The sequence below is a fragment of the Nuphar pumila genome, chromosome 16, assembly GCF_984573655.1.
Source record: "Nuphar pumila chromosome 16, dmNupPumi1.hap1.1, whole genome shotgun sequence".
Taxonomy (NCBI): Eukaryota; Viridiplantae; Streptophyta; class Magnoliopsida; order Nymphaeales; family Nymphaeaceae; genus Nuphar; species Nuphar pumila.
The window spans coordinates 16,095,023-16,218,710 of NC_143264.1; the positions used below are offsets into that span (position 1 = coordinate 16,095,023).

At 35.1% G+C, this 123,688-nt stretch overlaps 1 protein-coding gene and 1 pseudogene across 3 annotated transcripts; both read left to right on the forward strand.

Annotated features, from left to right (window-relative positions):
* The first annotated feature begins 13,947 nt into the window (after nt 1–13,947).
* Nucleotides 13,948–33,310, forward strand: LOC149813021 (eukaryotic translation initiation factor 1A pseudogene; annotated as a pseudogene). Its single transcript, XR_016428380.1, has 2 exons — nt 13,948–14,482; nt 33,097–33,310. The product of XR_016428380.1 is annotated as a eukaryotic translation initiation factor 1A pseudogene (transcript).
* Nucleotides 33,186–120,667, forward strand: LOC149813022 (serine/threonine-protein phosphatase PP-X isozyme 2). 2 transcript variants are annotated; one of them, XM_089992507.1, is made up of 8 exons: nt 33,186–33,293; nt 92,844–92,996; nt 119,293–119,355; nt 119,446–119,531; nt 119,768–119,843; nt 119,922–120,190; nt 120,283–120,361; nt 120,444–120,667. In XM_089992507.1, exons 1-8 carry the CDS (start codon nt 33,186–33,188, stop codon nt 120,492–120,494), a joined length of 885 nt encoding a protein of 294 aa, XP_089848633.1. In that variant the 3' UTR covers nt 120,495–120,667. The 2 variants fall into 2 exon arrangements, with proteins under 2 accessions (XP_089848633.1, XP_089848632.1); XM_089992506.1 differs by lacking the exon at nt 33,186–33,293 and adding an exon at nt 74,233–74,388.
* The last annotated feature ends 3,021 nt before the right edge of the window (nt 120,668–123,688 follow it).

Below are 123,688 nucleotides of genomic sequence, written 5' to 3' on the forward strand. Positions count from 1 at the left end.
AAACTTGGCGTGCTACTTCAGATGAATGTTTGCAAACATATAATTATGGAATTTAAACTTTAACAACTAATTAACCATGCATGAAATAAAATCAAGTTCCATAATATCCAAAATTTATCACATTTGTCATTGAATTAAATTAAAGTAAAATAAGAGTTCAAAATTCATGAAGCAGAGGAAAGGTAGGCTCAGTCCCCGTCGCAACCTTCCGCCTTCGCACGTAAGTACCTACTCATTACTTAAAAAAAAATTTAAACCATATAGGGTCAGACAACATGTCTCAGTAGAGTAATTATGCTAAACTTGTAAGACAGAATAACAATATAAGAATTTCAATAGAAATTTCATGGTTTAACATTTAATTTAACTTAAACAATCATACAACAAATCATGCATGTTTAGAATTTTCATATTTAACAGAAAAACATAAATCCATACATTCAAAATACAAAATGCATGAACCATTAAAATGCATGACTTACCATATGCAGAAGCTCTTTAAATGCATGCATATTTTCTTATCTTTAGTTACATTTTCTTAATTAAATGATGCATGCGATGCCAAATTAATGCACACACCATTTAAGTTATCACTTCTTAGCCCTGCTGATACGACACAGGCAGACATTCTCAGATCAGGACCATGACACAGTACGTGTTTTACATACAGGGGTGGCTTTAGCCTGGCCAGGTCCATTCACTAAGATGGGGTGAGGGACGTTCATACGAGAGAGATTCCCAACACCTTTCAACCTGATGCATCAGTTTTTCCTCATGAGTACTATAACCTCTACGCTGCAGTCTAATGCAGAGGTTTTCCCCCTAAAATCGTGGGAGGGGAGGAGCAACCTTTCGTACCCACAACAGACTTGCCCCATGAAGTTTTGCATCATTTGCTACTCTCCCAGCAAATATCTTGGGTTTTAATGTCACATGATTACTTGATTACAGTCATACTTTTTATGCAACATTAAACTTAAACCACTTTATGGTCATGGATGCATTCTTATAAAGCATTGGACAAAATCACTTAATTAAACTTGTAACATACACTTGAACACATGCGTAGCATAAATATCTTATTCATTTTCACACATCATAAGGCATACACATGTACATGGCCAATGCAACAAGGAGAATATATATGAACATCCATATCAATGAAACAATCATATCATCACGATATCATGAACATACATGTAGTCAACACATTTTTAGAATTTAAAACATAAACTTGTATTCATTGGACCTTTTGATCCTAAATCTTTAATGTGTAACCTTCCATTTAGAATTCATGCCACAATCATATAAGATTGCATAAAATCAGACCTGCATAATCATTCACATAATGCATACTAATTCTATAAAGAAATTGAATAAAAACATATATACTATGCACCCTTTGAGCCTTGATTTATGAATTTGCCCTAATTTTTTTCCAATTTCTTAACTCTGTCCGTCTGGTATAGAGCTCACAAAAACTTTTTGGCTCCATGAATAGAGCTGAAATTTTTACAGTATATAGGAATTGTTGTCAGCTATCCATAGCCACAAACCGTTCGTAAAAACTTCTCCGTATGAGGGAGTTATGCATGTTTTACTACAGACCTATCAGTTTTTGTTTCGACTATCACAAAGACATGCTCAGTCCATGAACAAAGCCCAAATTTCTACAGTAGATGCACAATGGAATTAGCTTTCCAACGCAATAATCCGTTTATCAAAAATTCTCCGTACGAGGGAGAAACAACCATTTTACTGAACGGAGGTCAAGTAGAAAACCTGGAATTTCGAGATTTGCATTTGGGTGAATCAAACCGAGTCACCCGAATCCCAAGAAAAATTAAAAGAAATAGGAAATACGCATGAAATAAAATTCTGAAAATTCTAAAATATTCATAGTAGATGGAACAATTCATAATCTATCAATGCAAACTAATATTTGCATAAAAATCATGGAATAAATCAAATACAAATATATTTTACAAATCTATTTCTAAGAAACTGATTTTTTTGATAAACCTGATTTCAAAAATGGTTCTCTTTAGGGGAAAATGTGTTTTTGTCATGGATCATTAGATTTGAGTCAAACCCACGGTTAGAAGGGTTTGATCATGATCTAAACTCATGAAAAAACATCAAAATTCATGCCAAGAACTCCGTTCTTGCAAGAAAAGCATAGAAACCCTACCTTTTGTTAAAAAAAATGTATTTCTTGATGGATGAACGGCCCTTTTTGCTCGATCTCCTGATCAGCTCCTCCTTTCAGCAAGGTGAGGACCTTAGATCTTCTCTCCACACCCCTTGAGGTCTGGATCTTGCACTCAAGAACCAAAAGAAACCCTAAAAGAAGAGAATAGGGAAGGGAAAAAGAGGAGAGAGAGAAGAGGGTTTTGGGGGGAGAGAGAAGCTCTCCTTTTTTTTCCAGCACAAATGAGGGGGGCATGGGATATGGGAGGGTTTTATAACCCTTCTTAAATTAGGTTATGGGCTGAAATTAATTTCAGCCCTTGATCAAGGCATGAGGACCAATGAGAGCCCTTAATCTCCCTATTTGACTAGTTAAGCTTTAAATAAGCTTGAAAATCACTAGGCCTTTAATTTCAAAATAAATTTGAAGTAAGATGCCACATAGGATGGGACGGCCCACCTATGGGCTCCTACTAAACTAATGAAAATAGATTTTAATTTATAAAAAAGAAAAATTATCATATTAAACTATTATTGAATAATCATAAAATTCCAATTTAAAAACGTTTTTGTTTTATATACCCACAACTCATGTGAAAATGTAAAGGAATTGAATATAAGTTAATTCCATCTTATTAAGCATATTAATATGTATATTTTTAAAATCTACTTTTGTTAATTTACTTTATTTAAATAATTTTACTTAAAAGAAAAATCAACATTTTCTTTTTAAGTAAGACGTTTTTAATTAGACATCACTTAGAATTTTCTCAGATATCCAAACCATGTAGGGTTTATATTTACTACAATTCAATATAATTAAACCCCTTAATCCTTACGAATATACTCAAACATTAATTTTTAAAGAAATTAGGGTTCTATATTGGCACGAAATTCAAGACATTTCACAATGCTATAGAAAAAAATATTAAAATTTTTGGATATTACAAGTGCCACTTCCTTGGTACCATAACAATCACATTTGTGACAAACACACCAACCCCAGGTAAAGTGGCGGACTCTCCCTAAAACCGTGGCCAGGAAAAGGAACCTTAATATCGGGTTCAGGGGACCAAATTTTAAGCACATAGAGTTTTTGTATCCTCACAGTCTCCTCAAGACCGAATTTATAAGATCTCCATTCTCCAGATGGAAGATCCCAGAACATAAGTTACATTGTTCTTATTTCTTGTATTTTTATTAAAGTCAATTCTTTAAGTTTGCAACACTACATGCAAAAGTAAAGTGAAAACCCGCATCCTCTCTTACGAGAACCCTTACGGGACTCCAGCCCGTGAGGACAACGAGAATAGTGTAATAGTGTGTCCTACCCACTTGTGTGGTTAAAGTGATGTAATTAAACATATAAGAACACAACCAAGCCCACGGCTCTCTAGGCCGGTGATGATCCATTAGGCCATCGATGCATCACATAACAAAACCAAAGTGATGTGTTATATAACATCAAACTATTGTGCCAAATGCACGTGCACCCATACAAAACAAGGTCAATCATAAGCATGTAATTTTCCACCTCTTATGCATTTTTGTCATGTGCATTTCCTACATCCATACACACGTATCCATGTTAAGACATACTCTCTGTGGTTGTGTGTGCACGTGAACAACATTGTTTATTATGCATGTCCTTGGTAAGTAAAACCTCAAACATTTAGTATATGCATACTTTTCTTGAAGAAGTGTATTCATACCAATGCATGGATGCATTAAGTAAATACTCAACAGTCAATGGAATGGTTTCCTTTCGATGGAGTGATTTCTCTTTAGTGTACACATTTGATACATACTCATACCCAATATTTAGACTTAAAGAAAAGGCATGATTTTAACTAATACATGGAATCACCATCAGCAAGTAGATACGCAACACTTCTACATATGCTTTAAAAATCCCCAGGTTTCGGAATTCACTCCTGCTCCCAGTATATTCATGTAGTCCACTACAGTTGAATATGGAATCATACAGACTTATTTAGTCATAGGCATGTGGAATTTCGTTCCAGTAGGTACATAGATGAAAAACTCTACCATTCGTTCAAGTTTTAAATTATACAGATACGACCTCTACTACCAAACATATTTATTCATTTATTTATAGTTTTAGTTTGTCATATTTCTTTTCTTCATTTCGGCCACGTGGATAGTATTATTCAGATTTTTTCATGCAAGAGGTTCATTTCCAAACCTCACATATAAAATATATCAACGAACATGATTCTGGAAGGATCAGCAACCGCAAATCCAAATCAGGAATTTACTGGGGGTAGGCAGCCAAAAACCTCTGGTTTCCATGGCACACACACACACACCCTTAAAATGCAAGTTGGTTCATATCCTATGCTAAAGAACTATATAATAGATGCATTATTGCCATTTGAAAATTGTGTGAGACATCAAACCACCTGTCTAATTGAAAATAGTGTGGCATTAACGTGAATCCATACATTGGCATATCATATCTGAAGATGAATGGATTTTTTTGTAAATGCAAAGACTAAATTAAATTATTAAGCATGCACAGATGCTATAGATGTAATTTGTCATAAAAAGTATAGACAAGTTCAAGCAGAAAGGGGCCGAAGACAACTCCATGCATGCTGGAAAATGAGTAAACATGTACAGTCATTTTTACAGAACGGATATCCAAGGTTTATGAAAAATGACGATTTCATCACAATGGTTGTCAGCAACTCATTCCAACAATATTCAAAACAATATCATGTGTGTCCATCAATACCCAAAGGGACTTTTTAACATGAATGCTATTTTAGGTTTTTGTTAGAGACTATCATAAGGTTTGTTGTTTTGCATTTTTCAAGTAAATTTTGATTATTTTACTCCTGGAGATGAAAAAAAAGAAGAAATAAACTGTGTGTGGTCCAGTAAAGGTGTAGAGGAATTGGAGAATAGAAATGGTCCATGTAACAATGGCAAAGAAAAATGGTACATATCGTGACTCATGAGATCAACAGTAAAATATATTTTTGTGCAGCAGTAGGAATGCATATGAGACTCATATATGCAGAAACCATTAAAAGGGAAAGTAACATTATGACCACGGAAATTAAAATGAGAAAGTGACAACAGATTGAAGGTGGCTTAGAAACAAACTCAAGAAATAAACAATTGCTAGTCTCAATCATGCGGACCTCACTAATTGAGTTGTGATCCCATCAGTCAATGTATGACATGGAAAGAAAAAGATAGATTTTAGGATTGCCAAATTTTTCATTGGAAATAACTTGCCTCCTCTTATTTTTATGTTCCTTCATGACAGGAATTTACTGGGGTAGGCAGAAATCAAGAACTCCATCTGGTTCCCAAGGATTTCATCCAAAGAAAAATAACATAAAATCGAACCAGGGTTCGATTTCTCAGTCAACTTCACAAGAGGGGACTCGTACCTCTATCCGGCGTTAGATGGCTGTTGCAACCACGTGAGGATGATCCTGCCGACTCTGATTGCCCACAGTGAGGAGTTGATATCCCCCCCTGTTGTCGAACAAGGCTGTGTTCCCCCTTCACGCCGCGCGCACGAGAGAGAGAGAGAGAGAGAGAGAGAGAGAGAGAGAGAGAGAGAGAGAGAGAATGAATGGGAAATAGAACCTACTTGGGACCCTTTTTTGAAGGGGAAGGCCCGGCAAAATCGGATCCCCCTTCCCTCCAGCGGCTGCGCTTCAACCCCTCCCCCTCCCCCCCCCCCCCCCCCTCCCTTTCTTTTATGCGACTTCGGTTAGGGTTCTCTCTTAGAACCCTACCCCCCCCCCCTCCCTTTCTTTTATGCGACTTCGGTTAGGGTTCTCTCTTAGAACCCTACCCCCCTTTCTTCTTTTGCTCTAGACTTATCGGGCAGCCCTTATCGGGTTGCCCCTTTTTTTTCTTTTTTTCTTATAAGCTTGTTACACAAGGCGCGGCTCGGGTCCGGACCCGAGACCCGTAAACCGACCCCAAACGACATGGATCCACAAGTTGGATCCAAATGGATCCAATTATGGATCCTCGGATTAACTTTATAATTAAAATTTTATTCATTTATTATTATTATTATTATTAAATCATGGTTGATATCATTTATACCTGATTACCCCTTTATGGGTCCTAGATCTGAAATGTGGATCTAGGCCCAAATTGCATCTTTTGAAATATTTTGTAATATAAACAAAAATTTGTTAGTGAAAACTTACGGTTTTTATAAGAAGTCTACAAACAAATATATGTGAAAACAAGTCTACAACAAATATATGAGAAAACACGAAGTCCATGAAACAAAATATATGAAAAAATGAAGTCCATAATAGATATATATGAAAAACGAAAGTCCACAACAAATAATTGTTGTCAACTTCTATTTTCTGGATATGTTTTGTTGCAAACTTCGTTGTATTCGCATATATTTGTTTGTGGACTTCATGTTTTCACATAAATTATTTATTACGAACTTTGTGTTTTTGTATATATTTGTTGTGAACTTTCTTTTTTTATATATTTGTTGCGAACTTCTTTTTTCAGAATCAAAACTTGCTTATAACATATCATTTACATAATTGAAACTTGCTTAATTTAAAATTACAGAAATATTTACAAAATCAACTATGAATTTACATAACATTTAACAAATTTATATTCATACAAAACATATCATTTACAAGACATATCAAATTCAAATCCATGCAAAATCTATGAATTTACAAACTATGTTCCAATATTGAATTCATATAAATTATAGTTATAAATTGACAAATCAAAATAAAATTTTTGCAAGTGTTCACTTCACGACCTTGCCAACCGACGCCTCACTATTTGTACCATCTCCCTTCTGCTATGCTTTATCCTTCTCTTTGGCAGTTTCCAAAGCCTTCTTCTTTTGTTGTTTATAGAATTTTATCATACGCCAACGAGACTTTGTCCCAATATTTAAAAAAAAAGGTTATTAGCAAACAAGTAGTTGTAGATTACATCCCAAAAAAGTGAAAAGAGCATGACATATAAACATGTACTTTTGTGAAGTTTAATGTCTAGTTTTTTGCCAAGTTTTTCATGTAAGTGAGGACAAATATACTACAATCAAACGTATGACTAAGTCATAAAGAACATGTACATATACGAAACACACAACAAAAGTTAACAGACATATGGAAAGAAATTACTTGCTTTTCTGTTGAATAATACCCTCCATGACCTCAGTTGTCCAATCATTTTAACAGTTACAGCTAAACCACATTGCAAAAAGTTTAACCTAAAAAAAGTGCATAACAAACAAGTGAGTTAACAAACTTATGTAATAAAGAGCCAAAACAAATAATGTTATTGTATAAATTGTTTGACGTTCATATCTACAAAGTACGTAGACTCAATAGAATTGTACAACTTGAACACTTTCTCCTGCATGTCCATTTTTCAAATAACTTAGTGGTAGCTGCCCCAGTTGATAACAATTAAGGGCTTCAACAAATATTGAGTTTAAGGTCATTGTGTACGTAGAAATTTAAGTTTTATAAGTATACAAAGTTGTCCAACAAATACTTTGTCAGTATTAAAGAATTAATATGGTAAATCATTTTTCTCCAAACACGAAGTTGCCCAATCTTTCTACCATTTAGTTGTGATCATTTGCTGTGAAAGAAATGTCATTTATTAGTTAGTATGAATTAGTCGGCATAAAAACAACGAAAACCTCACGTTTTCTACATACAAACGTAAGAACAACTATAGAAATGAGCAAGCCTAACACTTACGTCACTTGCCAATCGATTTGCTTCACTAAAATTATATTCTTTCACGGGCATAGTTGCTCCATCCTCATTACCCTATTTTCATCACCAATTAAAATTGTATATAAACACAAATCCTCACATTAAAAAAAATATACACACATGACTTGAAACATTGATTATACCTGAGGCGCCACAATTAGTTCTTCACTTCGAGATGAGCTAGACAGAGATTTGGTTTTCTTTCTACCACATTTTATATGTTGATACATTATTACTCTACATAACATATAAATAGAAGACATAAGATATTAGAACAATTCACTAAAAAATAATAGATAAATATAAAAAAGCAATTTATTAAACAACTCTAGTGAAACCCTACATTGTTATTTGTGCTTTCACTTGTTGTAGCCGACCACACCACATACATTGCACTTGTATGACACAACATCCTAGTATTTTGTTCTTCGTCTCTTGACCTTAGGTCACCCTGTTTTACGAACCATATTTGGCAGATAGACAAGTATAAGAGTCGATGGACTGGTGTGTGGGACATTCGCTATTGAGAATAATAGAAATGTGTTAGAAAGGTTGGGGTTATCTATGTGTCATAGGTGATACACCCCTACTATTGCAGATAGTCTTAGATTGCAATCCTTACTGAATGTCTAGCCTTTGCGGTAATTTTCTTAGCCATGAGTTGCCCGCTTTGGATATCTAGTTTATTAGGTACTTTGAGGAAAAGAATTCATGTAGAATAATAAACACCCATTGTGACCTCATTAGATACTATGATTACACCCGAGTACTCGTGGATGTTAAGAAAGAAGAACAAGATATGCATTGATTCATAAAATGTTATTTATGTTTTATTGTTAAGATATATAATTATTATATGCATTGATGTGGAAATGTATGTTGATATTTGCATTAGTGCAGAGATTGATGCTTCCTCTTTATTTTTGTTATATCATGATATAATAAATTATTGAGTTGTGATATTCTGATTGTGATGAATGCTCTAGCGTGTGCAATCTTTTTGTTATTGGTTTAAACTTACCTATTCGAAAGAGCCTGACCCCGTTTTATGGGAATACAAGTGATGAATAAACGATGGTGCGATGTAGTGGTGAGGCCAGGGACCATATTTTTATCTTTTTATCGATCCTAAGACTTTTGTATCTCAATTAGATTGAAATGTATTGTGATTTTGTTGTATGAACATGGTCCAATGATTTTAGATACATTTAAGCTTTGATGGAATGATATTACATCTTTACTTTAATTCTTATAGATTCGGATTCTCGATGAAATTGTTTGTGTGTGGACCTGGATCCAAGTCCAAACCAAAATTGGACCCAGACCAATGTTATTGTTTTTAGCCTTTGTAACCCACCCAAAGGTTATCCAATTCGAAAACCAAAACTATTCTCATTGTGTATCGACCCTCTCATTCGAGTTTGATTGTATTTAAAAAAAAGTGGTTGCAAATTTTCACATATTTTAAATTGAAAATCCAGGGCATTACATTATTAAAATACCTTTCATTACTAATCCAACCCCTATCTACCATTGACACTAATCATAGGTATTATTAGAGAATCTAAAAATGTTTAACATAAAATATAGTTGGGTGTGATCTATCCAGAAATACTCTTAGAGCAATACACATGCATTCAAATACATCTTGACTTGATAAAATTCTCTTCACTTCATTTCACTAGAGAAGAGAAAGAAAAAAAGCAATTCAAGTAGAAGAAGCTTCAATAATCTAGAAGTTCACAGAAACATAAAAAAAAGGAAAAAGAGTTAACCCAAAGCCAAAAATACACTGTAAAAAAATTATATAGAGTAATTAGTAATAGAACAAAGAAAGGAGCACGAAATTAATCGACAAAAAGTAAAAAAAAAATTAAAGCTAACCTTTTTAATGCATTATATTGCAACAAGCAAATTTACATACAATAACAAACAAAAAATCCAAGTTAACAAAATTAGATATTAAACTCACTAACCAAAATTGTATTTAACAACAAGGTACTGAAGCAAAAAAAATTATATCAAAGCTTATATATGTAGTTGATACAAATATGAGGTAGTCGTTGATGTAATGGTAAATCCAAGGAAGAACAAATTCTAGAACAAATCCATAAATGATGTGTATACCAAAATGCACACCATGTTAACAAAAAGGTATAAATGCATCAATATTTTGCACAAGGCTGCCCCGTTCCGTCTTTAAGAAGTATTAAGAACACTTTTAAGGATAGAACAATAAACTTAAAAGTATAAATAAGATTCAATTATGAAGAACTTCTCACAATAATCCTATGGTAAGTTCTTATCGTACAAAATACATGCAATCACATGTTTGCATGAAATTTCTCTAACTTGCCACTCTTGACAAGAGCATATATGCTTTTGAAGATCAACACTACAATTGTGAGATTAGTTGTATGCTTTGTACAACTTTCGGTGGCAATGCATTACTTGTACACGTACTTGTTGTGCCTTTTTCGAGAGTTCTTATACCTTTTTTTTTTACCTTCAGCACCACAATGTTTGTCATATGTTGTTGAACATTCTTTATTTTCTCAAAAAGTTTCATTAGTATGAGATGAAACTTTTCAATAAGAGGAATTAGCAGCTTATCACGTATGACAATAATTCACACATTGAAGTTCTTTGCTATATTCGATGTTAAACACCTATATCTTTTCGTTGGAAAGTAATTGTTAACACAATGTTTTAGTTTCAGATCAATGGCAATATATTTATATGCAGCTTCGTCTAGCTCCTAAATTTTTTGAAGAAAATAAGTATATTGTTGTGTTGTGGTTGCTCAAGCTGCACTCCACCAAAGTGCATTGAGTAGTGAACCAAATTTTTTAGAAAAGTTCTATGTCAAATGCTTCATGCAATATCTAATGTGACATATAGGTCATGTGTGGGGGACAATATACTTTAGACCTTCATGCCTATTAGAGATAACTGTAAGCTTTAATATCTCTTTATATTCGTCGTAGCGTATGAGTTCTTCCACTCTCATAAATCTTTTGACTCATTATCAACAACTGCAGATACTACCAAAAATATTTCACTATAAAAATCAATACCATCGGCTAACAACAATATATCGACATATCTTTCTTTTAGGAAAATGTCATCTACTATAAGAATTAGAGGGCATCTTTTCAAAAAATTATCAATTTTTGGACGAAAGAATAAGAACATATATTGAAATCGATCATTTTGATTGGTCTGAATATACCCTAGTGAACCAGTTAACCTTCATCAAATAATCCAAATAGATGAGAATCATCCTGAAGGACTCTTCGAATAAACCATAAATCACCCACTTAGTCTGTTCCCGTCCATGCCATACTTGTTTGTAAGTGACATCCATTCATTCTTCACGACTACTGTCATTCATGATTTTTCTTCGAGTCATGTTTGGGTTATTGTGCATGCATTTGTAAATAACATTTGAAATCAAGTTGGATGACACCTTTTCCACCACAAAGTCGGTCAGTGATCCACCACATGTATACTCACTTTGATACTTCTTCACTGAATCTTCCATAGGTAAACGATTGTAGTATGTGGGTTCAATCTCGTGCATACAACAATGACTTTGTTATCGTAATTCTTTAAGAATTTTGTTTTATATTTATTTTTTATCACATGATATTTCAAATATCGACGATAATGTTGGAGACTATTAAACCTTTTGCCGACAACAATTTCCCGATCGTTTGAGCTTTTTGTTAGCCATTAGAATTGTTCACAATCATTAAGTGTTTTTTATGCAATTACTCATATAAATGAGATGTCTCTGCTTCAATGGTTTTTAATTGCTCTTCATTGTATAAGAATTCATTAAACGAGAACGTATTCAACGTCTCATTTGTGTAAAAACATAAAATAGTTCTTATGTCCAATAAATGTTCATATAACTTCTATAACATACCAAGGCTTCAACTTCTCAAATGTCATTCGTGAATCACTTTCATCGGCCATTATTTATCCCACGTTATCATTGTCTTTGTCCTCTCTCACCAACATGGTATAGTCATCATCAACGATATCATCCCCACTACTACCACTAATTGATTATTCGCTTGCATAAACTAAGTCATGATTTATCGTATCTATCACTTTTGACCCATTTATGCATTCAATATTCTTGCATTTCCAACATTCAAGATTAAGCATATATGCAAAAATACAATTTTCACTTGTATCCCAATCATAAATTAAAAGTTGTACTTAGCTTTATCATTGGCACTAACTTGCAAATTCTAAGAAATATCAAAGCTATAAATTTTTTGTAGCTACTATTTTGGGAGACCACTATAAATCTCCAAGTAGGGTAATCAATGCTACAATAATATATTTTAACACTTTCAAAGGCCATCATTAGGTGCCTATAACAACTATATAACATATATCATTTATCTTAAAAAACTAGCACGTGAGAAAAGGACATCTATATACATAATATTTATATATAAAAAAAGCATAAACATAGTAAACCCTAAATAGTTATTACAAAAAATACAAAAAAAAGTTCTACAACAACCAAACACAAATAAATATATACATATAAACATCTACAACATAGAATAGAAGCATACAAATTGTCTCGTGTTTCAAAAAAATTATGTTAAAAAAAAACTACTTCAACCGTTAAATATATGCTTACCAAAAAAAATCATCATCAACGATTCTAGAATATTTTGAGAATGAAGTGCCACCGAAATAGTTGCTAAAAAAGTTTTTGTCGAAATGTAGGTTGGAGACCGCTTGCTGGAGACTACAAATAACCCTAAAATTTTATATGAACCAATTTTGAGTTGCAGTGTTCCAGTTTTTATACTCACAAAGTTCATAAATAATTTTAGGCGAACTTTGTGACATATGTGCGATGTTATGAAGTTTGAGAGTAAAACAAGGTTCACATATTATGCACGAACTTCGTGACATATATGCGATGTTTCAAAGTTTGAGATTAACACGAAGTTCACACATAAATTTTATGCGACCTTCGTGATGTCTGCAAGAAAAAACATGTGGAACTCCTTTTAAGTGAGAGTTTGTGTTAATCGAGAAGAAATAATATATCGCGCTAACTTCGCCAGTTTCACATGTGCAAGGGTTAAAAATGTCATAGTGAAGTTGGGTATTTATGATTTTAGACATGAAGAGAATAGCCAACATTGCATGGCATTATGAAAAATAGGTCATATTTTTTGTACAGCACAATCATTTTCCATTGTTCCACTGGGTCATCCTCAAAGCCCAAACCCATTAGGAAATGGGCCAAACCCAACCTATTTAGAGATATTAATGGGTCGTACTCAATTGGATATAGTTTGATCTAAGGTAATAGTATTCAAAGTTGGATGGAGAGAAGCAATAAGGAATCTAGATCCAAGGAGGGTATGTGCCCTTGTTGGACATGTAAACGGGTTGGATTTTTTGGACTTTGGGCCAGAATTCCGTTCAGATTCAGGTTCAATTATGAAAAATCTGAAACGGAATCCAAGTCTGATTAGCAACCAGCCTCATTCTCTTTACGGAAATCTTTCTTGATTCTCTTTAAAGAATCGCGAAAACCTACTCTAATTCAGTTTGATATCCAATCCAAAACCAGACAGTTTACTTCCTAAAACAGGCTCATTAACAAGTAAGTGGGGTCGTAAGCGGTTCGGATTTGGGTTGGATGTGGCCAATACCATATTCCACTAATCGGATACGGTTCGAACTCGGACGGTGAAAAAAACTCATACCAAATCTGCTTTTTTACACATATATGGATTTTGATATTTGTCAGATTCGGTAGCAAAAAAATTAACACCATATCCACTTCTGATAACAATCGAATGTGGTTTACGACCCGAGGTACGGAACAAAACCTAATATATAGAAAAATTACAGGAGAGCCACACGAAAAAGTTGATTCTGCGTGTCTTCGTCGTGCTTTTCACGCAAACTCAACCCCAAATTGAAACCAAACACCCACAAAAGAGAGAGAGAGAGAGAGAGAGAGAGAAGCAGCAGCGCCACCGCCGGTAGCAGCAGCGAGGGCGAAGAGAGAGAAGGAAGCATGCCGAAGAACAAGGGAAAGGGAGGGAAGAACAGGAAGAGGGGAAAGAACGAGGCGGACGACGAAAAGCGGGAGCTGGTGTTCAAGGAGGACGGGCAGGAGTACGCGCAGGTGCTGAGGATGCTTGGGAACGGGCGGTGCGAGGCCATGTGCATCGATGGCTCCAAGCGCCTCTGCCACATCCGCGGCAAGATGCACAAGAAGGTCTGGATCGCCGCCGGAGATATCGTCCTCGTGGGCCTCCGCGACTACCAGGACGACAAGGCCGACGTCATCCTCAAGTACATGCCCGACGAGGCCAGGCTCCTCAAGGCCTACGGCGAGCTCCCTGAGAGCACCCGCCTCAACGAGGGCATCACCGGAGGCCTCGACGACGAGGACGACGGCGGCGCCGACGACTACCTCGAGTTCGAGGACGAGGACATCGACAAAATCTGAGGAATCCACGGTTCGCTTTGTTTCTTTCCTTATCGCTTCCATCTTCGCCTTCCTTTCGCGTGTTTGCTGATTTCTGTTTATTTGCGTTGATTTTGATGCTTTGTTCCGGAGCTAGGGTTTCCTCTTTGAGGTTTATCTAGTTTCAAATTGTTCTATGTATATATTTTGCGATTCCTCTATTGTAAAGCTGTTGTTAAGGTTATGCTTTTTTGCTCTATGTATTATTTAGATTGAGAGCATGGATGGTTGGATGATCGATGTCCATGATGTTAGCTATGGTTGCACGATCGTAATGTTGTTCACATCCACAACATGCATCACATGAATGGTTACATGAGATTCATGTGGTTCACATGCACCATACACATTGATGCGATGCATACACATCAAGTTGGCTATGACTAGGGCTATCAACGGGTTGGGTACTCGACCCATCAGGGTATACCTGAACCCACCCAAATAACAAATTGCAGAGTTCGGGTTTTCTCGGGTCAAAAAAATGGAATCCCAAACCCAGACCTGCATAATTTCATAAATTTATTTTATTAAAAATACATATAAAATATTTGGGTTTGGGTACCCAGTAAAAATGCCGGGTCGGATACCCGGCAAAAATCATGACCAAACCCTGCTCACATATTGCTCAGGTAGGGTTGGGGCCGGTGCTGTTCATGCCCATACTCGGGAATTCAAATTGGAGCCATGTTGGGTACCCCGTATAAACCCTAGCTACGATTAGACTGACATCCTGCTATTATTAGATTGACAACATAGATGGTTACACAATCATCATGAGCTCATGTAATTCACGTGGATGTTACATGCATAGATCCGAAGCAATCACATGCCCAAATAGTGTTGCATTACATCCACCGTAGAGGATGAAGGAGCGGATGTGAGTCATCTGTGCTATGTGTGCAGGGTCTATGTAAGTAGGCTATGTGATTTGAAATCGTTGGCATGTAGGTGTTCACGGGCCTTCACATTCTTCTTGTTGGTTGATGAGAGAGAGAGAGAGAGAGATTCATGGTGAGGGACAACAGAAGGTGGGATGGTGGTTTGGTTAGGTTTATATGGGGAAATTTGGAGATGTATGCCTATGTGAGTATCCATGTGCTTCGTGGATGCAAGGAAGAATGCTCATGGTGGATGTCAATATGCAGGTACCAGCCGGTTGGATCATTTGGTGGTGTGGTGTGGTGTGTGAGAAGTGTCTGATCAGTTAATACAACGACCTTTCTCGGATTCTATAGTTGATTTGATCACTAGATTATCGCTCGGAGCAACCAAACCAGATCTGTATGGTAACGTGATGAAGGCTGCATCCAGCAAAATACTTAACATACAATGTCACACTTTCATCCCACGAAATACTTAACACACATCGTCACACTTCCAAAACTATTCAACACGTTGAACAACATACAAATATCTTTCAAACAAAACCACCAACATAACCATGCATGATTTGTATTTATTGGAAGGGTGAGTTTGCCGAGCATGTAATCTCTTTTTTAATGAAAACTTGAAAACCAAGAGAACAAGCAAAATCCCATTTAGTTTTTTGAACGTGATCCCGATGTAGTTTAAAGAAGACCTAACTTCATTTTAAAGGAACATTTCATATATACGTCATCAATCGTTTACGGTGGTTTGGACATATTCGGCGAAGGCCTAATGATGCTCCAGTTAGAAGGATGGAGAAATGGGAAAATATATTAGTTAAAAGAGATTGGGGTAGGCCTAGGAAGACATGGATGGAGATGATAGGAAAGGATATGAATGCTTTGAACCTCACCGAGGACATGACATTGGATAGAAATGATTGGAGGAGGATTCATGTGGAAGACCCAGAATGATTTTCTTTTTTGGTTCATATCGCCGACCCCAATTGTTTTGGGATGAAGGCGTAGTTGTTGTTGTTGTTGTTTGTCCTCAATTGTAACAACCTCAACTGACCCTTGAAAAATGCAAAAAAAAAAAATCTAAACAATTGCGGAAAACCTTTCAAGGGCCGAGGATACATTACAAATTTAATATTCACAACCCATCAACCATTTTAAACATAGAATCAATTTAAACCATGAATTGGAATTCATTTATTTAATCAAATATTGTCCATAAAGTTCATAAATTAAAAAATCAACTCTATCCAATTCCGTGCACATTAGAAGCCGGGCCACCAAACTATAAACCTCGAGTCTTCCAACCAATCAGTCTTATCATCATGGAGCCTCAGTGCCTGAAAAACATTTTTTTTAAAATGAGTAAGAATCGAAGTTCTCGTACGAGGCCCTCTAAATTTTCAACAGCAAAGAAATAACATAAAGTAATTCAAACTCAAGTTTAAGAAGAATCACAAGTAACATATCATTGTAACTAACTTACCATCTAAGCTGTTCAAGAAAGCACTCAACAATTTCATGTTAAATCAAACATTTAAAGATGAATGAAATTAATGTTAAACATTTAGGGATGCATGAATCAATGCAACATGCATTAATAACTTTTTAAGTTAATTTATCAGAATTGTTTTTGCATGTATCTCCCTATTTAATGCACACAAATTTAATTTTCACTTTCTTACAAACCCGTGGATACTCAAAATGGTTTAAGTTTTTAAGGTAGTTCTCCATCATAGCTTAACACACAATTTGTATTTTATTTACTGGGTTTTATACTTGTTCCCCGATCGATATCATGAATTCTCATCATTCATCGGAACATTAGGAATCATCACCTAATGTCGGGATATTAATGAAAATCCATAACCATTGAAGTCACTTTCTTGGTATATTAATAACTACAAGTGAGTCAACAACAGCACCCTAGGCAAAATGGATGAAAGTTCCTTACAACCGTAGCTAGGAACATGAACCAAACATTGGGTTCTTGTGGACAATAAATACATACGGTGTTTAGTATCCTCAAACCCCCATGACCGCCATCCAAGGTTTTCACCCTTTCAGAGGGACACCTGAGAAGAAAATTATTACACTTTTTAGTCTTTTTTACCATATTAATCAATTAGGAGTTCTTTACATCAGAACAATTATGCAAATCTTCATGCAATAACAAATTCGGGTCCTTGCTCCCATCAAATTCAATAGTGGAATTAATTTAGGAAAACCAGTTTCCAATAAAATCATTTTGTATTATAAAAACCACAATTTAATATTTCATAAGCAACACATGCTTACAACCCTCAATAACCTATACATGGATTAAACATTACCACAATAAATTAGCATTGCAAGATTTTTCAGTGAACATGCCAAAATTTCATGTTCAAAGTGTGTGTGTGTGTGTGTGTGTGTGTGTGAGGCTATGAATCTGTTCAAGAACACACGCAAACAACATAATGCACATAGCATAGCATAAACAGTTTAATGCAAATAGCATAATGTAGACAACATATACATCAGTATGTGCAAACAGCACATGCGTGGACAGCATATGCATACGGCATATGCGGGCAGCATGTGCAAACAACACAAGCATTGCATCTTGTGTAAACAATATAGGACAACATTTATACATATGTATATGTTGCTGTGACTCTGTCCATAATGCGGACAACACACACACACACACATATACATATATATATATATATATACATATATATATATATATATATATATATATATATATATGCTGCGAATCTCATCAAGTATGCAGCCAACACGTGTACGCAAATATGCTGTTGCGAATCTTATTAAGAACGCAGCCAGCACATGTGTACGCAAACATGCTATTGTGAATCTTATCACGAACGCAGCCAACATATGTGTACACAAATATGCTGCTGGGAATCTTATCAAGAACGCTGCCAGCACATGTATGCACTACATATGTTGTAAATCGAATCAAGAATGCCGAAATACATGAAATATACATGCAAGAATTTGCAGACACATTCAGGGATGCAGAAAATTGAATTTAAGCATCAAGAACGATAAAAATATATATGATATGCATGCAGAAATTTTTAGACATGATTAAAGACGCATAAACTAGGATTTAAGCACCTGGAACGATAAAAATCTTCATGGTATGCATGCAGAAATTTTTAGACATGATTAGAGATGCATAAACTTAGATTTAAGCATCAAGAACGATAAAAATCTTCATGGTATGCATGTAAAAATTTTCAGACATGATTAGAGATGCATAAACTTGGATTTAAGTATCAAGAACGATAAAAATCTTCATGGTATTCATGAAAAAAATTTCAGACATGATTAGAAATGCATAAACTTAGATTTAAGCATCAAGAACGATAAAAATCTTCATGGTATGCATGCAGAAATTTTCAGACATGATTAGACATGCATAAACTTGGATTTAAGCATCAAGAACGATAAAAATCTTATTGGTATGTATGCATGCAGAAATTTTCAGACATGATTAAAGATTCATAAACTTGGATTTAAGCATCAAGAATGACAAAAATCTTTATGGTATGCATGTATGCTAGAATTTTCAGACATGATCAGAGATATATAAACTTAGATTTAAACATCAAGAATGATAAAAATCTTCATGGTATACATGCTGAAATTTGCAGACATATTCATAGATGCAGAAATTCAGTTTTAAGCATTAAGAACACCAAAAATACATAGCATATGCATACATAAATTTGCAGACATCTTCAAAGATACAGAAATTCAGTTTTAAGTATCAAGAACACAAAAAATACACAGCATATGCATGCAGAAATTTGCAGACATGTTCAGGGATGTAAAAATTCAGAACCAAGACAGATAAAACTCTTGAAAAGTACAAAGCTAGGTTACTTGCCGAGGGCTATTCTCGAGAATATAACCTAGATTATGAATTAATGTTTTCCCCAATTGCTAGGATTACTACCGTTAGGACTTTAATTGCTTTAACCTCTGTTAGAATATGACTTATATACCAAGTGAATGTCAAAACTGCATTTCTTAATAAAAACCTAGTTGAAGAGGTATATGTGGAAGCTCCACCTGATATAACTATTTCTAAGGGAAAAGCTCTTCATTTGGGCAAAGCTCTTTATGGTATTAAACAAGCACCGAAAGCATGGTATAATAGGTTTAGTCGGGTCATGCTTGATATTAGATTTCAATCTTGTCTGACTGACATTGCGTTGTCTGTTAAGATTTCTGATGCAAGTATTCTTCTTCTTCTTCTCTATGTGGACGATATGATAATCACCGAAGGAGATAAACATAGTGTTGAAAATATTTAAAAACATTTCAAAAATCATTTTGAAATGACCGATTTAGGATTTTTAAAATATTTCTTAGGAATTGAAGCCTCGTACTCCCCTAGAGGATATCTATTGACATAGTCTAAATTTGCTCCTAATGTTGTTTTCAGGTCTAGTATCACATATGACAAGAAGGTTGATATTCTCGAGGTTGTCAATGCAAAAATAAGAATCAATGATGGTGAACTACTTGAAAATCCTACTCTTTGCAGACAACTCATTGAAGCTCTTTCTTATCTCTCAATTACTAGACTTGGTATAGCATATACTGGGCACACAACTAGTAAATTTCAGCATACTCCTACTTCTATTCATATGAGAGTCGTTTTACGCATTATTAGATATATTAAGGATTCTATTTATCAAGGCCTTTTCTTGTTTGCTTCATCTGCTTTAGATTTAACTGCTTATACTGATGTTAACTGGAGAGGTGATCTTAATAACACACTCAACCACGGGCTTTTGTGTCTTTTTAGGTGAATCTCTGGTTTTGTGGCGATGCAAGAAGCAACAAATCTCTCTCTTTGACTGAAGCGGAATACCAAGTCATGGTTATAACAACGATGAAGGTAGTCTGGCTTAGACGATTATTGGTTGATATGGGAGTTCAAATTATCAGGAGCATCACGACTGTGTTGTAGCAACAAAAGTTCCATCTACATTGTTAGCAACCTGACCTTTCATGAGTACATAAAACACATCGGGATGGACTGTCACTATGTTCGAGAGAGCATCTAAATGGCACTATTGATCTGTCTTATGTCTCATCCGAGTACCAGTTGGCAGACTTCTTCACTAAACCTCTCGATGTTCCCCATTTTCACTTTCTTTTAGGCAAACTTTTGGTTATCATAGTGTAAGTTTGAGGGGGAGTGTTAAAATATATATATATAGTTTTAGTCAACCTAGAGTTGAATAGGTTTGACTAGCTCCAATGACTCTTTTGAGCATCTCTTGTTGTATATAAAGGGGGTGAACCCCTCACATTTGTTGTAATGCTTTCTTGCATTATTCTCATTAATAAAGACATTATTTTGATTCGTGTGTGCCCTTGTGTGGGCTTTGTGAGCATATCCCTTCGTGGGTTGTGAGTGAACTCCATTGTGAGTTCTTTGGTGATTGTTCACGTTTGTATCTATTTGGTGGATATTGTTGGTGATATTTGAAAACCAGCGTTTCATCACACGCCCCTAATCAACTATGTAGCATCACTTCCCAGGCCCTTTTTCTTTTCTTTTCACTGCCTCTGATAGTACGCCACGAAAGAGATGGTCCCCCTCAACTCCTTTTTATATCCAATAAAAAGAATGCCAGGATTCCTCATCTGCTGCTGTCATTAGATCTTATGATTGTACCATGCTTGTCTCATACACAAGAACTACTACAGACAGATGAGTCATTCATCCTGGCTAGCAATTGTAAACCATAGGGCCTATGTCCAAATACCCGAGTAGTTTTGGTGAATCAAAACTCTGACCTCTTACATGCAGTACACGTGTTACCACTGACCAATTGCAGCCACGCCATTAACTCTCTCTCTCTCTCACAATAGCTCATGTTGTATCCTCAACCTTCAAGAAGAATATGTAGGCCCCTCAACACCTACATGCTAACAATTTCAAATTGCATCACCTACCTAAGTTGACCTTGCACACATAGCACAGATGGCTGACATCCAGCGCTTCATCTTAGCATGCCAATGCAAACTTCTCCCTTCTATGCATTCCACATATGCCAATTCTCTTTCTCTCCACATAACTCAACAAAACCCACTGCTATACTCCTCTCTTTCTCTCTCTCTTCAACACGATACATCCACATGCAGCATCCTTTGGACATTTGAATGACATGAGGAACATCTTTATGGTGGATGTCAAATATAACGGTGTGGGCATGTGATTGCTTCGGACGTGTGCATGCAACATCCACGTTAATCACATGAGCACATGATGATCATGTAACCATCCATGATGTCAATTCAATCATAGCCAACATCATGCACATCAATGTGTATGGTGAATCACATTGATGTGTATGATGCATGTGAATCACATGAATCTCATGTAAGTCTCAATCTAATCATAGGGAACATCAGTTGGGCATGTGCATGTAGCTCATAACAGTCATGTATCCAACGTGCAACTCTCTCTCTCTCTCTATATATATATATATATATCCCTAGCATGGTCGCATCCATGTGTATGGTTGATGTGACCCACATGAGGATCATATAGTTAACATCCTTTCCACATGTACATCTACCATCTAACTCCATGCAACTCTTTTCATAAACCATGCAACTCTCTCTCTCTAAAATCATAAAATGAAATCAAGCATTTAAAACTAACTTCATTTAAAGTTCAAATAATCACATAACATTAGAAGATTTAAAATTTATTATGAAAAATATGTACGTAGAAAAGTGAAAAAGCACAAGATATATACCTCACCTAGATCCGCCATCTAAAAAAATGATCAATCTTGCCTTGAGCAACTGATGATCGTTCTAATGTGCTTTTCCCTACATACTTGGTTGGGTTCAAACTCATTTTCACTTATGTTTAAAGAAAACAATAGAGTTCTTGATTGTCTTTTATTTGGAGATGGGTTGTGAATTTCCATCGAAATCTCTCTAACACACCTTCTAACCTCAATATATTTTTTTATACAACAAGCTCTTGATTGATGTCCCATTTTCTATTTGATCTTTCTTTGTGGTGACTTTTGCACCTTTTGCGATGAGGGCACAAGATAAGAATGCTAACATTTAGTCAATAATAGGTAAAATGGTTTGTAAGATATTGACACTATATCTAAATTATACGTGTCTATTAGTCAAAGGTTTGAATGGATAAACACCAAATTATCGTTGATCTTATTTATTTTAACATTATGAATGCAAATTTAGGTGCTCCATGCTCTTTCTACAGATAAACTGGTGATAGGTTGAGGAAGAATCTTGATGTCAAGTGCTCTCCACTGGTGTGTATCACCCATAAAATGCCACCAATTGAGGATCAGCATGTATCCCTTTCTTAGAGAAATCGTGATTCTTGAAAAAGAAATTGTGCTTCCCATTTCAAGGAAAGTATGATTCCTAGCTTAAGACAACACTTCCCTTGTCGTTTCAAAAGAATCACCCTACTTCCTGACCACAGTTTTCTAAAAGCATGCTTTTGATAACCTAGAGGATGTACTCGAGGATGCTCTAATTTCTCTCACATCCACTTGCACTACACATATGACTTGGAATACAACAAGCAAATGAAGTGTAGGTGGGAGCATTACCAATAATTGTATCCCACCATTGATTTGAACCAGAAAAGGAAAAAAGAAAACAGAGAGTGTGAGTCATAATACAAAAAAAAGGAAAGATCATAATCAACAGTTAAAAGCACGCTTTGGGGTGCAAAAAGCGTGCCTCGAAGGGAGGCGCACCAGAAAAGCCTCGAGGTGCTGAAAAAAACACAAATGGCTTGAGGTGTGTGCCTCATGAGCCTCGAGGTGTACACCTCAGTTGGCATCAAGTCAAATAGGGGTCAAAGCCTTTAGGACACCCCCTTCCCCTTCTTCCCTTTTGCTTTCCATTTTTCCAAAAAAAAAATCTAGGTACTATCTCTCTCTCTTTCTCCCTCTCTTTTTTCTGTTCTTTCTGTCTTCTTTTTTCTGTTCTTTTTTTCTTTCTTCTTCCATTCTGCCCCTTTCTTCTTCTTCCTTTTTTGTCATTTCTTCTTTTCTTTTCTTTTCTTTTTTTACTTTCTTCTTCTTTTTTCTTTCTTTTTTCCCCTTTATTCTTCTTCCATTCTGTCTTCTTTTCTTTTATTATTTCTTCTTCTTCTTCTTTAATTTCTTTTTTTTCTTTTCTTTTCTTCTTCTTCTTCTTTTTCTTTTATTTTCTTTTGTTTTCCTTCTTATTCTTCTTCTTCCTTTCCACCCTGTCTTCTTCTTCCATTCTTCATCTTTTCTTTTCTTTTCCCATTCTTCTTCTTTTCTTTCTTCTTTCTTTTTTCTTCTTTCTTATTTCTTCTTTCTTCTTTCTTTTTTCTTGTTCTTTTTTTTCCTTTCTTCCTCTTTCTTTTCCGTCCCTTTGTGGTAACATATTTTCTCTTCTCTTTTCTAGACCTTTTTTTTCATTATTTCTCTTGTCAATAGAGGTAGTTCAGATGTTTGTTTCTCTGTTTTTTGTAGCTTTCTGGCCTCTATACAGAATTTATTTAACTATGTTTTTGTATGTATGGAAGTTGTATGTGAATTACTAAATGCTTCACTTTTAGTTTATATATAGGGCTAGAATAATGGTTTAGTGATGCAAATGGCACCATGATAAATTCTGATTATCTAATTGATATTCAATTATTCAGTATTAGTTCATAAACAAAGCATTCTCTATTTTTATTTTTATTTGTAACTTTTTTATTTCTTTTGTGAAGGTTACTATACGCTTAGAGGCTTATGCCCTGCTTTGTGGATCGGTCTTGTGTCTCGCTATTCCTCAACGCTATTAACAACATTCATCATTGTAGACAGGGGCAGCCACCTGTGTAGAGAGAGAGAGAGAGAGAGAGAGAGAGAGAGAGAGAGAGAGAGAGAGAGACGGCTGCACAGAAAACTCAATGACATCAACTTGATTAGGGCTTCTCTCTATATTAAATAGAGAGACAAAAAAGAGAAATTACATTTAAATCCTTATAAGAGTAAAATTTCAAAAAGACTCTAATATAAGAGTACTTAACATAAAACCACCTATTACTTAACATAAAACCACCTATTCTCAACACTCCCCCTCAAGCTGGAGCATAGATATCAATCATGCTCAGCTTGTCACAACATTTGGAGAAATTTGGCCTAGCAAGAGGCTTTGTAAACATATCTGCAACTTGGTCTTCCGACTTTAGGTATTTTGTAGTGATATGCCCAGCTTGAATCATATCTCTTACATAGTGACAATCAACCTCAATGTGCTTTGTTCTCTCATGAAAGACAGGATTGTTTGCTATATATGTTGCCGCTTTGTTATCACACATCATGGTCATTGGAGAGGAAACCTTCACCTGAAGATCATGAAGAACAGTGCGAACCCATATCAATTCAGCAACTATTTGGGCCATAGCCCGATATTCTGATTCTGCACTTGACCTGGAAACCACATTTTGTTTCTTACTTCTCCATGAAATCAAGTTGTCTCCCAAAAACACACAGAATCCTGTGGTAGACTTTCTATCTACTACAGATCCAGCATAGTCAGCATCAGAATAGGCTACTATCTCCAGAGTTCCACCTTTCCTGAACAATAACCCCTTTCCAGGAGAAGATTTTAGATATCTGAGAATCATTATGGCTGCATTCCAGTGTACCTCAGTTGGTTTTTCCATAAACTGGCTAACTTTGCTTACTGCTAAAGCAATATCTGGTCTGGTAACAGTTACATATAATAACTTTCCTACTAAGGAGCGATAGCTTTTGCTATCAACTGGTTTTGACCCTTCTTCAAACAATTGAACTTTATGGTCCATGGGAATATTTGCTGGTTTAGCTCCCAACATGCTCGTTTCCTTTAATAAGTCAAGAACATACTTCCGTTGAGACAAAACCATCCCTTCACGGCTTCTAGCGACTTCTATACCCAGAAAATACCTGAGTGACCCAAGGTCTTTTGTAACAAAGTGTTTTTGAAGATGAGCCTTTGTGGCTTCAATAGCTTTCACATCATCTCCTGTAAGAATGATGTCATCCACATATACCACCATAACAACTATGCCAAAACTAGTTTTCTTTATAAAAAGTGTATGATCTGCTGCTGATCTATTAAAGCCAAATCTGGACATCACGTCAAACAACTTTTGAAACCATGCACGAGGACTTTGTTTCAAGCCATAAATCGCCTTTCTCAATCTGCACACCTTCTGACACTCCCCCTCAACCTCGAAACCTGGAGGTTGTTGCATGTAAACGGTCTCAGATAGATCCCCATATAGAAATGCATTTTTCACATCTAATTGACACAAGTTCCAACCATGCTGAACAACTACTGAGAGAACAAGACGGATGGTACCCATCCGTGCAACAGGAGAAAAAGTTTTAAAGAAGTCAATTCCATATGTCTGAGTATACCCTTTCGCGACTAATCTGGCCTTGTACCTTTCAATAGAACCATCAGATTTGTACTTTATTGTATATACCCATTTACATCCAACAATGTCAGCATCTGCTGGAGAATCAACTAGATCCCAGGTATGCTGAGATACTAAAGCTGTCATTTCTTCTTGCATAGCCAACTTCCAACGAGTATCAAGTTTTGCCTGTTGATAGTTCAGAGGAATAGTTTCAGCAGATAAGGCTGAGATAAACGACTTCATCTGATGTCCAATTCTGGCATGGGAGACAAAGTGAGATATCGGATATAAGGTACATTGTCTTGTCCCCTTTCGTAGAGCAATAGGCCTGTTATCATCATCCTGAAGATCACAATTGTCAGTAGAACTTACCTTAGGAGAAGAAGAAGATGAAGGCTCTTGTGGAAGTGGAGCTCTACGCACATATACCAATGGTGGATTATTAAATCTGGAAGAGGATGAAGTTTGGTTTGGTAATGAGGGCACAAATTCCAAAGGAAAAGGAGGTATAGGTAATGGAAAAGACTCAGTTGGACCAACCTGCAGCGGGGAACCGGAAATGGAGTAATATGGAGAGGATTCCAGGAAAGATACATCCGCACTGACATACTCTCGGCGAGAAGTAGGATCATAACATCGATAGCCCTTTTGATTTTTGGGATAACCAATAAATATGCATTTTGTAGCTTGAGCAGCTAATTTATCACGGTCAGGGCCAAGTTTGTGCACAAAACAAACACATCCAAATATTTTTGGTGATAAAGGAAAAAGTGGAGCATTAGGTTTGAGGATATGTAATGGAATTTGATCACCCACAGAAGACGAAGGCATGCGGTTGATCAGATAGCAAGCAGTGGTAATCGCATCACCCCAGTATAACGCAGGAACATTAGATTGAATCATAATGGTCTTGGCAACATCAAGGAGGTGCCGATGTTTTCGCTCAGCCACCCCATTTTGTTGAGATGAATAGGCACAGGAAGTTTGTGGTTGGATGCCATGATCTTGGTAAAATTGTAACAGACCTTTTGATTTAAACTCGAGAGCATTATCAGTGCGAACAATCTTGACAATAGATTCAAACTGAGTTTTTATTTCAAGAATTAGGGATTTGATAAGACTTGGAACTTCAGATCGTTCTTTTATTAAAAAAACCCATGATAACTTAGAGAAATCATCAACAATAACAAGATAATAACGACACTGAGTCCTAGTAGGAATCTTACTAGGACCCCATACATCTGCATGAAGAAGTTCAAACAATTTATTACTAGACTGACTCTGACTAGAAGGGAACGAACTTCGATGATGCTTGCCCAACTGACATGCTTCACACTGAAATGATGTGGTAGAAGGAATCTGAGGAAAGACAGACCGAAGTTTTGACAATGAAGGATGACCAAGACGACGATGCCACTGAACAGGACTGAGTGAATGTTCCACTGCAGCATTAACAGAACCCATTGGATGATGTAGGTAGTAAATTCCATTTTCTTCATAGCCTCCACCAATCTTCTTCCCCGTCAGCAAATCCTGAAAATGACAACCCATTTGATCAAAAATCACTCTACAGTTTTTTTTCTTTTATAAGGCAACTAACAGAGAGTAAACTTTGAGGAAAGTTTGGGGCATGAAGAACATTATTCAACTGTAATGAGGAGGATATAGAAATATTTCCCTGACCAGCAACCGGGGAGGAGCTCCCATCGGCTAAGGAGACTCCAAGCTGAGCCTTAACATCCTTAAGATCTGAAAAAACGTGAATTTCCACACAAATGTCTGGAAGCACCAGAGTCAATAACCCACTTACTATCAGTCGGATGAAGATGATTTCCGGTTGAATATGCAACACCAGCTACAGGAGGTCGAAGAGCTATCAGCTCATCATATTCTGCACGACTAAGGGTGATACTACTTTCATTTTCAGCGATATTCTCTTGTACATTTGTTGCCTCGAGAGTAGTCACATTTGCTTTAGGAGTATATGACTTTGATGAAGAAGATGTTGGCCGACCATGCTTATCCCAGCAACGATCTTCTAAATGTCCAGATTTTCCACAGAATGTACATTGAAGCTTTCCTCTGCCTCCCATACCACGTCCTCGTCCTCTGATATTCTGAATATTTCCACGCCCATAACTAGATGGGACAACAAGAGCAGATGACTGAGTTATAGGCTGAGACTGTGGTAGAGAGATCGCAAGTCTACTCAGACGATTATAAGCATCAGCAAGAGTGGGAACATCTGATCCAGTCAACATTTGAACTTTTGCAACAGAAAAATCTGAAGAAAGCTCTGTAAGAAAACGAGCAACCATGGTTTGTTCTTGATGATCCTTTTGCTTCGAGCAACAAAGAGGCCTGTGAGCATTAAGTCTTTCAAACGCAGCTTTGACAGAAGCATAATACTGGGCCAAGGTCTGATTTCCCTGTTGTAAATTATATATTTCTTGTTCGACTTGCAGGATACGACTCACATTCGTTTCTTGTGAGTATGTATCACGAAGATTGTCCCACATCAGTTTTGTTGAATTATAGTAGATCAATCCATCTGCAATATGGGGTTCAACACTATTCATGATCCATGACATAACTATGTCATTATCTTCATCCCAAGTAACATATTTTCCCAACTTTTCAGTGGGTTCGCCTTCCAACAAAATGTGTTTTCGACGATGTCCAGATACCGACATCATAAAAGTTCTGGACCACATGGCATAGTTGGTTTCATTCAACCTAACAGAAGAGCCATACGCGAAGGGGTTGGCAAACGCCTTATACTCCCCAATCTGTTCCATTTTCGAATCATATTTCGAACTTTCAGCCATACTGTTCTCTAGAACAACAAGTATTTAAGTAGAGTTTTCCACCACTATAAGGAAGCAGCCCTGTTGTTTCCACAAAACAGTCCACAACCAGCGGGTAATCACTCCTGCTGCTTCCACGACAAATGTATAGCTGAAACTAATACAGCACGAAACACAACTCACCCCAGCAGGGAGTTAAGACCATTGCTGCACCCAAACACACCACGACCAACAATACTATTCAGTTGCAAAGCATACGAATACGACAACTGCTGTTTCCAAAACATATAGAGCATAACTGACAATCAGTCTTCAAACAATTAAATAGATCAATCATATCTCGATGACACGCAGCAAAAAAAAATCAGAATCACGGTAGTCACGCAATCAGCACAGAAAAATATGACACTCTCGGCTGGCACGCAATATCACAAACACTTGCTGCGTGGCAGGAACAACCAACAACTCTCGGCTGCGATACAGCAGCACAGAAGCCTGCTGCGTTACCCAAATAGCAGCACGTCAATCACAGCATGCACGCATCAGCAGGAACTCATCATGCTCCAGACAATCACGCTAGGCGATAAAAAATCCAAAAAAAAACAGATAAAATCTGTTTACAACTCCAGGAGATCACGACAGATCTGGGTAAGATCCATCCTTAGATCTGACGACAGATCTGGGTGACATCCCAGATCTGTTATCAGATCTTCCCACTAGTGCAACAGCAAACCTGATATAATTTTTTTTCTCGCAGTCTGAAATTTTTTTCCGTTGGTGACGATCAGTCCTCTTCGAAATCACGCTCCCGAGATCGCAAGCTTTGATACCATGTAGACAGGGGCAGCCACCTGTGTAGAGAGAGAGAGAGAGAGAGAGACGGCTGCACAGAAAACTCAATGACATCAACTTGATTAGGGCTTCTCTCTATATTAAATAGAGAGAGACAAAAAAGAGAAATTACATCTAAATCCTTATAAGAGTAAAATTTCAAAAAGACTCTAATATAAGAGTACTTAACATAAAACCACCTATTACTTAACATAAAACCACCTATTCTCAACAATCATAATTAAATATAGTAATATTCTGTTACATAATAAAACTTAATTCAAGGGAAAAATACAAAGAAAAATTGCCTAATTGCATTGATCCACACAATTAGATTACATTTTTATTCCAAAATCATTTTCGCAATAATTATGCACATCCAGTTTCAAATGAATGACTGTTTGCAACTTCTAGATCTAGATTTACATCCTCAATGTTGTTCAGGTTGCCTTTGTTAATTTCTTACCTTTAATCCAATGGAAATCTTGTGAGATGATTTAAGTAATGTCATATCGTGAATATCTTGATTAAGTTGGTCACCATCTTTTATCAGGCCTTCTAGCCTCTAAAAGTAGCTGAGGTTGTAAATGATATAGCATTACTGATAGAAAAATAAAGTTAATAAAAAAAAATTCCTGAAGAAGTCTTGCGCTGACTGCCCAATGAGTAATCTATTTATAAGGAACCCCCTGTGCGCTGGCCCTTGAATTATTGTCATGCAATACATCACCACAAAAATCCTAATGCACCATCACATGCATGCGGAACTAGATAGCAGCGACTGGTCAATCTAGTCTATACCTATCATGTGCCATCGTAGGCATTTTTTTCCAATTATACCAAGCCAAACTTATTATTGTCATACACAATAAAGGTGGATTAATCGTTTTGTTGCATAAATTTAACTGATATGTCCAGCTGCTAGGGAGGAACGCCAATCTCGCACTACCTTGCCTCCCTTATCATCTATAGTCCATTACCATGGCAACATAGCACTCACTTTGTGTATCACTGGTAACCAAGACAGTCCACAGTAGAGGATTCAATTACACCTTCCCATTTGCTTATGGCTATTCAGACAGAAAAAGAAAGAAGGTTTTGGCATTTTCCATCATTTAGATAGAGTTATTGGTTTTTCAAGTGAGATTAGTTACAATGCTTAAGATCTTAAACAAATCGAGCTCTAAAGAATCAAACTGGGGAAAATACTTGAAGATTTTGCACAATTTCATATTCTCAAAGATCTCTTTAAGGAAAAAATATGAGAAATCACGAATTTTTGAGGAAGAAAATATGCTAGATTGAAGGAAATTGCGTAGACCATGTTTTGGATCCCGAGATGAGATGAAAACAACCTGATTTAAGTTAGAAAAAACTGGCCAAAGTGGCTGGTGCTTTATGGAAGTGTATGTTTTTTGGCGAGTTATAAACTCGTGTAGTCATATTATATGGTAGGTATCATGCAACATTCCTCAAACTCACTTGGTCAGAGGTCTTTCATAGCTAGTTAGTTTGGCGAGTCAGATTTTTGGCATTTCCATCTCGGTCCAACTCTGGTCTGATTAACATACAAGCTAATTTAGGAACTGTTAAGGACTTGCCCAAGGACTTCTTTCTTCTGATATAGATTATGTTGGGTAATATTACCAGCAATTATGTACATAATCATAAACTAGTAGACAAAACAACAATTGTACCCTTCATATCAAGATACCTGAATTGGATCTTTCGAGAAACCTGCCTGATCTGGATCTTTATGCAAATTTTATTTTGCAACAAATCAATACAGGAAAATTGTTTTCTGGTCTAGCCATTGCTGGACTATATTTCTGCAACTTTCCATGTCAAGGGAAATATCTTGCAGTGATTGATGTCTACCTGAGCTAGTTCCAATCTGTCACATGGATTTTCCATTTTGGCCCCTGTATCATGTCCCCTTATATGTTGGTCATATTTGAAGCTTCATAAGAATGGCTGTATCCCTGTATCTGCAGCCCTATTCATGTGGCATGGATTCCAATTTTAAGTTCCATGGAATTAAAATGTGCAGATCTTAACTTTATGTTGCACTTTTTTTTCTCTTCCAGAGTTTTTCATATCAGCTGGTGAGCCTTTGGCAGGTACAAAATGAGCGAGTCAGGACACAAGCCTCTTGTGGCTGGACTGACCTCATGGGTCTTACCCTCTCTGTAGGCATATGGCCTTTTAGGTTCTTCAGCATTTGTCCTTGCATAACCAAGCTGGTCCATGTACCGTGAGATGCACATATTTCACATGCAGTTTCGAACGAAGCTTATTGTTTCAATAGAAGAACTTGCATGGAAGGTCGACTACACTTGCGCACTTGTTTTATCATGTTGTATCATGTGTGTGTGCAGGTCCATGTGAGGTATTATCATTGATTCGGTGTATACAATTAAACTGCCTCCATTAGTGTAATATAGGTTTGGTATCCATTATGAGGATATTTGGAAGTATACAGATGGTCTGGTAAAAGCTTTCTGGGAAGCTTTATATCCAGCAGCTTGCTTTTGTAGTAGCTTGTTTGGTAGGGATTCCAACGATTAAGTTCATGCCTTGGATTGGTGAATTATGGTTAAATTTATGGTTATTGGGATAATTAGAGTTTGTGAAATGTACTGGTTATCATAATCAAACAAACGTAAGAGCTATCATTACATTATATAACATGACTGTCCTATCTGGGTTCGTTCTTTTATTCTGCAACATCCCATTTGTTTGGATGGATACATCTATTGTCTTTGCTATTGCTCTGTCAAGTAGTTCTTGTAACACATTGTAGAACGAACTTCTTAATCATGGATAATTCTAAAATGAGCCCTGGTGGATGCAGAGTTCCATCAGTTTTTTTTCTCTTATTTGCTGCTATAGGGAGTACAGACGTGCCATAGATAGCCTGCTTAGATTGATAGAGAGCTGTTGGTAGGTTAAACCACTGCTATTTATTTAGATATTAAGGCTTATGTTATCTAGCGTATGCCTTTTATATTGCAACATTGTCATATCCCCCTATGAGATTCAAACCCAGACCCCTTGGTTAAGATAATGTTGATGATTTTGACATTGGATTTTGGCACCCAAAAGAAAAAGGGATAGGTTACGTTGCTGATTATTTAGATCTTAAGGTTTGTGTAATCCTGCATCCCTTTTCTATTGCAACAATTTTTAATCCCCCTATGGGATTCAAACCCCTATCCCTTTGGTTAAGACAGCCTTGGTGATAATGACATTGGAAGGAAAGGGGGGTTGGTCTTTCATGAGCAATTTTTCTTGAATGTTTTATCTTATATATTGTGACTATTATTTAGTGTAAGTGATGATCTTTTTCCAAGTTCTTTATATTTTCTTAGTAATTGTGCAATCTGCATCAGATATGGCAGGCTGGTAACCTTGTCTCTTTTAGTATCTTCTTTTAAGTATCATGTATCAAACAGCTGTTATTACAAAAATGTTTGAAGTATTATCCTTTAGCTGTCATCTTCAGTTAATGTGATCTTGGTTTAAGTATCGTGTGTCAACTAGCTGTTATTACCAAAATGTTTTAAGTGCTATCCTTGAGCTGTCATTTGAGTTGATGTGGTTATCGTGATTTCAGGAATCGGTGGTGTGTGCATTCTGGCGTACGAAGTTTAATCGTAGTGGAAGCCATTGTGACACTTTCAGAAAATTTGGCAGTTGTGGCTAATGGACCATTTGGATAAATATTATGTTGCGTCTTTACATGCTATTGCAACACCTGCTATTAGAAACAAGATTATATACTTCGTTTCATGCTTCTGGACAAATAATGAGGTAATGAGTTTGGATTTTGTTGTTTGCTGATGAGGTAGATTTTTTGATGAAATGTTATCTTATGCATTGTATTGCAAATCTGATCATGGGATTCCTCATTATCCTTGAAGGAATTTATAGGGATTCCTAATAAAGATTCTTGTCCACCCTTAGTCATTTATGTGGGTTGGCTTGGATTACTTAGTGTTGAAGGCCTAGGAGGGCAGCACGCTTTATGATGCGGAGGAACTATTATCGCCCAGCTCCCTAACCTAACACGGCACCGGGTTTGGACCGCAGGGGTCATATACCTTACATATGCCAGCAGTGGGGAAAGAATTTCCTATTGAATCCATCAGGCCCAGGGGCCTTGTCAGCATTGATAGACTTAACAGTATCATTAATATCCTCCGCTTTGACCCCAGTGCCGCTCTTTGTTCAGTACATAGCTTCCTATTGAAAGTATAACATTTGGAAAGTTGGGGCACCTTTGAAAGCTTCTTTTCTACCTCTTAGAGTCATACACAACAGGCTGCCACTTGATGCCAATATCTAATATCTGGTCATCCATCTTGCTTCCAAGTGTGTTTGCTGCTCCCAACCCGGTCATCTATTTTTTCAAGGCTCATGGGCAATACAATTGTGGTCTCATTATCAGTCAATCTTTAACTTTGAGATTGATACCAGCTCTATTTTTGTCTTGCCTCCGGTCATGGCTAACGAGACCTATTAGCTTGGCTGTGTGATACTTACAACAGCTTGTGCCTATCCTTGTCTGCTATGAGATATTGAGAGTGCCTAATGAAAAACCTCTTATGGAGCATCCAGGAACAAGAAGATTCAATCAGACGATGAAGTCTTTTTGGTCCAAGGAAATAAAAGGTCCACTTCCATGAGTTTGTCTATATCAAATCTTTCTTACATTGTATTATATAGAAGGTCAACCTGGGGTGGGAAGGCTTATCACCTTATGGTGTTCTTGAGCGTCCGAAAGCTTGATAATAAAGTTACCTTCTCTTCCATCTTTGCCCCGCTTTCATGTGGGCACATACCCTAGTAGAGACTACCCTTTCAAGAATAAGTAAGGCTCTGTTAGCCGGGGCAGAGATGGGGATAAGGAGAATAAGGATGGAAGCCCTCCTCCCCTTAGTTCTACCAGACGTTGGATCGGGGTTACGGGGTTAACTCTGTCAATGTGTTTGCTAAGTATAGTGTGGTGTAGTAGTAGGCACTTCTAGCCTCCTCGACTACTGGATCACTCCAGTGCTCAAGTACTACGAACCCTCTGCCATCCATTTTAACAAAACTGTTTCATGAGCGGGGAGGGGGGCGTTAAGTGCAGTTCTTTGAATCAAATGTTTCTGTAACGCCTTAATTTTTGAAACTAGAAATTTTAAGGGATTTTTTTTTAAATCTCTCTACACAATTTTTAAGAACACAACAAAAGCGCTTTTTAGATTTGGTTCAAACCTTTAACAGGTTACAATTACCAACACACACTTGAAAGACTAGAATAATTGAATCAAATCATTAATTAAATTACAATAAATCAAATACAAGTCTTTCAAATATCAAAGTTTACAAGATTAAAGAAAAATAATAAAATAAATAAAATCATTTACTTTCTCCAATAAGCTTAAAGTAATGTGACTCTTTTGATGCCACTCTGAGCTTCCTGTCATCGCCTTTTAGTTTATTCGTTACCTGAAATATTAAAATGTAGTGGCATTAGCCACCGCCTAAGTAGAAAAATACCTTATAAATAGGTACGAAAAGAATACACATACATAAAACATACATCTTTTTCAATACACTAAAATCATAGCATGTTATGGCATATAAACTCAATACAGTTAAAGATCACAACACTAATAATTTAATCATGTAGGATTACACAATAATTTATTCTTACCATCAAGTGATGTACATGCATAATCATTAGTCATCAAAATAATAATCAAAATGATTAATATATATCAACATATTAAGGAACTAGACATTTTGCATGATATGTATAAAAATTTGTCAATATTCAATGAATCATTTAACCACTGGTGAACCTAATCTAATGTATTATTTTTCTTTTCTTTCCTCAAGAATACACACTGAGGGCCTAATCCTAAATCAACAATCAAATATGAGCTTATTATGCTATGTATTTTAATTAACCCATCGATTCAAAAAGCCAGACCAAACATCCACTAAAGCGATCTTTAACTGAGCGAGAAACTTACAGTGATACAGGAAATCAATTCCTACTCTACAGAGCCTTACTGTCTACTTAGGATAAATTGGCAGCCCCAGCCTCTTACATCAATAATTGGGGGCCCAAGAGGTGACAATGCTTTCAAAATGTGTCAGTTGGCAAGGTACCTCCTACCTTCTGCAAGGTATGACACTGGAACAAATAAGCTATTAGGTGTTATTTATATTGGGTCCAACTACAACACTTGGTGCACTCAGACCCTGACTCAATAACTCCAAGCTCCACTATGGGCAGCTAAACAAACATTGCAAGGAAAACTCTAATTAGCGTCAGATTTTTTTCGTCGCAAATTTGTGATGGATTAGCTAGAGAAAACTATCTGTCGTTAACATTTAAATTATTTGCGGAATTAGCGTTAGAAAAATTTCTGTCGGGAATCCATCGCAAATTAGTGATGGATTCGCGACATAATAATTTTGTATCAAACTCTGTCGCAACTTCGCGATGGCTCAGCAGTAGAATTTTCTGTCGCTACTTCGTCGCACATTTACGATAGAGTTTACGACAGAATTTTGCCATCGTGAATCTGTCGCTAATGTAGGCCTCTTTTTCCTTTTTGTTTCATCAATCGCCTGTCAACCTCTCGTCGCTCGCCTGCTGCCTGTCGACCTCCCATCACTCGCCTGCCGCCCAACAACCTCCCGTCGCCCGCCCGACCGGCACCCGTCGACCTCCCGTCGCCCGCCCATCGACCTCTCGACGACCTCCTCTCCCGTTGCTCCCCCTCGGTGTTTTTCGGCGAGCCCCGTTCGACGAGTCCCGTCCACAGGTAACCCTCCCCCTTTCCCCTATGTTGTAGCCCCCCTTCCCCCTATGGTTGTCGGAGGGCCAGCATAGGCCCGACAGCCTTTGTCGGGCCCTCCCTACCCCTCTGTAGTCGGCGGGGGTTGGCAGAGGCCCCGATCACCTCTGTCAGGCCCTCTCCTGGCCCCGATCTCTAGCAGGACAGGGGGCTTCGCCCCTGACCTTTCGAATGCCGACAGCCCCCCCCCCCTATCCTCTTGACTTCTCTTATAGTGGGGGCTCTGCCCCGCTGCCGGAGAATGATCAGCAGGGGGAGAAGCCCCCTGCCCTTTTGTTTTCCTTGGCAGGGGGTGGTTTCGCCCCCCTGTCCTCGATAATTTTGACAGGGGGTGAAGCCCCCATGCCCCTTGTCTTTTTTGCCGGGCAGGGGGCGGATCCCCCTGTCGGGAAATTTTGCCGCGGCAGGGGCCGAGACCCCCCTGCCTCATGATTGATTCTCGGCAGGGGGCTTAGCCCTTGCCTCCTGATGCTTCCCTTCAGGGGGTTCCGCCCCCTGCCTCCTGTGAATGTTCTTGTAGGGGGTTTTGCTCCCTGCCATGACCTTACTGCCGGCAGGAGCAATGCCCCTGCCTGTCTCGCTTTCAGCAGAGAGTTGTGTCTTCCTGTTCAGGCTTGTTTTCGACAGGGGGGCATCACCCTCATTGTCATCAGGTAATAAACTTCATTTTAACACAGTGTTTTTTGTAGATTTCTTAACGGATCCCGTTTGTGCCCCGCGACCCGTGGTAAGTATCAAAAGCAATGCAAATCGGGTAAATACTCATGGTGAGTAAGTGATGCATGTGCATCACAGGTTATTTAATTTCTTGGATGTAATACTTTTCTGTTCACACACTCACTTAGTTGTGGATATCTAAGACTGCTTTGATGGAGTTCGGAGATCATGCTGAGCATAATTTTAATGTATGAAAATAAAAGTGTTCTTATTTTTGGAGTTCGGATTTCATGCTAGTCATGGTAGTAGTTAGCGGGATATTGAAGTGTGTTTGTTGCAGATATATATTTGACATTGTTTTGATATGAATGATTTGAATGTATTGCAATGTTGGATGTGATTGTATCAATGCTTGCATGAAATTACTTTCAATTTGATTATGACTTTTATGTGAAATTGTATCATGAAAACATGCTTCAAATGAATGTATCGTGTTATGAATGAGTTTGCACATGAAAATGAATGATAAGTTATTAATGCTTCAAATGAATGGTTTTGCACATGGAAATATTAAGTTATCAATACATGCATCATAGTTCTTGTGATTGCATGATTATATATATATATATATATATATATATATATATATGTGTGTGTGTGTGTGTGTGTGTGTGTGATATATCAAATCATTACATCTACCACGAATGCATGATAAATTTGATATTTTTTTCATCATAGCATTCTGATGATTCTTTTTTAACTGGTTAGGATAATATATGTAATATCATAGAACAAATGACTGAAAACCATGAATGAATGTACTGTAGGATAGTTGACAATGAAGTATCGCTTGAATATATGGATGGTGTTAACAGTTTTATTGAATTTGCAACGACAAGTGTCAGTATAGTGGATCCTACAGGTCGGATCAGGTGCCCCTGCACCATGTGCAAAAACAATCGATTTGTAGAACCTCATGGCGTTAGACATCACCTATGCAGGAAGGGTTTTGTGAGTGATTATCAGAATTGGATGTTTAATGGTGAAGAATTTACGAATAATTTTGACGCATGGGTGGATGTAGTGCATGATAATCCATATATGGATTTGATATTTGATGCCGCAGGACCAGAACTGAGTTCTGCTATGGGTCCTAGTGATGTATCAATTGGAGTAGAGGAAGAAGCAACAAACGATGTAGCTAGTAAATTTTATGTTTTACTTAGAGATGCTGATGAGCCACTTTAGAATGGTTGTGAGAGTCACACTATCTTGTCTGCAGTTCTTCAATTATTGAATCTGAAGTCCGCGTTTAATTTGAGTCTACCATGTTTTGACCATCTGTGATCTATTGTGAAGAGTATGTTGTTCAAAGATTAGAAATTATCATAAAATTTCTATCGTGTGAAGGTTATGGTCAATGCTCTAGGTATCAAAAGATAGATGTTTTTCCAAATCACTGCATGTTGTATTTCAAAGATCAGGAAAATAACAGATCATGCCCGTCATGTGGGCATCCTCGGTTCAAGCCAAAGATAAGAGGCAATAGTAGCACAAGGTCAAAAGAAGTGTCATACAAGTCGATCTGCTACTTCTCTCTCACCCCTAGATTACAATGATTGTATATGTCTTCGAAGACAGCTAAACACATTAGATGACATGTAAATAAAGTTCGACATAATGAAGACAAAATCATGCATCTTATTGACGTGAAAGCTTGAAAGCACTTTGATCGTACTCATCAGACATTCGCAATGGAAGTAAGAAATGTTAGGCTTGGTTTATGTACAGATGAATTTAATCAATTTGGGGGTAGATCAACTCCATACTCGTGTTGGCTAGTATTTGTCACCCCATACAACCTTCCTCTAAGATTGTGTATGAAGCATCAAAATCTTTTCTTGTTTGTATTGATCCCTCACCCGACCTTTCTGGGCCAAAATCTTGATGTATATTTAAGGTCATTGATTGATGAACTGAATATATTGTGGGATGACGGTGTTCTCACGTACGATGCCCACAAAAAATAAAACTTCAATATGAATGTTGTTGTTCTATGGACAATCAGTGACTTTCATGCATATAGTATGTTATCTGGTTGGAGCACACATGAGAGGTTCGCATGTTCATACTACATGGAGGATACAAAATCTTTTAGATTGACGCATGGAAGGAAGTCATGATAGTTTGATTGTCATCGTCGATTTCTACGCAGCGACCATCCGTTCTGACGATAAAGGAATGTGTTCCAAGCAGGTACAACTGAAATGAAAGGTCCACCTACAAGGTTGTCTGGCATAGAGATTTTGCCCGTAACCCGATGCCCTTCCTTGGATTTGGGAAGGATCACAATTGGATAAAAAATTTATATTTTGAGAACTACCATATTGGTTGACCTTATTGATATGATATAATTTGGATGTGATGCATGTGGAGAAAAAATGTGTTTGATAATGTGTTCAATATGGTAATGAATGTCAAAGAGAAAATGACGGATAATCCAAAGGTCCATATGGATTTAAAAGTAATATGTAAAAGACCAGAATTGGAATTCAAAGAGTACAATGACAAAGTACTGAAACCAAAGGCAAGGTACGTGCTTGGACCAGATCGAATAAAGCAGGTATGTCAATAGTTGAGACAGTTAAAATTTTCAGATGGATACGTCTCTAACATTGCTCAGGCTGTGAAGATAGACGAGGGACAATTATATAGGTTGAAGAGCCATGATTGTCATGTCATTATGCAAAGGTTGATACCCTTAGCTTTTCATGATATGTTAGACAAACCTATATGGGGTATTATCTGAGTTGAGTAGATTTTTTAAAACATTATGCGCATTGGAAGTCGTAGTATCTGAGGTAAAGAATTTTGAGGATTCTGTCGTCACTACTATTTGTCAGCTAGAGAAGATATTTTCACCAACATTTTTTGATGTTATGAAACATGTAATCGTACATTTTCCATATGAACTAAGGGTTTGTGGTCCTGTACAATATCGGTGGATGTACTTATTTGAAAGATATATGCTTTTTTATAGTTTTCTCTTCAATGCTATTAAGAAATTTATTATAATCTGAGATGTATATTGTTGACAGATGCATGTTTCACCTCAAAAAAAAAAGGTTCGAAATAAAGCAAGAGTAGAGGGCTCTATTTGTGAGGCGTACACTTAAGAAGAGAATTCAAATTTCTCATCTATGTACTTTGAACTTCACATTCTAACACATTGCACATGCCCACCTCATAATGATGATGGAGAACAATTTCTGTAGCTGACAAACTGTCGATATTTCAACCACTTGGGCATGCCTTTGGCAGTTGCCGGTCAAGACTCTTGGAAGATCAAGAGCAAGATGCAACACAAATTTATATCCTTTTTAATTGTTCAACAATCGACTCATACATTGAGTAAGTATACTTAATATGTAACACTAAGTTTTATACGTGCGTACATGGTTCGGTAATATAAGTATTTGTTAAGTGTAGACGATTTGATCTGGAGTTGCGAAGAGAACTTCCACATCTCACTGATGCAGAAGTACAGAAAGAATGTGAAAATAAGTTTGTGGCATGGTTGAAAGAGTTGGTAAGGACGATGACATACATTCTTTCTGTGTAAACAACAATAAGTTACTTAATTGGTCGTGATCACAGTCATTGTTTATGCTTGTAGGTCTGCCGTGGTGATGTTAAAGATCAAGGAATATGTGATTTATAAAATGGTCCAACCAAAGTTGTGCAATGTTACAACGAGTACATCGTAAATAGTTATCGATTTCATACAAAAGACTACGGTGTAATTAAGTCAATGATGAATAGTGGCATGTGCGTCAAGGGTAGCAGCTACGGTAAAAATAAAAATGACTACTACGATGTTATAGAAGAAATAATGAAGTTGACTTACTTAGGCATAAATAATAGGGTAACTTTATTCAAGTGTCATTGGTTTGATCCCACAACAAGAGTCGACAAAGCCTCAGGCATTGTGAAGGTGAATCATAAATCAAGGTTTGGAACATATGAATCATTCGTATTAGCCTCGCAAGCTCAACAAGTTTACTATACTTCATATCCGAGTACAAGGAAGTCAGGCAGAAATGAATGGTGGGCAGTTTGCAAGGTGAAGTCTAAATTATACCCTGAGTATGATCAGTTATAGGAACATAAGTTAACTGAAGAGAGTGATTACTATCAATCAGATGATATGTATGACTTCTCTTATGGTCACGATGTCGCACATGGTATATATGTCATATCTCCATTGTTCGATGGCACATGCATGGAACAATGTGATCCAAATGATATACCAAGTGGATGGATACCCAATGAAGAAGAAGGAGAAGAATATGAAAGTCAAACAAGTAATGAGAAAATATTCTCGAGCTAGTGAAATACATCTTGTAATACATACCTCTATTTGATGTGAATGATTTAAATTATTTGAATGTATTGCAATGACTTGAATGATTTGAATGTATTGCAATGTTTGAATGTATTTCATGAAGTTATTTTTTATTTGATTATATATCTTTGATAGGTATAGAGTTATGATTTGAATGTATTACAATGATTTAAAAGTATTGCAATATTTGAATGTCTTGCATGAAGTTATTTTCGATTTGATTTGAATATCTTATGTTTTAATATATTGCAATATTTGATGTAAATGATTTGAATTATTTGAATATATTGAAATGCATTGCAATGATTTAAAGGTATTGCAATGTTTGAATGTATTGCATGACATTTTTTATTCTTTGATTATGTATCTTCGATACGTATAGAGTTATAATTTGAATGTATTATAACATGTTTTAATGATTTGAATGTATTGCAATATTTGATGTGAATGATTTGAATTATTTGAATGTATTGAAATGATTTGAATGATTTGAAGGTATTCGATATTTAAATGTATTGCATAACATTTTTTATTTGTTAGAATATAGTTCGTGGAGGTTATAGTGGTCGAACACCTAGTGGTAACCAATCTCAGTCTTCATCTTCATGGGCTGCTTCGATAGGTATATTATTTAACTAATTGTATACTTGATTAGTTTAAATGCGCATTGTATGAATTTTTAACTCATTTTTCTATAGATGATGTTTCGCTTGCACATGATCCACCTACACTAGTTGTTCATACAAGTCACGAGACAATGCTGGATGTAGGGTCTTATCAGTCTGACACACAATGACTCACTCAAATATTATATATCGATAATCGATCGTAAGTATTTTATTTTCACTTATCATATACTTATCTTATAAATATTATATATTGATAGTTAATGTTTACCAATTCATGTGCAGCGTGAGGTTTGAGCCACAAGAAGTAATACGAAAGATTAGGCATTCACCAGTTCAACATCTACCAAGATCGGTCGCTCAATGGAAATAGTACCCGAAGGAGGTGTTGCACAGATTGTGGTCCTCATTCATGATATACAATCGTTTCTCATAGTTAATGTGTTTCATATTTAATTTTTTGTTATAGTCATGTCTACTAACTTTTTAAAATTATTTTTAGGCTTCGAATAACTTTGCGACTACGATGGAGGAGGAGAATGCGAGGAAAGTGTGACAGAAGGTGGCTGTCAGTCGATTTGCAGACATGTTGCACAATATGAAGACTGCAACAAGAAAAACATCTGGCGGGATAGATGATCCACTGCATCGGAAGGGCCATGACCTTCCTACTATCAGGTCAGATGTTTGGGATGCAATGTGTGACAAGTGGGTAAGGCATGAATTTCGAAACCGCTCAGCGAAGGCTGTACAAAATCGAGCGAAGATGCTCGATGCCCATATACACATAGGTGGATCTAGGACTTTTGAGAGTCACCTGAAGAAAATGGTAACTCATTAATATATATTGTTAATTTTATAAGTATTGTTGCATACCTGTTAAATAATTTTTTTATTACTTAACTTCGTAGGAAGCAGAAAAAAAAGGCATTGTGTCATACAAGGATGTGTTTGTTGAAACACATAAATATATGACCACGAGAGAGTTCGTATTAGAAAAGGCGAGAATGACAACGGTATGTATTTATTGTATTAATAAACATTATAATATATAAGTTATCATAAACATTGTAATTCTTAATTATTAATCCATATTGTAATCAATACTTTGTAGGAGTCATACGAGCAACATATGGTAGAGCGATATAGCGATGACTCTACTCAGCATTCGCCTTTTGATCTTGCAGCATGGGTGACTACAACAGGTGAACCCAAAAAGGGTCGCATGTTTGGGTTTGGGAGTACTATAAACACCTCACCAGTCGTTGCCTCCTTCAGTCACGACTCTCAAAGGTTTCCCACTGACCCGCCTAATTCTTTGGATGGTGTCTGTCGGCTTGTTAAGGACACAATGTGTGACTATTTACATAAAGCAATTTTTGACGTTGTTCGTAATGAGTTGTGCAACTTTTTTGGGGACAGGGGAACTTCGTCTGCAGGTGCTTATCAGGTATGAAATGTTTCATGTCGTTAGATTTCAAGATAATATATGCATGATTTCATCACATATGAGCATGATTTCATCACTATGAAAGTTTGACTGCCTTATAACACATATATGCATGATTTCATCACTATTAAAGTTTTTTTACTACATTAGAACACATGTAAGCATGATTCCATCACTATGAAAGTTTTTTCACTACCTTAGAACACATATATGCATGATTGAATCACTACGAGAGTTTTTTGACAACCTTAGAACACATATCTTCACGATTGAATCATTATGAATTTTTTTATCAGTCTTAGAACACATCTCAATTCTGTTAATATCCTTCACTTTATTGCTAGCTAGACTATGTGTAATTCACTCATGTTACTTTGATTGCCTTAGCTTAGGTGAATTGCATATAATTTATTTCATTATATTTTGCTTATCAATACTAACCTTTCTTTTCTCTTGTAGGATGCTGGAGATAATCAGCGTAGAGGAGCTGATGGAGGCATGGATGAAGAGGCAGATCGAGACAATGAAGAAGATGACGCACAGAATCTTGGCGATGATTAGATTCATATGTTGAATTTGTTGTACCTTCTTGTTGTTTCAAAAGAAACTTTTTGTAATTATTCACTTGTAAATAATTAGAACTTGGCGAGGATTATAGTGGATCGATAAATTGTCTATAGTTGCTTTGTATATGTATTTTTTATGTGTATTTTATTTTTATTCACAAGATATATAAATTATATCACGAGAATTTTTTTCACGATATTTATATTTTAAACAAATTTTTTTTTATTTTTTTTATTTTTTGCGCCGGATATTATCCGTCGCTAATTAGTATCGACCTCTAATTTAGGGACGGATATTTATCTATTACAAAACTAAATTTGTCGATGTTTTTTGCGATGGATTGTAATCCGTCACAATTTCATCGCTACAATAGCGACAGAATTAGCGATAGATTCATATCTGTCGCAATCCCAAATCTCTGCAGATTAACGACGGCCTTGCGACGAATCGTAGCATTCGCTAATTTGTCACAATTTAGCGATGAAAGTAACGACAGATATGTTTTGTCGCTAATTAGCAACTGAAAATTTGTGATGAAAGTTACCCGTCGCTAAACTCTACAGCGAGGGATTGACGATGGATTAACGATGGAATGCGGCCGTCGTTAATCCATAGATTTCTTATAGTGAAACAACGCCCTCACAAGGCAAAAACTCATACTTCCTACTGTCACTGAGGTGTCCTAACATAACTAATTTGAACCCAACTCAAGGTATGTGCTCTCTAGTAAGGAGCACTCAGGAGTTCAGTTAGAGTGTATGTGTATATGAGTTTGTATAGCAAAACCAAATCAGGTACTTACAAGCACCACATTGGTTCCATCAAACCTGACTCGCATTCGAGCCCCATGTATACATGCCTCATATGACTTACAATATATCACATGCCACATGCTACATACCACACTCCATGATGCATGAGACTTATTTCAATTTAGCATGAACCAAAAATTTCATAGAATAACACATGCATGAACATGCATACCATTTGGTCTAATTATCATGTTTAATATGCAGTCTTATATGCTATCATGGCCAAATAGTTCACATGCATACACATAGCATATTCATGACAAATTTCATATTAACATATGCATGATTAACATCTCATATCATAATCAAGCACATGAATTTAGAAAAATATTTTCATAAGTCAAGATATTATCTAAAATCAAGAACTGTATAATATCAAAATTTGTATGTTGTTCATGGGTCTGACAGACCATCAAAACGAACATATATAACTATAAAAATTCATCGTCATATCAGAGGATATTAACTTTCAATTCCAAGTGGTAGATCTCAAAAAATGATTTCGTTTGCCTGTGAAAATTCATGAAGCGAAAACTATTTTTCTATTTTTGACAGAACCTGCCAGAATTTTGCTTTTCAAAGAAGCAATCACAGGCCAAATCCGAGAGGGATTTCGTCCTCTCAATTTTTCTAGTGAAAGGTATGATTGTTAGCTTTCAAAATCATTTGAGTTTGTCAAAAAACTTTATCATATAGATTTTCTACATTTTCTAGACTGTACCATGCATGAGACGTTCTGGGTCCAAATTTTTTGCAAAATCTTGAATGTTTCACGATTTGTTTAAGCCTTCAAGATTTACAAAAAATAAAAAAATATAATTTTTTTTATTTTTTTCAGTTCTATTCATATGATGTGAATGACATATCCAAAAATTAGTCATTAACTCAAAATCATTGATTTATTAGATTTTGTGCAAAACCAATTGTCAATAATCGCTCTGCACGTAAGACAAAATTTCTATCTTGGGTTGCAGGAGTCATAACCCTCACTTTTGTACCACCAATAAGGCTCAATATTTATTTAAGACACCTCCCAAATGTCTGAAAGGTCTCTATGAAAGGGTTTGTCCATTGGTGATCTGATTTGAGAGGTATAATTATTTTACTATGATGAATCTTTCAAGAAAATCAAGAAAGCATGGAAAATATAATATAAATCATGAGAAAAAACATAAAAACTCAAGCATAAACGTGGAATATCGATTTTTAATCATGCATCAACCCATGGACAGTATCTAAGCATCATCTACAATCATAAAAAAACATCATATGATCATTATACATGCTTTGAAATCGAAACTATCAAAATAAATCAGGATTTTTATATAAAATAACTAGTTTAAGATGTTAACATGCGAAAACACCATGAAACCGATAAAATAAATTTGTAGAGACATGATTGATAATGTAAACGCATGCAAGAAAGCAAATATACATTACTTCGTGTTGGAAACAAAGATTTAACCATCTATAATTACGTAGGAACACAAAACTATGCATTTCACGTTACCTGATTTCTCGGGTTAGCCATTCGGTCATAGATTTACCAAAAATGATTTTATAAATATGTTTTAAAGCATGATATTGAATTAAAAACACTTTCAAAACCCTTTTCAAACCTATTTCAGATCTGATCCACCATGGATCAGCCCATAGAATCGGCAAGATGCACGGTTTATGTGTTTGCATTTGATGTATGTTACGCGTAGGATGAATCATACCTGAAATGTATTTTAGGAATTACCAAAACCTTTTTCATCCGTCCTAGCACCTTAGAGCAGCTTTAATGGTTGCTGGAAAAACTCTAAGGAAGAAGAAGAAGAGAATAGGAAAGAAGATATGGGAGAGTCCTCTCTCTATTTTTTTTTTATTTTTATATTAGAAAGTCCAAAAAGAGGGGGGCTCCTTTCCTTAGAGTCCAAAACCTATCAAACTTACTTAATCTCATCTCTAAGAGTCTTATTCCAGAATTTCACTAACTAATCTCTTAATTAAATAATTTAATTGACCACTAATTTATCTTAATTAATTTAATTAGTTGAGGGGGTCCGCCTAGGGGAGGGGCGTCCCACCCTTTTTAGATTCTTCTAGGGTTTAAAATACCCTCCTAATGAGGTCTCTAGAGTCTAAAGTAGATCTCACTTGGGTCTGAATCTAAAATGATCTAGATCCAAAACTCTGATCCAGATCCAATCCCTATTTGGGTTGGATCTAGGAACTAAACAAAGAGATACAAATTCAAAATTCATTTAAAGGTCTGTATCTAAATATAAGATCCAAATTCACATTGGATCCAAGCCTCCAAACCTAACTCATTAAAGATTCAAAATAGCTTTGTGTCACCCATGAACCCATGTGAGCCACCCTAATCGTACCTGGCACCCCACTCGGTTGGGCATGATCCTCTGAGTTTCTCATAAACCCTGGTTTGAGTCCAAAATACTACTTAGTCAACTTAGACTCTCAAATTTTGTCTGGATTAAAAATCGATTTTAACAAAAATTTAAAAGTTAATCTAAAGCGAAGTCGTAGATGTTACAATTTCATTATATAAAGTGAATGAAAAGATATCTGAATCAACTCGTAACGATGAATGAGTATTTATTTGCAATACTCAAAAACAAAAACAAAAAAAAGAGAACGGATCGGGTCAATCACTTTTTCTTTTACTCAAAGGCAAGAGTATTTCATCGACCAGATTGTTGTACATATCCATTTTATTTAGGGATTCTACATACAAATACAAGTGATCTACAACTATATATATGTATGTGTGTGTGTGTTAAATAAAGGAGGATTTTCAGTACGAGATATCAAAACATACATTTTCGTGGCGCTTGTGCTAACTACTCTATGGTTCAGTTCTTTAGAAAGTCTATTGATAGAGATTAGGGTGTGACGGGCAGTGTGTACAGGGCCTGGGTACATATTCACCGTGACATGCTGATCTACGATTACTAGTGATTCCAACTTCATGTTCTTGAGTTGTAGATAACAATCCGAACTTAGACCATCTTTCTGGATTTGCTCCTCCTTACAGTCTTGCTTCCCAATGTAATTGCCATTGTAGCATGTGTGTGGCCCACCCCATAAGGGCCATGTGGACTTGACGTCATCTCCACCTTTCTCCAGTAGTTCACTGGCAGTCCCTCGTGAGTGCGGCATGCACCTTATGAAATGTTTCAGTGCCTTTTTTGTTTTTGCGAGGCATACTATTACCACTACATACCACACCATCAGGCGGCGGCTCGCCAGCATGCTGAGTCTTCCTCCACCGCCAATTGTCGTCGAACCATCACTTTCTTTTTGTTGATCGTGGTAGCTATGGTAAAGTAGGTCTGTGTATCAACGTCTAAGCCCACAATCAACCCACAACATCACGACTAGAAGGAAGGAGTGTGGCTGACTTCATCCTTACCAAACACCATAGAACTGTGCTTCGCTTCATTTGTTACAGCCTGTTACCTGTTTGTTTTGTAATTGATATCTATGAGTTAAAACTCTCTCTCTCTCTCTCTCTCTCTCTCTCTCTCTCTCTCTCTCTTGTGCCCAATCAAACTCTCAAAATCGTGATTTCTTGTCAGAAGGATCCTTCGCTAGATGAAGTTTATGAAGAATTTCAGGTTGGATGAGCAGCTTATTGTAGACATAGTCTCTTCATGGAATGCATTGGTTGTTTCAAATTCATCATGGGAATTGCCCAAGTACGAACTACTTTTTGTTGGGTCTGACAATGTAGATGGTTAGCAACGGGTTTCTTATAAATAGAAGCCTCTATCCACCGAAGCAGGTTATATGTTCCCCCCCAGAACACACGGGTGCGTGTTATCGAGTCTGAATGAGCGCCATGTATGTAAGCACGTGGGGCTTGTTTCCCCGTGTGTGTCTGCATCACTTAGCATCGAAGTCTGGTGCATTTGTAAAGACTTAAGTACCCTTTCCAGCCATTAGCGCCATGAAACGATGTTTCGAGTAAAGGACAAAAATGTCCTCCCACTAGAGTTTGCAAATACTTAAGTACCATTTCTAGACATTGGTGCCATAAAATGATGTTTTGTGTAAAGGACAAAAATGTCCTCCCACCAGAAAGGGTTAAAATCATCATCGTTTTTGCCCTAAGGAGTAAACTCCTATGCTTTAACAAGAGCTCCTCGCAATATGTTACCCTAAACGTTCTGGATCACCCTTTGGCGATGCACCATCTATTGTAACAGAAGCTCCCTTTGACGATGCAGCCTTTGCCGTCATCTGCTACCATCGGAGCACCTTTTGTCGTCGTCTGTTGCCGCCAGAGCACTCTTTGTCATCGTCTGCTGCCGCCGGAGCGTAGTCGAAGCACCGTTGCCACCATCGACTGCATCTACCTTCTAGGTGTTTCTCCTCCATTGTCGGATTAGCAAAACTTGTGTCTTAGAAGGTAAGTTTTGTGTAAGTTTTCATTATGTAAACAAATCGATTTGTAAATCCGAATGCTAAATCTTACAAGTGGTTGTACTATGCATGTTAAATAACACCTATTTTTATACTCAAACAAGAGTCGTGAAAGGCAACGATATGTACTTATGAAGGCTAAATTTCTACAACGATTTGTAAGTTTGAAATTAACAAAGAGTTATACATTTAATACAGTAGCGATTTATTCGATGCAACAACGATTTATACGTTTGAATCAATAGCGATTTACGATTTATGATTCATGATTTATACATTTAAAGCAGCAACGATTTATACATTTAATGCAGTAGCGATTTATGATTTACAATGATATGTACTTATGAAGAGTTCGATTTCTACAACGATTTGTACATTTGAAGGAGCGCTTTGTACATTTGATGCACCAATGATTTATATGTTTGAAGCAGTAGTCATGTGTATTTATGATTTATGAAGTTACTATGATTTGTACTTAAGTTTGCTAAATCGTACTACGATGTTTACTTAGGAAGTAAAAATGTTATAACGATATGTACTTATGAAGGGTGTGATTTGTACAACGATTTATATATTTGAAGCAACAACGATTTATACGTTTGATGCGGTAACGATGTGTAAATATTAAGTTACCTCGATTTATACTTAATTTTGCTAAGTCATACTACGATGTTTATTTATGAAGCCAAATATTATGATGGCTTGTAATGTTGGTGATTGTGTAACGAATGTGATAATTTGTAATAATATATACTTGGAAAAGCGGTTGTAACATACAATGATGCAATTAAATTTATGTGTTGTGCTCGTTAGCAATGACTACAATTCGTAAGACAAGAAAGCCTTCGCCGTTTGAGGGAATGACTCTTGGAGAAATCATCTGCCAATCCGATATATATGAGGGTTATGTAAAGAACATTGAGAATGAAAAAGACATGAACAAATTGTTGGATATTTATTATGCGGAGCCTGATCCATCAGATATTGAAGATAAAAAGCAAACAAAGAAAGATGAGGAAGAACTAAAGATCAAGAGGAAAAAGAAGGATGACGAAGAGAATGAAAAGCAAAGGAAGAAGGAGGAGAATGAAAACTACGCGCACTTATGAGGCAAAAGGATTTCTTCCTGCCGACCATGCAAAATGAAATCTATATGCACATGATTCTTCATGTTATTTGGCATGATCGTCAGTTGCATCGCACAATATTATGCATCAAGTTTTTATTTATCATGCCAATAAAAGAAACAACTTATCGTATATGTGTGTTGACAATAGAGATTCAAGAGACAACAATTTAATGACATCTATGACGCTGCAAAGCAATTTCAATTTTAATCGCTAAATGAACAACAATTTGAATACGCACATCTCCACCGCAATTGTGCAACAATGTAAATGTCGCACGCACACGTTTCAATATCATAATACAAATATCATACAAATTGACACTAGCAAACACATAATATGTTACAAATCGATATACATATCGCATAATATATTACAAATCGATACAAAAATTTAGCATAATAGCTTGCAAATCAATATTAACAAACAAAACAATATCTCGCAAATCGATAGTATGTTACTACAACCGCGATTTGTTTTATACTATTCCAAGATTTTCTATACAAAGGCAAATCGTTGTTGCTTATATAAACGTCATTGCTTAAATCACAAACATCATAACCGGAATCCAGGTCTCACAAGGCATATCGATTTTTGACAACGAGCAGGATTTGAAACGACGTTTCTTTTACAAATAAATGACACATATTTTCGTAACAAAGGCAAATCATTGTGGCGATTTATGATTTATGATTCATGATTTACACATTTAAAGCAGCAACAATTTATACATTTAATGCAATAGAGATTTATGATTTATAAAGTTACCAAGATTTATAATCAAGTTTGTTAAATCATACAACGATGTTTAATGTTGAAGTCCAAACATTACAACTATATGTACTTATGAAAGGTATGATTTCTACATTGATTTGTACGTTTGAAGCATTGATTTATATGTTTAAAGCAGGAACCCTAAAACCCTTAATGCCTAAACCCTAACCCTAAAACCTAAACCTAAATCCTATACCCTAAACCCTAACCCTAAACCCTAAAACCTAAAACCCGAAACCCAAAACCCTTAATCTAAACCCTAAACCCTTAATATCTTACTAAACCCTAACCCTAAACCCTTAACCTAAACCCTAAACCCTTAATATCTTACTAAACCCTAACCCTAAACCCTTAATATCTTACTAAACCATAATGCTAAACCATAAACCCTTAATATAACCTTAAACCCCAAACCTTAAACCCTAAACCCTTAATATCTTACTAAACCCTAACTCTAAACCTTAAACCTAAACTCTTAATATCTTACTAAATTGTAATGCTGAACCATAATCCTTTAATATATTACTAAACCCTAAACCTGAAACCCTAAACCCTAAACCTGAAACCCTAAACCCTAAACTCTTAATATCTTACTAAACCATAACCCTAGACCCTAAACCCTTAACCTAAACCCTAACCCTAAACACTAAACCCTTAATATCTTACTAAACCGTAATGCAAAACCATAAACCCTTAATATATTACTAAACCCTAACCCTAAAACCTATAAACTAAACCCTATACCTAAACCCTCGATTACGAAGATGATTCATTATATCGATTTATAAGCTATAAACAAGAATTTTCATATCGATTTGTATGATATTTGATCATTAATTTGCATTATACTATGACAATATTTTCATAACAAAGGCAAATCGACTAAACATTACAACGATTTTTATTATATCAATAGGATTTGCCATATCGATTTAAGAAAATATTTTGATTCTTAATATCGATTTAAGATATTATTTTGATTCTAAATATTGATTTTTAGGACATCAAAATGAATTTCCAAATCGATTTAAGATATTGTTCTGAATCTTAATATCGATTTTTGTGTTGATTCTTGATATCGATTTAAGTTATTGTTTTGAGTCTTAATATCGATTTATATGTTATTGTTATGATTCTAAATTTCGAGTTATATGTTGATTATGTATAACGATTTGTAAGCTATCAACAAGAATTTCCATATCGATGTATATGATGCTATGACAATATTTTCGTAACAAAGGCAAATGGACTAAACTGTTGTCACTAAACAAATCATTGTAATGATCGGTGTTCGTAAATAAAAATCAAACAATTGTTTAGCATTTTGTACAGTGAAAATGCCACTAATTTGCTTTTATGAGTTGTTCCTATCGCGATTTACACAGTTGAGTTAATAAATGCCTGAAACAATGAATTATGAAACGTAAAAGCAATCTACTAGTAATGAATCGCTTTGCATAAATTTTGATAAACGACTGAAACGATTTGCACAAATGTGCTCTATACTGATGCACCACGATTTTTATCCAGATGTAGTCGACATAGACGTCATTGTGTAAATCGTTATACCATCGTGATTTACACAATGACGTATGTCTTTTAGAGAATGAGCTTTGTCTAAGTGAATGACACCTACTATCACGATTTACACGACGTATGAAGGCCACGTGCTATCATGATTTTCTTTTACAAACACATATCGTTCTCGCCGCAATTTCGTAACTACAAATCCACATGATTTAAAACCACATTCATATACAAAAAATATTAGAATTTAGATACAATACGTCATAACCAATGGTTTGGCTTAGATACAATACATGACCATCATCAAGAAAGAAAACAGATATCATCACAAGTATGAAACCCACGTCCAAATTAGTGATGAGCTTCTAATGCAATCCAGGTGCGAGAATGTGGAAAGCTATTTATGGGAGGACATTTTCGTCAAACACATATCTATCTTTATGAGACTACCATTTTTACATAAGTGATCACCAAAACATTTGTATCATTCATCGTCGAGTTCATTTTCTGCTGCAAAGTGATTCCATTTGCAGTTGCGGATACATCCTCTCCAAGAAAATGAGCTCATTAGTAATGGCACGCCACTGCACCATTTTCCTCTGGCTGAGGATGATAGAGACTCGAGCAATGGTGCACCTTGAGAATATGCTTCACATACTTCAGCTTAGGCACTGTCCCCTTAAAGAGCCAATGGGCTACATCATAAATCTCTTTTATGTATTTGTCATAAAGTATATTGAAGGCAAATACGTAAAAGTGACTTATGATATAGCTCATCGGCTCCTTCATGGGAACAGTGCCTGAGCTGAATTTTGTGAAGCATATTCTTAAGAGTGCACCACTGTTGGAATCTCTATCAGCCTCAGCCAGAGGAAAATGGTGCAGTGAGCTGCCATTACTAACAAGCTCATTTTCTTGGAGAGGATGTATCTGCAGCTGCACATATAATCGCTTTGCAACAGAAAATGAACTTGACGCTGAACACTATGGATGTTTTGGTGATTTTTTCTGTAAAAATGAGAGTCTCTAAAAGATAAATATGTGTTTGACAAAAATGTCGAAGAAGGAGAAGAAGAAGAAGACGAAGGCGGAGGAGAAAAAAGAAGAAGAAAAAGAAGTTGCGCTACCGCAGAAAAGAGGAAGAGAGGTTAAATAGACTAGGGTTTTACACCTCGACAATGGGTCGGGTCGTGTCAGGTAGGGTTTTATATATATCTATACTAGTGTTTTAAATCAATTTAAGATATTGTTCTGAATCTTAATATTGATTTTGTGTTGATTCTTGATATCGATTTAAGTTATTGTTTTGATTTTTAATATCGATTTATATGTTATGATTCTAAATATCGAGTTATATGTTGATTCTGTATATCGATTTAGAAGCTATCAACAAGACTTTCCATATCGATTTGTATGATGCTATCAACAGGACTTTCAAAATTGTAGCTCTGTAGGCTAGATGAGACAACGATTTATACATGTGAATGATACCTGTTATAACGATTTGTACATGTGAAAGATACATTATTAAACAAAATTAACATGCTTTTTGGATAAAGCCATTTTCATGAATGGTGATGCAAAAAAAATATTAACAATTCTATTTTTGTGGCTCACGATTCATGAAAATGGATTCATCCCAAAACTCTTTCTTTGTGAACGAAATCGATACGGAAGTTCAGCCTAATAGCTTACAAATCGACACTACAAAACACATAAAATCTTACAAATAGATGTACATATGGCAAAATATATTACAAATTGTGTCATATCTTACTAAACCCTAACACTAAACCCTAAACCTAAATCCTAAACATTATACCTAAACCTTAAACCCTAAACGATGTATATAACAATGTGTAAATTTGAAGGCTAGATAAGACAATGATTTGTCCATGCAATTGTATCGCGATTTGTACTCATGCAAATTGCGATTTTCATCCAGTTGTGGCCGACATAGACGTCATTGTGTAGATTGTGATAGGACAATACATTGTATAACATCTTACAAATTGATACTAGAAAATACCTAATATCTTACACATCGATATACATATCGCATAATATATTAATCATCGATACGGCAATTCAGCATAATATTCTTAATATCGATTTAAGATATTGTTTTGATTCGTAATATCGATTTCTATCGTGATTCTGTATATCGATTTAAGATATTGTTTTCATTATTAATATCGATTTAAGATATTATTTTGATTCTAAATATCAATTTTTAAGATATCAATACGAATTTTCAAATCGATTTAAGATATTGTTCTGAATCTTAATATCGATTTCTATGTTGATTCTTAATATGGATTTAAGATATTGTTTTGATTCTTAATATTGATTTAAGATATTGTTTTGATTCTAAATATCGATTGTTAAGATATCAATAGTAATTTCTATATCGATTTAAGATGTTTTGATTCTTAATATTGATTTAAGATATTGTTCTGTTTTTAAATATCGATTTTAAAGATATCAATACAAATTTCTAAATCGATTTAAGATGTTGTTCTGAATCTTAATATTGATTTCTATGTTGATTCTTAATATCAATTTAAGATATTGTTTTGATTCTTAATATCGATTTAAGATATTGTTTTGATTCTTAATATCGATTTAAGATATTGTTTTGATTCTAAATATCGATTTTTAAGATATCAATAGGAATTTTCATATCGATTTAAGATGTTGTTTTGATTCTTAATATCGATTTAAGATATTGTTTTGATTCTAAATATCAATTTTTAAGATATCAATATGAATTTTCAAATCGATTTAAGATATTGTTCTGAATCTTAATATCGATTTCTATGCTGATTCTTAATATTGATTTAAGATATTGTTTTGATTCTTAATATCAATTTAAGATATTGTTTTGATTCTAAATATCGATTTTTAAGATATCAATAAGAATTTTCATATTGATTTAAGATGTTGTTTTGATTCTTAATATCGATTTAAGATATTGTTTTGATTCTAAATATCGATCTTTAAGATATCAATACGAATTTTCAAATCGATTTAAGATGTTGTTTTGAATCTTAATATCAATTTCTATGCTGATTCTTAATATCGATTTAAGATATTGTTTTGATTCCTAATAGTGATTTAAGGCAGTGTTTTGATTCTAAATATCGATTTTTAAGATATCAATAGGAATTTTCATATCGATTTAAGATGTTGTTTTGATTCTTAATATTGAACTTGATTCTAAATATCGATTTCTATCCTGATTTTGTATATCGATTTATAAGTTATCAATAGTAATTTCCATATCGATTTAAGACATTCTGTATTTGATCATCGAATTGTGTTATACTATGACAATATTATCGTAACAAAGGCAAATCTTTGTAGCCGACAATGATTTCATTATAAAATCTTTTATTATAAGACATGAACCGACAAAGAATCTTTGGCGGGTCCCATAAGCTATAAAAAGAGTTCTTTGAAATATTTTTCCCTAAATGTTCCACAAAAATTCTAATGCTTCATCTTCTTTCGTTGGAGCACCCTTTGTCGTCTCGGTAAGTTTTTGTATTGTGCAGGTTACCAATGACTTACATTCCTAAGAGAAGAATGCTTTGTCATCAGTGGGGAAAACTCTTAACGAAATTGTCCAACAGTCTGCTTTGTATGAGCAATTAGAAGCGTACTATAGAATAATAAAGATTGAGAATGATAAAGAAAGTGAGCAATTGTTGGTAAAGTATAGAGTAAAGCCTAATCCGTCAGATATTGAAGATGATAATCTAACGAAGAATGATGAGGAAGAAGTACAGATGAAAAAGAAGAAGAAGGATGACGAAGAGAAGCAAAATGAAAGAAAAAAGGAGGATAATGTAAAAAGCAAAGGAAATCAGGGCAAAGAAAGGAGGAGGTGGAGGTTAGGGGAAAGGCAAAAAAAGAATAAGGAAGAGACGGAAAGGCAATTGAAGAAGAATAAGGAGGAGGAAGAGAAGGAAAGCCAAATGATGAAGATGGAAGAGGAAAGGCAAAGGAAGAAGCATCAGAATGAGGAAGGTAAGAAAAGGCAAAGGAAGGAGAAGGAGAAGGCGGACGAGGATGAGAAGGAAAGACAAAGGAAGGAGAAGGAGGACGAGGAAGAGAACGAAAGGCAAAGAAAGGAGGAGGACGAGGAAGAGAACAAAAGACAAAGGAATGAGAAGGAGGACGAGGAAGAGAAAGAAGTAGGACGAGGAAGAGAAGGAAAAAGCATACGATGGACGCGAAGGACAGAAGAAAGGAAGAAGTGCAAAAGTAGAGGAAGAGAGGGGATGAAGAGGAGAAAAGTGTGACCAAGGTACGTTAATCGCTACTGTATGTCGTGGTGTACTGTTATAGGTATTATTATGTATAGCGATTACTATGAATAGTGATTACTATGTATATCTATTATTATGTATAGTCATTACTTTGTATAGTGATTACTGCGATAGTGATTACTTTGTATAGTGATTACTATGATAGCGATTACTATGAATAGTGATTAGTCTATATAGAGATTACTATGTATAGTGATTATTATGTATAGTGATTACTTTGTATCGTGATTACTGCGATAGCGATTAATGTGATAGTGATTACTTTATATAGCGATTACTACGATAGCGATTACTATGTATAGCGATTAATTGTGATTTGATATTTTGTGTTATAGGCAAGTTAGAAGAGAAGCAAAGCAGCAGGTAAAAAGCTGAGAGGGCGGTGTTAGTGGCATGTAGTTCTGTTGTGGTTCTGAAAGCTGAGTGAATATCAGAAGGATCGATTACGAAAGATGCACTTCGGGGGCCTTTTGGACCGACATTATTTTGAAAATTGTTGAAACACCATGACCCACCTGGTCAATAAGTGGAACCATAAGACAAACACGTTCCAGTTTGGGGGTTTTGATATCACCAGACCCTAGAAGATGTGACACGGATTACAGGTCTTAAGTGCCATGGAAGTGTTGTCCTAACACAGGATTCAAACTATAACCCAATGGACAATTGCATAGCCCTTCTAGGAATGTCGATGGAGGAATGACGTGAGTGTATTTCTGGTGGAGGAAATTCCTCAATGATGAAAGTTTATTTTTTCCGTAATAAATGGAAAGGTTGGTTCATTGCATGTGTATTTGAAGCAACTGACCAAGAGTACATGGCTTCCTTCTTTATTTTTTTGGACTTACTTTATTTTTTTATTGTTTTGGTTCGAGAATAAGTTTCTTATGGCTATGGTTTCTAGTAGACTTAGATGAAGTCGACAACTAGGCATGGGATGCTGCTATGCTCGCACACTTGTACAATCAACTTTACCGTGCGAGTAGGGGTACGAAAATCATTGGGAGGTTTTGGCCATTTGTTCAGGTATTTGTTTATTACATATTTAGTGCTTGTGGAGTAAGCTCGTTAAAGGTTGTAGTCTTACTAATATATTATTTTTATAGGCCTAGACGTAGGAGCATATTATCGCCTTGCGTCCTCAATATGGCCCTGCGGTTTGTGGTTTTCTCAAGATCGGCGAGTGGGCTTCAATAAATGTCAAGGAGAAAAATGCTCGATTCGTTTTAGATGGGCTGCAATTAAATGAGGTAAATATTTAAAATGGTTGTAATGTTTAGCATTCTTAAGTAATCATCGCTTTAGAATTTTGTCTTCCTTAGTATAAATCGTTATCTCCTTTGCATCTAACTTTCATTAGTGTAAATCGTTATAATGTTTAGCATTCTTAAGTAATCACCGCTTTAGGATTTTGTCTTTCTTATTACAAATCGTTATCACATTTACATCTAACTTTCACTAGCGTAAATCATTGTAATGTTTAGCATTCTTAAGTAATCATCAGTTTAAGATTTTGTCTTCCTTAGTATAAATCGTTATCGCATTTGCATCTTTCATTAGCGTAAATTGTTGTAATGTTTAGCATTCTTAAGTAATCATCGCTTTAGAATTTTGTCTTTCTTAGTACAAATCGTCATCGCATTTGCATCTAATTTTTATTACCGTAAATCATTGTAATGTTTAGCATTCTCAAGTAATCATTGCATTCAACATTTCATCTTTCTTAGTACAAATTGTTATCGCATTTGCATCTAACTTTTATTACCATAAATCTTTGTAATGTTTAGCATTCTTAACTAATAATTGCATTTAGCATTTTGTCTTCCTTAGTATAAATCGTCATCGTATTCAGCATTTTGCATGAATAATTATGTCTATATCTAAACCACAATCTCGATTGTACAGGTTGTTTAGAGACCTTGTGGGGATGGGAAGGACGATGACGACAAGGTTGTTGTCAAGGTTGTGAGATTGTCTGTCTGCGATATTTGGCTCTTTAGCAAATGTGAAGCCGAGTTACGGCATGGTAGTCGAGTATTCCTACAAGCTGGTTTGGGACAATCGATACCAAAATTGCCCGTGGCATTGAAAAGGAAGATGAATAGTGGTAGGGTCAAAAATGTGAATTGGCACAAACGCTTCACGAAACAATTGGATAGCTAGAACAAATGAAGTGTTTGTGCCATAAGAACGACAATATGACCCTAACTATTTTAAACAATATTGGCACCCCATGCGTGGAAATCGACAGATTGAGGAGAAGCAACCTGAAAGTGAGTTCACTCTTGTCCCCTAGCATGTCGTCCTTCAGCATAGATGTAATGTCTATTGTGTCCATTTGGCGGATACTACGATTCTCTTTGTTGCAGTACATGATAAGGAGCAAACACAACTGGAGAAGGTATCGTTCGACCAAAGTTTAGCGATGCTGGAGAGTGAGAATAAGGAGTTACAGAAGGACGTGCAGAATTTGAGTAAACAAATTGGGGCACTGATTGAGATGATTACCAGTGGGTTTAATAAGATCAAGGGAACGAAGAGGCCACCGAATAAAGAGACTCCTCCAAGTCCAAGAAAGTGGCGATTTTTATGTCTATCTGAGTCGTCAAGTGTAAGTGAATAAACATATATGATTTGTGTATCTCGATAATTCTATGTTGTAATTCTGTCATTCTTTGTTGTAATTATATAATTCTTTCTTTAATAAGTGTAACACAGAAGTGCCACTGAAAAATCGACAGGACTACATAAACTTAGGTTTGTAATTATATAATTCTTTCATGATTTATACTTACGTATAACGCTTACTAACTTAGGGTTTATTATGTATCGTGATTTCTGTGATAGTGATTACTCTGTATAGCGCTTACTATGTATAGTGATTATGAAGTTACCATAATTTGTACTTACGTTTACTAAATCGTATAGTGATTACTAGTTTAGGGTTTATTACTTATAGTGTTTCTTGTGATAGCGATTACTTAATATGTTGATTACTCAGTATAGCGATTATGAAGATACCATTATTTGTACTTACGTTTGCTAAATCGTATAGCGATTACTGGTTTAGGGTTTATTATTTATAGTGTTTTCTGTGATAGTTATTACTTAGTTTAGCGATTAATAGGTATAGTGATTATGAAGTTACCACAATTTGTACTTATGCTTGCTAAATCGTATAGCGATTACTAGTTTTGAGTTTATTATGTATAGTGATTCCTGTAATAGTGATTACTCGGTATAGCGATTATGAAGCTACCATGATTTGTACTTATTGTTGCTAAATCGTATAGCGATTATCGGTTTAGGTTTTATTACTTATAGTGTTTTCTGTGATAGCGATTACTTAGTAGAGCGATTAATAGGTATAGCGATTATGATATTACTACAATTTGTACTTACGTTTGCTAAATCCTATAGCGATTACTAGTTTTGAGTTTATTTTGTATAGTGATTCCTGTAATAGCGCTTACTATGTATAGTGATTATGAAGTTACCACGATTTGTACTTAGGTTTGTTCAATCGTTAAGCGATTACTGATTTAGGGTTTATTATTTATAGTATTTCCTTTAGTTGCAAGGAACGTTGCATAACATTAGTTTAAGGTTTAGGGTCTAGAGTTTAGGAAGACGTCATTTGACACGCTACTGATGTTATACGATATGTCATTCATTTACACGTACTAACATCGTTTCGATGATACTAGCAAATGAAATGACGTCTTTTAATTAATGCACAATGTAATTTATTTATTTGTTAATATTCTTTTTGCATAATTTTTGAAAACTGACGGGATGTGAAATGACGTGAAGAATAAATGAATAGGTGTCGTGTTTCGCAAGGAACACAAGACGTTTCCTTTAAGAGCATGAAACATACGGCGTTTCATTTAAAGAAGAAAAGGAGCCTTTCCTATAACCTGCTTAGTGAGCAATGAACAAAAAAACTGACGTTTCCTCTAACCTCATTCATTGTAAAATTTATATCGATGTCGAAGAAGGACGCTATGATTCAGTTGAACGTCCACAAAAAAGGGTACCTTCGATTCTTATAACCTGCTTCATCTTTTTTACGTCATTTACAGTTTGTTTACTAAATATAATGTTATAGTTATTTTACTGAATATTCAGCTAATTTCAGTGCAACATCTACAAAACAAGGTGCTAGAAAACTCAACAAAGTGCTTAAAGAGAACATCGATCGGATGCGAGATGAATTTGCAGGACACACTATCAGTAATTTTGTACATATGAAACCACTACCAGTTATACATTTGCGTATGCCATAGGTATGTATATTAATAAGTATACATTTATTGTAAACAGGCTATACACGATTTCATCATGTATATTCAAAGAAAGGAAAGAACCATGTCGGTCAACGTCGTCACCCCTTATTTTATGATATATCGGTTATCTTATATGTTTATTTTCTTTTTTTGTTTACTAATGTACCTTCATCTTTTAAACTTACTATTACTATTGTTCTGTTCAATAGAGTATTGTTCGTTGAATGTCATATGTGGCTGGATTTCTAGATGGAATATAATATTGGGGTAACAATGACCAAATGACAAACTTTTGTTCAAGTGAAAAGGTTTGTGACCATATCAATTTGTAAGATGTTAAATCTAATTAAGATCTTATTTTGATTCTTAATATCGATTTTTAAGCTATCAATAGGAATTTGCATATCGATTTAAGATATTATTTTGATTTTTAATATTGATTTCTATACTGATTCTAAATATCGATTTTTGAGATATTGTTTAGATTCTTAATATCGATTTAAGATATTGTTTTGATTCTTAATATTAATTTTTATGTTGATTCTAAATATCGATTTTTAAGCTATCAACATATCGATTTAAGATATTGTTTTGATTTTTAATATTGATTTCTATGTTGATTCTTAATATCGATTTATGATATTGTTTTGATTCTTAAAATCAATTTTTAAGATATCAATACAAATTTTTAAATTGATTTAAGATATTGCTCTGAATCTTAATATCGATTTAAGATATTGTTTTGATTCTTAATATTGATTTCTATGTTGATTCTTAATATCTATTTTTAAGCTATCAATAGGAATTTTCATATCGATTTAAGATGTTGTTCTAATTCTGTATTGATTCGTAATATCATTTTAAGATATTGGTTTGATTCTTAATATCGATTTATATCCTGATTCTTAACATCAATTTTTATGGTATCAGTACGTATTTCTATATTTTTTTTAAGATATTTTAAAATTGATTTACAGATATTGATTCCTACGTTGTGGCAATCAGAAAAGCATTGGGTCTTATACCTATTGGATGTACGAGAACAAAAAATATGGCTATGCAACTCCTTGGATTATGACATTGGTGTAGACTGTGACATTGTGCATTTGGTAAGTTTATGTCTTTAAGATTACTGTATCTTATATCGTGGCCTGAAATTTACTTGCTTTTGCATAAACCACAGGTTAGATTTTTCAAAGACATGTTGGGTGTCGACATTGGCCCGTGGAGGCTTCACGTCGCAGAGGATGCTCCTTTACAAAATAATGGCATCGATTGTGGCGTCTTTGTAATGAAGTATGTTGAAGCAATATACTATGGACGAGCACCAGAATTCACCGTTGTATGTTGTACACTTAAACATGTTTTATTATCCTATATTATTGGTGACTACATTTTTATATTGCTCTGACTTTCAAGGGGTTTTTTCCAGGATAATATACCTGGATTCTGCATAGAAATATGCAAAAAATTGAATGATTTTCTAGTTGAGGAAGATACAAAAATCCAGACTGCAAGATTACCTAGAAAGCTATGAAGAACATGAGGCCCCCAAGAGTAAGAGGAAGTCATTTTAAACGTCTACATGTTCTCAAGGATAACGCAAAGAGGATTATGTTCTACTACTGAGAAAGAGAGAGAGCAATTTTTTGTTCAACTTTCAATTTTCAAAATTTTTTGTACAGACATTTGTAACAAATTTTGTAAGACTGTACAAAATTCACATTGATTCATAAATCAAAATTATAAACCTGGCACACGTGTATTGAATACGCAAATCGCCACCTCAAGCACCCAAATCGCAAAAATGTAAATTCCGTAGGCACACGTTTCAAAATCACAATACAAATATCTTATAAATCGACACATCTTATAATTTATAGGATATTATATTGATTTTTGTGAGATATTGTTTTGTTTGTTAATATCAATTTGTAATATATTATACTGAATTACCATATATTGATTTGTAAGATATTATGTGTTTTCTAGTGTCAATTTGTGAGATATTGTTTTGTTTGTTATTATTGATTTATAACATATTATGTTGAATTGTCGTATATCGATTTGTAATATATTATATTGAATTGTTGTATATCGATTTGTAAGATATTATGTGTTTTCTAGTGTCATTTTGTGAGATATTATTTTGTTTGTTAATATCGATTTGTAATATATTATGTTGAATTGCCTTATATTAATTTTTAGGATATTATGCTCAATTGACGTATAACGATTTGTAATATATTATGCTAAATTGTCGTATATCGATTTGTAAGATAATACGTGTTTTCCAGTATCGATTTGTGAGATATTGTTTTGGTTGTTAATATTAATTTGTAATATATTATGTTGAATTGTCGTATATCAATTTGTAAGATATTATGCTCAATTGTTGTATATCGATTTGTAATATATTATGCTGAATTCTCGTATATCGATTTGTTAGATAATATATGTTTTCTATTATCAATTTGTGAGATATTGTTTTGGTTGTTAATATCAATTTGTAATATATCATGCTGAATTGTCGTATATCGATTTGTAAGATATTATGCTGAATTGCTTAATATCGATTTATAATATATTATGTTGAATTGTCGTATATCGATTTGTAAGATAATGTGTTTTCTAGTATCGATTTGTGAGATATTGTTTTGGTTATTAATATCGATTTATAATATATTATGTTGAATTGTCGTATATCGATTTATAATATATTATGCAGAATTGCCTTATATCGATTTGTAAGATATTATGCTGAATTGCTTAATATTGATTTGTAATATATTATGTTGAATTGTCGTATATTGATTTGCAAGATAATATATGTTTTCTAGTATCGATTTGTGAGATATGATTTTATTTGTTAATATTGATTTGTAAGCTATTATGTTGAATATCGATTTGTAAGATATTATGTGTTTTCTATTATCGATTTGTGAGATATTGTTTTGTTTGTTACTATCAATTTGTCATAGATTTTACTGAATTGTCATATATCGATTTGTAGGATATTGTGTTGAATTACCATATACCGATGTATAATATATTATATTAAATTGTCGTATATCGATTTGTAAGATATTATGTGTTTTGGGGTATCGATTTGTGAGATATGGTTTTGTTTGTTAATATCGATTTGTAATCTATTATATTAAATTTTTGTATATCGATTTGTAAGATATTATGTGTTTTCTAGTTGTCGATTTGTGAGATATTGTTTTATTTGTTACTATCGATTTGTAATATATTTTGGTGAATTATCGTATTTCAATTTGTAAGATATTATGTTGAATTACCATATACCGATTTGTAATATATTATGCTAAATTGTCGTATATCGATTTGTAAGATATTATGTATTTTTGAGTATCGATTTGTGAGATATGATTTTATTTGTTAATATTAATTTATAAGATATTATATGTTTTCTAGTGTCGGTTTTTATGATATTTGTAGTATGATTTCTATTATAGAATTATAACATTACAACACAAAATTATTGATTTACAACAAAGAATTATAAAATTACAACAAAGAATTATCGATTTGCAACAAAGAATTATAGAATGCTAAACATTATAATGATTTGTAAGATATGAAAGTTAAATGCTACAACTATTTTGTAGCTGAAAAATCTACACATGATTCCTGTGTTGCGTTGCTCACTTTTGAATTGAACAAAGCATGTCATGAAACAAAACAATATCAGACATTATATTAAGTTCAACAAGAAATGCAAACATCCTCCCAAAATTGTTACATACCAAAAGACTTGTCAAACTTATGCCATCGTTTCACTCAAATAGGTCGGGTGGATTGATGGTTTCAACATTGTAATGCATGTTTGTATGGTATTGCTGCATGTTGGAAATTACACAAGTTAGATATTGATAGGTTGCACGTAATATAATTTACATGGAAAGCAATATACTATATTATATACTTGTTCATGTGAAGGGCTTGGTTGCTTAGGGGTTAGTTGTTTCTTAGACATTTTCTTGTCAACCAATTCCAATGCACCCTTTGTCCTCCAACGACTGCAATCAGAGACAGGTTTCCTTTTGATACCCTTCGTTAGGTGACTATTTCCATCATAATCTATAATGTTTACTCCTGACTTGTCGAAGATGACGTTTACACTTCGGCACAACTTCTCACAAGGGTCAGGGAAAGCATGATTTTCATGTACGTTGTTCAATCCCATTTTCTTAGATTGGTCTTCACGAGCTGCAACAGACTCATGGTAAATTAGCTGCACTTTTTCAAGTAATTCCCTTGACACTTTTCTCATACATACATAGGTTTTTTCGCTTTTCGATACCAAATCTGCAACATGCATAAGTGACCTATATAGTTGTTGGTAACGAGAGACTATCTGACACTTCTCATCAACACTAGATGGACTGACATTATTTGTATCTAGCAGTTCAATCTTTGCTTATCTCGTCCATCTTCGCATTATATATAACTCAGGTATTTTTTGTATCTTCTTTTGATTAAGTGTCTTTAATGCATGACGACATAAAATACCTTTGAATTCAAATATTTTGCACATACATTCAACTGTTCAGTTATCAACATTGTACGTAACATGCGCTTTTTGCCTTTTTTGATGCTCTTCACCCTCTCATATAATATGGTATTTGTGCATATTCTCATATTGCATACGTCCTTCTATGCTGCAATTCATGACCTGTATAACCTCATTCTTAGTCCATTCAAATACAGTTAGTGTATACAGATCTGTAGGTCGCGTCAATATTTTTATGCCCAAAGTTACAGGGCGGGTGTTGAAGCATTTCACATCTTATTCAAGCTCATTTTGTCTAAGATTGACTACAAATAATTCATATTGTTCCATGAAACGAAATATTGTTAAACATAAATACAAAGTTTTTTTCAGTGTGACATGCATAGATTCAGCTCTTTGTGTGTTTATCGTTCCTGCACAAAAGTATTGTCTTCGATATGACAATGCCCACTTCTCTTTGTCTGCATATAAATGTTGTAACCACACACTGTCTTCAAGGTCGTACATTTGAATCATTTACTCCCAATCAGACATAAAGGTGACCTCGTCTATGCTCTCAAGTACACATTGTCTAAACTTTTTATCAAACACTGTCTTCTGATTAAAAATGTGTCATATGTTCTTTGTTGCATTTTGAAAGATATGCCACAAACATAAGCGATGATGTGCATATGGTCATACATGAGACACTGCAATTGCAGTTGCATGATCATCATCTGTAAGTACAACTCTATGGTGCTTCTCATTCATTTCTTGTGTAAATACTCTGAACAACCACTCAAAGGTTTTCTTGATCTGGTCATACAAAAAAGCATCGCCTAATATGCAACTCCGTGAGTGATGGTTCACTCCGACAAACTGCGCAAATGGTCATTGTTTTGTATTAATCTTCACTGTCATATAAAAAATAAGCACATTATTGAAGCATTCATAATTCACTCTTGACTTTGAATCTGCCCAAAATATATTCACAACATATTCATCTTCATCCAGTTGCATTGCACTAAAGAAACCAGGGTCAATGTTTTATTTTTTTTGTAGGTAATCAATCAAAAACATATTCCTTCATTCTTCATGTTTTCTGACATCTTCTTTCTCAAGTGGTTTCTTAGATCCATAGGTGTGAATGGTACATTCTCGCGACCACCATCTACATGTGCGCATAAATTGTATGTCTTCCTTGGTGCAATGCCGACGCTATCAGTTATTTCAACAATTGCAGCATGCGTTTCAGTTACTTTATGATATGACCTTAACATAGGAGTCATAAATAAAGTGACTAATTCATGGTTATGATCATTGATTAAAATATGAACTACATATTTCCCATTTGAAAGTCTTCTTAATATCATTCTCGTTGGATAGTCGCATCTTGAATCTTGCTTGCTCCTTGTTGGATTTCCACTTGACTTCTTCCAACCTTGCTTAGAACAAACATATGCCTTTTTCACCACGACACCCTGTGCATTTTTTGCCCAAGAATACCTTCTAACACTGAAGCCAAGTTTTAAAGCATAATCATTGTAAAATTTGTATGCAGCTTCCTTATTATTAAATTGCATTCCCTCTACGAAAACAGAGTCAAGTGTATTGTCATGCACTGTCATGATCGTCTACCTCATTATCGAATCACATTTCGTCTGCTGGAATATTCAAGTCAAGAGTGAATTCATTGTCTGCACCCTTCTTATCATGTGCATCATTAGTGCACATATTTAATTCTTCAGGTGTGTTGATAGTACGGATGCTCGTTGCTCAATGACTTTCCACTGATTGAGATACATCATCTTCACTGCAACTAGTTGATATGCTCAACACTGTCGTGTGCAAAATATCAATTTGTGTTAAACAACGCATACGTTTACTGCGATTTATTCAAGATGCATATAACAACGGCTACCGATTAGTTAAGCATAATAGCTTACAATTCGATATTAACAAACAAAATCATATCTCACAAATTGACACAAGAAAACTTATAATATCTTACAAATTGATATACGACAATTCAACATAATATATTACAAATCAGTATACGATAATTCAACATAATATCTTACAAATCGATATACGACAATTCAGCAAAATATATGATAAATCGATAGTAACAAACAAAACAATATTTCACAAATCGACAATAGAAAACACAAAATATCTTATAAATCGATATACGACAATTCAACATAATATATTACAAATCGATATTAACAAACAAAACAATATCTCACAAATCGATAATAGAAAATACATAATATCTTACAAATCAATATACGACAATTCAGAAAAATATATTATAAATCGATAGTAACAAACAAAACAATATCTCACAAATCGATAGTAGAAAACACATAATATCTTACAAATTGATATACGACAATTCAACATAATATATTACAAATCGATATTAACAAACAAAACAAAATCTCACAAATCAACAATAGAAAATATATAATATGTTACAAATCGATATACGACAATTCAACATAATATATTACAAATCGATATTAACAAACAAAACAATATCTCACAAATCGTCACTAGAAAATACATAATAGCTTATAAATCGATATATGGCAATTCAACATAATATATTACAAATCAATATCAACAAACAAAGCAATATCTCACAAATTGACACTAGAAAACACATAATATCTTACAAATCGATATACGACAATTCAACATAATATATTACAAATCGATATTAACAAACAAAACAATATCTCACAAATTGATATACATGTTATTACAACCGCGATTTGGTTACATTGCATATACTGAGTGAATGGACGATACCGAATGGGGTAGAGGCCCTTGCTCGCATATGTAACCAAGCATTCCTGTCAGGAGATCCCATCACTTACAAATATCTTCAAGTTTCCAATCGTTGAAACAATATAATCTACCTGCAATAACAAAACAATGCCTTAATGACACTCACGATGACATACGTTCTTCAACAATAACATGATGACATGGAAAGGTATTCACGATGCTTTAATGACTCTTGTTGGAATGTTTGTGCGTCATTGCTTTTTTTCATACTGCCTAACGAAAACGAAGAAGAAGAGAAGACTGTAAAAAGAGATGGCCGACAAATCCCCCTTTGATGCCCACCAATGATCGAACTAGTCGTTTGATTTATAGTTATCTTCACGAGGTAGAAACGAACTAGGAAAAGTTTTCTATCTAACATAAGGCAGGAATGAGAAGGCGGCCATGTGTTGTAGCACAAGCTAAAAACAAAGGCGGAACGTGCAAATCTATATACGGGGAGCAGGAGGACATTTTTCGTCCAACACATATCTATCGTACGAGAGGTCATTTCCGTCAAAAGCATATCTACCTTTTTTATATGTTATTTTAGCATAAAGTCATCATGGGCAACATTGACATATGAGTTATTATGGGTCCCAAGATATTCCTCCGTACATACCAGAACACACAAATTTGTGTTCCGGGGAGAACATACAACACCCTCTCTCTATCCACGTTTATTGTAACATGTTATAGAAGTTGATCTCTCTTGCTTTTTGAAGCGTATCCATTTGTGTGAACGGATTTCACGTGGAATATAAGGTTATAAAATCTTCCCTCAATATTAGGGATACCAACAGATCCAATCTGGATAAGCTAAATACATAAAAAAGTTGGATCCAGATCATGTTGTAAGAGCCAAAATCATAAAAGCGTCATATTGGATCTGGTATGTTTGCATCCCTACTCAGTATTTTGCAGTGCTCTTATTAATAGCATTAATCAGGTTTGGTTCTTCAATCCTTTTGGAATCTTTAGGGTTTTCAATTTTTTGTAATTTTCAGATTTTCTAGTATTTAGGATTTTGAATAAAATGAAGCATTATTTACAAGAAGAGTAAGAAAAACTTTGAAATCAGAAATATTTTTAGGATTTTTAATTTTTTAATTTTTCAATTTTAGGCTTTTTGAATTAATATTTACAAGGGCAGGGTTAGGCATATTTACCTGTTTTCGAAGAATGGTGATCCAGTTTTTCGCTGCCATGATTCTGGTTAAAAAATGAAGCGAGATTCACAATATTCATTTGAAATTACATGACATTCATTTACAGGGTTTATGATCCTGTGATTTTTTAAATTAGAAGCAATTTCCTTGACCACATTGCACTTCAGTGTTCTCCTCAAGGACCTCTTTTCTGAGACTTGAGATCCCTTTGCTTCATTTTCTTCCAATAGTTTTCTCCTCATGAAAATCAACTTCTGAACTTCTTTCGCTTTCCTCTTTTTATTGCTCACTTGCCTTGATGGAGATTACTTTTCTCTTATCATATTTTCTCACTCTTTTTTTTCCTGCCATTCTTCTACCTTAAATCCCAATGCTTATGCTTATGGATGCTTTTATGTAACGAGTGACTATTATTCCGTGACTAATCTTTTTTCAGTATCAATGGCCAACCAATATTTGATCTTCATAAATCTGCATATAATTGTTCATGCCAGATATCAGAATCGTTGACCCTACCTCCATTTTTAAAGAACTTAGCTCTCTTAGAACAATCTTGCTGCCTTAACTTCTCTCAAATTTATGTTTTCTGCCATTTCTTTCTAGTCCCAAATTGTGGGCATGTCTATGTCATTATCTGTTCTGGGTAGCATGGCTTGAGTTGCCCTGAAGGTTGGGTCATCCAAAAACATGATTATAATATGATCCTCTCAAAGGATTTTCAAACATTGGTGGTAGGTAAAAAAGACTGTTTGAGGTCATGTATCCAAGGTCTACCCAACAATAGGTTGTAGGATGATGGCACATCAACTACATGAAATAAAATCTTATGGGTGAGCAGACTGACAATGATGGTTCTTTTGGTGGTTGTGGTAGATTGACAGTGATGGTTCCTTTGGTGGTTGTGGTATTTTCATTATACTTGCTTATTTAAATGAAAAATGTTCGTACTGTATAACTAAGTTTATGTGTTTTTTAAACAAATTCTATAATTTTTTATGTTTTTTCCATGCACAAAATCGCAAATATCTGAATTTAAAAAAACCTTTTTGTAACACCTCAATTTTTTTATTCAAAATTTGAGGATTTTTTTTTAAATCCCTTTACACGATTTTTAAAAAACATAACGAAAACTTTTTTAAATACAGTTCAAGCCTTGGGCAGATTACAGATACAACACACATAAGACTAGAATAACTAAATTAAACCATAGTTTGCATTTAAATAAATCAAATACTAGTATCTCAAATATTATCAAAGTTAACATGACTTAATCAAATAAATAATAAATAAAATATTACGTCATCTCAAAACTGTAAAGAACTATGACCTTCTTGGCGCTACCCCTAGCCTACAGTCATCACCCATCAACCTACTCATTACCTGAAATATTATAAATAGAAGCATAAGTCTACAACCTCAATAGGTAATCACCAAAACATGTGAAAACAAATATTTCAATCATAGAAATAAACATTGATACATTTTCAGATATCATATAAATTATGCAATAGCACAATATCATAATTATGCATAACTCACATTTACATAACTAATCATGCTCGCATTCATATTACAAAAATAAATATGCTCCAATGCATCATTTAAATAAAATAACAATTTATGCACAAACTAAAATATTATCATGATTTCATTCTAATTTCTTATGTGCCATGTTTCCTCATGCCTGAAGGTACACTCTCAGATTATTAACTTTGATTCATTCAATCCAATGAGGGGTATATTATGCCATGTATTTTATTAACCTCATTGAACTGAAAGAACCTCTAACCTCTCACCAAGGTCCCACTAGAGCCGTCCGTAATCAAGAGAAACTCCCAACAAAGCTCGATCTAGATCCAAAATCTGATCCAGATCCATTTTTCATTTGGGTTGGATCTAAGAACCAAACAAAAAGATCCAAAACTAAATTAAAAATTCATATCCAAACATAAGATCCAAATTAATACTAGATCCAAACTTAGGCTTGGATCCGAACTTAACTCATTTAAGATCCAAATAACTCTGAGTCACCCCTGAACTCCTATGACCCACCCTAACCCTAACCGGTACCCCACTGGGCTGGGCGTGACCCTTCTAAGCCTCTCATGGACCCTAGTTTGAGTCAATGCAGACTCTTGAATATCGCCTGAATTAATTATTTTTAACAAGAATTTTAAAAGTTAAATTAAAGAAAAATCGAAGATGTTACATTCTACCCCCCTTAAAAAAATTTCGCCCACAAAATTTATACTTACTCGAATAGGTAAGGGTATTTCTCCATCATACTGGCCTCAAGCTCTCACGTACACTCCTCAATATCGTGGTGTTACCAACGCACCTTTACTAAGGGAGCAATTTTTTATCTCAACACTTTCTCTTTGTGGTCTATGATTTCTACTGGGTGCTCTTCTGTATTCAAGTCTTCCCGTACCTCATCATCCTCATACTGAATCACGTGTAACGGGTTTGTTGCATACTTTCTTAACATTGACATATGGAACACATCATGGATTTTCTTGTACTGGGTTGGTAACTCCACCATATATGTTGTTGTGCCTACCTTCTCCAAAATCTTAAACGATCCTACAAATCTGGGATTAAGCTTCCCCTTTTTTCCAAACCCCAACACACTCTTGGTAGGTAAAACTCATACCAAAACAAAATCTCCAACCTCGAATGTAAGCTTTCGACGTCGCCGATCTACATAACTCTTCTGTCTACTTTGAATTGTTTGAAGTCTGTCATGAATCTCGCACACCTGCTTCATGTAGTGCTCTATCACTATTGGTGTTTCTAGGGTATGTGTACCAACTTCATCTCAATATACTGGTGGCCTGCCCGATCGTCCATATAGTGCCCCGTATGGTGCCATGCTAATACTGTCATGGTAGCTATTGTTGTAGGTAAATTTTACTAACACAACATGCTTATTCCACTCACCTCTTCAATCTAAGGCACAAGCTCTCAACATATCCTTCAAAGTTTGAATCGTCCTCTCTCACTAACCATCTGTCTGAGGATGAAAGACTGTACTGAACTTCAATTGAGTTCCCAAAGCCTTTTGTAATTGTCTCCAAAACTTCGACGTAAAATGTGGGTCTCGATCCGAGATGATCGATAGATGTACTCCGTAAAATCGTACGATCTCCTGCACATACAAATCTGCCAGACTTTTCAAAGACTGATTGGTACTGATTAGAAGAAAATGGGCTGACTTAGTGAGTCGATCCATAATCACCCAAATCGCGTCTCTACTAAAGTGTATGAAAATATTAAGTATAAATGACCGCCTTTTGAGATTTAGATTTGTTATTAGATCTTGCCTTTTGGATGTAATCTACAAGGTTGGTTTAGTAGAAAATGAGGTTTCAATAATGTGATGGTGACATGTAAGCACATTTTTTAAGGGCTTAAAAAAATGAATGGTCCAAGATGCACTAAAATTTCATGACTCAATAAATCATAAATTATATTTTATAGATTAAAAAGTATTCAATGTTTGAAACTTGGAAACTAACCATGTTGAACACACCTATATATGGTGTTAGGTTGAGTGATAAAGCTTAACCTATGATTTTCATCTCAATAGTTAAATAGCACCAAATAATATATATATATATATATATATATATATATATATATATATATATATATATATATATATATATATATATATATTAAAAGTAATATTATGGTTCTCAACATTTATGAGACAATGGTAAGCTGTGATTTTGGTGTTCCGTCGTACCTAATGTGCCATGATACTTAATTTTAAGATGAAAAAATGAGATGTGTAAGATACCTAAATAAGCATGGTTTGACAATGGCCCACATATCATGTGTTGGGGTGTCAATGGGTCGGGTTTGGTTCAGACTAGGTGGAACCAGGCTTAAATCAGATTTTGGGGTATGGTATCAGGTTCAGATTCGGGTTTAATCTTGTCTACTATAAGAGAAACCATACCCGGATCCAATAAAAACTACATGAACCAGACTCGGACCATATCTGATAAAATAATATTTTTTATTAGTTTTACATTGAAAAATTATGGGTTTTAATCGAAACTCGGGTCGGTCTCGGGTCTGGTATAAAATTTCACAAACTATACCAGAATTCATGTATTAATCGAACCTTCGGGTCCGGACCTGAGTTTTAATCGAGTCTCATGTTGGGGCCAACTTTAACGCATGACAATAGTAATCAGATCATTCTAAGCGTGATCCGACGGTTTAGACCTCTGTAAAACAAGGATGTATCATTACGGTTTTAAGTACCACGATAAACGCGCCCATATACATGTATATATACGGCCACGCCGGAGAAAGAAAAAGGACAGTTTTGAGGGGGAAAGCAAAACTCAAGCAGACCGAGAAAACGAGAGAGAGGAATGTCAGACCTAGACAGGCAAATAGAGCAGCTAAAGAGATGCGAGCCCCTCAAGGAGTCGGAGGTGAAAGCCCTCTGCCTCAAGGCCATTGAGATCTTGGTCGAGGAAGGAAACCTCCAGAGAGTCGACGCCCCCGTCACCGTATGCGCCGCCTCCTTCTGCTCCCTCTTTTTCCCCTTCTTCTTTCTTGGTTATTTTGTTTTGCTTTGTGCCTTTTTCTGTCAATCCATTGCGTGGCTGTTAATTCACCTCTTGGGTTATCTCACTTGCGCCTTTCGCCCTTCTATATGTTTGCTTTTCGGATAGGTGGAGGAAGAATCTTGTTTTTCCGTTTCTCTAGCTGGAATTACAACGTTTTTCTGTCACTTTTTTGGTTCTGAAGACCACCATATACTGTTTTAGTCACTTTTGAGGGGTTTGAGCATTTGTGTGTTTGCTAAAGCTCTAATGCTCTTTAGATGCAAACGAACTTTCTTAATCTTGCTGTTTAGTTGCTTATCATTTTTGGGTACTTGAATAAAAAAAAGCAGAGGTATAGGTTGTGGCGCTGAACTCTTCCATGCTATGGTATCCGGACACTCCATTTTGTCCTACTAGTCGATACGCTTAGACACCCGAACACGCCATTGACTTGACGTCATCCCCACCTTCCTCCAGTAGCTCACTGGCAGTCCCTCGTGAGTGTCATCTGCCGTCTACTCCGGCCTTTCAACGTCCCTCCGACCGTACATACAAGTTTAATTTATAATTTATAATTATATTTTCAGTTTATAACTTTATATTTTCAGTATATAATATATATTTTAGATATAGCATATATGTTTAGATTATATTCAGTTTATTTTGAATTTATTTTCTATTTATGTGATATTTAATATATATAGCCTGGCCCCGTACCCACATTTTTTGGAATTGCTGTGTTGTATCCTCCTTACCCGCACCCAGGTGACATAGCTTCCATGTATGCGTTGATAGATGAATTCCGGGCTTAACCAATGGTGTGTTGATCATGTTTGCTCTGTCAGTTCTGCTAGATTTTATTGCTCCTTATGGGGCTATTGATAAAACTTTATGGTATATTAGTTTTGTAAAGAGAGATGTACAACGTTCATGGTGCAATCATGTCACCTTTTTTCAAAATTCCTGGAGCAGAGAGTTTAAATTGCCTGTGACAAGTTCTCATACGAGAACTTTTCTTTATGAAAAATTTTCTGTTGTTTGTGTGACGTGAGGAACTCATGTTGGAAAAATGTTAGTGTTTTGATTAGGGTGAGGGCTGGCCTCAAAACTGATTTTTTTTTTCCATCTTCTGAGATGGAGAAGTTTTTTCCTATCAAAATCAGGGCAAAATAGAAAACTTTTCTTTTCATAAAATTTCTATTGCTTGGAAAGAATGAAAAGTATCCACTTTTGCTTTCCCACTTGCATATACAAGCTCTCGCACACCTACTCAACCAACAGTTCCTCCATATTCTGTTTCTCATTCACACTTTGGTCCACACGTCATTAATATGACTTTCTGCTATGAGAATTCCTGTCTATAATTCTTAATGCCTGTTTTGATGCATTTATGTTTACTGTTCATAAGTGTTGAAGAGATACAGTTTTTAAACAAAAAACAGAAGCAAAATTATTGTTGTTTGAATGACAAACTGTTTATAATTATTTTTAAATATAAATATATTCAGATGTATATGAATTTCATCTAAGTTGCTTCTAAATGGTCCAATGAGTTCAAGGGATATAAAAATGTCAAAATGAATCTGCTATGGGCCTTAATTATGAGGATCCAATTTCAGAGTAGGTGGGTCCTTTGTTTTGCCTGATTTGGGCTTAGCTGGATGATAGGGATTGGGTTGACCCTGATCCAAGGACCCAGTGAACTAGGCCAGCTAGGCTTTGTGGGGCCCACTCATGGGGATTCCTCTGTTTTTGGCCATGCTTGAGGGGCATGAAGGGTGGGTTATGAGGGTGCTAACTGCTAAGAATGAGTAATGACCCTAACTGACCCTCGTAAAAATAGTAGTTTTTTTTTTCTTTTAAAACAATTGCAGAAACTTACCCAAGGATCCGAGGCATCACAAATTTAATATACCAAACCACAACCCAAACTCTTCATTGAATCAACTGAAGATTAATTCAAACTTTATTTATTTAATTGTCAAAATAGACTAAGACAAAAGATCGTCTATATCATAAATGAGTCTTCTTGTCAGAAACCAAAAGCTAGTCACACAGCTCGTAGTCTCCAACCAGCTAGTCAGGACATCACTGAGCATTCGTGCCTGTGAAATAGTTTTAAGAAAATGGGTAAGAACCGCATTCCTTTGTACAAATTCCTTTAAAAATTCAAACAGAATAGGAAATAACATAAACAAATTCATGCATAAATTTCAGAGGAATATCACAATTAACAACTTACCATTCAAGATTTAACCAAATATCATGCAGAATCAAATATTATGCAAAGCCAAATATGCATGAACTAATGTTGAATAGTAAATATGCATGATTCAATGCATATGTATGAATAACTTATTAAGTTATTTATCAGAGTTGCTTTTGCATGCATGTCCCTATTAAATGCACAAAAGTTTAATTTTCACTTTTCCTTAAACCCGCATATACTCAAAACATACACAAATTTTCGAAGTTCAAGTTAGGTTTCTAGTTGTAGCTTAACACACAATTTGTATTTTATTACCAGGTTTCATACTTGTTCTTCGATCGATATCAAGAATCAGACCATCTATCAGAATATTAGAAATCAATATCTAATGTCGGGATATCAGGAAAATCAACTTCCACTGACGTCACTTTCTTGGTATACCAATAACTACAGTTGAGTCAACACCCCCCCCCCCCAAACAAAGTGGTTGAATCTCTCTAAAACTGTGACTGGGAGGTGAACCACCATATCGGGTTCAGGGACATAATCACACAGAGTTTTAGTATCCTCATGGTCCCCCAAAACCGCCATCCAATATTCTCACACTGTGGAGGAGACAATAATGAAGAGATTAATTACACTGTTTGGTCTCTTTTACCTTTTTAATAAATTTCAAGTTCTTTACTTAAGAATTGTTTTGCAAATCAACATGCAAAACCAATTTTAAGCCTTGGCCCGCACAATTTAATAGTGCAATTAATTTTTGAAAACCATTAAATTTTCAAAAATAAATTTTACAATGCATAAATAAAATCAACAATTAGAGTAACACATGCTTGTGGCCTACACGGTCAACAATGGTTTACATTTGACCACCAGTACATCTCAAAAGTAATTTATGCATCTTTGCAAAATTTGAGTGAACATGCAACATACATTGTTTCAAAACATGTTCACAATGCACATTCAAAACACACAAAATGAATGCACATGAAGCCAAACGCATCTGCATGCGAATAGATGGTTGCAGAACACATAATATGAGCAATTCCATGCATAAACAACTAAATATTCATATGATCACATTTATGCAAACATCAAATAAATTTTAGATTCATGCATATGATATGCACAACTACAAGTTAATCAAATCAAAATCATGTTTATGTATTATTTTATAAAGAATGCATTTATTAATCTTAAACATGTACATGACCCATTTCATGTATTCAAACAACTATGCAGAAATTTTTGTCTAACCAACAATTGGGGCTGTACATGATTGAATTCATGTACATGGGTCGACCAATGCTGAAAAAAATATGCATTTTCAGGATGCTGGCTGATCCATGTGCGTGATCGTAATCATGTACATGAGTCGGTCAGACCATATAAAACCATGTGTACTACATGCTGGCTACACTTATACATGAGTACAAAATCAATAGAATTGCAACATATAATTTTTTGCAGATACATGAACATGTAATTCGACTAACAGGAAATCAAAACATCACATTCAAATGCATGTACATGTAGCTGGACAGATCTAAATCGAAATCTAAAAATCATACACTCGGCAGATCTGTTTCGAATCAGTGTGTCTCTTATCTCGGCAAATCTGGTCAGATCTGCATGTATGCAACTCGACATATCAGATCTGCATATACATATGCAGCAGATTTGGATCAGATCTGCACACTTAAGAAACTTGGCAGATCTGAACCAGATCTGTGAACTTATATACTTGGCAGATCTGCATGTGTAAACACAACATATTTGAACCAGATCTGTGAACAATGAAAAAAAATCGACAGATTTGTCCAAATCTGCATGTGTAAATACAACAGATTTGAACCAGATCTGTCAATATGTGCAAATCGGCAGATCTGTCTAGATATGCATGTGTAAATACAACAGATCTGAGCCAGATCTGTCTATATGTCTACATGCATGAGCAAAAAAAATCTAATCCATGTAATATTTTCAGAACATGCTAAAAAAATATTCAACCATGGACTGTATGCATATATTCAGCTGTATGCTTATGAAACATGATGTGTATATTTTTCGATACATGATTATGCCACATAACAAAACCAAATCGACATATTTGTTTAGATATATGCACAATAGGCAGACCTGAACCAAATATGAATTTTTTTGATGCAGGAACAAGAAAATACACAAATTTGAACTTATTCATCATCCGTTTGCATAATCATGAAGCTCGACAAATCCTGAAATTTCTAAATATATCTATATACATATATATTCAGGCTGCGTGAGCAAGAGAGCTCTACAAACCTGAATATATATATATATATATATATATATATATATATATATATATATATATATATATATATATATATATATATAGGTGTATATCATGGGATTTGCGTGAGCATGAAATCTCACAAAAAATTAATCTGCATATATATTCATTATGCCGAAACAGAAAATAAAATTGACAAAATTGAATATATATAATATATTTTCGTATGCGTAAGCAGGGAAAATCGTTAACCTGTGTTACATGCATGTTTAGTTTCAGATAAAGAAAATCAACATATATGAAATCAAAATTGTATATATTTTCAGGATTTGATATTCTAGGAAAATCGACAATACTCAAGAAATAAACATATGTATGTGTATAAAATCACTACTTTATATAAGAATATATATACCCCTTTTGAATCAGATTTTCTTTTTCCATCTAATATTTATACATAAACTGATTTATACATATTTATTCCCGTAAGAACTTAGAGAGAAACCCGTACCTTGATCGAAAAACGGAAAAAGATCGGAAAAATCGATGGATGTTTGAAAAAAAACTGTTTTTTTTCTTCTTCTCCTTCTCTTTTCTCATTTTCTTTCTTTTTTTTCCTCTCACACGAGTTTTGGGGTTTTCTCTTTCTCACTCTCTAATTCTCTCTCTCTCTCTAGAGCACGAGTTCTAGAGAGAGGGAGAGACTAACCCCTTTTTATAATATTTTTTTATTATTATTTTTGTTTGATTTGATTTAATCTAGAAGGGGTTGACGTCCCCTCTAGATGACCTTAGAGGCCTCTTCTAGATAATTTTAATTAGAATTTATTTTATTATTAATATTATTTATTTGGTTATTTTTAGATAGGGGTGACGTCCCCTCTAGATAGCCTTAGATAGGTAGAGTTCTACTTCATGTAAATCTCTACAGTACCTTCTAGATATTATCTTTTGAATCAATTATTTTATTCAATATTCTAGAGAATATTCCTGAGGGTGTTGCCCCCCTTTGGAAGACCTCTATCAAGTAGAACTCTACCTCATCCTATTTAAATTTAAAGTTGATTTTAAAGTTTTAAAATGGCCATAGATGAATTTCGGATCTAGATATGGATCTAAGATCCAAATCTATATCCAAATCCATATGGATTCTACCTGGACTAGATCCTAGTCAATATGGATCCTAGATTGAGTCCAGATCTATATTAATTTGGATCAAACAAAGTAGATCCAATCTGATCCAAACTAGAAAATTTCAAAAATGGAGGCGGGTCATTTTTGGAAAATACGATTTTCGAGCCAACCATAATCTGATTTCGGAAAATCAGGTTGCCAACATGATTAGTATTTCGAGGCGGATCTAACGGTGTTCCTACCTGAATTTAATCTGAATTTTGCTCGAATTTAAAGGTTAAAAACCAAAAATTTCTCAAATCATAATTAGCTCAACTAAGTATTGTCAATGGGGTCTAGGCTACGCCCAGATGTCACCCATAAATAATATATTTTCTCATGATTTTCTCATTTTTAAATAATTATATAATTTAAAAATTATATTTTTGATTTTAAAAATCATGAAAAAATACACGATATTACATCATGATTCTAGAATTAGCCAAGTCAACTTAGAGTCTAAGGAGGTTTAATCAAATTTAGAGAGTTCAAGAAGGCTTTAACCAAAATTAAGAGAATTCTTGGGACTTGTATGGGATTTATGAGGGCCTCCTATGCCTATATAAAGGCCTTGTATTTTTTCCTTTGGAATCATGAAGAAAATTGCTCTCTAATTCTCTCTTTGAATTATCACCCTTCTCTCTCTTTCTCTTCCTTATCTCATGTCTCTCTATAAGGCTCACCCTTATCTCTTTTTTTTCTCTGATTATTTGACCTCCAATAGGTTGTGTGAAGCTTAAATTGGTCTTCAGGTGGTACCCAAGGTCCAGCCAAGCCCTTGCATTGCCAAGCTTGTAGATCCGATGTGTTCGTGCCATCCCAAGCCTTCCTCGATGAAGTTGGCCTCATCCAACAAGTCCAACACCTTTTGGACATCCCTCCCTTTGTCCCTGAGGTCTGAGTAAGTCTGTACCTTCTTCCTTTATCCTCCATTCGAGTTTGAACCCATTGTGACCTAGTCAAGCCTACCTGAATTCTGCAGTCCCTATTATAACGACCCAACTTATTCTCGTAAAAAGTGGATTTTTTTTAAACAATTGCAAAAACAAAACCCAAGGATCTAGGGTATTCCAGATTTAATATATACCAAACCACAAGAGATAGTGCATTGAATCAACGAATAAATAATCAACTTTATTAATCAATAGAATAAATGTCATATAAACTGAAATAATAACATAGTTTGTCATAAGGAGCCACTCTGTCAAGAACCCAGAACATGTCACGCAAAACTCGCAGGCTGCAACTAGCAAGTCACTCCATCACTGTGTATCCGACCCTGTAAAACAGTTTTAAAAGGCGGAGTAAAAACCAAAGTACTTTGTACGAATTCTTCTAAAAATGCAAACAAAAAGGAATTAACATAAACCAAATTCGTGCATAATTTTAGAGGAATATAATAACAATTTTCATAGTCAACTTACCATTCAAGCTTGTAAACAAGTATCATGCAATAACAAAGATCATACGAGATAGAATAAGTATGAATGCATGAACTAATATAGAACAGTAAAGATGCATGATTCAATGTACATACATGAATAACTTATTAAGTTATTTATTAGAGTTGCTTTTGTATGCATGTCTCTATTAAATACACATAATTTTAGTTTTTACTTTTCCTTAAACCTGCGGATACTCAAAACGAAAATAATTTCTTGAAGTCGAAGTTAGATTCCCAGTTGTAGCTTAACACACAATTGTATTTTATTACTCGGTTTCACACTTGTTTCTCAACCGATATCAAGAATCTGTACTATCCATCGAAACATTAGAAATCAACATCTAATGCCGGGACATCATTTGAAATCAGCATCCACTGACGCCACTTTCTCGGTATATTAATAACTACAACCGAGTCAGTCACTTTCTCGGTATACTAATAACTACAACTGAGTCAACAACACCACTCCTAGGCAAAGTAGCTGAATATTCTTAAAATCATGGTTGGAAGGTGAACTACCATATCGGGTTTAGGGGTACAATCACACACAGAGTTTTAGTATCTTCACGATTTTTCCAAAACCGCCATCCAAGATTCTCACACTGTGGAAGGGACATTAAGGAAGAGATTGATTAAACTGTTCGGTCTCTTTTACCTTTTAAAATAAATTAAGGTCCTTTACAGAAGAACCGTTTTGCAAATCAGCATGCAAAAACCAAATTTCAGGCTCTTGCCCGCATAATATAACAGTACAATTAATTTTGGAAAGTCAATAATTCTAAAAATAAATTTTGAAATGTATAAATTTAAATCAACAACATTGGAGTAACACATGCTCCTGACCCATATAGCCTGCAACGGTTCACATATGACCACAAAAACATCTCAAAGTGATTTATGCATCTTTTTGCAAAATCTCTGCCAAGACACTTGTTTCAAAATATTTATACAATGCCCATTCAATCACACAACAAGAATGCACATGAAACCAATTTGCATGTTAACAATCATTATCATAATTCAATTTATGCATAGACCCCCGATCATGCACATAATCTTATTTATGCAAACATCAAATAAATTTCAGAATTTTCATGTGTATGATATGAACATTTACCACATAATATTCGAATGCATAAACATGCACAATCAAATACAACACATCTAAAGCACCCCATCATTGTTCAGAAACAACACAGTATAAAATCCGATCAGATCACATGTGCACAAACAGTGCACAAATCTGGTCCGATGGTATACTCGCAAATAGTGGCAAAAATTAATATATATTTTTTTGTATCATCCTGCACAATGACATGCTGTTGGCAGCATGTCATTGCTGCACTAAAGTAAGCAACGTCTTGTCCGTTGCTGCCATGCTGCTGGCAGCATGTTGTTGCAGGAACATATACAGCATCGGGCTGTGAACAACATGATATGGCAGCACAAAGGTGCAGCACTTCTGCCCATAACAGCTTGCCAAAAACGAAATACAAGCAGTCGATAACAGTTCATAACATGACAAAAAAAATGCAGGTTTGTTAGACAGTTAACCAAACATAAGTATGCATCATCCGGTGACAACCAACATAGTAAAAATATATTCAAGTTTGACAACCAACGTCATACCAGCATAAAATTTCAGTTTATGACAGTCAACATAGTAGTGTCAAAACAGATTTTATAACGCGAATTCAAGCTCATGACAGTAACATGTTTGGAAAAGATCACGTTTGCTAACAGTCCACAGCTAAACAAGGAATCAAATTTTTTTTTGTCTACTTTCTCAACAGCCAGCTGATTCACCTTATTCAAAATTATGAACAGTCCTTACGCAGGAAGAGTTCATGTGATCGAATCAGATTTGATTTCAAATCCAATGACAAACAAATATTAATGACAGTCGGCCAAAAATCAGATTTGATATAATCTAATCAAATCTGATATCAGCCAATGATATGACCAAAAAACAAAATGAGTTCGACAACAGTCCACAGATGCAGGTAGCATATTAAATCTGATTATCAGTCAATGTTAGTCCATAAACAGTTTGGTAACTTTTAAAAAAAAAACACATTTACAGCAATCAATATATCAACATAAAAACTGTTTTGATGCCAATCCAAATCACAACATCAAGACAGTCATAATATCAAACAACATACACCAAAATTGTGTATAGATAAATGATCACATCATATGTTTGATCACAACCAACCAACACAGTATGAACCAAAACCTGGCAGGGCAATATATATATATATATATATATATATATATATATATATATATATATATATATATATCAGCAAGGGAACAACTACATGCAGAAATAAACAGCAAGTTCACATGTCTATATTCTCTTTGAACACCAAAAATAAAAATAGGTCTATGCCAAAATTGGCAGGGCCAAAATTTATATATATATATATATATATAAATATAAAATGGGTGTGTGTATACATACACATATTCAGCATAAAAAAAGGATTAGATACATGAATCAACGTCTATGTAAACTCAATAATACATGATGTTAAACCCATGTTTAAACATAAAAATCGTTGGTAAGGTTACATCAACTAGGAATATACAAAAACCGTGAATCAAAACATAGGTTTAAACATGTTTTTAGAAATCAGATTGTATTTTTCCCTTGGAAATTTTACGTGAATTAGATTTAGACCTGTTTCTCCCCATTCAAATCTAGATAAGAACCCGTATCTTGGTCGAACGCAGAAAAGAATTGGAAAAACGATGGATGTTCGAGGAGAAATCTAAATTTCTTCCTCTCCCTCTTCTTCTTCCTTCCTCTCTTCTTTTTCCTTCTTCCTTTCTTTCTTTCTTTCTCTCTCTTTTCTCTCTCTCTCTGTCTCTCCCACGAGTTGGGCTCCCTCTCTCTCTAGAATCACGATTTTAGAGAGAGAGGGAATCCAACCCCTTTTATATGGTTTCTAAATTTTTTATTTGTTATTATTTTTTGTTTTATTTCTAACTACCCTCTTATCTAGATGACTTCTCTAGAGGGTGACGTCCCCTCTAGAGGACTCTCTTTCATAGAGAGTAGAGTTCTACCAAAGGTAGAACTCTACTTCTCTAACTACTCTGGTCTATTTTCCTCTTATATATATTTTATTTTATTTATCTTTTTATTAAAGGGTTATCTAGAGAGTGACGTCCCCTCTAGAGGACCCATTTAGGTAGAGTTCTACTTCACGTAGAACTCCACCTTATCTATTAAATAAATTTGAAATTTATTTAAATTTTTTATTTTATTAATTATTAAATATTTAATTATTCAATAATTTATTCTAAGAATATTCCAGAGGGTGTCGCCTCCCTCTGGAAGTCCTCCCGTAGTAGATTTCTACTCAATTTAACCTTTAATTATAATAATGAAAAATACATCCTAAGGATCCGGGGCACATTACATATTCATAACCAACGTTCCACCATCAATCCAACCATCAATTCAAAACCATTGTTGAAACAAAATAGTTTAAAACTCTTAATGAAAACTCAATAAACATCAAATTAAGTTCACAATTTTTTTCATTCAACTCATTCCGTTTAGAAAAAGAACACCCCATAATCCATAGATCCGTCTTTTCCAACACCAGTCCTGCCATCATACCACTCGGCTATATATGAGTCTCACTACCTGTGAAATGTGAAAAAGGGTGAGAACAGTTCTCGTATGAAATTTTATATAATCCAACAGTAATGGCATAAGGCATAAATCTAATAAACATCAACCTCAAAAAATGTTATGGTATGTAAAAGAACTCAAATATGCTTGCAATCACATGAGATACATAAAGCAATGCATAATGCATGATGTAACTTTTCTCTTTCTTTTTGACACTTATTTTTGAATGCATGAGCATGTTACTTGCAATCAATTTAAGTTTACTCTTGACCCTTTTCTGGGTACTGTTCATAGGCAAAAACCGAAATTCAATGCAACCCCAGAGTGTATTATTCAAACACACAATTGTATTTTATTAACATGGTACATACATGTTCCTCGGGGCGACAATGAGTGCATATCCTAGGCGACCACTTTCTTGGTATACCTGTAATATCGCATATTTTCACAATTAGTCATTTTGAGAATTTTTGAAAATTTGGCTAAGTATAGAAGAAAAATTGGTAGATTCTCGATTTTAGGCTGATGTTTTTGAGTTTGGGCTTGACTCAGGTCTCATCGGCAAGGCTTAAACGAGCCACTTAAAATGTGAGAAAAAGTTTTATTTTCAACCCTTAAATTCAAGCAAAATTTGGGTTATTTTCGGACGAATTTCACAACTGAAATTCAAGTTATATATCGTTGGATGCATCTCAAAATTTTGAGCGTAATGATATTTTACTTTTATGAATTCGGGCTGCAGTTGGCCCGAAAATCACATTTTTTCGAAAAAGGACCGCCTCGACGGGCCGGGTCCAGATTTGGATTGGATTGGATCCAATGCTTTTGATCCAAATTAATATGGATTTAGGCTTTGTTCAAGACCCATATTAATTGGGATTTGATCTAGCCTAGGATCCAATTGGGGTTTAGATATGGATTTGGATCTTGGATTCGGTTCTAGATCCAAAACCCATACCTAATGAAAATACAGTTTTAAATTTAATTTTTATATTTAAATTAAAGTTAATTAGAGTTAAAAAGACTCTCAAAGGGATAAGGTTACCTCTAAAAGTTTCTTGATATTTAATTATTAATAATTAATTAATTCATTAGTTAATAAATTTTAATTAATTTCGAATTTCACTTTTTGTTAATTAGTTGGGACTCCTTAGATGAGTCTTTAAATAAATTTAAGAGAAATAAAGAAGGTTTGAGAAAGTTTAATTGAATTAGGAAAGAAGTTTTGAAAAGTCAACTTTAGAGTTTGAGAAAAATTGGAAAATGAGAGGGTGAGCTCTCTCTCTTCAGCCCTCTATAGAAGGGGAGGGGGGCGTCACCCTCTTTGTATATATATATATATATATATATATATATATATATATATATATATATATATATAGACTCTAAGAGAGAAAGAAAGAAAGAGGGAAAGGGAGAAAAAAAAAGAGAGAAGGAGAGGAAAAAAGAAGAAAAGGAAAGAGGAAGAGGAAGAAGATCAAGTAAGAGATATTTTCATCTCTAACCGTCCGGTGTTTTCATCCATCCATCCGTAGTTTTCTTTCAATCTATGGTTAAGGTACGGGTCTTTCTCTTGTTTCAAATGAGAAAAGAGCATGGATTTGAATTCCATGCAAGATTTTAGTGAAAACCCATGAGAAAAGAGTAAATCTGAATATTTACTCTAAGATTCATAGTTGAAATTAATATTTATATTTTTTTAAAAAATTTATTTTGGAATAATATATATATATATATATATATATATATATATATATATATATAATGGGTCGCAGATCTAGGGTGCTAATGTTTTGAAAAAAAAAGTGTGTGGCGATCTGAATATAGTTCTCTTTTTATGCATACTCGCTGTTTATGACTGTTCTTATGTTTAAACATAATTTTTACCATGTTAGGACGGTATGTTTAATGGCATACTTCATGGCAAATGGTTGTGTAATGGGGTTATGTGGAAGCTGATTGTAAAATCAATGTGTGCATGCATGTTTGCAAGACTATTTGTTTACATGTGCTCACCAAAATGAAAACTCGCATATGCATGACTGTGAACGGGTATTCATATGCATATTTGAATATAAAGTTTGAATTTATATGAATATTGGACATATGAAACTGTTATGCATGCATGTCAGAGATAGAACATATTTAATTTCTGCACATTAAAGTTTTACTCATGTTTTTGTATAGTTACTGGGCTAACTGGCAGCCCAGCCGAGTATGACTCGGCTGGCCTGTCAGGCCCTGGTGGACCTGCACAGGTCCGGCTTGTGCAGGGTGATTGCAAAATTTTTTAAAACCCCAGTCCCCAGTCGACTGCCAGTCGTCTGGGTATGCATACCTGTGATTGTGGGCCGGCTAGCAGCCCAGCCGAAGCCGAACTAGGTTTGGCTGTTCTGTCAGGCCTTGGCACCTCGTTTAGGCCCAGCCATTTGTTGGCTGGGCATGGTATTTAAAAAGAACACTGACAAAAAAAATATATTTTAACTTTTTAGTGGGCTGGCTGGCAGCCTAGCCAGACCAGTTTCGGCTGGGCTGATACAGGGTCTGTCAGGCCCCAGTCGAACCCGGATCGGTTGGGCAAAACCCGGCCTGCCAGGCCCAGCTGAACCTGGTTTGGCCGGGGCTGGGCTAGGTGACTATGATACTAAAAAAAACAGGAATCGTTTTTGAAAGATTTTTTTTTCTATTTCATTATGATGTGTATCTGGGCTATTTTGGCTAGGTCAGCCCCAGCCGACTGGGTCGGCTGGGCAGAGGGCTTGACTCAGTCGGCCGAGTCCTGTGTTTACAAAAATTGTGTTAAGGGAAATAGCAATGTATGCCATTCATTTTGTCACTAATTGTTGAGACTCTTGACTAAATAGTAGGCGGATTGCTATGTAATCAAATCTGTTAGTTCATGCCTATTGCTTATACTTGTGAAGCTTGAATAGAATTCAGCCTGCTAATTTCCATAATTGTTTTCTTGTATTAGACTAGCCTTATACATGTTGAAGAGGGAAACTTTTTCACCTGCCTATTCTTGATATATTATGTTGAATCAAAGTAATATTCTAAGGTTGCTTCTTATGTATGTGCTACATTAAATTGATGTGTTTTGGCACGTGCACCATTGCATGATTGTTCACTTGTTTACTTTGAGAAAGTTCATGAATGAAAGCATCTAATTGGCATGATTACGTGAATACATGCATATGAATATTGTTGTTCATGCACATCTCTAAATTAGCATTGAAAAGCATATGAAAAGAATGCATAAATGGCATGTTATTTATGATTTTTGCATATGGATGCATCGATGATAAAAAATGGATCAGCGTAGGTTGTGTGAGCCTTGAGCATGTGTTGCTTTTTGTTTAGTTGTTTATGCAGGACAAAAATCAAACATGATATTATTGTTCTAATTGTACTTTTTCATGTTGCCACAGGCTATGGTCCCATGATGAGCTTCACAGGTTGATTTGCGAACCTATGTTATTAATTTTGCATTGTTGATTTGCAAAATAAAGAGGTTGAATTAATAACAAGATAAAAGAAAAGAACAGTGTAATCTACGCTTCTTCGATGTCTCTTCTTTAGTATGAGAATCCTGGACTTGCGGTTTTGGGAAACCGTGAGGATACTAAAATTCTGTGTGCATGTTGTGCCCCTGAATCCGATGTTGAGGTTCACCTTCCGGTCACAGTTTTAGGGAGATTCCGCTACTTTGCCTGAGGGTGGTGTGTAAACACAATTATTGTTTTGGTATACCAAGAAAATAATATTATGGTTGTTGATTTTCATAGTGTCCCGACATTAGATGTTGATTTCTAATGTTCCGATGAATGATGTTGATTCATGATATCGATCGAGGGCTAAGTCTGGAACCCAGTAATAAAATACAAATTGTGTGTTAAGCTACAATTGAAGACCTAACTTGATTTCGAAAATTGTTTACCCGTTTTAAGTATCCGCGGGCAACAGTAATAAAAATAAGAACTAAAGCTTGCGTGCATTTAACAGAGACATACATATAAAAGAAAACTCTGATAAAAGATAACAATTTATTCATGCACGTGTACTAAAATTATGTATATCCCTGTTATGCATTAGATCATGCATATTTACTTGTTCCCTTGTGATATATTGGTGATTGCATGATATTTGCTTTCTCATGCATGATAAATGTCTTTATTGCTTAATTGATGTTTTCTATTGCTTATTAGATATTTCTTATTGCTTGAATAATTATTTGGATTATGAATTTGTCATAATTGCATTCCTTTAAAATGTTGTGTGATTCTTATTTGTGTTTTTTTTAATTTTTTGATTCATTAGAGTGACCTATATGCAAGATCTTTGATCCCGACACCCTTACTTTTGTGTTTTTTACAGTCTCTGAGGCCCAGTGAGGAAAACTGCTTTTGCATGGAGCTACGAGGACTGTACGACTAATTGACCATTTTGGGACAACGTGACTCCATATTTTTACTTTTTTTATATTTGTTTGCTTATGTTTTCAGACTATACGAATTCATTTAATAAAGTTGATTTGGTTTGACTGATGGTAGTATAAGATCCCTTGAGGTTGTGGATGTGTTATAACTATAAAGGCCTCGAGTCTTTGAGAATATTTTCCCAATTGTAAAAAAAAAATTACCATTTTTTAATGGTACGAATTGGGGTCCTCACAATATCAATAATACTTAATAGCGGAAGCCCAATCACACAATTCTCGGGTCTCAATGGTGAAAAAAGTCCTCTACTATCGTGGCTGAGGACACGAGCCCCAACATTGTGCTCTTGGGGAATACCAGACAACAGAGTTCAATACCATCCTGTCCCTCACGACAACCATCCAAGGATTCCACCTTCTTAGAGGGCAATAAAGGAGAAAAATTACCACATTGTTTGACTATCTTTTACATCTTTAACTTTTATGTGTTCTTTTTGCATAGAACGATTTTGGGTCCACAACATTCATAGCATTCTCTCATGCCACCTGGGCTCTATATCCAGCTCAAATATGCATATCATCTCATGCATCATCCGATTGGGCTATCTCCTTGCTCGGGCACAACAATATATCCATTATGTGCCAATATGTGTCATTCGTCATATGTATCATAACAAAATTTAAACTTTGCATTCAATATTTTTTTAACAAAAGATTGCACTGACACACTGCCTTAATAGGCCTATATGCTGCCCAACAGCATTTCCCAATCTCATCTGGTTCACCTTTTGAACCATCACATGCATTCAAACAAAAAATAATTCACTCTTAAAAGTGTTAATGTAGAAATTAACCTGATGTTAGAAAATCTGTCATAACTCGTACAAAACGATTTAATTTTTGGGATTTTAACTGAAGGTTCTTGCATATGTTAATTACATACCCTAAAAAACTCCGACCTTAACTCATTACAGATTATGAATTAAAATTTCTTAATACAGACTGTTTTCTGATCACAGAAGAGTCTTGTCCAAGTCTCTCTCCAATGAAAAATCAGTGATAAATCGTCCATAAAGAATTAGATGCTGGGATTTTTACCGTGAGTGACTTCTCATGTCAAGTTCAAGCCCACAAAAACCCAGAATTTAACACGATTCCAACAAAGAGCTAAAAATCTCGTAACACATATTGCTTCTATTATTTAACAGAACATATTTTAGAAAATTACAGATTCTGGATTGTCTTATGTGAATTTTCTTTTCCAAACTATGAGAAATCGACCTTTAAGATTTTAACCATGTGTTCTTCCATATCTAGACTAACACACACTAAAATCTCTGCCACAAATCTTGAGTATTCTGTGAGATATGAGTTTTACAAAATATTCTGTCTCCACAGGCTCATTGTCAGGATAGAATTTCTGTATTGAGTTGCCGAAGGCATATCTCTCAATTCACAACTCATTTGAGTATGAGATTTGAACTGGGATTACTTCCATATATATGAAAATCCCCACAAATTTTCAAGATATATTGGTTTACGGTTTGGAAGAAACTAATTTATCTTTCTGACTGGTCGGATCAAAATACACAAAACAGAATAACAAGAATCAACTAAGAAAATTCAAGATTTCAAAAAGAACATCAAGAAAAACCATCCAACGATTTTAAATCAATAAAAAACACATCAGATTCATGCATACAAATATTTAATCATGCTGTAAATACAGAAATACAACACATAACATGAATTTAACACAAAATCACCCATTTTTTTATGAGAGCGCGTTTTTCTTTATAGTACGAATCACAATTTTTTTTAGAAAAAGAATAAAATTAATCCAACCTAAATTCTTTGTACATAATCCATAAAAGCAAGGTTTATTGCTTGATCAATTTATGTTGAACCCCATACATGCTGAAAAGCATAAAATTCCTATATCTTAATGCGGTTTTGTTGGTAGGGAATCGTTTCTTAATGCCTCGATGGCCTCCACAAGGTTGGCCGATCCTCCTTCACCCTTGCTCTCTCTCTCCCAACATTGATTTCTCTATTTCTCTCCCAACGTTGGTCTCTCTCTCTAAAAAACGTGAGTAAGGATCTCTCTCTAAAAAATGTGAATAGGGAAATAAAGAAACTCAACCCTTCTTAAATAGAGGAGTTTGGGTCTCCTAATTAAGAATCCTAACCAACTTCTTCTAGAGAGGTCTATAGGTGACACCCTCCTTCTCTTGGAGTTTCCAAAAAACGTCACTTCCTAAAAAAAAATCCTTAGTCTTTTAGAAGTTCTCAATAAAACAAATTCTTAATCTAGGTTTACCTCTTCTCACTAATTTCCTTTTAAAATTTGGATTCCTAAAGTGTTCCCATGCATGGACTATGGATCCTCTCCATTAGGTCCATGATCCACCCTAGGATCCAACGTATAATACTAACCCTTTTATTAAATAAATAATGATTAGTTATAATAAGCCTACACCTACGATTTTTTTGAAATAAAAGTATTCACATAAAATATCTTATTAATTAAGAAAAATTCTCGTTAATTAAATTTTTTGGGTTTTAGAAAATGCTTAGTATTACAATAATAGCTTGGTGTTAAACTTAATGGTTTTCTGTTAACCAATCTTAGTTTCTACTGCTCGACCCTCTATGGAACCAAACAAAGTTGAACTTACAACTGATATTTTATGGTTCTTAAACAAAAAAATCGTAGAAATTTCATCCAAACAGCAAACTGAAGGTGCACCACATTCAAAGATAGAGTACTGCTAAAATTGCATTACCCTTCTGCATTTTTGAAGGAAGATGTTTTGACATCTAGAATTGTATATAGACGAATTAGTTAGACTTTGTCAGATATGTCACAATCAGCTCATATAATGCATGGCTCAGTTGAGAAAAATAAGCATCTACTGGTCTTTAAGAGGATTTGCTTATTCAAAATTAGTATGCAACACAGAATCATCAAATTAAACTGGTTCTGGGAGTATTATTTTCTTGCATTCTGTTAATCTGATTTCTTGAAATTTCTTTCAGCATTGATGGTGCTGTGTTTGGTGGTAATGCAACTCCTTATCAACAGCCTTCACCTTTTAGTAATGTTTGTTGGTTTTAAGAAAGTTCCACCCTATAATTTACTCAGAGAATACCTAAAGCTTATCCAGAACATTTTTGTTAGTATTTTCCTTTTATACTTTTATTAAGATTCACTGTTATTTTCCCCAGATATGTGGTGACATCCATGGCCAATTTTATGACATGAAGGAGCTATTCAAAGTTGGAGGTGATTGTCCAAAAACCAATTACTTATTTCTTGGAGATTTTGTCGATAGGGGTTTCTACTCTGTGGAAACTTTTCTGCTTCTGCTAGCATTGAAGGTATACTGAGATGCATTTGTTATCATCAATGGTGTAATTCGTACTAATTTGCTGCTTCAGATTTTTCACTAGCCCATGGATACACACACATACACACAGGCATACATGCATTCCTTACATGTACTCATGTGTGCATGTATCTATGTATACAAATATAAATATGAATGTAAATATTATATATATATATATATATATGTGTATATTTGTATGAGATTTGTGATCAGTAGCTGAGTTTGATTTTCTATTGTATGGAGCTGAATGCGCTGCTGTCTGAATGCTTTCCGTTTACTTTGTGAGGGAAATATATTGACAACTGCCAGTTTTTGTTTTACATTATGTTCTCAAAACCCGAGATTACAAAATGGTCTGTGAATGCATTGCTTGATGCTTTAAGTATGAAAAGTTGCATACAAATGCCTACTACAGATTTGTTAAAAAGTCAATCTCTTTGTTCAACATTATTGTTGCTACAGTCGAACATAAATGTCTTTGTGTAGATAATGATACCCTTTGTTGTTGAGTCATGTCTTATTTATCTTATGCTGGTTCTGCATGAAAATTTGCTTATTTCTTCATCTTTGGTGTTGTGTCTTGTATTTGAATTTTACACTTGAGGAAAGCTTGTGATGAGGCAACTACTTCAAATATCACATGAATGGCTTTTATGCCAAAATGTGTATTTTTGCGTGAAGGACTAAGTAAAATAGTGCTGGAAATATTATTGGAGAGTGTAAAGGACCCCTGTGCCCTTATAGAACTAAGGCCATAGTACACAACTCAATGATATAACCAATTGAGGATTATCTTGTTGTCAAAGTGGACCACTAAACTTGTCCCATACTCGAAAATGACCTTGACCTCCCAGTCTTCTATTTCCACTTTCTTATACTTCATGCTTGAAATACTTGGATGAATCTTTTCTTTGCACCAGATATCATATCTATTTTTCTCTAGATTCCATGTCAAGAGCTGCAAGGTGGTGCTTCAAATGAGAAAAACCTACCAATCTTTTTGTTAACCAAGAGGGAAGGATGCCCTTTGCTGGTTCTTGTATCTTCTAGCAGCGGCAAAGAAGTGGAAGGAATAGGTGGAATTGAAGAAAGAGGCTCAGAGGGGAACAAGAATCATTTGTGGGAAAGATATAGAGCGTTATAGATTTACAACAATGCATGCAATGGGCTAGCGAGTGCATTTTTATCTAATTTATGCCTGCCAACCAACTGCAATGAAAAGAAGATCAAATAAAAAAGAACTAAAGATGCTATTGCTATAACTTTCATAGTCAAACCAACCTTTCTAAAAGTTGATGTGAATGGTAGGGCGAGGGTGGGCCTATTAATTACCTGGTTCTCGGCGAAGGTTCCTTGTCATTCAAAAAAAGAAAGAAAGAAAGATGGTGTGAATGATAGGGCTGGTAAAAGCTGAACAAACAGGACAGAAAGGACTCAAGCTCAACTCGTTCCTATGGTGAGCTGAGCTTATGATGATTCTGAATTCAACGAGCTGAGCTCCAGCTGGCTCATTTACAGAAAATAGAATTTTTAATTAAAAATAATAGAATTTGAACTCTAAACCTACTTAGCTAAGCTCCAGCTGGTCTATGGAGAGAGAATTAACACCCTGCAAGTCCCCTTCAAGCCCTTGATAGACTGAGAGAAAACTGAATTCTTCGTCTGTTCTCTCTAGAAACATGGAGCGGCTGAGAAGTACCCGAAGTCCAGTTTCTTCCTGGCAATGGAGTGGTGGGTCCAGCACACATCACCGTCTGCAGCCCGAACCAATGGCCTTCTCGAACCCAAGAAGAACCGTCTCTAAGAGAGCCTCACAAAAGCGATCCTTTCACATCCTCATTTTTATAGCCACTTTCACAAGCAGCTGCTGCAAATCTATCCATGCATTGTACCACGTCCATGCCTATGTAGCAGCTTAATAAGATGAATAAACACAATGTGAAAGCCTCTTGCTCTTATCATGCTTGCGTTCTCATCTTGTGTTGGGCCTCACCTATATCTATCTGACACAATTGCTCAAGAGTCATCCTTTCATTACCCTTGTAAATGCCATAGCATCATATAAAACAAATCAATATGCATAAATGTTGACTCAATGTCAAGTCAAAGTTTGATTTTGCCAACTCGGTTTTTACTGGAGACCCAGCACACAAAGACAGTCAGCCAGACATGAATGACCTCCACAAATGGTGGATGGACAGATCGGTTTAGGTCTGCATGTGCATACAGCAGATCTGAACCGACACTGCCTATTCGGTGTTCACACATCTGCAGATTGGTCCAGATCTACCTGCGTAAACGCAGCAACTCTGGACCAAACCTGTCTATGGAAGATGGAATTGACAGGTCTGTCCATATTTAATTATATGCAGTTAGCAGTTTTTAAAAAACAAAAACAACATTACAGCAGATTATAAGTCAAAATTAAAAACAGTTTTGATATAAAGACATTTATGATGTCTCACAACAACATAATATGGAACCTATGATAATGCTGGAAAAAAAAATCTGCTGTACATCTTATCAGAAATTCAGATCTATTATTTTTAACAGCCAATGATTCCACGCGTATACATATGCCTTAATGGCAGTTTTAAAACATAGACATTTCAGCAGTTACAAAGACAGCATGTTGGGACCTGCGGCAGGCCTGGTTTGGGGTTAGATCTGATACCAAACCAGAACCGTAATGGATGGATGCAGCCTGTAAAACTATATATATATATACATATTCAGGTTATGTGCGTGAACAAAAAAATTTCATGAAAGATAAATATGCACATGCATATGTATTCATTATGCGAAGCAAGAATATAAAGTCGACACTGCTGAATATATATATATATATATATATATATATATATATTCGCATACAAAAATAAGGAAAATCGTCAACATGTATTACATGCATATCCAACTCCAAATCATGAAAATCGACTACTATGGAAATCTAAATCATACAAATTTCAGAACTGGATGCTTTAGAGGAATCAACCTAATCAAGAAGAATAAAACTCGTCACTCTATATATAAATACATATATATCTTTATGAAACAAATTTCCCTTTTCCCCATGAAATATTCATGCATAAATCGAATTTACACTTATTTCTTCCCTGTTTGAACCTAGAGAGAAACCTGTACCTTGGATCGGAAACAAAAAAAGACCGGAAAAGTTTTCGTCGGACGATCGGAACGGAAGATGATCCTCCTCTCCTTCTTTGCTTTCCTTTCTTTTCTCTCTCTCTCTCTCTCTCTCTTTCTCTTCTCTCTCTCTCTCTCCCACGAGTTTTCCTTCTTTTCTCTCTCCCTCTCTCTAGAATATCGATTCTAGAGAGAGGGCAAAAACCTAGCCCTTTTATAGGTTCTTCTAGATTTTTCTCTCTTTTTTTTGTATTATTTTATTTATGGGCTCCTCTAAAGGGTGATGCCTTTCTAGAGTCCCAATCTTGTTGAGGATAAAGTTCTATAAGTGTAGAACTCTCTCTTTTTCCAACTACCTTTCTTGTCTATTTATTATTATTTTTTCATTTATTTATATCTAACAACATTTAGGTCTTTCTAGAGGGTGACACCTCCTCTAGAATCTCCTAATTAGGTAGAGTTTCACAAATGCAGAACTCCACCCTATTCAGAATAAAAAATTTGAATTTTATTAATTATTAAATAATAATTTTAAAAATATTTCAGAGGGTGTCTTTCCTCTCTGGGAGTCTTCTTAACATAGAGTTTTACTCAATTTAACATTTTAATTGAATTTAAAGTCTTAAATTGGTTGGACTTGGATTTCAGATATGGATCTGAATCTAAGATCCAAATCCATATCCAAAATCCATATAGATCCCAACCTGGACCAGATCCTAGTTAATACGGGTCTTGGACTGGGTCCAGATCCATATCAACTCGGATCAAACGAATCGAATTAGATTTGATCCAATCCAGAAACTGGTAAAATAGCGGCAAGTCATTTTTGTAAAAAAATGCGATTTTCGGGCCAACCGTAGCCTGATTTCAGAAAAACGAAATATCAATATTCTTAGAATTACAAGACGCATCTAATGATATACTTACCTAATTTTCGCCTGAATTTAACCTAAATTTTGTTCGATATTCGCTTGATTTTAAAAGTTGAAAACAAAAAGCTTTACAATTCTTATTTGCCTTGTTTTGGTCTTGCCAGTGGGCCCTGGGTCACGCCCAGACCCAATTGACGTCACATAAAAATTGTTGATAATATCAACTTTACAAAATACTTAGCCAAAATTTCAGAATCTACAATGAAGGAAAAACATACGATATTACATTGGAAGAGGCTCAAATGACTTATGGAAGAAGCTCCAATGACTATGTAAGAAACTCAAATGACTATGAATACAAGAATAGTGGTAAGATAATATGCCACTTTTGCAATGAATCGGGTCACATCAAACCTTTTTGCTTAAAGAGTAAAAGAGAAGATCAAAGAGATGAAAAGAAAGTGGCCTCTATGGGGGCCATCAAGCGAGAAAGGTGGTGTAGATGAATCTGTCTCAATATACATGAACCTCAGTAAGAACTCTTGGATTCTTGATTCCGGTGCCTCTTTCCATATGACTCTTAATGAGTCCATACTATCCAAATGTCTCATTAACCCCAATGATTCTTATGTTTCAACCGTCGATGGAACATCTTTGAAAATCAAAAGTTTTGGTACTTTGAAAAATTCTTCTAAAATTAACCAAAATTTTTATGTCCCAAACATTAGAGTAGTATTTAAACTAAATTTGAATCTCTTATCCGTTTCTTAAATCACTGACCATGGATGTAAGGTCACCTTTTCATCTAATGATTGCTTGGTTAGTATCTCCAATCCGAGAAGCCAATTGGGCAAGGCCATAGAAGAGGGGACCTCTATTACATGGGCAATTTGGAATTATCCTATCAAGTTTTTTTTAATTTTGTTAAAAAAAAGATATTAAAAATTGGCATAGGAGATTAGGACATCTAAGTATGTCAAAGATGTATTTATTCTCTTTTCTTGAAAGTTGTAATGAAAATTATTTTATTTGTGAAGATTGCATTCTTGGAAAAATGAAATCTCTACCTTTTGGAACTAGTCATTTTGTATGTAAAGAACCATTTGAGTTAATACATTTGGATATATGGGGACCGACACTAATTATGTCTAAAGGAGGAGTTTCTTATTATGTCATATTTGTGGATGATTATAGTAGACATACATGGGTTTATTTTCTTATACTCAAATTTAAAGTATTTGATTGTTTTCAAAGATTTCATAGTAATGTCAAAAATCAATTTAAAGCCTCCATTAAAATATTTAGAACCGATCTTAGAGGGGAATTTCTGTCAAATGATTTTAAAAATCACCTTGATCAACAAGGGATTATTCATCAAAGTTCTTGTCCCTACACTCCACAAAAAAATGGGTTAATCGAAAGAAAGCATCGACACAATATTCAAACTACTCGGACTCGTCTAATATCAAAACATGTTCCTAAAAAGTTTTGGGCTGGAGTCGCCCTTATGGTGGTTTATTTGATTGATAGAATGCCTTCTATTCTTGGAAACACATCTCTTATTGAAAAAATATTTAAAATCCCTCTTGATTATATAAGATTGAGAATCTTTGGTTGTAAATATTTTATTTTTTCTAACAAAAAATGCTAAGCTTTCCGCCAAGGCCATTCCTTGTGTTTTCTTAGGCTATGCCGAAAATAAAAAAAGATTTAGGTGTTCTGATATTGAAAAGGTTAAGTTTTATGTTTCAAGGAATGTAACTTTTCTTGAAAAAGAAAATGGTTTTGAAAAATTTGAGTCTAAGAAACCATGTGGGTACTCCTTTTTATTCGATCTAATGCATGATAAAGTTGAGCATGATAATGCTATTGTTGATGATTATGTAAATGGACGCTATAATATTCATGATATGCATGAGAGTGACAATGATGACACTCATGATGCTTATGAAAGTGATATTCCTATTGTTGAACTTCACAATGAAATACAAGTCTATTCTTATTATACTCAAGACCAACCATTGAGTGCATTAAAGAGGTATTCCTAAAGCCAAGACATAGATCAATGTAGTGCTAGAAGATCTACAAGAATATCTCAAGCCCCTAGTAGGTCTCTATCCTATGAATCATTTGAACCCAACTATAGGGTGTGTCTTATGATCATTCACTCTTATATCGAACCATCCTCATATAATGAGGCCAAACATCATCATGAATGGATTAATGCCATGAATAATGAATTAGAAGCTTTAGAAAAGGCTAAAACTTGGGAGATTCAATCCTTACCAATAGGAAAGAAAACCATAAGGTGTAGTCAGGTATTCAAAATCAAAACAAAAAATGATAGAACATTAGAAAGATACAAAGCTAGTTGTTGTTGTTGTATTAGAAAGATACAAAGCTAGACTAGTAACTAAAGGGTTTAGTCAAGAATATGCATAGACTATGAGGAAACCTTTGCCCCAATAGCTAGGATGACAACAACTAGAACTCTTATCACCATAGCATCTATTAAGAAATGACTTATCTTTTAAATAGACATTAAAAATGCTTTTCTAAATGGAACCCTTAATGAAGAAGTCTATTTGGAACCTCCTCCCGAGTTAGGTTTGGCATATGGGAAGGTTCTTCGTTTGAGAAAAACTTTGTATGGTCTAAAACAAGCTCCTAAGGCTTGGTATGACTGGTTTAGCAATGTGATTGTTCAATTAGGATTTCGATCTTGTTATACTAATATTGCATTATTTGTTATGTCTTCTAATGCAGGTATAGTCATTTTACTCTTCTATGTGGACAATATGATTATCACAGGAGGTGATAAAGGGAGAGTTGGTCATTATCAAAGATATTCTAAAAAACAACTTTGATATTACAAATCTTGGTTTTCTTAGATAGTTTCTTGGAATTGAAGTTGCTTATTCACCTTGTGGATATTTTTTGTCTCAGACTAAGTATGCATATAAAATAATTAAAGGGTCAGGTCTTACTCATGAAAAGAGTTGACACATCGAAGGTCATCAATGCAAAAATGAAGAAAGATGATTGAGAGCCTCTAAATGACCCAACTTCATATCGCCAAATGATTGGCTTCTTAACTTACCTTTTTATTACTCATCCTGATATTGCTCATACTATTCATACTGCTAGTCAATTATAGCATGCTCCCACTATAATACATGAGTGTTGTAATGAGGATAGTTAGATATATTAAAAATACCATTAATCATGGTTTATTTTTATCATCTTCCTTCCTATTATATGTTATTTTATGTCCTGACTCTAATTGGGGTGGAGACGTAAATGATCGTCTCTCAACCACCGAATTTTGTATTTTTGTAGGTGATTTCTTGATATCTTGGAGGCCCCCTAATGGCTAGAAAGCTAGCTGTTGGGAGCTCCCCAACAACTAGAATTGTGTATATAAATATGGGGTTTTGCCCTCTTGAATGTAATGCATTTTTGTGTGCATTTATGCTCTCAATAAAGGTTATATTTTTACTTGTGTGTTTATTGGCTCATAAGTGGCTCTTGTTCTTGTAACTACTTGTGTGTGATTGTGCCTCTTGCTTGAGGTGTGTGGAGTTCTTGGCCCATAAGTGGCTCTTGTTCTTGGAACTACTTTTGTGTGATTGTGCCTCTTGCTTGAGGTGTGTGGAGGCTTTTTCTTGATTTTATTACAGGTTCTTCATGCATGCTATCCATGAAGAGGGAGAGAACGACTAACCTCCCATTCTTTATAGGCTTTCTTGTAGTCTAACAAAGCCTTTTCTCTTTCACTTCCTTTAAGTGTTTCTTCTTTAGAAGTTCTATCTTCTTCTACTATGGTTTTTGTGAGAATAGGTTGAGTTTCCAGAGCAAAACCATCAACATATTGCCACAAATCTTTGCGCATGAGAATTCTCTTCACCGCCATGGTCCACATGTTGTAAGTTGTTTCCATCAAACTTGATGGGAACAATGGTAACAACTTCTTTGTTGGCCATTAGAATGAGAAGAGAAGAATAAGAATGAGAGAAGAGGATGGGATATGAATAGTTTATGGAGGTTCCACCAAGACGCTTTCACACGAGCTCACGAACCTTCAATGCGATCACGAACCCACAAACTCCAAGAGTGCAAGGCTCTGAAACCATATAATCAAACAAGAAGTACAAAAATGGATGCCTTTAAGGGTTACAAGAATACAAGAGTGTGCCAAGAAAAATATGCCATTTATTGGCAAGATACAAACTCACAAAGTCACATAAACAAGCCACTAAAAGGCTGCAATATAAAAAATAAATATTTTATTTAACACAAAATGCGTGAGAAAGCATTAAACATACAATGGGAGAGGTCCCATATTTATAGAGCTAAAAGAGAGCAACAAGGCTAGACCAACTAGCCGTTGGATTAGGCTAGCAGGCCATAAATAATAAAAAACAACAAAAAATATTTTACAAAACTGCCCCTAATGGGCAGGTCCTATTACATGACATGAAAAGACAAAAATGCCCCTAAAGGGCATGGCCTATTACATGCATATCACAAGAATAACAAATACATATGTACATATGTACCAATACACATAGTGTATATACATATATTGATATGTATATATACATGTATATCATACACATTAATAGAGGCACAGGTCAAAGCCCTCATTTGACCCAAATTAGGGGAGGCTTGATGGTTTAGGGCACTTCTCTCTCTCTGTTGAAAGGAAGAAGAAGGCAAGACACTTTTAAAAAATCTACTGCAATTTTCCTTAAGAAAGCCCAAGAATGAGATTTGTTGGATCTTCTAAAACATTCTTGCAAATGGTTTCGACCATTGCAATATATATATATATATATATATATATTATACATTGATTTAGTAATTCATTGATTTTTTTATCTACCTCCTTTTTTGTGCTTTATATGTAATTGTAATTGATTGTTTGTTTTTAAAACTCTTTATTTGTGCTTTATATGCAAATTTTAATTGATTCTTTTTTTTCTACAACTCTTTGAGTTTTTAGTCCTTTTTTATGAGTTATGATAAATATATATATATATATATATAAAATTTTCATTTGCATTATTGCAGTTGAACAATGAGAAATGATGTAGGATGAGATCGTGAAACTAAAGTTCCAAATCCCACCAAGTTTAAGAAACTCATAGGGCATGTAATATGCAACTACAATATGCAACTACTGTCAGCGAGAGTTTATAGATGTCATTTCGAGGTTGAAACATCATTTAGCTGGCACAAGACATTGTTATTCTATGCAACAGGGTTCCATATGATGTGAAAAGGTTTTTTTAGAATTAACTAAGGGACCATAATGTAAGGAAACAAAGAGAAGGAACAAAGTAAGTTAGAAATTGGTAACAGTATTTAATTTGGTTCAACATCTTTAATGACCGATAATGTGGATGTTGGTGGATCAAGTAGTATGGCAAAAACAAGCGTAGTTGGTCCCATGGACCAATTTGTACAAAAAAACACAACAAACCACAATTAATAGTGCATTCAAAAGGGATGAGAGAAAAGACGCATGTCATGCCATTGGGAGGTTTTGTTATGCCAATGTCCTATCATTTAATCTTTGTAATCGTCCATATTTTGATCCAATGCTAGAAGTTGTTACAAATTATGAGTGAGGGTTCAAATCACCTTCTTACCATACGATTAGAATGTGCATTTTGAAGGATGAGGTAAAGTCTACTCATAAAATGTTAAAGAGTTCAAAAAAGAATTGCCTAAAGTTGGTTGCAGTATTGTGGCAAATGGCAAGGAAAGAAATTTAATTAATTTTCTTGTGAATAGCTCATCAGGAACAATATTTTTGAAGTATATTGACATCAGTGACATGAAAAAAAACTACTGAAAATTTATGTAAGTTATTTGAAGTTGTTAAAGAAGTTCATGAAGAAAATATGGTGCAATTCGTTATAGATAATGCACCAAATTATGTGGCAGCTAAGAATATGTTAACAACAGATAAAATATTTTTTTGGACACCATGTGCGACACATTACTTGGATTTGATGTTAAAAGATATTGGGAAGATACCAATTTTTAAAGACACAATAGAAAAAGTAAAGAAAATCACAAGATACATCTATAACTATGCATAAATATTAAATTTGATGAGAAAGTTCATAAAGAAAAGAGATCTTCTACGTCTAACCGTCACTCATTTTGCTACATCATATCTCATGCTTCATAGCATTAGACTTCACAGGAAAGAGTTGTAGTCGATGATTTTGTCTTCAAATTTTAGATAATCTAATTACTATAAAAAGGTTGATGCTAAGAAGATTACTGATATTATTATTTATGATCATAATTTTTGAACTGCCATATCATATTCTATTAAAAGTACGTTGCCTCTCATAAAAGTATTGTACGAGGCAATGAATAGAGCAAAGGAGGAAATTGCTTCGAACTTTAGTAATGTTAAAATAAAATATAAACCTATTTGGGACATCATTGATAAACGATAAAATTTGCAACTCCATAAGCCTTTGCATGTAGCTACTTATTATTTAAATCCTCAATTTCATTATGCTAAAAACTTCACCCCAGATGGAGAAGTTATGACTGTTTTTTATGATTGTGTTAAAAAATGGTTTTTGACTGAAAATTACAACACAAATAGATGCATTTAAAAAGGCAAAGGAGTTGTTTGGTAGAGAGACAATTGTTTCAACAAGGAAACTAAAAAGTCTTGGTAAGTTTGCACTTATGTTAATAAATATAGTACTGTTTTTATGTTTTATTTTTTTTGCTAATTGTGAGATTCTTATTGTTTTATCATTTTTTCATTGGTTATTTTGAATGTAGTTGATTGGTAGAGTTCATTTGGGCATGAAAATCCTGAACTGATGAATTTTGCAATTTGAATTCTAAGTTTAGCGTGTAGTACATCGTCGGGCTGTGAGCGAAATTGGAGTTGTGACTTTGTATTTTTTTTAAATACATTTCTATAAGTTTAATTATTTTATATATGATTATCAATGATGTGAAGTTATAGGTGCAGTCAAAACAAAGGAATAGACTTGAACAAGCGAATATGAATGCATTGGTTTTTGTCATGTACAATAAGAAGTTAAGGGAGAGAAATATGAGGAAGGCTACCAAAGACCCAATATGTTTATATCACATAGACTTAGAAGATGAGTGAATTGTTGAGATGGAAGATCAAATATTGCCTAACAATTCTAATTGGTTGGAAGATTCGTGGTTGGACCCGGACTTCAACATAAGCGCCATTGAGCATGTGCCTATTGAAGAAGTCACTTTGCATCATTGTTCACAAAGTGGTTCTAGGCAAGACAATACTGCAAGGTCATCAAGAGCTCTAGATAAAGCTATGTTCCTTTTGCCTTGTTATGAATATAAATGTATTTTTTAAATTATATGAAATAAGTATTTAGCACATGATTTTTTATTAAAAGAAAAAGAAAAAAAAGAAGTGATTAAGGATGTGGAAGAAGAAAGTGCAAATGATGAAGAGACGAAGAATGAGGATGAAGGAAAACCTGTTTATATGGATTCCTCAGATGATGACATTGAAGGCTTGGATATTGATGATGACGAGACACATGAAGTGCCTAGGGCCTAATTCATATCATAGGACTATGGGCATTCATATGCTTTTTTGGTCTTTCATTTGCACATGTGAATATTGTAACACTCATTTTGGAGAGTTTTGGACAAATACATTAACTTTTGGTTGCTAATAATATTATGCATTATATGACAATGATATGATGTTGAGGAATTTGATTGTTAGTGATTTTGTTACTTAAGTTTTTATTAAATGCTCATATTTTATTTGTTAGATACTTACATAGTTCAAGTTGTTGCATTAAGGTTACTTTTACATGTTATTCTCATATTTTTCGGTATTTATTTGAGATTTCCTAATTCTTATTGGTTGTTGCTTCATCAATAAAGCATTTCTTTTATTTATTTATATTTTTAGATGTTTTTTTAAAGTTTTTTAAAGTTTTTAAAAATATATTTTTGAGGCTTTACGCTTTACGCTTTACGCCTCGCTTCATATGTTGGCGGAGCGCTTCGCTATGCCTCAACACTTTTCACAACATTGGTTTGTAGCAGAGTTACCGGAAGCGCCTAGGTAAAAGGGGAAGCGCGCTTCTTCGAAAAGCGCGAAACATCGCGCTTCCGAAGCGTGAGGGGAAGCGTCCCCCTTTTTTTGGGAAGCGCGCTTCCCCCACGCTTCCCCCGCGCTTCTCCATTTTTTCTATTTTTTCGCTTCCCCTCGCTTCCGGTTCGCTTCCTAGGTCGCTTTTGGTTCGCTTCCTAGGTCGCTTCCGAGACGGTTCAGAATTTTCTTCTAAGTAGTCCCCTGCTTCCCTGCTTCCTAAATTTTTGAAAGTGCCTCGCTTCCCGGTCCCGCTTCCTCGGCTGGTAACTCTGGTTTGTAGTCTTTCATACCACTTTCTTAAGCAGGTCAATTGCATATTTTTGCTGAGACAAAAACATCTTCTAAGCATTTGTATCAATCTTCACCTCTAGAAAATATTTGTGGTCTCCTAAATCTTTTTATTTGGAACTTATTTTGTATATAATTCTTGAGCTCTTTTTTATGATTAATAGATGTTCCAGTAATGACTATGTGATTAATATATATCAGCAAAATGGTAATCCCATGTTTCATTTGAAACCATAAAGAGACCTATTTAGTTTACACACCTTTTTGTCTAGATCAACTTGTGCATAACTTGGCAGTTGTTTCATATACATCTCTTCCTTGACATCTCCACGTAAGAATGTATTCTTAATGTCCATTTGATTCAACTTCCAGTTGTCAATCATGGCAAGTGAAAGAACTAACCTGATTGTTTCCATCTTGATAATTGGGCTAAAGGTTTCATCGTAATCTAACCCATATTCCCATATTCTTGGGTGTATCATTTTGCAACTAGGTGCCCTAAACCTTTCAATGTTGCTATCCCTTTTGTGCATAAGTTTGTAAACCTACCTACACCCAACAACATTCTTGTCGATAGGCCTGTCAGCAATCTCCCAGGTACCACATGTATGGAATGCACACATTTCTTCATTCTTTGCTTTCACCCATCTATAGTTTTAGCTTGCCTGAGTATAACTCACTGGTTCCTGCATATCTTGGATATCATTAAAGAATACCTGATATGTTGTGCTAAATGTCTCATAGCTGGCCTATCTATCTATGGTGTGCCTCTCCCAATTGGACCTATGAACTTCTGATTGTATGTACAGAATTTCTCGTTCAACATCAACTTCCAATCTCATTAATATTGTGCACAGGTTCAACATGAATGGTTGAAGAATTAGCTCTCTTGTGATAGTCTTGTCCATAAAATCTATCTAGATTCATATTGAACTATGCTGTCTGCTGCTGCATATTATTTTCAGGCCTGCTATGGTACGTAATTGCTGAATAGCAATCACGCAATTCATTCCAAACACCCTTGGTTATAACCAGATCAACAATTTGTGCAATGATGTCCTCTGAGAAGATCAACTTCAACCAGTCAAGAAAAGTTGGTCTTGGCGAACCAATCATCATAAGCAAGATTAGAGACCGAGTCTACTTGCTTGTTGATCCCATTGTTTTCATCCTTAGATATATATTCTAGTGGGGCCTAGAGAGTGCCATGAATATGTCTCTAAAGTTTCATACATTGAATATATAGCATAATGACACTTTCTCAAACTATATAGTTGGATGGGTATCTTGGAAAAAGAAACGAGAATCCACTAAAGTAAGAATACTTGATGATGATGATGTCGATTTCATTATAACATTGGACGGTAACAACAAACCAGATGAACAAAGACAGCCGGAATAGCCTGGTTGATGTAATTGAAGCTGACAAGCATTTTTTGCTTTTTCTTTTTCGCTTCTGCCAAAATATGTCAGATATGATTGTGCATACATTGCATAGTTTACCTCAAGGCAGACAAATTGAGGCAGGCAAAAAACAAGATAGCATGTTAATCATGTGAGAATGATTAGAGAAGAAAGAAAAAGAAAAAGATTATTCAGGTCTGTTGTCTGTTTTGAGAGATAGGATATAAATATATACGTAGATTATGAATAAAAACAAGAACCCAATGATAGATATGATAAGGAGTGATGGCAGGAAGATTATATGATAGTCTGGAAACCAAGAAAACAAGTATGAGTGAGGGATACAAGGTAAAGATTTGGGAAAAAAAGGAGTAAAGACGATAAGGGAAGAACATTGATTACTAAAAGAGAACTTAGAGAAGCGAGGAAAAAAGGATGAAAGATTAGAAAGAAAAGATAAAAAAGGATATACGAAAGAAGAAAGGAAGTACCTCAAGGCACATGATTCTTAGGGGCACTTGAATCTTAGGGACTGACTCATTTAACTGTCCAAACCAAGTTGGCTGGCTTCAATAACATGTAAATAGTTGGTTTCTCAGTGTAAAGATGAAGCCAATGATGCTGGAAGAGCTTCGAGCCTCTAGAGTTTCTTCCTTAGGTGAGGGATGCCACCTACAAAACTTATGTTAAAAGGGGTCAATAAAAATTCATAATTACAAGGATAAATTTCATTTTGCTACAATCATGAGTACTGCGCCAAATATATCATGCAAAAAATGTGAAATTACAAATGTGCCATATTCAATGAGAGTCGCTTAAATTTCTAAATGCCCATATTGGCTAAATGTATTTCCTAACACTTACAAACTCTACTTCATACTTCTACCATTGAGCCTCCCCTTTACTAGCCTGCTAAGCTCTAGGTGACTTAGGTGGGTAACACATTCTAAAAAGCTCAAGATTTAACAGCAATGCTAAATTAGAAATAAAGATATTACCATGCAATCAAAACAGAATATGCGTGTATGGAAGTGCTTTATGTTTGCCACAATGTTATACACATAACAGTGCTCATCCGGAACTTCATATAACATACTTGATATCATGTGACTGTCTCATAAGTTCACCAAGAAGTGCTTTTAACATCGCTAAAACCAAATGGGTGACTATTTAAGCGAGTGTCAAAAACCCTGAGTTTGAACAGTGTCAAGATGTTGCAAACTGTAATATCGAATAGTGCACAAATCTTGCAACCCTGACTTTGAACAATGTAAAAATGTTGCACGTTCTGGTTTATGCCGACTTATTCTCATTTGTCTTTGATAGTTTTCCAACTCAGACCCCATTTAGCTGGGATTTCCAGTATGTTACAGGCTTTCTTTGTAGTCAGCAGCCAATCTGTTTCTAGATGGAGTGCCTATATACAGTTTCTTTCATAGGATTGTACCTGCAATCCTCACTCTGGGTAATATCTCATAATTTTCCTCTAGTTTTTTTAAATTTTAAAAGTATAATTTTAATTAAATAATTATATGTAATGTCTATAATTGAAAATAATAAATTATTATATATATGGGCTCGTGTCAATATGGGTCTGGACATGGTCCAGGGCCCATTAATGAGATCCATATATGAAATGTAACACCTGTGAATTTTATTCATTTTAACTTTTAAATTCAAGTGAAATTCAAGTTAAATTCATGTTAAAATCAGGTTAAATTCAGGCGAAATTCAAGAGTTTAAGTTTAACTAAGACTCTAGTTAGATCCATTATGAGTTGTAGATCCTGTAGGAGATCCGATTTGGCAATTTTGGATATGGGTTGGTTCAGAAAATGCATTTTTCAAATTAGACCGGCCTCTATTTTGAGTTTTTTTCACCTGGATCAAAGTCGACCAGCCTATATATATATATGTATATATATAGGTTAACTTTAATATGGATCTGGACATGGTTCAAGATCCATATTGACTAGTACCCATGAATGGGCTGAAATCCAAATGGATTTGGATTTGGGTCATGGGTCCAACCCAGACTCATAATCCATCCATAAACTTAAAAAAAAAGGGTAGTTAAGTTAGGGGAGAGTTCTATGTCAAATAGAACTCTACTCCAAACATATCTAGAGGGGGGGGGGGTTACCCCCTAGAAAAGCCTTCTTCTATATAGAGAGAGGCTAAGCTTTTAGCCTCTCTCTCTCAAATACGTTGGAAAAAAGAGAGAGAGAGAGAGAAAGAGAGAGAGAGAGAGAGAGGAAGAGAGGGAGAGAGGGAAAAGAAGAGAGAGAAAGAGGGAAAAGAAGAGAGAGAAGGGTGTCACCTTCTCCACCTTCTATTATTTTCGTGTTTTTTGCAGCAGTAAGGTACGAGTTCTCTTTTTCCGATAGAATGAGGGTTTAGCATGACTCAAATCATATGGGTTTAAGGGAAAATCATGTCTGATTTTTTTGCATGCATATATCATGTATTTTGAGCGTTCTTAATGCTTAAATCTGATTTTCTGCATCCCTGAACATGTCTACAAATTTCTGCATGCACATCCTATGTATTTTTAGTGTTCTTAATGCTTAAAATTTGATTTCCTACATCCTTAATCATGCCTACAATTTTTTGCACGTATAAAACATGTATTGTTTGCGTTCTTGATGCATTATTCTAATCTTTCTGCGTTCTTGAACATGCCTGTAAATTTATGCATGTATAAACTTGTATTATTTGTGTTCTTGATGCATTATTTTAAGCTTTATGCGTTTTGAAACAAATTCGCAACATATACATGTATATATATGTTTGCGTTCTGGACCAGATTCGCATCAATATATACGTATATATATGTTGTTTACGTTCTGGAATAGATTCGCTGTAATATATATATATATATATATATATATGATGTTTGTGCTCTAGACCAGATTTACAACAACATATACGAGCGTATATATGTTGTTTGCGTGCTGGACTAGATTCACAGTATATACATATGTATATATGTTGTCATATACTGGTTGTATCATGGTGTCATATGTTGCTTTGCATCAATACTGTTTATATGTTATTTGCATTATGATGTTTATGTTATGTTGTTTGCATTATGATGTTTGTGTTATGTTGTTTGCATATGTTATTTACATTATGCTATTTGCATTATGCTGTTTATGTTATGCTATCTACGTTCTTGAGCAGATTTGCAGCATAATATATATATATATATATATATACTGTTTGTTAAAATATATATATATATATATATACTTATATATATATACATCCGTATATATATAAGTATATATATACATATATGTATATATATACTATTTCTCATTTAGATAAATACCCGATAGGGGTATTCTTGTAAAACCACATATGTATTTTTTTCTTTTTTATTTTTTCTCTTTTTCCCTTTTTTCCTTTTTCTTTTTTTCTTTATTTTTTCCTTTTTGTAATGACCACAAGGGGGCCCCACACTTGTAGTCGTTGGGGCTCCAACGGTCAGATTTCTGACCGTTGGGGCTCCCAACGACTACAAGGGAGCCCCCCTTGTGGTTCCTTTTAGTGCTTCCCTCCTCTATAAATAGAGGAGGTCTTCCCCTCTTAAATGTATGGGTTTTTACACCCTTCTCTTCCTTTCTTCAATAAATCCAACTTATGACTTCAAGTCATTTCCTATATTTGTGAGTTTTTGTGTGTGCACATTTGGTGTTTGTGTTCTTGGCTCTTGTAGTCACTCTTAAGGAGTGACTTTTGCTCTATTGGTGCTTCCGCCTCTTTTCATTACATGGTATCAGAGCTCGGTTAGTGATTGGGCTTCTCTTTTGACATCTTGGAAAGCGTGCCTCTCAAAGTTTTGAAGAAAGGAAGTATATTTGGTGCCGATGGAACGTGACTCTAAAGTGGAGCTCTCTTTCAAGCTAAATGGGTCCAACTATCTCATGTGGGCCTCCGCTATGGAAAATCATCTAAGAGGTAAGAAACTTTAGGGTTTTGTTATGGGGACTACTCCCGAACCCTCTCTTGTTCTTACCAAAATTGAAAATGAAGTTGAAAAGGCTTTAGATGGCGATGAGCGCATCAAAGCCATTAATGAACATTAATCCAAAATCGAGGATTGGGAAAGCAACCATGCCAAAATCTTGGCATGGTTTATGAACAACGTAGATCTTAAAAATTGTGCCAATATTGCCAAGTTTAGAAGAGCCAATGAGGCTTGGTTTTTTCTTAAGGGTATGTATACCCAAAAGGATCTTGCTCGGCAATTCTTTTGCCAAGAAAAAATTCGTTTCACCAAACAAATGGATATGAGTGTCCGGGACTATTTTAGCTCTCTAACTCCTCTTTGGGATGAGCTTGCCCTTCTTGAGCCCAAATGGGTTGCTCCACAAGACATTGAACTAAGAAGGGAACAAATTGAAAAGGAGCACTTTTTTCAATTCCTTCATGGACTTCGCCCGGAATTTGAACAAGTGAGGGCATCTCTTCTCCATAGAAGCAAAGCTCTACCTATTGAAGATGCTCTTGCCGAGGTATGTCAAGAAGAAACTCGACTTGGCTTGAGCATTAGGAATGATGAAGTTTTGGCCGTTAATAGGTCCGGATCAAATGTTAAAGCATATAGACCTCCCCACTTTAACAAAAATATCAATGGGCCTAGAAGGGGAATAATATGCCATTATTGTAATGAACCGGGTCACATTAGACCGGCTTGTCCTAAACTCAAAGGAAAAGTTGCCGTGGTTGGGGAAACTTCTCCAAAGAAGGAAGAAAGTACCAAAGAAGGAGATATCAAAGAAACTCTAAATCACATCTCCGAAGTTCTTCAACATCTTCTTAAGACTTCTCCTTCAACATCCGGGGCCGCCATTGCCTACTCTTCATCTCCTCCAGGTATGTGCATACTAGACTCCGGTGCTTCTTTTCATATGACATCTCATAAAAATTCTCTTTCAAATATTTTTTTTGAACCTATATCTTCTTGTGTTTCAACGGCCGATGGTACATCACTAAAAATTGAAAGTATTGGATCTCTTGATTTCAAAAACTTCTTTGTTCCTAAAGTAAGAATCGTTCCTAAAATAAATTTAAATCTTTTTTTCGTATCTCAAATCACCGATCATGGATGCCAAGTCTCTTTCTCACCTAAGGATTGCACCGTGCAGGATCTCCAGTCAGGGAAGCTGATTGGGCAAGGCCATAGAAGGGGTGACCTCTACTTTATGGATTTTTTGACTCTCCCATGTAAGGCATCATGCAATCTTGTAAAAGACAAAAGTATTGGAATATGGCATGAGAGACTTGGCCATCCAAATTTTGTAAAAATGTCTCTTTTTCCGTTTTTGAACAATACTTGTAAAGACAATCACATGACTTGTAAAGATTGCATTTTTGGGAAATCTAAAGCTATTCCATTTCCACAAAGAAGTTACTTTACCACTCGGCCATTTGAACTTATTCATTCCGATGTGTGGGGACCTTCCCCTATTTTGTCTAAAGGAGGTTTTTCGTATTATGTGGTATTTATTGATGATTTTACTCGATTCACGTGGATTTACTTCCTAAGTCGTAAATCCGAAGTTTTCTCCTTCTTTAAAGAATTTCATGCAATGGTCAAAAACCAATTTTTGGGAAATTTATCTATTCTTAGATCCGATTCGGGAGGAGAATATATGTCCAATGATTTTCAAAACTATTTAAAAGAAAATGGAATTTTCCACCAACGTTCTTGTCCCAACACTCCACAACAAAATGGACTTGCGGAAAGAAAGCATAGGCACATAATAGAAACTACAAGAACGTTATTAATCTCAAGAAACATTCCAAAATCCTTTTGGGCCGAAGCGGTTCTAACCTCTACATATCTTATCAATAGAACCCTTTCGTCCTCTTTAAAAAATCTTTCTCCATTTGAAAAACTTTACAATATGTCTCCCGATTACAAAAGACTAAGAATTTTTTGATGTAAATGTTTTGTTTTAACTCACAAGAATGATAAACTTTCCCCTAGGGCTATTAAATGTATTTTTTTGGGATATGGCGAAAAACAAAAAGGGTATAGATGTTTTGACATACTTAAAAATAAGCTTTATATCTCTAAAGATGTCACATTCCTTGAAGAGGAAAGTGGTTTTTCGCACCAACCGAATGCAAATATTGATTATTCATTCTTATTTGACTTATTGCCTAAAGAAAACATCATAGATGATCATATCGATTCTAATGAATCTCTTAGTGAAGATCTTGTTGAACATCCAAACGATGATCAAAACCTTGAAGAAAATGTTTAAAGACAAATTCAAGTCTACTCTAGAAGGAATGAAAGGAATCCTCCTTGTGCCCTTGAAAAATTTTCCCAAAATGAGTTCACCGAAGAGACTTCTCAAAGAAGATCAAATCGGATTTCCAAAATACCAAATAGATTTGTTTCTTATGATTCTTTTTCACCTAACTTTCGAGCATGCCTTCTTGCTCTTCACTCTTTTCATGAACCATCTCATTACAATGATGCTAAGCAATATGCTCATTGGAATGAAGCTATGCAACTTGAACTTAATGCTCTTAAAAAGGCACAAACTTGGGAAATCATTGATCCTCCCAATGGCAAGAAACCCATCGGATGTAGATGGGTTTTTAAAGTAAAAACTAAGAGTGATGGTTCATTGGAAAGGTATAAGGCTAGGTTGGTAGCCAAAGGATATGCCCAAGAGTATGGGGTAGATTATGATGAAACCTTTGCCCCCGTTGCTCGAATGACTAGTGTTCGAGCTCTTATTGCTATAGCCGCAGTTAAAGAATGACCAATTTTTCAACTTGATGTTAAAAATGCCTTTTTGAATGGTAATTTAAATGAAGAAGTGTATATGGAACCACCTCCAGGTATGGATTTAAATGAAAAAAATTTGAAATTAAAAAAGGCTTTATATGGTCTTAAGCAAGCACCTAAATCTTGGTATGATAGGTTTAGTAACGTATTAATAAATTTAGGATTTTCTTCTTGTTATACTGACACTGCTCTTTTTGTGAAAAGAACAGGTGACTCCATTATTATGCTTCTGCTGTATGTTGATGATATGATCATCACTGGGAATGACAAAAAGGGAGTAAATGATGTTAAGTCTATGCTAAAAGATACTTTTGATATGTCTGACCTTGGTTATTTGCGATATTTTTTAGGTATTGAAGTGGCTTATTTCGAACGTGGATACATCTTATCTCAGATGAAGTTAGCTGCTGAAATTTGTACCAAATCAGGAATATCTGATGAAAAGAAAGTTGAGACTCCCGAAGTTATCAATGCAAAACTTAGACTTGAAGATGGTGTTCTTCTTGAAGATCCAACTCCCTACCGTCAATTAATTGGATCCCTCACTTATCTATCCATCACCCGTCCTGACATAGCTCATGCGGTTCATGCAGCAAGCCAGTTCCAGCACGCACCTACCACGGTTCATATGGCGGCCGTAATGAGAATTGTGCGATATATCAAAAACACCATCTCAAAGGGACTCTTCTTATCCTCTTCCTCATCTCTTGAATTGACTGCTTTTACTGATGCTGACTGGGGAGGCAATCCCAATGATCGTATCTCAATTACGGGTCTTTGTATATTTTTAGGTGAGTCTCTCATCTCGTGGAGATGCAAGAAGCAGCAGAAAGTCTCCTTATCATCTACTGAAGCTGAGTATCGGGCTATGGCGATGACAACTATGGAAATCGTATGGCTCAGAAGTCTCCTTGCTGACATGGGCGTCCTAATTTCCACTCCTACCAAGCTCTGCTGTGATAACAAAAGTGCGATATACATTGTCAGCAATCACACCTTTCATGAACGGACAAAGCATATCGAGATGGATTGCCATTATGTTCGAGACGAATATCTCAGAGGGACTATCTCATTACCATATGTTACTTCAGAATATCAGCTGGCTGACTTCTTCACCAAAGCGCTTCCAACTCCACGATTTATGTTCCTCCTTAGCAAACTTTCGGTCTTCTCCTCGTAAAATTTGAGGGGGCGTGTTAAAATATATATATATATATATATATACATCCGTATATATATAAGTATATATATATACATATATGTATATATATACTATTTCTCATTTAGATAAATACCCGATAGGGGTATTCTTGTAAAACCACATATGTATTTTTTTCTTTTTTCTCTTTTTCCCTTTTTTCCTTTTTCTTTTTTTCTTTATTTTTTCCTTTTTGTAATGACCACAAGGGGGCCCCACACTTGTAGTCGTTGGGGCTCCAACGGTCAGATTTCTGACCGTTGGGGCTCCCAACGACTACAAGGGAGCCCCCCTTGTGGTTCCTTTTAGTGCTTCCCTCCTCTATAAATAGAGGAGGTCTTCCCCTCTTAAATGTATGGGTTTTTACACCCTTCTCTTCCTTTCTTCAATAAATCCAACTTATGACTTCAAGTCATTTCCTATATTTGTGAGTTTTTGTGTGTGCACATTTGGTGTTTGTGTTCTTGGCTCTTGTAGTCACTCTTAAGGAGTGGCTTTTGCTCTATTGGTGCTTCCGCCTCTTTTCATTACACTGTTTGCTTTTTTAACAGCTTCGCAACACTATAAATATGTTTGCATTTGAACATGAAATTTTGGTTATTTATGTGTTTCATGTTCACTAAAAAATCTTGCAATGCTAATTTATTATGGTAAATGTTGATCCAGTGACAGGGTCATTGAGGGTTGTGAGTATGTGTTGCTTACAAAATATTGAATTGTGATTTTTGCATTGTAAAATGATTTTGTCAAAATTTGGTTCTCTGAAGTAATTACACTGTTGAATTGATAGGGTAAAGACCCGAATTCGTTATTGCATGTTGATTTGCATAACTATTGTTGTGTAAAGAACTCTTAATTAATTAAGATGGTAAAAGAGACCTGGTGTCCCTTTGAAAGGGTGAGAATCTTGGAAGGCGGTCGTGGAGGACCGTGAGGATACTAAATATCGTGTGTATTTATTGTCTCCAAGAACCCGATGTGTGGTTCATGTTCTAGATCACGATTGTAGGAAACTTTCAGCGACTTTGCCTGGGGGTGTTGTTGTTGACTCAACTATAATTATTGATATACCAAGAAAGTTTCGTCAATGGATGATGATTTTATTGATGTCTCAACATTAGGTGATGATTCCTAATGTTCCAATTGATGGTGACGATTTCTGATATCGCTCGAGGAACAAGTGTAGAACCCAGAAATTAAAAATACAGATTGTGTGTTAAGCTGCCAGAGAGAACTGTCTTTAACCTATGGAACTTTGCCCGTTTTGAGTATTCACGGGTTTGTAAAAAAGTGAAAATTAAATAGGGCTGTGTGCAAAAACAATTTTGATAAATCAAGTTAAAAAGTTATTCATGCATGTTGCATTGATTCATGCATCTCTAAATGTTTAACATTAATTTTATGCATTCTTAAATGTTTAATTTAGCATAAAATTATTGGTTGGTTGCTTGAACTGCTTAGATGATAAGTTTGTTCTAATGATATGTTTTTTGTGATCCCTTTTAAACTTATGCTTGATTTACTTTATGTTATTTCTTTATTGTTGAAAATTTAGAGGGTCTCGTACGAGAACTTCGGTTTTTACCCGGTTTTTAAAATAATGTATTACAAATACTGAGTTTCCGTGATGAGGGAGGCTGGCTAGAGGACTCAATGTTTATGGTTTGGTGGCCCAGGTTCTGATGTGCACGAGATTAGCTAGAGTTGATTTTGAAATTATTTGAAACTTTATTGACAATATTTGATTAAGTAAATGAAGTTCAGCTCATGGTTTAAATTTATTCTGTCTGAAATGGTTTAATGATTGTGAATATTAAATCGGTAATATGCCCCTTGTCCTTGAGAGGTTTTCCGCAATTGTTTTTAAAAAAATATCGCATTTTTCGAAGGTAGTTTGGGGTCATTACACCCTGCCATATACTAGACTTTATTACAGAGTAGCTGCAATGTTGGAACTGAAAACACTGAATATATAGTCACAAGCTGAAATACTGAAATGCGTGATCACTAGGGGTGGCAAAATCTGACACGACCCACCAACCCGCTTCTTAGGCGGGTTCAGGTTTGGCTTAAACGGGTTCGTGTTGTAAACCCGTTTATTAAACGGGTCGGGTTCGTGTTAGGGATATGCCAACCCGGCTGACCCGTTTAATAAACGGGTTAGGCGGGCGGGTCAACCCGTTTACCCGGACCAGACCCGCCAACCTGCCCGCCAACCCGTTTACCCCAAGGTTGTTAAATGCGATGAGGCGAAGCGAGGCGTTGAGCATGTTATGAAGCGAGGCGTAAGCCTCGAGGCGTTGAAGCGTAAGCTTCATGATCAGAATAATAAAATCTATAATATTAATAAAATAATGAAATAAGAAGTGAAAATGAGTTATGCATACCATTACAAAATGAGTATACATAATAGTTGTAACAGAGAGAGAGGTTGTGCTTTACCGTTTCAAGTTGTCACAAATTTGAAAGTGTGTAATGAGCAATCAGCCTCTATCATGCATATGTAGTGACACTGAAAAGTAATGTCACTACATATGTGCCCAAAAATATAAACCCAAAAGTAATGTCCAAAATACAATGCATTTTCTCTCTTAATCCTGTATCAGGGGTTCAATCAAACCTTACACGTAGAGATCACTGGCCGTAATCTTTGGCCATTTGGAAGGAGTTAAGTCATTAGGGTTAAATGTCATTGAAAGATTAAGAGAATATAAAATTAATAGAAAACAAAATAGTTTTCCGAACTACAGTAAATATGAGAACACAACCTAAATTGTTAAACACATATCCTGGTAATGGATCAGATGCCAAGGCAAGAAGATGAAAATTGCCAGAAAACAATTCCAATGGAAGAACAAATGCCAAGACAGATCCTAGCAAGAAAACAGATGCCAAGAAACAAATTGTACACGAAGAAATCTTACATAAAATCCTAATAATATGAATATGAAAAAGAGTATTAGGCAAGAGATGGAGAAAACAACATTCAAGAATATATATATATATATATATATATATATATATATATATATATATATATATATATATATCAAGAATGGAAACCCAGAAACCAAATTTTTAAATCCCAATCAAGAATCAAACAGAGCAGGGAAAGATTACCTCAGAAATCTGAAACTCAGAAGCGATCAAAGAAAGACCCATTTCTCCATTCGGCAAGGACTTGTTCTCCAATGTCGGATTCTCGAAGATCTCAGGGGTGTTCACCGGCATCGGCGCCAACAATCCCGCCGGCGAAATCAGCCCTTTCTCGGCCAAGCAGAGTTTCTTCTGATGTCGGTGATGGGATTCGAGCATAGGAAACTCGGATTCTTCCTCGACCCTCTGCAACAGGGTTGGGGGAGGCACGAAAAGGGAAAGGAGGGGATGCTGCGGGGGGGAGGGGATGAAGGTTTAAAAGAAACCCTCCCCCCCTTTCGTGTTTTAATTTTCGTGGGTTGTACATGATGCGTACGCCTTATAATCGAAGCGGGCCTCAAAGCGAGGTGCACGCTTCACTCATGTGAAGCGTGTGCTTCGAACCCACAAACGCACTACAGCGCTTCAGTATTTTGATCGTGCGCTTCGCCTCTGAGGCGTACGCTTCAGGTACTGAGGCGTACGCCTCTCACAACACTGGTTTACCCGACCCCGCCGGCTAACCCGCCAACCCGCCCGCTAACACGAACCCGACCCGCTAACCCGCCAACCCGCCAACCCGTTTACCCGACCCGACCCATTTATTAAACGGGTTAACCGTGTCGTGTTTGGTTACCCGTTTAATAAATGGGTCGGGTTCATGTTTGCCACAACTGACCCGTTTAATAAATGGGTCGGGTTCGTGTTGAGGTATGCTGACCCGCCAACCCGCCGACACGATCCGCCAACCCGACCCAATTGCCACCCCTAGTGATCACTGTGCTAATCCTAGGTGTGTTCTCAAATGGCTTCTAAATGTTTATAATTGACTCAAAGTTTCAACATTGACCATATGGTTTATTATGATTTATGATGAATTTTGTGGATTGTCAAATCAGAAAGGTATATGGATTGCATGCTAAAGAAATTGAAATGCAGAAAAGCATATTTGGAGCACATACAACATACATGATACAGGTCGTCATTCTGACTCATGTCTCCATCCATTTCTTTCTAACACACATATTTCTAGGTTCAAGTTGCACAGCTGATTCTTAATTAAAGTGTTCTCTTGACTTGTGGTTCATTGTTTAGACTTGATTATGTCCATTCTCTCTTTGTTAGTTAAACAGTGTTTCTGTGGAAACACATTATGAGGGTTAGTTCTGTTAGGTATTATGATTATTTTTCATGTCCTAATATGGCTATCCTACTCTTTTTTCTTCTTTGTGCTTTCTTTTGTCTTTTGTTTGCTTTAGGGCCTAACATATAGTTGATGCAGGTGAGATATCCAGACCGAATAACTCTTATACGAGGAAACCATGAGAGCCGACAGATTACTCAGGTCTGATAATGATGCTTCATGCCTTTATTTTTCTGAATTAAAAAAAGATTCAACTTGCTAGTTTGGTTTTTGTAATCTTTGTTTTGTCAGGTATATGGATTTTATGATGAGTGCCTCAGGAAATATGGTTCAGTTAATGTCTGGAGATACTGCACTGATATATTTGATTACTTAAGGTCATTTAATTTTTTAATGTTTATTTTCCATTATTATCATTTATATGATATTTCAATGTCGTCCTTCACCTTCTTGATGCAATGGGGAACTTTGGATAGATTGCAGTGAACACTAGAAAAAATGAACTTGTCACCCTAAAAGGCTAAAATCTTGAAACACCATGGTTTAGATGGGTTCCACGAATTGGTGTTAGTTCTCTGCTGTTGATTGATTCATTCACAGTGCTTTCTTGCAGTTTGTCAGCACTCATTGAGAATCGTGTTTTTAGTGTTCATGGCGGTCTTTCTCCATCTGTGACTACAATAGATCAGGTATTTCTTTTGGCCCCTGTGGTTGCATTAGAGTAATCACTGCAATTGTCTTGGATAACCAAACATTTCTTTCTTCAGATCAGAAAGATTGACCGGAAGCAGGAAGTACCTCATGATGGTGCCATGTGTGACCTACTATGGTCGGATCCTGAAGACATAGTCGACGGATGGGGTCTAAGCCCTCGAGGTGCTGGATTCTTGTTTGGTGGCAATGTGGTCAGCATGTTTAATTACACAAACAAGATTGACTACATCTGTCGTGCTCATCAATTGGTGATGGAAGGCTATAAGTGGATGTTCAATAACCAAATTGTCACGGTCTGGTCTGCACCCAATTATTGTTACAGGTATTCCCCCATCTGGTGTACTATTATCCTTGTTCCTTACACTTTCAATCCACCAACTGCATAGTTTTGTGAATTTGTGGTTATTTTTCCAGATGCGGAAATGTGGCTGCAATTCTGGAGCTGGATGAGAATTTAAACAAACAGTTTCGTGTCTTTGAGGCGGCCCCTCAGGTCTGTTTCTAATCTTGGAACTTTATTTTTACCATTTCTGCCCTTTTTTATGGGCCTTGATGTTGCCATTGGTGATATGCAGGAATCAAGAGGTTTTCCTTCCAGAAAACCTGCGCCCGATTACTTCCTTTGATTGGAAATGTGGGTCATTTTCCTTTTTCCAATATGTGAAATCACCTAGTGAGCCAATCGGGGTTGGACTGAAATTTTTGTTTCATCAGAATCATGCTCATGATTACCTGGTTCACTGAGGTGGTGTCATGAAGCCCTGTCGACCGTATTGTTCTTAACAGATCGTTTAATTGATATGAGTTGATGGGCTTCCTTTGTAAGAATGAGAAACGTATTATGATGTATGTACTTTGGAAAGATCTTATATTTTTACACGAGAGGAAAGTCATTTTAAAACTTAGGACTATTGATTCTTTAGAAAGGAGATGAGAGTACGCTCTCTGAAGCCTCAGGGTGTTTGTTTCTGTGGTGAGATCGGTCGAGGCTTGGTGCTGATGTGATAAGGGTGCAAAATATTGGATTTACTTGGACCTCTGTTCTCGAGGGTGACCTTTTTTTCTTTTGTTTTTGTGGTCAAGATGCTTCATTCTTGTGACACTTCATCCTTGTGTAAATTTTCATTAGGAATAATGTATGGAAAATGATTTTTAGAAATGCTTCACAATTTTAGCTATGCTCCTTATGTCCAAAATTGCAAATATTTGGTTTTAAAAAAATCTTTTTACTTTTTGCACATGCAGTTTTTTAAATATAAATAAATTTTTTTAAAATGATTGTTTTTTATAGAATAGTTTCTATTCTAAGATCTGTATTGAAAAGTTGAGACATAGGCATGTAACTTTCATGTTTTGAGTTAGAACAAAAAACTCCTCTAGGGTTTTCGTTTATGCTTTCCAAAATCGAAATAGAAATATGCTCAGGAGACTGGAATAGACACAATTGCACCTTTTCTGTTTATTCTATGTTATTTTTCAATGAAAATCAATAAAAAAAAATAACAAAGATAGATCAGGATGTTAGCTTTTCAACGCCATCAAGATCTCCTTGATTCGATGAGCAGTTGGGGAGATCTTATAATTTGTAGAGCATGCTTTTATTTCGGTTTTGAAGCTAAAAAATGGAAACCCTAAAGTGGTTTTCGGGTCTAATTTAAATAAACCAAGTTAGTTGTTGGCTTATGTTTCAACTTTTCAATGATTGTAAAAACATTGGTTTTCGACGTTGGAGCGAAGAGATAAAGACTTAAGAACAAAGATTGTTATGCAAAATATATATATATGATTTTTGCGTATATTTTTCATGATTTTCTCTTAAATATATGTGATTTTTTATTTATATCTGTGATTTTTTTTTAAATATATGTGATTTTTTATTGTATTTGTGATTTTTTTTAAACACAAATTTTTCTTAAATATATGGGATTTTTCTCTTAAATATGCAATTTTCTCTTAAATATATGTGATTTTTTTTTCTATATATATATGATTTTTTCTTAAATATATATGATTTTTCTTTTATATATGCGATTGTCTCTTAAATAAATGTGATTTTTTCCTATATATATGATTTTTCTGATTTTCTCTTAAATATGTATGCTTTTTTTCTATATATGTGATTTTTCTTAAATATATGTGATTTTTTTTCTATATATGATTTTTATGAATGAAAAATAGCATATATTTAGGAGAAAATCACATATGTAGGAGAAACTTCACATATATTTAAGAGAAAATCATATAAAATATATGCAAAAATCACATATATAAGAAAAAATTGCAGAAAATATCTGTGAAAATCGCATATATAGGAGAAAATCACATATATTTAGGAGAATTTTACACATAGGAGGGAAATTGCATATATTTATGAGAAAATTGCATATATAGGAGGAAAATAACATATTTAAGACAAAATCGTATGTTTAGAAGAAAAATTGCATATATTTAGGAGAAAATCACATATATTTTAGAGAAAATTATAAAAAATATATGCGAAAATCATATATGTATGTTCTGCAAAAAAAGTCTTTGTTTTCAGGTCTTTATCTCGCGGCTCTAACTTTGAAAACTTATGTTTTTATAATCATTAAAAAGTTGAGACATAGACCTACAACTTTCCTGTTTTGAATTAGAACTGAAAACCTCTCTAGGGTTTTTCGTTTTTTAGCTCTAAAACTAAAATAGAAGAATGCTATGCAAACTAGAACAATTGAACAGTTTATCTTTCAGATGACGTTTCTCTCCAATTGTTCATCGGATCAAAGTGATTTTGTTGGCATTTGAAAGCTAACGTTATGCTCTATCTCTTTTTAGTTTTTTAGTTTTTTATTTTTAGCGCATGTGGTTGAAAAATAGCATAAAACTGACAGAAGAGGCACAATTGTGCTTGTTTTACTTTGCAGAGTATGTTTATATTTTAGTTTTAAAATGCAGAAAAGAGAACCCTAGAGGGGTTTTTGGTTTTAACTCAAAATAGAAAAGTTATAGGCCTATGTCTCAACTACTGTAAAAATATAATTTTTTGACGTCGAATCAAGGAGATACTGATTTGAGAATAAGGATTGTTCTATAAAAAAAGTTACATATTTGAGAGAAAATTCACATATATTTAGGAAATCACATGTGAGAAGGGTAAAAAAGTCTTTTTAAATCCAGATATTTGTGATTTTGAACATGAAAAGAATATAAAAAATTATAAGGTATTTTGAAAAACATGTCAAATTAGCTGTTCAGTAGGGTCATTTTCGGAATGATATATGACAAGGCACTAAAATAATTTGTGCAACCCTGTGGCATAGCCCCAGCTATGGAACAAGATGTGATTTGGATTTTCTTGATTTTGAATATGGATCTTGATCAATATTTTCTGTCAGATTTGGCTCCAACCTTTTAGTTATTGGATCGGGTATAACCATACAAAATTCAGATTCTGTTATCTGGATTTGGGTGGGTTAACCTCGATTTAGATTCATTTCACTCGTAATTTCGATCTATCTGATCCGTTTGAGTGTTGCTAATTCAAGTTTTTAAGGACAATGGGTTCTGGACTCACAATCCAAATAAGATGGCTATAGTGTGTGCATAATTACCTTTTTATGCAAATTATCTATATCTGAAGAGATTGTTTAACTGTTCTAAATACTCAAGTACTTGTGTGTGGATTATCTTTGGATTGAGTCTCAACCTCTCAAGTTCATGTCACCAAGGTGAAATCCGTGCTTAAATTTGGGGTTCATGCAGGCTGGGTTATGGTTGGTCCAAATCCAAATTTTAAGAAGTACCATTAAGTCTAGATTCTGAAATAAACACAATGATT

Excerpts from the sequence above, each read along its gene's own strand:
- LOC149813022 (XM_089992506.1), top strand. The coding sequence starts at position 74,248 with ATGTCAGACCTAGACAGGCAAATAGAGCAGCTAAAGAGATGCGAGCCC. Across the intron at positions 92,997-119,292 it reads TGCTTCTGCTAGCATTGAAG|GTGAGATATCCAGACCGAAT; the intron begins GTATACTGAGAT and ends TAGTTGATGCAG. Across the intron at positions 120,362-120,443 it reads TCTTTGAGGCGGCCCCTCAG|GAATCAAGAGGTTTTCCTTC; the intron begins GTCTGTTTCTAA and ends GGTGATATGCAG.